The sequence below is a fragment of the Megalopta genalis genome, chromosome 9 (assembly GCF_051020955.1).
Source record: "Megalopta genalis isolate 19385.01 chromosome 9, iyMegGena1_principal, whole genome shotgun sequence".
In the NCBI taxonomy this organism is placed as follows: domain Eukaryota; kingdom Metazoa; phylum Arthropoda; class Insecta; order Hymenoptera; family Halictidae; genus Megalopta; species Megalopta genalis.
The window spans coordinates 15,965,180-16,092,965 of record NC_135021.1 but is presented as its reverse complement, the minus strand read 5'-3'; the positions used below and the strand labels follow the sequence as shown (position 1 = coordinate 16,092,965).

Genomic DNA, 127,786 nt, shown 5'->3' with positions numbered 1-127,786 from the left:
CGTACACCCCGTGCCAGTATCCGTATCCGTATCCGCATCCGCGCGGCTATTCTTCTCCGGGGTAGGTCGACCGGTCCCGTTCGGCTCGTGCGGCTTTGCCAGACCTACGGCGAGAGTAAAACGTGTTTATTAAGGTGTCGCCTTTCGTCCTTTATTTTGGCCAGGGCGCGTCGCGTCGCGTCGCTCCGCAAACGACAATGTCCCGCGAGACAAAACGATTCGCGTGCCCTCGCCCTGCAAAGGGAGAGAGAGAGAGAGAGACAGAGAGAACTCCGCCGTCGGAAGCAACCGGATCTCCCGTATTGGGCATCCCAAGCAGGATACGAGAGGAGAGAGAACATTTAAGAGGATACACGTAACCCAGTCGTGTCGCCAGAGAATTACAAGATGATCCTAGGAGATCTCGGACGCGGTTGCCTCTCTCTCTGGCTGCGGTTAAATTCGCTCGGAAGAGAAGGCTCGTTTTTACAGCCGCCCCCGCCTCCGCCGAAATCGTCCATTTTTGTTTGCAAGCCGTGGGACAATTTGAGAGAATTTACTACCGCAGCCGGGAACGACGAGGCGCCGCAGTCGCGTGTGCGTTGCGAGACAAAAAGAAACGGCGGAACGGGTTAGCCGAGAAGGCGGGGGTTGCGGGCGAGGACGAGGACGAAGATGAGGAGGACGAGGACGGTGTCGGCGAGCGGGGCGTCGGGGCGAGAGAGGATCACGGGGGACGGGAACGGTGGCTCGAGAGCGCGACGAGGGTTCCAGCGCGGCGACCAAAGGGGCAGGGGTGCAGCGGCGCGGGGCGTAGGATTGCGAGGTGGTTGTAGCAGGTGGGGGAGTTTTGGCACGGGGTGCGAGTTTCGAAATCACTCGGTCGTAGCGCGCCGTCTCTGTTCGCGCGGGTGGGCCGAGAGAGCCGCAGGGATGCGAATGAACAGATTAAGGGATGATCCTTTGCCGCGGGAGGGCGCCCTGTCGGCGCCGCTAACAGGATTGACGATTAACGTGTGGGTGGTTAGTATGCAACCGTTTTCCATCGTTCCCATTCATCGGGGAGAAAATCCACGCGGGATGGGAACCTGCCGATGGTCCGTGAATATTTAACGACGCTCGACTCGCCTCGAATCGCCTCGGACCATCGCGCGAACGGCCAAGAAGGAGCCCGGAGCCGGAGTCAACGCGACGTTCGTCGGCGCTCGAAGTACGCGTCTTCGTCCGTCGTCGTTACGAAATTACGCTGGTCGCCTCGTCTCGCCTATGCTCGCTCGATCGAGCGGACACCGATGCCTCGGACCGGCCCATGCGGCGTCGCGCCGTTGATTAATGCTTATGTAATTCATTGGGTAAGACGTTAAAGGCATAATCTCCGTAGACCGAGAGAGGAGGCACCGGCGAATCCCCTGCCTGTACAGGTATACGAAGAAGCAGGCCGGTATACCAGCCAACGGGCGGTTTTTGTTTCTCACGCGGAGCAAAGGGTACGCTACCTATTGTCTGCGTCTAGCACCAAGTAATTACCTTTCGGAATGCTCGTCTCGACCGACCATACCGTTGCCGTCTTCCACGTCGTCGCCGTTGTCGTCCATAGTACACACGGGGAACACACGAGCGGATTCGTCGTTGCTTTCTTTCTCTCTCTCTCTCTCTCGCTCTCTCTTTCTCTGTCGTTCTCTCGCTGCCCCTCTTCCTCTGTCTCGCCGAGCCTAAACCGATTCCTTTCGCGACAAATAGGTATGCCTTTCAACGTTAGCTTCAACAAGCCAAGACTCGAACGATAGGTAACGGAATTTGCGCGATACTACGGTAATGTCTCTCTAATTGACGCTAAGGTTGTACACAAAAATGGGTAATTTAGGAAGAGGAGATACGATTATTCGAGCCTTGCGGTTCGTTTTTATAGTTACGAAATGTCTAATGCACTATCTAATGCACTAAATGCACTATTATGTCAAGGGAATGACAATCTGGGAAGAGGAGACACGATTTTTCGAGCCTCGTGGCTCGTTTCTATAGTTGCCGACTGTCAACAGCCATAAAAACGAATACAGTAATGTCTCTGTAATTGATGCTCGGATTGTCCAGAAAATTGGATAATTTGGAAAGAGGAGATACGATTATTCGAGTTTTGCGGTTCGTTTTTATAGTTACGAAATGTCAAGATTATGTCAAGGGAATGACGATCTGGGAAGAGGAGACACGATTTTTCGAGCCTCGCGGCTCGTTTCTATAGTTGCCGACTCATATTGTCCATAAAAATGGACTATTTGGAAAGAGGAGATACGATTATTCGAGTCTTGCTGTTCGTTTTTATAGTTACGAGTTGTCAATAACCATAAAATCGAGCTGCAAGGCTCGAATAATCGTATCTTCTCTTCCCAAATTGTCCATTTTTGTGCACAATCTGAGCGTCAATTAGGGAGACATTACTGCACTATCAGGAATTCAAATGCAGTGGATCTCGACATATATGATTTCTAACCTACAGTATTTCTATTTTATATAATTTATTGCGATTCATGCATATGGATCCGAGCCTAATGACAAGTACAACGAAATCTTAACCATTTTCTTTTATATATAAACGAGTCCGATGCTCTAAAAATGCTTTTGAAAAATAGTATACCAATTTTATTGGTATACTCAGTGGCTCAGAGTCGCCGCTCGTGTGCAGAGGGTTAATAACTTCCACTTCGTCGTCTTGTGCGACAGAAGTTTAAATTCGCCAAATTCATCCGTTAAATTCACCAAATAAAAACATAAATAAATAATACGAATTCAGTAAAAGTTCGCTATTTCGGGCATTGCCAAAAATTTCGTACCAATACACGGAGTCTCTGCCGTAGGAGAATCATCGGCTTGCGAAACGTTCGAGAAAACATCTCGGGTATTTGCGCGATCGAAGCGACCACGAAAAAGTTAGAGCTTCGATGAAATGACCGCGAGCCGCGAGTCGAACGGAGATAGAGGGGGATAAAGCAAGATGGAGGGAGAAACAGAAAGGGAGAGAGAGAGCGAGAGAGAGAGAGAGAGAGGGAGAGAGAGAGAGAGAGAGAGAGAGAAAGAGGGAGAGAGAAAGAGAGGACGTTCGCGTACACGAAGAAGCGAGCAGGGGTCACGGTAGCGGATTTTCGGCGTGGAAGGTCATCGTATTGCCGGCTCTCTTCCTTTGAGAGCGGCGCGCGTTAATCAGTCGAGTCGGAGTGGAGCCTCGGAGGATTAATTAAGCCGTAATTACTGGACAGCCTCTCTAGTCGCTAATGGGCAACCTGATATCCGTGAAAGGCTGCGTAACGCCGCGTGAATAGGCCCTCGAATCGCTGACCGTCCGTCTCTCCGATGATTATCGAGTCTAACTCGATGCACCGGCGCGGCACCGGGCTATACCTACGCGTATATTCTAAAGCCGGCATCCCCCGACTCGCCCGCTCGACACGGCTGCTCCCTCTCGAACTAAACGGCTCCGCCCCTGCCCGATATGTATTTTGTTACGAGGAAGACGCCGGTTCGCGGTGCTCCGACGGTCTCGAGTATTTGCAAATTCGCGCAAATTCGCGCAAATTCGCGGATATAATCCGCGACGCCTCTCGCGAACGAACGCGATCGGCGCCCGATGCGGCGGAAGCTGCGGACGCGTTCCGTGTCTCTCGCCGGTAATGGCGCCCCTTGTCTACGAGACTCGCGTGCCCGAGAAAACGTACAGGTGAACAGGTAGACGACAAACAACTGTATCCGCTTACCGTTTTTCACGGGAGGGGGGCTTCCCCCGACGAGCCAACCGCACCAGGTTAAAAGATTCATGGACCAGAAAAACAGTCGTTCGCCCTCTCGCTCTAGGAACAAGGCGAGCGGGGCGAGCCAGGCGAACGGGGCGAACAGGGCGAAAGCGAAAGGAGGGTGGTCCGCGCGGCGCGGCGTGGCGCGGCACCGTTATCGCCGCTGCTGCTAATTACGTCGCCGAGTGGCTTTTAGCGTCGTCGACTAACCACCGAAATCTTCCTTTTCCCACCCTACCGTTCTATTTTAACATCGGTCGCGCGTTTGGCAAATTTCTCGTTCGCTAACTTCCGCCTCCTCCGCCTCGGCCGCGAACAACGAAGATCCCGGCGTAATAAAACGAGTGGTAATATCGCGGCGGCATCGGAAACTCGGAAAAATAGAGATCCGCTCGTTCTCTCCCCCGGCTCGTCCCGGATTCGCGGTATAAACGGATCGCGGTGTGCCGGCGTGCTGTGCGCGGCGCGCGCGGCGTACGCACGATATCGCATAGTACTCTCAAATTTCAGGTTCGAACGACTTTCTAAAGCGCGTAACCAGGGAATGGGTTTTTAATCAGGGTATTCCGGACAATGGAGCCCCCCAGGGGACTCCTGCCACCCTCGTCGTATCTTTCTTTGCCTTCCCTGCGAGTAGGTGCTTTCGATCGCCCTACCCTCGCGATACGTTTTCAACTTCGAGTGTGTCGTACGTCGCTCGTACCATGTATTTGGTATTTCCTTTCCACGCAATTAATTCGTTCCTTCGCAAGCTTCGCGACGATCGTGTCGCATCGTATCCACGTATGGAAAAGATTTGTCCTTTTATTAGCGCGCGTGTTTCCTCGAGACGCTGCAGAAATTTTCTGATCTTTTTGGTCGATGAGCAGTGTTCGCAGTGTTGCCAGTGGCTACTCGTAATTGGCACTTTCGGACGATGGAATAGCCTCTTTTGAAAACCCAGTTTACAATTTGTGACTAAATTAAATCTGTGACCACGGTAATGTCACCCTAACTGACGTGTGGGAACAGCAGATACGATTATTACGGCTTTGCAGCGTGTTTTTATAATCGTTGACAATCGGTAACTATAAAAAACGAGTCGCAAGGCACGAATCCGCAAGGCTCCTCTTCCCAAATCGTCCATTTTTGTGGACAATCTGAGCGTCAATTAGGGAGACATTACTGTATATTAAAATCCATTTTATCTTGCACGATGCGCAATTTTGTGGCTCCATTGCATTTCTTTCCCTTTCCTGTCAACTTTGTTCTCGGTCGTAACTGAACAGATGTGTTTCTATGGTTTGTACCGACGGGTCTTTTTCCTGTATAACGAATAAATACTGATCCGATTTATAGGGTATTGTACAGGACATTCATTGACCATAATAGCGTCTTTAGTTAACACTAGATTTACTTTTCATTCATTCAAGAAACAAAATAAAAGAATAAAAAGGAAGACATATTACATTTTCGAATTCGAGAATGTACAGAATAAAAGAATACGAAAATTGAATATCTTATTCGATAAACATAAAGTTAATTACGTCTAGGGAAGTCTATCCTCGAACACGGAGGAACCAATTGCGGATTTGCTCTTTTTATTCGAAACGAATAAAAAAAAATCGAAAAAACTTTTTATTCGATTGGTCGCTCATATTAGAACTTCTTAACACTAGATTTACGGAACCTATCAAAATGACGGGTCACTAACTTTTTAACTCTTTGCACTCGAAGCTATTTAAAATGTAAATATAATCATTTTTCTCACTTATTGTATTTGTTATTTTATATGATAAAATGCATTTTATGCATATGAAATTGATTCTTGGGACTCACACAACAGTTACACTCTTAACAATTTTTTAAATCGGAACTTTGTTAATGTAAAAATTATCTTAAAACGTGATGTAACAAATTTTAGTGGTGCCTCGGAGTCACCACTCGAGTGTAAAGGGTTAATTTACGATTATTTATATCGTAAAAATACATTTATGAGTTATTCATTCAATTTATATTGAACTGAAATTTATATTGAATTTATATTGTATTACTAATGATACAATAACACTTGTTAAAAATCAGAATAAACGTCTTATTGTTACTTTTATAAACTAATATAAAACAGCTGTTTCTTGTGCTTCGTAAATCTAGCGTTAACTCTGTAAGAACTGTTCACCTGATTCATTGACCCTCCGTCATTCGGCACAAATTATTCTTTGTTTTCGTTATCATAAAATTATATGTTAATCCGTCTATTAACATATCAAATAAATAAATAAATAATCGAATTTTTCGAAAAATATCAAACGGAACTAATCGGCAATTAAAAACTAATCACAACAATTAAAAATAGTAAACTAATCGGCGACGTATAATACATTGAGCGTACGGGAATGCGACCGATGGAACGCAATTCTCGTTTCCTGTCCCATCGTTCCTGTCGATTCGAGCAAACGCGCGGCAACGTATTCGCTCCTGGTCGCCGCGATCTCCGAAAAGGCCCGCGCCGCTCGCGGTCCGTCCAGGAACAACGAGGAAAGCAACGGTGCAAATTGATCGCAAACTTCTCCAGATTCGGCGGAGAGATTCGAAAACGTGCGACGTCCGGTCGCGTTCCAGGCGAGATCGCGTCGAAACATCTGCGCGATAATGGAAAACGGAAAATGGGAAAACGGTGAACGGTAAACGGAAATCGGAGCAGCGAAACGTTAACGATTGACCTGAGAACGGACGCGGACGCCTCGCATCTGGGACTGACACGCCGCTTGACGTTCTTCGATCGACGCCGCAGACCGAGCTCTCCATGAAATTTCGCAATTTCGTCGGTCCGCAGGGTGAGAGAATCGAGCGAGCCGTCAATAAAGCTGTTTACACACGGGAAAATTTCACGGGAGATTAATGAAACGACGGGAAAGCTGGACGAGCCTTTAAACGGTCCGCCGATGTTTGACGCGGAACCATTAGCGCCCCACCTGCGCTGCGTTTTTCGCCTTTCCTTCTTTCTCCGTTCTCAGTCGGTTACGATGGAACCACGGAACTGCCCCGGCTCGGTGACGTTAATGATCCTGCGAGAATCATTCAACACGGACTGTTCGAACGGTTTCAATGGAACCCGGTGCGCTGGCTTTGTCAAAGTTCCCGTGCCACCGTGCATCGTTCCTGGGTCAGTTCCGAAAATTCGTCTGCTATTTTTTCTGCCTGTTCCAGCTGGTCAAAGTTCCGCGAGATTTTCTCGACGATTTTCTCTTACAACGTACAGTAATGTCTCCCTTATCGACGCTCGGATTATCCATAAAAATGGACAATTTGGGAGGAAGGATTGTTCAAGCCTTGCAGTTTGTTTTTATGGTTACGAAATGTCAATAATTATAAAAATGAGCTGCGAGACTCGAATAATCGTATCTCTTCTTCCCAAATTGTCCACTTTCGTGGGCAATCTCGGTGTCAATTAGAGAGACATTACCGTATTTAATTTATTAAAACAAGCGCGCTCTTGATAGAAACTTAATCCTAAAATGTTAGACACCTCGCAATGGCGCAAAGGAATTAACACGTTCCGTGCCGAGCTTTTTTTACTCGAATCTTCACACTTTGATATTTGACTAAAACTTGATGTATTACGTGCAATTATTAATTCTCGTACTCATAACAACGTAACAAAAACTTATCAACGCCCATTCTTGCGGTGGAAATTGATTCTTCGGTTCTAAATTTCTTGTAAACAATTTGTTCAGTTCACTAAGTAAACATCCAAGCGTGTACCATCGATGGTACACGTGGCACGGAACATGTTAATGAGGCTAAGTTTGCAACATTCGAGCGAAAAAGAGAAGTCAATCACATCTTTAAAATGACAAGCATTGATAAAGACGCGATTCAAGGAGTTAGATCGGCCATACAATGATCGGAGAAATTGTGATGAACGAGAATCGGTCGGTGTCGGAAAGCTGTCGATGATCCATGGAAATTAAATCTCGATGGAATAGCAGGGCTTGAGTGAACTGGACCGCATAATTGTATAGTTATGATTTCGGTAAGACATAGGGCGACCCAATTTGGACGAAGTTAGACGCAAAACTATAGGATCGAAACTTTTAAGAAAACTAGTAGAACATTTACAGTAATGTCTCTCTAATTGACGCTCAGATTGTCCACAAAAATGGACAATTTAGGAACAGGAGTTTTATAGTTACGAATTGTCAACAACTATAATTTTATAGTAATGATTCCGATGAGACTTAGGGCGACTCAATTTGCACAAAGTTAGACGCAAGAATATAGGATCGAAACTTTTAAGAAAATTAGTAGAACATTTACAGTAATGTCTCTCTAATTGACGCTCAGACTGTCCACAAAAATGGACAATTTAGGAACAGGAGTTTTATAGTTACGAATTGTCAACAACTATAAAAACGAGTCCCAAGGCTCGCTATAATTTTATAGTAATGATTCCGATGAGACTTAGGGCGACCCAATTTGGACGAAGTTAGACGCAAAACTATAGGATCGAAACTTTTAAGAAAATTAGTAGAACATTTACTATATCTGCTGTCAAAAAATATATAATGATTATGCGGCTTAGTTGCGAAGTTGGCTGTGAAAAAATACGATTAGGTCCTCTGTTTGGAAAGAACGAAATTACTTACCGAACAACCCAATACAATACGAAACGTAATCGCGTACGAAGAACCGTCGTTCGGTGCGATCCCGTTCTTCGATCGCCGAAGAGCAACGATGCATAATCCTCGTCGCAGTCGCTTATGCGACAGAAAAATCTGTGCCGGATACGCAGAAAGTCTGTACATTGATTTTTCGAGTACGCGCATCCGGTGCGCGATAGGTGGACAAGCACCTTGTCCGGTCAGTGCGGCGGGCAAAAGGAGGCCGACACAATGCCAACGACCATAAATAATTAGAGGACAGTTGGCGATTTGAATTTTCGCGTGAGACCGGCCACGGACGAGGTTCACCCTCGAAAAACCATTAATTTATCGTAAACTCGGACGTCGAGGAGACGTTGCTGCGAGGGGGCCCGGTCCCGAAAGTCCCTCTCCCAATCTTGACCCCGGATAATCGTGGGACAGGTGATCCCGAACCGGCCGACTGACCATCCTGCCCTGTCCTGTCCTGTCCGACCGGCCGAACTGCGAGAAGAAACCTCGATCTGTCCCCTATGCAAATCCACCGATCCCCTTCCGGAGGGGTTATACCCTTCGAGCCGGCCGGATAGTTTGATATATTGCTGGTTCTCGGAGACGGACCCGTGACCGAGTACGTTCCTTTCCAAATATTTTCAGGAAACCGTCTCTCCTCGGGAAACCGTCGAATCATCGGGAGCGGTCATCCTCCGGACAACGTTTTAATCGGACGTTCCCCGAGAGCGGAAGGGAAGCTGCGGAGAGAGGGCCGGCCACCGGTGGTCACCCTTTCCGCGGGGTAGTTTCTTTGCCGGACGATAAACCGGGAGAGGCAATAAAAGGAGAAAGCGTTATTAGGGCCGCGTCTTTCCTCCGTGGAAGATCAGCCGACGCGACGGTGGACGAGGCGAGGCGTCGACCACCGCGACAAGGGGTTGAACCGTTGAACCTCCAGAGACAAATCTCTTGCCGGGACGATTTCATTCTTCCTCCGGTTTCCTTCCCTTTTCTTTTCTTTCCTTTCTCTTCCTGTCCGTTCTGTTTCTCTCTTTTCCCGACCCCGGCCCACCCCAACCAATTTCATTTTGCTCTCCCTCTCTCTCTCTCTCTCGCTCTCTTTCTCTCTCTCTTTCTCCTTCTTTCCCTTTGGTTGCCGTCGTTACCCTCGGCTACTTTCTTTTTCTCTCCCAGCGTAATACCGGGTCGACGTCGCGCAACGGTTCATAAATAAATTAATTAAGCGGTAGTCGAGTAACAGATAATGTTAAAATAATACACCGCCGGCACAATGAAGATCGCCTTCGGGTAGCTCTTTGGACGAGAACGGGAGTACGTATATACCTTGTAGCGGTTCTTAAACTCGCTCCTGCCGGAGTTAATTTCGCGGCATTAACAGTCGAAAGAGTGCGAACAAAAGGGCTCCGAGGGTAGAGAAGACAGATAAGGGAAGGAAGGAGGCTACGCAGGAAATATGAACACACTCATAATGTAGCTGCCTCCGCCTCCGCCTCCGCCTCCGCCACTACCACCACCGCTATTCTATCTCTCTGTATTTGTGCCGGTGTGCCTGTGCGCCTGTGTGTGCCGGTGTGCCCGTGCCAACGCCGCCGCCGCGACCGCGACCGTAACCACCGCTTCGAGCGCACAGTGATTCTCCCCTTTGCCGCGCTTTTGCTTTAGTTCCTGTTCGCGTTCCCACCCCCGCGACCGCTAACAACGCGTCCCTGTTTCCGGTCTCGACTTCCCCCAATCTGATTTTTAAGCCCGGCGTATTGGCCACCGCCGATAACGTTCCCGTCGAGGTGCGCGTCGATCAGAGACGATGCGCCTACGCCGCGGATACGGTAACGTCTCTCTAATCGACGCTCAGATTGTCCACGAAAACGGACGATTTTGGAAGAGAAGATACGATTGTCCGAGCCTTGTTGCTCGGTTTTTACGCTTATCGATTGTCGACAACTATGAAAACGAGTCGCAAGGTTCGAACGATCGGATCTCCCCTTCCCAAATTGTCCATTTTTGTGCAAAATCTGAGCGTCGGTAAGGCAGACATTACTGTACAAGCTAAAAATTGAAAATCGCGGAGCGAACATTTCGCGACTCTTCGAACGTCGCGAGCAGCCACTCCCATGATCCCCGACTTCTTGGTTCGTCGAGCCGTCGCGTCGCCTCGAGTCGGCTAAACTCTCTCCGACTCGTCTCGCTGTAAAATATTCGCGATCGCGCGTGTCGCCGGACGCATCGTCGATCTAGAAGCGAGAGCTGCGCGACCGACTACGCTTGAATATTTAATAATTGACGGTGCTTTGCCAAACGCGCGCGCGGAGCGTAGCCGCGGTGCAACGGTCGCCACGTCGCGTGGTCGCGCGGCGACGCGAATACGCGATGAGAATCGAGAGCCGTTCGAAAAGCCGAAGCAAGAGAATCGAAGAAGGCTGCCGGCGTTTCGATAAATCATCTCGGGAGCCGCGGGAACGTTGGTTGGCACTTTAAAAGCATCACGCGTGTCAGGTCGGAACGCGAAGGAGGCCGTGGCTCTCGTCGCTGTCGCGTCGCAAGGCGAAACGCGAGTGTTTTAAGGGCGGCCGAGAGACCGGGCAAAATAGAGAGCGAGAGCGAGAGAGTGAGAGAGAGAGAGAGACAGGACGGTGGTTGGCGGCAGAGGGGGCAGGCGAGGGAGAGAGTCGGCGGGGGGCAACAGAAGGAACAACGAGGACGGTAGGCCGCCGATGGTTTTAACGGCGGAAAGAATCGGGGGTAAGAGCAGGGGGAGGGGAGACACGATGGGGCTCGGTACGTTTTCGACGTACAAAAAGTAATTATGGGATGGTTTCCGGTAATCATATCTAGAGCGCATTGAACGAGCGCATTGTTCGGCCACCCCTTCACCGATATGCACTTGTACGCGGCGCCAACCCCCTTTGCTCCCCTCCTTCGAGGCCCGTCCTTGTCCCCCGTTCCCTCTTCTGACCCCCAGCTCATTCTCTCGCGCTCTCTCTTTCTCTCTCTCTCTCTCTCTCTCTCTCTCTCTCTTTCGGTTGCCCTCGTCCACGCTACCAGGTTTACCACCCTCGACTCCTCCTCGCGTTATGCACACCACAGACTCGCCGACCATCCTGTAGACCCGACACGACCATTAGGCACTCTCGTTCTCTTGGTTGCTCCCTCTCGCTTTTTCTCTCTTTCCCTCTTCGGCTCTCCACGCTTCTCTCCGGCTCTCTCTCTCGTTGCCCGTGGTACTCGGTCGTTCTCGAGCGTTTCTGCTTCGACAAACGATCAAACGCGATTACCCGAAGCCTTCCCTCTCGCGATGCGTCGTGACGTCTTGTGCCGCACTGCCCCCCAGAGCCGGGGCGAGCGAGCCATGTATATCTTTTCTCCGCGATCGAACCGATTCGCGCGGTTTTTGCGGCACGTGCCGAGAATCACGCGTTCCCTCGATCTTCGAGCGCTCGCTCGGCCGCGTCGCATCGCCTCGCATCGCCTCGCATCGCCTCGCGCCGATTATCTCGGCCTCGCCGAACGCGGTCCCGCAGTTTTATTTGTTCGCTCGCTCGCTTGGAAACGATCGCGCCACGTCGATCTACCCGATACGACTTCTGACGTATCTCGCAACGGAGCAGGCAACGCCGAGCTTAGACGTTTTCTATCGCGCCGTTGCGAAACTCATGCCGTCGCGCGCGCGCGCGCGCTCCAACGGGCCTCGGTGTATTTGCTGCTCGATTCGCGAATCGTTCGCACCGGGAACCAAGGTTGTTAACACCGCGATCGCCGAAAGCTCGCTGGTAGTCGAGGCTCCGCTCGAAAGAGACAGTTTCCAGAGAAGTACAGTAATATGTCTCCCTAACTGACGCTCGGATTGCGCACAGAAATGGACAATTTGGGAAGAGGAGATACAATTATTCGAGCCTTGTAGCGAATCTTGTTGAGAATCAATGACCATAAAAACGACCCCAAAAGCTCGAATAACTCGTATCTTCTCTTCCCAAATTGTCCATTTTCGTGGACAATCCGAGCGTCAATTAGAGAGACATTACTGTAGCTGTTTCGAAAACATACCGAATCGCCTATCTTCGATCCGCGATCATCCGAGTCGGTAACTACCAGGAAGGAGAACCTTCGGATCCCGGCTGCTGCTCGATCGTACAGATGTTCGTGCAGCAGTCCCGCGAAACGTTCGACCGCGGACGAAGGCAACCTAAAGTTGACCCCCGCCCGGCTACCACGGCATTTACCGGTTCGATCGGCGGAAGATCGCGTTACCGTTAACCGTTTCGCTACGAGAACGCAAATTCGATAGCCGTTTCCTCCTAACTTCTACTTCTGAATTGATCTTCGTGTTCTCGTTGCCGATCCGTTTCGTCCTTGCAAATTCGATCGCGATTCATCTCGAGAAGATCGCTGCAGATCGCTGTTCGAAATCGTTCTAGATGACACCAACGAAGTAAAATTTCGAGTATCGAAAGCCATGCTGAGAAAAAACGAAGAATGTTCGTATTTTTTGGTTGAAGTTGGAGCAGACTTCGCGAAAACGGTGATCGATCCTTAAATCCGGCGATAAGCAGACGCTGTTACTACGCCGCTCTTGCTTGATTTTATCCCGGACATCCATCGAACAACATACTATATTAAAACGAGAGAATCGTATCACGTTGTAGATAGTTAGTGCGACGACGGTAACAGCTTAAACTGGATTTTTAGAAATTTAAACATCTACTGCAAGCGGATGGACTTCTTTTCTAGCCGTTTCGAGCGTCGGGTGCATCGTCTTCGCGTCTCCTCGCGATCTATTGTTGGTGTTCCGAAGGGATTTCCTTCCGTGAATGAATAAATATCGAATGATATTTGCGGTCGATAAGAAACGGCGCGCGTACGCCACGGTTTCGAGAACGAAATCGCATTAAATCGTGCGACGGTGTCGTTAACGGCGAGCGCGAGGCGGCAAGATCGCGACGTTAGATCCGTTACTCTCGTAAATTGGCCGCGGCGTCGGTGAAACCGCTGAAACGGAGAATGCAGGAGAGATAGCGAGGGAGAGATTAGAGGGCAAAAGTGAAAGAGCACGAGAGCACGGAAGCGCAAAGGCGCAGAAACGCAGAGGTTCAGGCCTGCGACCCGACTGACCCTGCGACGACGGCCCGGTCGTCTTCGAGGCTGCCGGCTTACCCTACTCCGCTGCTCACGCGGCCACCCTTACCCTCACCCTTAGCCTCGGGGGTGGATGGAAGCGGCCCGGCCCATTTTTCGCGCCCCACTTGACTCCTCGTCCCCATTGGTCGCCGCCCTCTCGCCCTCTCGCCCTCGCGCCCTCTCGCCCCGTGACCCGTCTTCCTCCTCCGTTTCCCGGATGGCATCGCGATCCACCTAGAATACTGCTCCCGTAAAAGTATCCAAGGAAACCTAAGAAAATCCGCGAAAGACGAGCAACGATTCCCTTATCGTCCTACCAACGTCGTATTTTACCGAGACGTTCGATGCCGTTCCACTATAGGTACGAGCCCCTGCTTCAACCTTGACGAATCTCTTCGAACAGATTTGCTTCGTACTCCACCCGAACGGACCGGCAACGTTCTCATCGTACATCGTTAGCATCAATTCGCAACTACGTAACGCGTTATTAAACGAGTTCGTTGGACGCGCGTCTTCTCGCCGATTCGACGCTTCGGCGAACGATCTAAATTGAAAACCGGGATCGCTCGACTCGTCGAAAAATTCGAAACTGTTCAACCACGAAAGATTAAGGACGCCGTGTTCAAATTTCTCGCCGCGAAGCGACGATCGATAACGATTTTTTCGACGAACAGGAGACATTCTGCCAGTCGATGCGTTCGCTTCGTTCAACGAGAAAAGCACGCGAGACACAGAGGTTTTTACGAGACCGAAAAAGGTGCCGACAAAGGTCCGAGCGATTCGGCGCGTCCGCGAAACTGGTTCGATTTCAGCGGGTGTATCGAAAAATCGGTAAACCGGGTAACCCTGCACGAGCAAAAAGAAGCTGAAAAAAGGCAAAGGACCGTCCCGATTGAACGGAGAACGAGCAAAGGAAAGCGCGATAGGAAAAGGCGGACGGAAAGGGAGGAGGCAGAGCGAAGGGGGGAAACGCGAGAGCGAGACGGGGCGAGGGTGGCAGCGAAAGGGAGGAAGCAAAAAAAGCTAGCCAGAATCGGGAATGAATTGGAATCGAATAGAAGAGAAGAGAAGCGAAAAGAAGGGAAGAGTGGAGAAGAGTAGAAAAGAGTAGAGAAGAGCAGAGTGGAGTAGCGAAGAGACGGGGCAGGCTAGAGAGAGGTCCGTTGGAGAAGGGAACAGGAGGAAAGGAGGAGAGGAAAGAGCGTATGCTATGCTCTTCGGCGGCAAAGTGGACGCGGAAGGACGCTCGGCTAGATCGGAGCGGCAAGGAGAGCGGCGAGAGCGGCAAGGAGAGCGGCCGGAGGGCGCGAGGGTAGGGCAGGTTCGCAGCCAATGAGAGTCGCATCGGGGCGCGCCCGGGACTCGACCCCACCTTCGGTAGCCATGGCAACCGGCGAAAACCCGCGAGAAACCCGCGAGAGAGTTCGAGCTGGTGGGGGGTAGGTCGGTGTCAGGGGTCGTCTTAGTCGGCAGTCGGTCTCTGGTCGGCCCCAAGAATAGTCGTATCGAGGCGGTAGTCGAGTATCACCTCTCTTCTCCTCCTCCTACTTGTGACGGCACGAGCGCGCAAAGGGAACATAGAGGCACACGCGCAGCTTATCGACTGGGTCGCGCGCGCGCGCGCGCTCCTTCTCTCTCTCTCTCTCTCTCACTCTCACTCTCTCTCTCTCCCTCTCGCTCACACACACGCACGCACACACTCTCTCTCCCTCGCACCCCCGCGTTCGCGGTTTCTCGCTCGCTCCTGTTTCTCCTCGATCCTCCAGGTCCCACCTTCCGTCACCGGCGTCCTTTCGGCCACGGTTTCTCCGTTTCTCCGTCCTTCGTCCTCCGTTCTCCGATCCCTGTTCCCTGTTCCCTGTTCCCTCTGTGGTTCGCTCCCTTCCCCGCCGCACGTACACCATCGACGAGCCGTCTGTCCCGCGGCGCGAGTACCGCGAGTACCGCGAATACCGCGCGCACAGTCTCGCACACCCTCTCCGCCTCGTGTCTCGGTGGTTCGCGCCACCGCGCATCCGCCCAGCGTCGATACACCACGATACCTCGGCCACACCGACGAGAGGATACGCGGTTGATCTACCGCGTGCGCGCGATCGCGATCTCGATCCCGATCCCGATCCCGATCCCGGTCCCGGTCCCGATCCCTTCGCAGACCGCGAGTTCGTATCTCGGGCCTCCATTTTGAAACTGTGCGATCGAGTTCGCCGTACCGGTGCGGTTGTTTAAAAAAAAAAAAGAAAAAGAAAAAAGTGTTGTTGTTCAGTGGTGAACCGTAGCAGCTGCGTTCCCCAGTTTCTTTAGCGGAATATCGTTCGGGAGAGTGAAGTGCCGTCGCGAGGAATCGAGAGAGTCGGCCGGTCGCGGACGGCCCGGCGGACGGACCGCGATCGAAACGATATACCGGTGCGTTTGTAACTCGCGAGTCGAGTGTATCGCGAGTCGCGAATCGCGTGGCCCGCGGGTGAATCGCCGACCAGACACAGCCCACAGATTCGCGATCTCGTTTCTCGACGGTCGGGGACCAGCCGTGTCGAGGAAACGACGAAGATGCCGCACGGTGCGACGAACCCGATCCGAGGACCTAGCACAGTGCGCGAGTGAGTGAGGATCGTGTGCCGCATCGGAGATCCGTGGTGCGCGAGATACGCGGGGATTCGGAGAGAGAAGTGCTTTGGAACTGGGAAGCCAGTTCACGGAACCGTGCGGGAAGATACGAGGAAAGTGGAAGGACCTGTCTCGAGAAGTTCTCGGAAGGGCGGTTCGCGCGGGTGCGCCAGGCTCTGGCAAGCATTCGAAGAGAAGAGGAAGAAGCAGAAGAGGAGGAAGAAGAGGCAGAAAGGGAAGCGGAATCGCGCGACCGAGAAGTATCTATCCAGCGAAGGGTTTGAGGAGCCGGTGGTCGCTCTCGCGAACAGGAAGCCGGCAGGGTGGTTCGAGGCGGGACAGGAGGCGCTGACGCCCTGGCGACTGCCGGGGTGGTTTACCCGGCCGCGACAGCGACGTTGTTCCCTGGCCGGGTGTCGACGGGACACCACCACCCCGAGTTCACCACCACGTTGGAGGTGGGGTTCCCGGCGCGCGGCACCACCGCCTCCATGGCGTTGGTAGCCGCGCCGCCCTCGTGGCCCTCTCGGGACCCCGGGGCCAGCCTGGCCGCGACCGGAGCCGCCGCTGCGGCAGCCGCGGCTGCAGCCGGCGCCGCGGCCGCGGCCGCCTCCGCCGCCGGCGCCGGCCCGGGCCCGGGTCCGGGCCCCATCCAGATCGCCCCGCCGCCGCCGATGCCTCCGACCCACCTGACACCCTCCGCGACGCCGGAGGACATCACCTGCCTGGTGCCCGCCGGAGCGGTTCTCACGCCCAGGGACCCGCTGCCGCCCAGCACCACTCCCGGAAGCCAGGCGAACAGCTCCCAGTCGGGCAGCTCGCAAACCGACAAGTCCCCCAACATCGAATGCGTCGTCTGCGGGGACAAGAGCAGCGGCAAGCACTACGGCCAGTTCACCTGCGAGGGTAAGTCTCTTCGTTCACGTACCCCCGCGGATCCGAATTCGAACGGCACGCGAGATTCGTGTCTGAAAACGTCGCGGGTCCCGTCGCGTCGAGAGTCGGACGTGTGCCAAAGCTCCGAGCGGCCGCCGAAGAAAATACCAAAATACCCCATTAATAACGCGGCGGGGTGTTCCCCGGGAAGGTTCGCGCGCTCGTTCTCCGGGCCTAATAATGATGTTGCGTTAACGGGGACGGGAATCGCGGCGAGACGAACGGAGACGCAGCCGAGGGTGCGTGTTCATCTGAGAGTAAAATTATCGAGAGTCGCTCTCGAGAAAGACAAGTTATCGGCTCCATCGAGAGAGAGTACCGGCGGAGAGCCAACGGCAAATTGAAAAGCTATCCGAACCGTGTTCGCGTGGCTGAGAGTTTCCGGTCTGGGCAAGAAGCCGGTTTTCCGCGTCGGCTTATCGTCGTACGTTCGCGCGTTACATTCATATCGGGAGCACCACACGCGTTAAAAAGAACGTTCGCGGAATATCGAACGCGAAGAAGGTCACCGTTGTACGAACTTGCCGAATGTTCTATTCTATTATACATTCCGCGAGTTGGTTCCCACGTAACAGCTCGTTCACGCGCCGCGGTTTTTTCACCGATTCGCTCGTTTTATCGAATCGATAATAACCGTGGCCGGCGTTCACGCGATTCCATATGGTCGCGGAATGTTTAATTGCCTCGCGTGCATACACGCGTACGCTTGTTTTTTCCTATCGCGGCGCGAATGCCGCCTTCGGTTATTACCGATTCCGTGAAATGGCTGAAATCGATCGAAGAACTCTGTCCTGCGAACGATCTATGAGCGACGTATCCTGATCGGTACGATGTTTCAAACGTCGACGCCGTTCGGAGGCGTCCATACGACCGATTCGGTGAAACGATCGCAAACAATACCGAAAGCGTTCCAAGAAAATGTCGAAATTTCGGAATAATCGGACGACCGTCGCTGTCTTCGCGACGAGAACGCGCGGAAATTCTCGCAGCGTAAGCAGCGTAAGAAAAAGGTCCGGGCCGGGTCCGTCGCGTCGTAACGAAGAAAAATTCCGCGATTGGTTCGGACGTGTGGATCGACACGGTTAATCGAAATCTATTGGGGTTTCTCGGAAATGAAGACTTATAGATCCTCCCACGGGCCCGGCCACGACGGACGAGCTCCGCTCCCCTGCTTGTTCGCGTTCCTCCCTATTATCCCGAATTACGTCTTATCGATATCGGATCGCCGACGGTAATTTATATCTCGCGAGTGATTTATCGCGCTCGATCGTCTTGATTACCGGCGGCCTGTCCGGTTCGTTGCGATCCAGCCCGATCCGGTGCGAAGGAAGTCGCTGGAAGTCGAACGCGCCGATTACAGGATAGGGCGTTTCATCGCGGATGATGCATCGAGCGCGGAACAAGTGTTCGACACCTGATCGCGATAAAATCGGAAGCTGTGCGGGACGCGATGACACGCACGGGACACGCGACACGCTATATACGGTGCACCGTGCACGAAACATGGGACACGGGCCACGGGACACGAGACACACGAGTGCCTTCGCGCACCCCTTTCAGTTTCGGGGCGACCGAGACCGGAGATTCCGTGCCCCGTTCATCGTTTATCTTTCACCGTTCCCTTTTCATCGCGCCTCGCTGTCTCTCTTTAATCCGTCACGCATCGAAACTATCCGTCTCCTCGGGCAGACAGGGATCCCGATATATACAAAGGAGCACGAACAGACGGCAACTGGTTCGCCGAATTTCCCTCTTTCTATCGAGTCGACGATACCCGCTGCTAACTCGTTGCACTTGTCCGCGTAACGCGCGCCAATGGATCGCCTACCAAGCTCCCATTAAAATTCATGAGCGCCGGTTTGTTTCTATATCTCTCGCTCTTTCGTTCTCCGCCCTTCGTTCCTCCGTTTCTCCCTTCGCGCGAGACCCTTCCCCCTGCGAAATCCACGCAGGTTCGCGGAAAAATCTGCCGAGTCCGATCGCTTCGAACGCCGCGCGAAAATACGCAAATACTTTCAGCGAATAGAGCGATAACACCGCAACACCGGTTGCTTCTCCGTTCTCCGCGAAGCGATTCGTCGCCAGCGAACGGACGTCGCCGGTCGAAAACCGCGGGATCTAGGCGATCGGATCGGAATCTAGACCGAGGGACGAATCCCACGCGAATCGATCGCGAAACCTCGTTTCGGACGACCCGCGTCGCGACGATTGACCGATGACGTTAGCGTTTAAAACGCCGCTAAAAATAATACGCGGCGAACAAGCTGCGCTCGGTGGCAACCGAAAGGGAGCCTGCCTCCCCCCCTGCCCCTCGGGATTCGTTAATTTCCAACAATTTGTGCCGGCTCGGACTCGAACTCGGACACACGGGCACAGACTGCACGAAGATTCGACGCCTGGAAACGTATGATTCGAGCGGGTTAAGAGTCTGTCTCTTAATTGAACGCTCGAGTTACAGCGGCGACTCCTCTCCCTGGTGTTCCAATTACAGTCGCGCTAACGATATTTACCATTGTTAAGCCGTGGCACTCTCCCGGTCTACCCGCTGTTAGCGGTACCACGATAACGCGCTTAATCCGACGATAATTTCTATTCGTGGTAATCTTAATTACTCGCCACCCCTTGATTTTCCCTAGGCGATCTCGCGACGGCAGGTCCTCGACGTTGCTCGTCACCTCTTCTCCTCCCCGTTTCTCGTTCCATTCCATCCCGTTCCATTCCATTCTACCGGGTGTCCCAAAAATGTCCCGCAATCCGGAAATGGCGAGTTCCTCGGATCATTTGAAGCAGCTTCTTCCTTTACAAAAATGTTCTCCGAGGCACCGTTGAGGAGTTATTAACGAAAAACAGTGACCAATAAGAATCGAGTGCGGCTGACGCGAGGCGGCCCAGCCAACCAGCGCCAGCTGAGCTCGCCTCTCATTGGCCACTGTTTCTCGTTAATAACTCGTTAACGGTGCCTCGGAGAAAATTTCTCTAAAGGAAAAAGTTGCTTCAAATGACCCGAGGAACTCGCCACTTTCGGATCGCGAGACATTTTTGTGGCGCCCTGTGTATTTCGTTTCGTTTCGCCGTCGAGTTTCCGGAGATTCGTTCGGAACGCGACGTCTTCGCCGCCGACATTGGTATAGGTCGTGAATTTTCCGCGAGTCGGCTCGATCCTTGCCGCGGCGACGTCGTTCCTTGAACGCGTCCCCTCTCGCCGTGTCGCGTCACAACGCGTCCAGTTAGTTTCGATTCCGGCAGCTGGTTACGTAAGACGCCGTTGGAATCGCTTCACGGCGAAACGGGGCGGCCGAACATCGACGGCGGCGTCGACGTCAGCGGCAGACGCGAACGTCGAAGCGCTTTATTGAGAATCATAGAAACATCGATGGGGCCGGCCGGCCGCGCGGCGCATGCCGCATACCGCATACGCCTTCCACATTGGACGTTCATTGGCGTAATCGGCCCGATTGTCGGCGATCGCTTTATTACGACGAATTGATTTTGATGTCAACCGATGTCAAACGGTCGCGAATTATCGTCAATTTGTCGGGACTGACTTTCGATGCGTTCGATCGACGAGATCGCGAGCCGAAGGAGCTCGCGCCGGCGATCAAAGTTCTGTCGCGAGTCGCCGAAGCCGATCCTCCCCGCAGTCTATTCCCTCTCGTTCGAACTTGTTGATATTCGCGGCTGTCCTGCCACCGTTTCCCCTACCAATCGTCAAGGTTATTGGACCGTGGTCCCGGGCTTTATTCCCCGGGCCGTAAATCGAAAGGCTCTTCGACGGCTCGCCGACGATTCGGCGTTTCGGCGATTCTTCGCCGGTTCGGCGATAGGAGAACGCGCGAGACGGTGTGTTGAGGACGAATCCGGAACACTCCGGTCGACTCGGCCGAGATTAGGTTCGAGAAACGAACATTAATCTGCCGATTACAGCGACTCCGGATCCTCCCATTCGCGGTACCACGTCTGGAACAAGGTTCTTCGTCTTTGGTTATTGCGCAATAGTCGTTCGCGGTTCGACCTCGACTACCCTCGTGATCGCCTTTTTCCCATTTCTCCGTTCTCTTTCCGCTCTTTCTTCCGAGAACCGATCGATTCGCGTCTCGAACCAACCTAGCCGGCGATCGAATCCTGGAAATCACCGTCGTCGACGCGCCGACCGTTCCTCTTCTCCGGTCGACGCTTTCCGAATCTATTTAAGCGGCGAAGGCCTTCGGTGTAACTGATAACGTACTTGATCGGCTAATTAGTTTTATTTTTAAAAAATGACCGCGGAACCGTCGAATTTTTGCCAAGAATTTTTCCAATATTTACAGCGCTTATTTTAGGCGCCCGCACCCAGAGTTTTCATTTCGGGATCCTCGTTTTTTGTCATTTTTATCAGCGATAACTTCAAGATATTTCGCTGTATTGACAGTCCTATCTGCACTGCCTCGCTTCAACAGGATTTGCACGGGCTTCGGACTCGGTGTACACCGGACAAATTATCGCTTAACCTCAATAAATGTTTCGCTGTACGATTCAGTCGCAGGTCGCACGGCTACGATTTTAATTATTCCATCAATGGATCTGTATTAAACGCCGGATGGCTAAAAATAGCGGTTTCCTTGATTGGTCGCGAGATGCCGGAGATCTAAAAATAGTCGAACTTAATAAAAACCTTTATAGTTAAAACTTTATTTCTTTTCTTCTTTATAGCAAGAACCCCTCTTTTTATGAATCTCTAGACGCAAGAGTTTCCGCGGAAACAGCCCGGACCGTATTCTATTAAGCACTGTCCATTCGATACGGGATCTTGGTATCGTCTTCTTCTCCGATTTTACATTCGTGGAGCATTGTAACGACGTGATATCCCGTAGTTACGAAATCTTAGATCTTATCTATAGATAGTTTCCAAGTATTTTAACCCTTTGCACTCGAAGCTATTTTAACCGTAAATCTAAAATCATTTTTCTGACTTACGGCGTTTCCATTTTACACGACAAAGTGCATTTTACGCGTGCGAAACTGAGTCTTTGCGGCGAAAGTGTAACCGTTGTGTCACTTTTAACAATTTTTTAACATCTAAACTTTGTTAATGTAAAAATTATCTTATAACAAATTGTAGTGATGCCTCAGAGTCGCCACTCGAGTGCAAAGGGTTAAGGGGAATAATACGAGATTGCTTTGTATTACAATGACCGGGCCAATTTTGGAATTCGGATGCACAATTTGGACATCCTGCTTTCATATTACATCAATTATCTCTCTAATTGACGCTCAGATTGTCCGCAGAACGATTATTCGATCCTTGCGGTTTATTTTTATAGTTACGAATTGTCAATAACTATAAAAACGAGCCGCGAGGCTCGAATAATCTCCTCTTCCCAAATTGTCCACATTTGTGGACAATCTGAGCGTCAGTTAGGGAGACATTACTGTAATTCGCATCGCGGCTATTCTACAGAAAGTAGAGTTTAACCACTTAGTATATATAGTATATAGTACCATGTACACGCTATTCGAAATCACGACCAATTCTTGAATAATTATAAATCCGATAACACGTCGCGAGCGTCGCCAGAAACGTACGTATGTACTTACGCGTGTACGTTCAATTTTTTTTTCCACGCGTCACGATGATAACGAATTCCTCGCGTAGACTTCGAGCTCTTTTCGATCGAGTCACTTCCTTTACGTAACCGAACGATTTCAACGAACCACCGCGTCTCGATGTATTTTACGGCGCGTTCTTTCGATCGCAGCGACGCGCGTAAATCGGTAGCGCGTAGAAATCCGTTCTCGTCGTCGTGGTCCTCGACGATAGAATGTCATGTTTTTTTAGAAACGATTCCCGTTCGTTCGTTCGTTCGTCGTCTTACGATCTCTCCGACGTACTATGTATGTAGAATACGTACGGTTTTTTTTTTTTTACCAGCGTTGCAAGATGAAACGAGACCGACGTATTACCGAGTCGTCCCGTATAAGTTTGTGGCGCGAATACGTCTGTACCGCTTGCGACGAGCTCAGTTAAACCTGAAATTTTAACCAGGGTGCTGGAACCTCGGGAAACCTAAAAATTCTTTTCTGGGTTCTCGAAGCTGCATCGGAAAAAACTTGATTTCTTCGGAAGCACTCTGTGAGTCATTGTATCTGTTGTTAACCCTCGCAGTACCGGTGGTTGGGCGTCCACGCGGAGTTCCATGAGTGGCTTCTTGTGTATACAAACATTTTGAACTAAAATTTTGTTGTTGTTATTATCATTATTATTGTTACTATTTCTATTACTATTATTACTATATTATTATTACTATTACTATTATTACTGTATTATTATTAATATTACTATTATTACTATATTATTATTACTATCATATTATTACTATATTATTATTACTATTACTATTATTACTATATTATTATTACTATCATATTATTACAATTACTATTATTACTATCATATTATTACAATTACTATTATATTATTACTATTACTATTATTACTATTATTACTATATTATTATTACTATTATATTATTACTATTATATTATTACTATTACTATTATTACTATTATTACTATATTATTATTACTATTACTATTATTGCTAATATATTATTACTATTACTATTATTACTAATATATTATTACTAATATATTATTACTATTACTATTATTACTATATTATTATTACTATTATATTATTACTATATTATTATTACTGTCACTATTATCTAACCCTACTTTTATTCAAACAAACGGCAAACGGTATGAAGCGTCGAAGGGCCAAGTCGGGCCTCGAGCTCTGGATCCGAGAAAACCCGGTCGTGGTACCGCGAGGGTTAAATCTTGCATAATGTTTATTTTATTCTGGATTATGTGAATTTCATTAGCATGATTTAAAAGGGTCTAGCAGCCGGAAAATAAATAACAAAAATAATAATAATAATAATAATAAACACGGAGCTGTTGTAACCAGGACCAGCGAAGCGACAAAGCGTACATTCTTGTAGAATTAGCGGAAGAAAGAAGAATCGGTTTCCTACGAAAACGGATATGAATAGGGTTCGTTATTAGTATTGGTATCCGTATCGATATCGGTATCAATGTCGGTATCGGTATCAGCATCGATATCGGCATCGGTATCGGCATCAGCATCAGCATCAATATCGGCATTAGTATCGGTATCAATGTCGGTATCAATGTCGGTATCGGTATCGTTATCGGTATCGCCATCGCTACCGGCATCGGCATCGGTTCAATCGAGGGTTAAAAAAAAGTGTTGACCGAGGGAAGGAGGCGCGCGTACCTCATATACGCCATGCGGATAGAAGAAGGAAAGGAAATTTAATTCCGGTCTCGCGGTCTGTGGTACACACCGCTCGCGATGCGCGATGGGCGACGCGGGCTGTGTGCTGCAAAGGGCTTCCTGTTCGGGGTCTCTGGTTCTCCCTTCGAGTCTTACGGTTACTTACGGACTTACCGACTTATGCCTGGCGTACCCTGCCGCGCGCGCGCTCACGAAGAAGCCAGACATTCTGCAGGCTGCTCCTAGCAGCGGGCTAATCGCTCTAACGAGATCATATTATATTATTCCAACTTTGCTAATCTTTATTAATCTCATTTCTCCTCGAGGCGCGTGCGTTGCGATCCTCCTCGGTCGTATTGTTTCCCGAAACAACCGGGAACGTTTCTCACCGTCTCCGCAACGATCCGCGGAGTCTGCCGAAGCGGACCACCCTCTTCGATGCTGGTCGAGTCGTCCGAAACAGTTTCGGTTCGTCCAAAATAGTTTCGGTTCTTCCAAAACAGTTTCGGTTCGCCCGAAGCTGGTTCGATGCGTCCAAAACAGTTTCGATTCGTCCGAAGCTGTTTCGATGCGTCCAAAACAGTTTCGATTCGTCCGAAGCTGTTTCGATGCGTCCAAAACAGTTTCGATTCGTCCGAAGTTGTTTCGATCCGTCCAAAACAGTTTCGATTCATCCAAAATAGCTTCGATTCATCCAAAGCAATTTCGACCCATCTGAAATTGTTTCAATTCGTCCAAAACAGTTTTGATTCATCCAAAGCAGTTTCGATTCATCCAAAACAGTTTCGGTTCTTCCAAAACAGTTTCGATTCATCCAAAGCAGTTTCGACCCATCCAAAACTGTTTCAATTCGTCCAAAACAGTTTCGAATCATCCAAAACGGTTTCGGTTCTTCCAAAACAGTTTCAGTTCTTCCAAAACCAGTTTCGACTCATCTGAAGCTGTTTCGATTCGTCCAAAACCGTTTCGGTTCGTCCAGAACAGTTTCGATTCGTCCGAAACTGTTTCGATTCGTCCGAAACTGTTTCGATTCGCCCAAAACAGTTTCGACCCATCCGAAACTGTTTCGATTCGCCCAAAACAGTTTCGATTCGCCCAAAACAGTTTCGGTTCTTCCAAAACAGTTTCGATTCATCCAAAATAGTTTCGGTTCGTCCAAAACAGTTTCGATTCGTCCAAAATAGTTTCAGTTCGTCCAAAACAGTTTCAATTTGTCCAAAACAGTTTCGATTCGTCCAAAACAGTTTCAGTTCGTCCAAAACAGTTTCGATTCGCCCAAAACAGTTTCGATTCATCCAAAACCAGTTTCGACTCAAACGAAGCTGTTTCAATCCGTCCGAAACAGTTTCTATTCGTCCGAAGCTGTTTCGATTCTTCCAAAACCGTTTCGCTTCATCCAAACAGTTTCGACACGTTCGAAACAATTGCGATTCATCCAAGACAGAGTTTCGATTCCATCGGACCGACCGAAGAGTTTGTTTCGTTCCGAACGAACGAGCAGCATCCAGCAACGCCGCTAAACGTCGTGCCGACCGACGATTCGTAACGCGGTCTTGAATTTTGATCGGAGCACGAGCCTCCGATCGCGCTACCATCTGCGCACCCGATCCCCGTTGAAGTCGCCGGGGCATCGGCCACATGCGAGCGAGCATGGAAGATTCTAGGACTCCGCGGAACTTTTTGTCTACGCGCGCAGAGCAGACTAGAAACGCGGTTTGCTTCCACGGTGTGCGGAATGGTCGCTCTCCGGAGGTTCGCAACCGGTCAAAATTCCTAGTCACGCGACCACTGGGGCAAGGTGGGAATGCAACGCGAGTGCATCGTCCGGCGATGGAAAGAAGGAGGAGAAGGAAGAGGAACGCGGCGCGATGGTTGCGCGAGCGAGCGAGCGCGCGCCGCGTCGTTCTCGTTAGTTTCGCTTCCTCCGAACCTCGGAGGCTTAGAGCCTTCGCGTCTGAGAGTCCACGAGGGGCAAGACGTTGGCTAACGGCAACAGGATCTCGGAGGCAAAAGCGCGTTACGCGGTTGCACACGCCGCGTCGCGCCGCGCCGCGCCGCGCCGATTCTCGTCTCCTGCGCGTGTGTGCCTGCGTTTCCACGTGTTTGGGTAGGCGCCGACCGACTACGCGACCGTTCGACCGTTCGACCAAGGTGTGTACCTTGATGGTGGCAGCGGTTGCGGCGGCAGCGCTTGCATCGATCATAGAATTACGAAGCGCGACGCATCCCGAACGCATCCTCTGTGACCAATTATCTCGCTAACGAAGCCCCCGCTATCTACCCGCCGCGCCGCTCCGCTCCGAGCAGCGCGCCTCCCCGCGGCCCGCCGCCCCGCAGCCAGCCACTCCACCAGACCGCCGCACCGTGCCGCCTCTCCGCCCCGGCCTGCTAATTAATTATAACAATGTCGTTAATTCTACGCGGCCAACTCGAAATGTTACCGACCGAATCGAATCGTCCTGCCGCTTCCTCTCGCCCGCCACGTCCTTCCCCGTCGATTTCCTTCCCTTCGACCTCTTCCTTCCTCTCCCTTCGCCCGGCATTCCGCCGGCACTCGCGGAAAATATTTCTTCGACACGTAAACTAGCACACGCTTCCCCTCTGGCGAACAGAATTGCACGCGTCGCGTCCTCGTCGATGCGAATATATTAATGTCTCCCTTACCGACGCTCAGATCGTCTACTAAAATGGATAATTTGGGAAGAGATACGATTATTCGAGCCTCGCGGCTCGTTTTTATAATTGTGGACAATTTATAACTGTAACAATAAACCGCAAGGCTCGAATAATCGTGTCTTCTCTTCCCAAATTGTCCATTTCTGTGGTCAATCTGGGCGTCGATTAGAGAGACATTACTGTACATAGTTATAGCGAAGCGTTCGACACGTTCTCCCCGTTTAATCGTTTTAAACAGCGAGCGCTTCCCTCTGAATTTACCTGCGAATCACCTTGCAACGCTTGCTCCAAATGGTTTTTCCTGTTTATTGAGTAAATTAAATTAAATTGAATTAAATTAAATTAAATTTTTAATTCTGCGACGCTGGGGAGAATCTCTTACTTTCCTTTCTCTCTCTCTCTCTCTCTCTTCGTTAAAATTTCTTGCTTTTCTCAATTTGCATTTCTCGACCAACTCCGTCAGATCTGGATTAGCGCTACCACCGTTGACCCTTGCGTATCTTGCATGTCAGATCCGTCTGGCTGACTATAGTAAATTACAAGTTATATGCTTGTTATCAAAATCTTGTTGTTAGCTTTGAAAATATTAAATATTTCCTAAAAAGTGAATTTTTCGCGAACTTCACTGGTTGATCCGCAGAGTGTTTTAATAGGATTGTTACTTCTTCGTATACAGGGTGTCCCAAAAATGATTCGCAATCCAGAAATGGCGGGTTCCTTAGATCATTTGAAGCAACTTCTTCCTTTACAAAAATGTTCTCCGAGGCACCGTTAACGAGTTATTAAAAAGAAAACAGTGACCAATAAGAATCGAGTACGGCTGACGCGAGGCGGCCCAGTCAACCAGCGCACGAATCCCAGTTCCGCTCATTGGCTCGGTCGCCTCGCGCCAGCTGAGCTCGCCTCTCATTGATCATTGTTTTTCGTTGATAACTCGTTAACGGTGCCTCGGAGAAAATTTTTCTAAAGGAAAAAGTTGCTTCAAATGACCCGAGGAACCCGCCACTTTCGGATTGCGAGACAATTTTGGGTCACCCTGTATATGTATTTCGATTGTTACTTCTTTCGTAATTTGTATTTTGTTGTATATTTTTGCATTTGTCTTAGTATACTTTGTACGATACCGTATGCTGCTTGTTCTAATCTCCAGCTATCCGAGTACAGTAAATTCTCCCCAATTGTCCCTCAGCTTGTAAACAAAAATGGACGATTTGGGAAGAGTTGATACGATTATTCGTTTTTATAGTTATCGACAGTCGGCAAGTATATAAACGAACCGCGAGGCTCGAATAATCGTATCTCCTCTTCCCAAATTGTCCATTTTTGTCTAGAACCTGAAGGGGCGATTTTGGGGAGAATTGACTGTAACTAACGTCAAGCTATCCGAAGCGCTCCCAACTAACTCTACAACTATTCTTTCTCGGCGATTTCTCGTGACGCGATATCACGCAGAATCTCTTGCGTTGGTCGCGTGGTCGCATCACGCGCCGAGTCGAATCGTTATCGAATCGCTCTCGCGGTGAACTCGATCCGCGCGGTCCACGCGGTCCGCTCCGATGCGTACTTCCGAAGCGAACCGGGAAACGTTCTTTCGAGTTACTACTCGGAATGGAATGGCCGCGAACGAGCCGCAGCAATGAAAATTCAATGACGCGAACAATTTGAGCTCTCCAGGGCCGTGCAAGCTGCAATCTGAAAGTATAAACAGTAGTTGTCTGAGTCCCTTTCTTTCTCTCACTCTCTCTCTCTCTCTCACTCTCTCTTCCACTTTCCTTCCCTTTGCGCCCCTATTGCCTCCAACGTGTCTCCTCTCCATATCTTTCTCTCTCTCTCTCTCTCTTTCTCTTTGCGCCTTCCTTCGCAGAAAACCTTCCTCCGTTTCCCCCTTTTGCCCGGGTCCATTTCTCCGATTTCTCTCGCGCCACCTCGGTGCACGTACGCAGTGTCTCCCGGAGGAGGTTGGCTCGCGTACTATAATCGCGTAATTTGCGTGTAACGACGCAATTTGTAGTTACGGCGACCCCAGAGACTCTTTCGTAACATGGACGACGACAACGATTACGACTACGACGTGGATGCGAACGGCTGCGACGACGAGAAAGATTCTGACAACCACCGAGACGAACAGGAGGACGGGTGCAACCGGAGTGCCGAGCAGACGAGCTCACGGTGCGATGGCCGCTCGTGCTCGTCGCCGTTGTCATTGTCATTGTCATTGTCGTTGCCGTCGCCGTCGCCAACTCGCCCAATAGGATTTTGTTACCGAATACTCGACCGACCCAGAACTTTTCTCGCAAACATCAACCTCGACTGTTGCGATTTTTTGCCCGACCAGGCCGAAAATACGGTAATGTCTCTCTAATCGACGCTCAGATTGTGCGCAAAAATGAGCAATTTGGGAACAGGAGGTTAATTATTTGATTATTTGGATTGTTTTTAATTTTTCGATTTTATTGGATTATTCGAGCCCTGCAGCTCGTTCTTATAGTTGCTGACAATTCGTGACTATAAAGACGAGTTGCAAGGCTCGAATAATCGTATCTTCTCTTCCCAAATTGTCCATTTTTGTAGACAATCTGAGCGTCAATTAGAGAGACGTTACTGTAGCCGCTTCGTTATTACGATTGAATCATCGAAGGTAGAATGTGCAGTAAATTCTCGCGAATTGTCCAGCTTGTAAACAGAAATGGACCATTTGGGAAGAGGAGATGCAACTATAAAAATGAGCCGCGAGGCTCGACTAATCGTGTCTACTCTTCCGAAATTGTCCATTTTTGTTTGCAAGCTGAACACAATTCGGGAGAATTTATTATACCTAGTAGAAATCTTCGTTACCATGAACTGTTACATATTTATCATCGTCGCACTTGTTACGGAGTTTTTAATACTGTTACAACTATATAGTTATGCTTCACAGGAACGTTCGTATGTACGATAATCTTTTCGATAATTCGTATTCCGTGTTCAAATCTTCGCTACGTAATATATCTATTTCAATTGAATCACTTTAACATACGGGGTGCCCCAAAATTATGATACTTACAGGAAATTGGAGACTACTGAGGTCATTCGAAGCAACTTTTTCCTTTACAAAAATGTTCTCCGAGGCATCGTTAACGAGTTATTAACGAAAAACACTGACCAATGAGAAGCGAGCTCGACTAGCGCGAGACGGCCCAGCCAACGAGCGCACTATATCCAGTTCTGCTCATTGGTTCGGCCGCCCAGCGCCAGGCGAGCTCGCTCCTCATTGGTCCTTATTTTTCATTAATAGCTCGTAAACGATGCCTCGGAAAAAATTTTTGTAAAGGAAAAAGTTACTTCAAATCACCTCAGGAACTCCTCATTTTCCGAAAATACCATAATTTTGGGACACCCTGTATATTCCTTTACTAAGGAATACTTAGGAAGGGGAAAGGTCTGCGTCTCTTTTACTCGTAGATAGATATTATAGAAATAAAGAAATATTTGTCGCAGAAGAGTTGTTTTTTAGAATGCCAACGAAGGATCGCCAACGTAGTAAAAGAAAGCCGACGATTGCCATTGACCGCGATCGCGACGATCCCCGATCATCGTTCTGCCATCGGGGGATCTCGTTTATCTGGATCCGAAGCTCTCTGTACAGAAGGCTCCTTGTTGTCACGGCCGCGATACGAATTGGCTCCGGGCTCGTTCCGCGAAACTCGTCTTGAAACGCGTTGCGTGGTCCCGCATTGTCCCATATCGCCCAACGGTTTCTCCAAAAGAGCGCTTCTAAACGAACCGAAAATCGCGCGAGAGGAGATCTCTTGCTCCACGGGCCCAGCTTTTAGCGATCGTTCGGCCTCGCACGTTCCGATTCGCGATTAGTCCCGTAATTTTTAACGAGCGTAAGAAAGAGTTGGCAAATGGAAAGGGAGAGAAAGAGAGACAGAGAGATAGAGAGAGAGAAAGAGAGAGAGAGAGATTCTGACAGTTGCAATAAATAATTCCGAGGAAAGTAGACGAGATGTTTAACTGTAACTTTGCCTCTTTTTAGGATGCAAAAGCTTCTTCAAGAGGAGCGTCAGGAGAAACCTAACGTACTCGTGTCGGGGGAGTAGGAACTGTCCCATCGACCAGCACCATAGGAATCAGTGCCAGTTTTGTCGGTTGAAAAAGTGCCTGAAGATGGGCATGCGACGGGAAGGTACGTACCGAACAATATTGCTCGCGATAGACCGCCATAGCGTTTCGCGCGCCGCCGAGTCGCGAACAGCCGGGATTCCGTCGAAAGGCGCGCGACTCGAAGATAGTAGGATCGACCGCAAGGCCTAAGAATGAGTCGTGAAAATGATACGTCGGAGTTCGTAAGGTTAGAGTTCGCCGAGGCGGAATCGCGTTTCGATTTGCGCCCTGTGAACGGGAGCGTATCGCTGACACTCGTCGAACGAGAGGCGACGCGGCGCGTTCGCGTCGGCCGCTCTCGCGAAGGGAAGCTCCTCGACGTTTGTTTCAAAGCAGAGATAGCAAGAGAGAGAAAGAGAGAGAGAGAGCCGGTGCATCGATACTCTAATATCGCTTGATCGTCTAAGCGGGAAACCAAAGGCCGCGCCGCGTCGGCATTCCTTCCTTCCGGTCAGCAGCGCGTTCATTCGGCGCGAAACCCTAGCGAAAGTTTGCTCGCTGGTGGTTCCGAGCCGAGGCACGCAGCCGCGAAAACTTGCGAGAGGTTCCCACGCCACTCCCCTTCCGAGATTCGTTCCTTTTTCTCCTCGTGAACTTGGCTGCTCGCGGCACGATACCATCTGACCTTGTTGGAGCACGCACGAGTTGGTCACCGACGTCCGCGCTCGTACTCGCGCTAACGCTCGGCCCAGGTGTGCTCGTTTCCGTCCGAGGTTTCGCAGCGGTTCCTCGACAGCTCGACACCCTGCTTTGCTTCCTCTCCTCCCCCCCTTCGCGGCTCCTCTCTCGCTGCTCTCCCCGCTCATGTTCCATCGGTCACCGCTGTCCTGCTCGCCGACCAATTTCCTCGGAGTTTTCCGTGTAGGTGCCCTCGGCCGACCGCGATCCGCGATCCAGGATCCACCATCCGCGCCGACTTTCGTCTTCCGTGCTCTCTCCCGCTCCCTCTCGGCGCTTCTTTCTCGGTTGTTCTTCCTCTCCCTACCTATCGCGCGGCTAGATAGCATCTGACCTTGTTCGAGGCGAACGCTAGCGAGACGGTCATCGACACGGACGGTCAAGGAGCGCGGTCGAGTCGAGTCGAGTCGAGTCGAGAGACTCGGCGCGCGCGTACGTCGCGGGTCGCAGGACGAGGAGCACGCAAAACGCCGGAGACAGGACATTGCTGGCCGGGCATAGAATTCGACCGATGTGCGACCGTCTTCCCAGGAAGAATTCAAAGTACGCGCGCACCGTCGACAATATTTTTTCCACGCGCGGCGACCTCGCGTCGCGTTTTTCCCACGAGACGACTGCCGCCGCGCGCGTTTTCTGCCCCGTCGCGTCGCGGCTACGTCCGCTTATTATACGGGACGATGTCTCGACTTTTGAAAATAATTCGATGCGTTTGCGGGGCACGCAACTCCGCGTCTGTCTTCCCACTGGCTCCGAGACGCGAATCAACGTGTATCGAAGTGAACGAACGCAAACCAATGTGAACCAATGTAAACCGACGGAAATTGACGTATGTTGACGTAAATCGACGGAAAGTAATGCCAATCTGTGCAAGCCAAGGTAAACTAACGTAGACCTGTGTCAGCCTATGTATCTTGAAGTTATATGAAGCAACGTATAGCAACGTATAGCAACGTAAAGCAACGTAAAGCAACGTAAAGCAGCGTAAGCCAACGAAAACCGACGTAGATTGACGTAAACCAACGTAAACAGATGCAAACAGACGTAAACGCCAATCTGTGTAAACCAACGTAAAGTTATTTAAAGCAATGTAAAGCAACGTATAGCAACGTATAGCAACGTATAGCAACGTATAGCAACGTATAGCAACGTATAGCAATGTAAAGCAATGTAAAGCAACGGAAAGCAAAACGTCAACCTATTTAAAGCAACGTAAAGCAACCTAAAGCAACCCAATGCAACGTAGATCAACGTAATGCAACTTAAAACAACGTAAAGCAACGTAAAGCAACGGAAACCAACGCAAACTGACGTAAATTGACGTAAACCGACGGAAACCTGTGTAGACAGACGTAAACGTCAATCTATGTAAACCAATCTAAAACAACGTAAAGCAACTTCAAGCAACGTCAAGCAACATAAAGCAATGCAAAGCAATGTAAAGCAACGTAAAGCAACGTAAAGCAACCTAAAGCAACGCAAAGCAACCTAAAGCAACCTAAAGCAATCTAAAGCAACGTAAATCAAGTCAATCTACGAGAAAGACAAGAATAACAAGAAGAGTAAAGACACTCAAAATTTATTCATTTAAGAGAAGAAATCCCTTTGCACAACATGCAATACATTGCAAGTTAACGGTTAACAGTAGGAGTCGTGGTTAAGATGCACCTGACGCTCGAAACACGCTGGGATAGAGAAGAAATCGAACTGTTCGCAGAAGATGTTAACATTTGTAAAAGAAAAACCCTGTGTAGACTGTTATTGTCGCCGTATAATGTGGTAGAATTCTCTTGTTTGAAAATAGTATGATGAATGTTCGAGATGATGTAATCTCCATCGAGGGTCCCACGGTACATCGTACGACGTGTACAATTGTCTTAACGGAATGGTTATAACCGTAAACAATTTTGACCACTTGCAAGACTTTTACACGGATTACGTTGCTTTTGCGCGCGATCTTCATGCGGCGATATACATAGAATCCTTTGTTCAATACTTAATTAGGCTTGCAAATACTGCTCCACTTCTACTTCATTTCTATTACAATGGGTATGACTAAAATGGGTTTTATTATTTAATAATAGTAATGATAATAACTATTATTATCATTACTATTAATATATATGTAATAATAACTATTATTATTATTACTATAATAATAATAACTATTATTATCATTACTATTAATATATATGTAATAATAACTATTATTATTATTAATAGTAACTATTATTATTAGTAATAATAACTATAATAATACTATAAGTACTATAGTAACTATAGTAATAATATAATATAGTAACTATTATAATAATAATAATAACTATTATTATTACTATTGTATAGTAATTAGTATATTATATAATAATGGCTATTATTATTACTATTACATAGTAATTAGTATATTATATAATAATAACTATTATTATTATCGTCATTTACTATTACTATTATTATTAATAACAATTATTATTATTACGAGATAAAATAAAAACGATCTACTAACGGCGGACAAAAGAGACGGATTCATCGACGACTTAAAACGCAAACAAAAGATCAGGACGCCGATAATCGTACCGCACGAGGAATTTTGGATCCTCGGGGGAATTTAACGAGCCGCCTTTAACGATTCGGGTGACCCGTGGCGGTAAGCTTTCACCTAAACGGCTCGGTGCGATACCGAGGAAGTGGAAGAGAGCAGATCCCCGACGCGGATAGTAACGAATCGAGGCAGAAATCGAGAGAGCGATAAGCGGCGGATAACAGAGAGACGATCTGACCCGAGGAAGACCGTGTTCGCGAGCAGGGTTAACTACCGCGCCGTCGAATAGCACCGGTACCGGTGGTACCGGGTGCCGGGGACGGTGCGGGAAGGTGCCGCGAAGATGAGAAGACGAACCAAGTCGAAGTTGAAACCAAAGCTAAAGTCGATGTTGATGCCGATGCCGATGCCGATGCCGATGCCTGACCGAAGATGAGAACGAGAGGTCGAGAAGGATGAGCGAGAGTGGAAGGGAAGGAAGAGAAGGAAGGGAAGGAGGAAGGAGGAAGGGAGGAGGAACGTTAAAGGCAAGAAGGACGCTCGCTGGAGGATCGCTGGAGGATCGCTGGTGGATCGCTGGAGGATCGCTGGAGGATCGCGAACCGCGGCGAGGGACGGTGAGCGGAGCGAGGCGAGGTGAACCGTGTGTTGGTAGGGGGCTAGAAGAGAGCACGATGGGAAGGGGTCCCGCGGGGAAAAGGGGGACGAGTCGGTGGTCCGAGGTCAGCGGGGTGCATGACCTTACCTCGGGGGCCCCTTCCTTCCGTGGGGCCCCCGAGGCAGACAGGATGCGCTCAAGATTACCCCGTAGATACTGTCCGCGATGATTACAGAAATCTAGGAAGCCGCTCAATTTAATTAACCCTTAATTGCGAGTGCCCGGCCACGATGACGACGGCCACGACCACGGCCACGACCACGACCACGACCGCGTCGCCTTTTCTGAATCCCGCTTTCATCTTTCGCTGGCTCGCCGGGAAATGACCAGGTCCCGGAGTCCTCGGCTTTCTCGCCGCGCGAGGAGCCGTTGCCGTTGAAACGGAATATCGGGCCTTGTCGGGCATTAGTATCGCGGAGATGGATACGACTCGAGTTACAACGTGGATTCCGCTTTATCATTCCGCGTTCGCGTTCGCGTTCGCGTCGGTGCGGCACGGCGCGGCGCGGCCTGCCGAGGCAACCATAATGGCCATTACGGGCGCATTAACTGAAATTAGACATTGTTTCCCTTGCGGGGTTGGAGCAGCGATGCAACAATGGGAGGACGACGAAGGCGGATAGAGGCCGGTCCGCACGGGCAAACGTTCGGGCCAGCCGAACCGAACCAAAACGAGCAACGGGACGCGTCGAGGAGAATATAAAAAGGGACGAGAGGAGCCGAGAGACCGAGCAAGATGGTAAAAATTACGCGAGGTCAACACACGGAGGGAAGGAGAGACCGACCGAGGAGGAAGGAGAGCGTACATCTATGTATACTCTTTGTCTCTTTCCTGGTTTATCCGGCGTGCCTGCTCTCTATCTCTGGCCATCTCTCTCTCTCTCTCTCTCTCTCTCTCTCCATCTCTCTCTCTCTCTCTCTCTCTCTCTCTCTCTCTATCTCTCTCCATCTCGCTCCATCTCTCCGTCTCCCTCCATCTCTCTCGGATGCAAGCGTTTTTCTCGGTCCCCGATGACTGCCTTTCTCCCCAGCGTGCGCCAACGAGAGATTGCCGATATTACGCCGGGGTCGGAATCGTGACTTTAATCAATTAGCGGGGTTTCTCGGACCTGGGAAATGATTAGTAATCCGGTCGGTGGTCGCCGGTCGATTCTCGAAACCACCTCGTGTCCCTACGCGGTGCCCCCTTCTGTGATGTCTCCGACCCGTCCGACCCGATGCTTCGCTTCGCGCGGAATTCTATCCCGAGAAAAAAAGATGGAAAATCGAAAACGACCTTGCGAATAGCTCGCGGCTAGAACGGAAACGACGGGCGCCGTTCCGTTACGCGAGAGCATCGACGCTGTGCGACGCGATGCGATGCTTAGGCGTCTGATCGAACCGCGTGACTCCACGCGACGACGAATCCGCGGTGAGACCGTTCCGCGAACAGTCGGACGGCTTTGAGGGGATTCCAAGGTGACGCGAATTACGATTAATAACGCCGAAGCGTGTGACGTGTTGCGACGTGTTGCGCGACGCGGCGCGACACGATGCAACGCGACTCGATGCGACGCGATGCAACACGATGCGACGCGATACAATGCGACGCGACGCGAGCGACCGCAAGCGTCAAACGCGCCGCGCCGTCTTTTCTCCTTCCGTCGGTTCCGACGACTCGATACGACGACGCCGACGACGCGAACGTCGTCGCGACGACCGAGAAATTGGTTCGTCGATCCGCTCTCGCACGGCCCGCTCGGAATGGTTCCCGCGAGTCGCAGCGGGTCTCCGCACCGTGTTTACTTCGCATAATCTCTTTCCGACCATTAAAATACAAAGTAGACGCATTACCATGACAAAACTGTCGCCGGGTCAAGAGTACCTGACACCGTTCGTGGGGGATTGCGATCGGAACTCGGGCTCGTTATGCATATTCAGAACGGTGCAAGGTCCACCGTTGCCCGTATTACCCTTTGTTCGTTCCCCCTGCCCGACATCTAGGTAAACTTTCCTTTCGGCTCGCGTTTCGAGCACGCGTTCCCCTATCTCTCTGCCTGCCTACTTGCCAGCCCGACCTGCCTGCTCGGCCTGCACGGCCTGCTCTCTGCCTGTCCGTCTGTCTACCTGCCTGAAGGAACGCCTCGCTCGAGTCCTCCTGCCCGCGGTAATGAACGTGTATTTTCGCCGGCGACTTCCCGATAAACGCGATCGCAAGACGGCCCGCGATCGCCCGCGAACCAATTTCAATTCCGAGCGTCTTCCCCGGTTCCTCCAAGCCTCGTCGAGGCTCTCCGCGGAGACTTCCAAGAGTTCGCCGCGTCCCGCGCGGCTCCAGAACGTTAGAAACGCGTTCAGAACTACGCGACCGATCGGATCGCGCTCGATTCGGAGCAAACCGGCGGCGACCTTCGAGGCTGTTCGAGCTCTCGCGCGATCAGAATGTGAAAGTTCACTCGGAAAAGGCGGTCAGCGCCGCGCGACTTTGGCCGACGAGCACAACGATCTATCGGCGCGGTTATTCTCGACGGTTCGCGCGCGTCTTGTCTTCGTGCCGCGACATTTGTCTTTCGAATCGCGGCATCGTCGTGCGCCGTCGGCGAGAGTCGTCGACGTTTGTGAAATCGAGAACGACGACAGGATCGGCGAATAGGAAAGAAAGGAGAAGCCGTTTACACAAATGATCGAGGAAAGCGGAGGGCGTCTCTAATTGGAAAAGAAGAGGACGCGGATAACGGCGACCGCTAGCCCGGACGACTCACCTGCCACGCATCGCGAACCAGTCCCCGATAATCGCGAACGTGGGCAGATAACACGACCACGTGACGATGACGATCCGTCCCCGTCCCCCGTCCCGCGCCGCAGCAGCTGTTCCAGCGGCGCGGACCGTCCCGAGCGTTTCGAGCCTCCGCGATTGTCCTATCGAACGATTCGTTTTCGACGACGAAGCGGCACGACGTTTCGAGCCGTTGAAATTCGAAGGCTCCGCCGGCTCCTCGTGGGTCTCGAAAGGAACGAAGGACGGCGAATTGAACGTCCGAGTGAATCACGCTCCGAAAGTATTCTTCGGGGGGGAAGAGCGAGGGAGCGGGTCGCGGGGAAAGGGACGCGGCTTGAAAGACAGTAGGTCAAAAGAGCGTTCTCTCGGCCGCGAACCGGAACGCAAGGAAGGACACCGCTGGGAGAAATTCCTTCGCCGGGAGGCTCCCACGCAATCGTCGCGGACGATTCACGCGATTACGCGTAATGGGAGAGTCGCAAGGGGCGGCGCGCCGTCGCGACGACGAGAGCTCGAGCGGATCGGCTCGCGGATCGAACGCCGCTGCGTTTCGGAAGTTCGTTGTGCGACCCTTTCGCCGGCGCGTCTGCTCGCGGCCGGATTCGAGGCTCGAAGAAAGCGACGGGCGACGCGGTCGCGGAGAGAGTCGACCGCCGACTCCCACGTCCGACGCGTATTTCGCGCACGCGAGCCACCGTGCACGGTGCATCGGTCGCGTAGCTGACCGTAAAGTACGATAAGCATCGGATCGGACGCGTACGCGAACGCATACGCGAAGGCGAACGCGCGTTTAAGGATCGGAGTCGACGAGAGAGCGGAGGTGAACGAAAGAAAGCGGATATTAATAACGCGGCCGGTTCGCGATTCTCGCGCGAAGCAATCTTTCCTCGGACTCGCTCGGACTCGCTCGAACTAGCTCCGACTCGCCTCGGCTCGCTTCGACTCGCTTCCCCTTTCGGTCTCGTCCGAGGTTCTCCTCGGCGATCTCGCTCTCGTTCCGTTCCGTTTCGTTCGCCTCGGTTCGGTACCGTCCGGTCCCGTCTTCCAAGTCCGTCCGTTCGTTCGTTCGTTGTACCTTCCTCGATCTTAATGTTGTTCGCATATAACGCAAGACCGTACCGTCGAGTAGCATGCGAGCGCAGGTCTCGCCGCGAGCAGACACCGTGGGAATGTTAGGCGGGCCCGCTGGCCGCTCTGCCCGCTCTGCCCGCTCTGCCCGCTCGCGCGCTGCCCTCGCCTCTTTTCTCTTTTCTCCTCTCCGGGTCTTCTCCGCTCCTTTCTACCTTGCCACTCTTCGCCACTCTTCGCCGCTCCGCTCTCTGCTCTCCGCTCTCTCTCGTCTTCTACTCTCTTTCCGCTGTTTCGGCCTGCTCGTTTTTCTTCTGTTCGGAACCCGCGCGTAACCCCTCGTAACCTCGTCGGATCCTTTCGAATCTCCGCGTCTGCCCCCTTTCGTTCCTCTCGCTCTCGCCGCTCGTTCCCCACGGACGACCGCTCGCTCGAGATCGCGTGTATCGGACGCGTATCGGACGCGTGTCGCTCGGCCGATGAACATCGGCGAGAAAATCGAGCTTGGAAGTCGCGTATTTCGAGCAGCTGGGATTTGGGGTGGGCCCGGGTTGCGTTATGGCAAACCGCGCAATGCTCTCCGAACGCGAGCGAGCGCGAGGAGGGTAGTCGCCGACGAGTCGAGTCGAGTCGAGTCGGTAACCTTCTTTCCGGCGAAATTATCATAATGGCTCGGAACAGAAGCATGGCCCGGAGCGACCTTCGCTCGCTTGGAAACTGCCTGGCACGATGCATATTCTCTCGCCATCTTCCGCGAGTCTACGAGCTCCGCTCCGCCTCGCCTCGCCTCGCCTCGCCGCGCCTCGCCTCGTCTCTGCTCCTATACTCGGCTCGACCGGCGCGGCGAGTTTACGTGTGCTCCCTCGAACTCGCCTCGGTTACCTTGCCGAAGCAGCGTCAACTATACACACGCACACATCTAGGTACGCCGGGTATACATACCCCTCGCACGGTAATTACGTGACGTATTAATACCAGTTATTCCGCGTCGACTGGTTCTCTGCTCGTCCCGATCCGCAGGTGTATTTTCGACCTCTTTCTCTTTCCCTCCGCATATTTTCCTCGCTCTCGTCCCCGTCCTCCGTCTCTCTTTTCCTCTTCCGCGCTTCCTTTCTTCCTTCCTTCCTTCCTGGCTGGATGACTGGATGGCTGGTTGCCTGGTTGCTTGGTTGCCTGATTGTTCGCCTTCCATCCTCTCTATCCCGTTCTATCTCTCTCTTTCTCTCCCTCTAACACTCTTCTTCTCTCACTTTCTCCCTTCTTCCTCCTCCTCCTCCTCCTTCGTCTTGCTCTCGGCCCGCTCTCTTCCCTTTTCTTTCGGCCGCGTTCCATTCCCTCTCGTTTCTGTCGGCTCGCGTCGCGCTCCTCGCATCCTCCTACGAAAGGTATGCACTCGTCGTACAATAGGACGCTTTTACGAGCACGTCGAAGAAGATCGAGGCGTCGAGTGCCAGCGAACACGCGCGAACCGAAACCTGCTACCATCCGTTCGTTCAGTCGACGAATCGATTTGGTTGCGGCTGAACAACCCGGTTGCCCACGTTTGTCTCCGCTCTTCGCGGATGTGTGCGTGTGTGTGTCGGTTTTTGAGTATACTGCTGTCTGTCGCGCTGCAACTTTTCAATTTTGCTAATATCGACGAACGCGAAGCTTCTTCGCCGCTTATCCGCGGTGCGAGAAGGAGAGGTCTCGACCGATCTCGCCTTTACTCTTGTCATCTTAGAGGTCTATTTCTGGTATCGTCCGCCAGGTGCTCCGCCGAGACTCGAGTACTATCGGTGAGGGTTTGTATCGTGTGTGCGAGTGCGCGGTACTCATTACGGTAACACTTCGTTGGGTTCTCAAAGCCGCAGCGCTAGAACTATTAGGATGCAGAACGAGCTCAGCAAAAAGACTTGATTTCTTCGTGAAACTTCCTGACCCCATTTTACTCATTCAAATGCATCTGTCATTGAACCGATGTTAATCGAATTTGACGAAACTTGAGGATTTAGGCGACGATTTTAATACACTGGGTCGAGGCGGCCCGGCATCGCAGGCCGAGGGTTCAATCTTGTATACAATAATGTCTCCCTAACTGACGCTCAGATTGTGCACGGAAATGTCAACAACAGTTACGAATTGTCAACAACTATAAAAATAAGCTACAAGACTCGAATAATCTAATAAAATCCAAACATTAAAAATAATCCAAATAATCGAATCTCCTCCTCCCAAATTGGCAATTTTCCTGCATAATCTGAGCGTCAGTTAGGGAGACATTACTGTAGATCTAAAAATGTCCCACCATGCATTACCGTGCATCGAAAAGATGGGACATTTTAAATCCCACCGTGCCTCAAAGAGTTAAAAGTATTAAGAAAAGAAACAAACTTTTATATATATATAACGATAACGCTTACGCGAATAAAATCATCTTCGGAGAGCGACGATGTTTCGCCAGCACCTCTCGCGGCAGCTCGTGGAAGTAAACTTTTAGCTTCGCAGAAAATTATGCAGCGGACGATCGTTCCGCCTCCCCTCCCTCCGCCGTGCTCTTATCTGAAAGGTCGCTGAACCTTTGCGTTTCGTGCGAGTCGTAATCGACGAGCCCGCGTACCGTGGACTTGCGAAAGGTTGAGATGGCTCGAAGGATCGCGGAGAATCCGAGAAGCCGAGGATGGAGCGGCGTCTTCCGAAGTGGACACTCGTGGTGGCTCGACACGGTAACGGGAAGACGATACGGAAATCTTAATAGCATCGACTCGCGGCGCTTCTTAGCGTTCTTTGCGACGCGACCGCCTACTCTTTACCTTGCCACCTTCGAGCCGGAGCTGACGCTCGAGGGGCTCGGCGGGCTCGAGAGGACCGGCACCCACTTATTAGCCACGTAAAAATGATTCCGTGCTGCATCGGGCCACGCGATACGCGTCTCCCTTCTTTCCATTTTCCCTCTTGTCGTTCCTCCCGACGCGTTCTCGTTCCCCGATTCTCCTCTCCTATTTTCTCGAACGTTCCTGCTTTCCGAAGCGCGGTACGCAGCGCGCGCGAACTATAAAGAGACCGGACGAAATGGTGGTACCGGTCGGGCCGCGAGCAAAGGGTTGAGATCGGCAAACAGGCGAGGGAGACAGGTAGAAGCCGAGGAGGAGCACTCTTCCCATCATTAGGTTATTTCGTTGCGGGATCGCCCCAGGGACTTACGTAGGTGTTTATTTATCGTCGAAGGCCGCACGCGGAGAATTAGTACCGGCCGATGCACGCCTCTATAATCTCTATTCGAAGCAATTATCTCGCGAATCCCGATGGACCTTCCGAACAGAACCCGGCCGAACCGTACAGAACCGTACCGAACCGCGGCGAACCGAGATTTACAGCATGTTCCCGGCTCGTCTCGAAGCCTCGTCCGTGAATACGAACTCGAGTTTCTACGCCGTTTCAGGCTGCCTAGCACCGGCGACCCAATGACCCCGAGCCGATGCCCATGTAGGTCGTTACAGTCACCGTCGCCGTCGCCGTCACCGTCACCGGAGAAACTGCAACCATTCGGGTTTACGGGATATTTCGCCGCTTCTCGCTTTCTTTATATCCTTCTCTCTCTCTCTCTTTCTCCGCCTCTCTCTCTCCGCCTCTCTCTCTCTCTTTCTCCGCCTCTCTCTCTCCGCCTCTCTCTCTCCGCCTCTCTCTCTCCGCCTCTCTCTCTCTCTTTCTCCGCCTCTCTCTCTCCGCCTCTCTCTCTCTCTCTCTTTCTCCGCCTCTCTCTCTCTCTCTCCGCCTCTCTCTCTCTCTTTCTCCGCCTATCTCTCTCTCTCTCTCTCTCTCTTTCTCCGCCTCTCTCTCTCCGCCTCTCTCTCTCTCTCTCTCTCTCTCTCTCTCTATCCCTGTCTTTCCGTGTCGCGAGCCGCGACACGACGGCGCGGCATTTATCACGGATCCGTGCACGCGCTCGTTTCTTACGTGAAAACTGACGCACCGCTCGTACACGCGGCAATCCACGGCCGCGATTACACGGATGTTCGACGGGAATAGGAAATTTGACTTTAATTCGCGGTTTTTACGGATCCGGATCGCTGTGGGCAGCCCCTCGGCCCGGCGGTTAGCGGTCGTGGCGAGAGAAGGACGAGCAAAAACGCGACGCGTGGCCGACATTTACGGTCTCGCGTTTCGCTAAAGGATCGTATTTTGTTGTCGACATCCTCGAAACGACGTTTCGACGTTTACGGTGTCTCTCGTTCGAAAGTCGACGCATCGGGACGTACGCGTTCCCCGGAGCGGCGCGGCACGACGCGGCGTTCCTTGTTAATATAATATTCGATATTTATTCATTTACGGGAAGAAGCCTCTTCGATTAACAGCCGAGAGATTGCAAGGTCGATGGTGGAAGTCGAGAAGATGCACCTGACACTCGAATCACGCACTGGTGTAGAGAAGAAATTCAATTGTTTGTAGTGGATGTTAACATTTCTAAAAATTCTGTTTGAACTTGCCGTCGTATTCTACTGTTCTAAAATACTATGGCGTCTGATGGATGTTCGATATGACGCATTGATGACTTTAAACGCGAATAAGAGATCGAGTGAAGTATGGAGTGTTTGAGGTGGGAAAAGTGTTAACCCTTTCGCTACTACGGACCACTATAGTGGCCTTCCATATGACGCCACCGAGATACTACGGGCCACTATAGTGGCGCTCCATAAGATGCATTATATTGCATAATGTTATTTCCTCTCATGCTGTAAATTAAAGAGCGCATGCTAAGACGTTATAAATACCCCGGAATACCCTTTATTTATAAATACCCTTATAAATACGCGTTCCGTTCAACGGAAGTACCGCGACGGAGAACCCGCCAGTAGCGACAGGGTTAAACCAGAGACCTGCTATCTGAGTAGGATCTGGTCGATCTGGTCGCTTGGCCGCTGTTCGCCAGGTGTTGCGACGCGAAACGACTTTCGGGACCAATTTTCATTTTCGTTCGGGTGAAAACGTCCCTGACGCGACCGCGTCATTTCGAAGCTGTAAACGCGGCAAACCGCGGCCGACGCTAACGAAACGCTTCTTTCTCCGAGCCGCGGCACCCGGTATCCGGCATCCAGCATCGAGTATCCAGCATCCGGCATCCAGCGCGCGATCGTCTTAATCAACGCGCTGTCGCTGCGAACGAAAAAAATTAGCATTTTAAATGACGCGCACCGCGGGTGCTCCCATCTCTTGTTCCGAGCTCTCCCTACCCTCTGCTTCCCGTTACGTGGTCGCCGGTCCTCTTGGCCTCGCGTCTACTCGCTTCTACTCTCGTCTACTCTTTCCCGTCTACTCTCCCGTCCACTCCGGTCTACTCTCCTCCAGGTTCTTTCATTCCCGAGACGACGTCGACTCCGCGATTCGTTTATTATCGAAGAGGAACGGAAGATTGATCGTCGTTTCTCGATGTTTATAATTATTTTGAACGATGCCCGGTGCTCATTGTGCGCCGCGCGGAGACGGACACTCCGGCCGACGCGTCCGCGCAACCAACGAAGAAAGCGATAAATTCTCTCCTCCTTTGCCTCGACTCTTCGATGCTCGCCCGTCTCTCTCCTCGGATCCGCCGTCCCGCTCTCTATTTCGCCTTCCCGCGGCACCCGCCTCCGTCTCTCTCCGTTGCTCGAATCGCGCGTCAGCATCATCAATCCACGTCCGAGTCCGAGAACTTCTCCGTGGCCGTGCGCGACGGGTTCTCGTATCCGCGCCGCTTCGAAACTTCGAAACCTCGAGCCTCGGAGCCCCGAGCCACCGAGACTCCGAGCACCGGCTCCGACTCCGACTCCGACCGACTCCTGTGAAATTTCGGACGGACGATCGTCGACGCGATACCCGATTAAGGAAGTGTCGCGTCGTGTCCGAAAGCGGCGGACGCTCGATCACTCGATGCGATCGAGCGTAGTAGATCGCGTACAAGGACAGTCTCCTCTCGTTGCGGTTCAAGCGGTTCGAGCGAAGAGAAATCAAACTCCGGCCGATAACGCGATCGTTATTGCTTTATCTCGCCTCTACTCTATCGATTGGACTTTGCCTGACGGCGACCGATCGCGACTCAACCTAATAGATTCGATCGGGCCGCGCAGCCGCGCCGATGAATTCGTCGGAACGTTGATTCACGGCGCCTTCGGTATTCGATGGAAAGAATAGGAGCGTTCCCGATCAACCGGATGCTCGGTCATGTTTCTCGGACGCAATCGCGACCGACCTTTGAACCGACGCGCGACGGGCAACCGCGACGCGCTAGTGGCTATCGCGTTCCGAAGCGACTCCCGCGTATCCGAGGATTTTAGCGCGCCGAGCACGAGATAACGTCTAATCTACTTAGAACGTACCCCTGAATTTTTTCGAATTTTTTGAGAATTTCTCTGAATATTTCTCAATAATTCTGAATTTTTTTGCATTTTTCTGAATTTTTCTGAATATTTCTGAATTTTTCTGCATTCTTCTAAATTTTTCTGAATTTTTCTGAATATTTTTGAATACTTCTCAATAATTCTGAATATTTCTGAACTTTTCTCAATTTTTCTGAATGTTTCTGAATTTTTCTGAATATTTTTGAATTTTTCTAAATATTTCTGAATACTTCTGAATTTTTTTGAATTTTTCTGAATATTTTCGAATTTTTCTGAATTTTTCTGAAGTTTTCTGAATATTTTTGAATACTTCTCAATAATTCTGAATTTTTCTGAATATTTCTGAATACTTCTCAATAATTCTGAATTTTTCTGAATATTTCTAAATATTTTATGAATTTCTTTGAATTTCTCTGAATTTCTCTGAATTTCTTTGAATGCTTAAAACTTCAACTTCCCCGAATTACTACCGGAAATTATCATTATAATTATCATAATAATTATCACTATACCGGAAAAAATCGATTAGTACACAGTATCGATTGTCAGCCGTTCAATTGCGACAGAGAACAGAGAGCCTGCAAGAAAAGAGAGAAATTCTTCGCCGACACGGACGTCGTCCGCGACGCAAAGAGCCCGTGAAACCGACGATCTACCGTCCAGGCGAGCCTCGATCGCGAGATCAACCGCGAATCCCCGAGGTGTTCGCGCTCCTCGCGACCGGAACGAGCCGCGATTCGATTCGCCGCGAATTCTTTTCCGCTCGAGCGAGTCTCTCGAACGAGTATCCGCGTTCGGGCCGACCGCTAACGGTACCGGGCATAAATACGCCGCGCGGCGTTGATTCCGCGGCGCAGCGGCCGAGACGCGAAGCTCGTTCCATTGGGTTTCCTCGTTCGCGATCGGTCGTCGGATTCCGTATCAAAATGAAAAGTCGGCTGTCGGCGGCGCGGGCTCTCTCGCGCGATATCTTCCAGCGAAGAACTGGAATCGAGCCGGGCACCACCGTGTATCTCCGTCTCGGCGCCGTCCTCTCGCCCGTTCGAGCACGCAGATCGTTCCCGACCGGGCCGTGCGATCGCGCGATCGGCGCGCGATCGGAGCGCGAACCGTCTCGAGCCCTTTGGCTTTTTTCACGAGAACCCACTCGCACGGCGAAGGGACTCGCGACGAGGAGAGGGACGGATGGAAAGATAGAAGAGACGGTGTTCGTTAGCTGTGGGGCGGAGGTTGGAATTCAGGCGGTGCGCAGCAGGGTGCCGTTTCTCCTCGAGACCCGGCAGAAAAGGAAGACGGATCGACGCGGCCGGGAGAGAGGAGGACGGAGCTCCGCCGTGCCGCATCTCTCCGCATCTCTCCGCATCTCGCCGGATCTCGTCGCATCTCGCCGCGAGCTCGGGGGACGGTCTCGTACGCGGTAGAATCTCTTCCTGTCCCCGACTCCCTTCGTCCCCCGGCCGCCCTTCTTCGACCAACCGTCGAGGAAGGTCGGCTCGCGGAAAAAAAGTCGCGCGTTTCCCATTTCCCACTTTCCATTTCCTATTTCTCATTTCCCACTTCTGCTGTTAAAGAGAAGCGCAGTCCGCCCTCGCGTTCCACGGGCAACGTCGACGTCCATGCGGGGTCGAGTCTCGCTCGCGAAATTCCACGAGCAAGGTTAACGTCCCCCTCTATCATACGATATTTAAGGTAGATACATATACTACTGTAATGTCTTCCTTACTGACTCAGATTGTCCACTAAAATGGAAAGTGTGTGCGAATGTTGAATGTTCGGAAGTAGAGGGACGTAAAAAATTATGCACCAAAAACGGTGTTTCAAAATATATATTTATTTATCTAGTTTTCGGGTGTTTTCTATATAAACTTGTCAAGAGTTAGTTGAGTACCTTCTTCTTTTTTTTCTTTTCGTGATAAAGATTTCTATAACGCAGTGTCTTTTTGTATTGCCCTACGTACTTGATATGCAGGGTGTCCCAAAAATGTCTCACAATCCGAAAGTGGCGGGTTCCTCGGGTCATTTGTAGCAACTTTTTCCTTTACAAAACTTTTCTCCGAGGCACCGTTAACGAGTTATTAACGAAAAACGGTGACCAATAAGAATCGAGTACGGCTGACGCGTGGCGGCCCAGCTACGAAGCCCAGTTCCGCTCATTGGCTCGGTCGCCTCGCGCCAGCTGATCTCGCCTCTCATTGGTCACTGTTTTTCGTTAATAACTCGTTAACAGTGCCTCGGAGAAAATTTTTGTAAAGGAAAAAATTGCTGCGAATGACCTGAGGAACCCGACCCTTTTGAATTGCGAGACATTTTTGGGACACCCTGTAAACAATGAGTGTAAAAAGTATTCGTACAGATCATTTTCAAAGAAAACTTCGTGAAATGGTAGTTCGTTAATAATTTTTTTATTAACAATGAGTCTGTACATATCTTCGGAAGTCTCTGGAATAGATACTGTGCAAAAGAAAATTTGTAACTTGCATAATTTATGAAATTAACAAGAAAAAACAAAAGATCGACAGAAATACAGAAACAATAAGTATTCGTACAGTTTATATTTTGAACTTTTTACAAGAAAATTTGAAACGTAAACATATTACACTGCTACTTCATAACTATGGTTAAGATCGTCTGTATATTTGGAAACCTTATCGGCATCAGACGCGTTCAAAATTTTACAGTATTTTCCATTGGAATCGCGTTCTTTCATAATAGTTAAAAATTTGTCTAGATGCATAAATGCTTCGTTCATATTTTTAATTGTCAAAGTGTTGACCTCTCGATCGGAACAACATTGTAATCCGATGGCTTAAGTCTGATGTTCCCTGAGAGGGAGCATCCAATTACAATGTAACCTGCTCGACTCACGATGTCCGCTCAGAGGCAACATTCGACCGCAAAGGCTTACAAAGTTGAATCTTTTAACCCTTTGCCCTGGCGACTCTGAGGCGCCACTAAAAATTGCTATACTATTTTTCAAAATAATTGTAATAGTATCAGACTCGTTCGTATCTAAAAGACTCTTAAAATTGCAAGTTTTGTACTTGCCAATAGGCTTTCGTATGCATAAGTCGCAATAAATCATATAAAATAGAAACACTGTAGATCAGAAAATATGTTTAAAATATAATTAAAATAGCTTCGAGTGCAAAGGGTTAAAATATGCGAAATAGCGAATTGTGCGAAAGTAGGATGTGCGAAAGTCGAGGGCCGCCTGTATCAATAATTAGAAAAACGAGCCGTGCGGTACGAATAGTAGTGTCTCCTCTTCCCAAACTATGTTTTACAACATACAAAACAGGAACATATAACATTAATACTGACAGAGAATCGGCAGTTTAGGTAAACAGTTTACGTAAACTCGTTCTAAATTTTGCTATGTCGACTGCGAACCTGCCAGTTTTGCCGCTGTCCTCGCCGCCAAGTTGAAACATCCTGTAAAAATCCTGTCGATCGCACTAAATCTCGGCGAGTAGAACAAGCTCCCGAATATCGGTGCCAGCGAATCGAGAAACCACGTGAAATCGTGCGACATTCGACGAGCGTAAGCCTGCGTACTTCCGAATTGTTTCAATCGCGCGAGTATACATCGTCGCGCGCGGACGAACCTCGTTCCTATGATCTCGCGTGACGTATAGTATCAGTACGTTCCTACCTCTAGGTATTTATCTCGCCTTGGGGTGCGCGCGCGAGCCCGCGGGCACCCAAGAGAGTCGGGTCGGCGAATGCGAGCGCGACGATGCGCGACCGAGCGCGTCCGAGCCGATCGGCGGACATCGTCCGCCGGCGAATCGGTCCCGCCAGAATTTCCCTGCAGGAACCTACTAAACGTTTAATAGAAAAATAGGCGTAACATCGTGCTCGTTTGTCTGTTGCAGCCGTGCAAAGGGGCCGAGTGCCCCCGTCGCAGCCGTCGCTGCCAGGTCTGCCGGGCCAGTTCGCGCTGACGAACGGCGACGCGGTCGCGTGCGCCAGCCTGAACGGTCACTCTTACCTTTCCTCGTACATCAGCTTGCTGCTGAGGGCGGAGCCGTACCCGACCTCGAGATACGGCCAGTGCATGCAGCCGAACAACATCATGGGAATCGACAACATCTGCGAGCTCGCGGCGAGACTGCTGTTCTCGGCGGTCGAGTGGGCCCGCAACATCCCGTTCTTCCCGGACCTGCAGGTGACGGACCAGGTCGCGTTGCTCAGGCTAGTCTGGAGCGAGCTGTTCGTCCTGAACGCGAGCCAGTGCTCGATGCCGCTCCACGTGGCGCCGCTGCTGGCCGCGGCCGGCCTCCACGCGTCGCCGATGGCGGCGGACCGTGTCGTCGCCTTCATGGACCACATCAGGATCTTCCAGGAGCAGGTCGAGAAGCTGAAGGCGCTCCACGTCGACTCGGCGGAGTACAGTTGCCTGAAGGCGATCGTCCTATTCACCACAGGTAAATTCTCTACGAGTCGACAAATTTTCCGCGGACCGCCGCCGCCGCCCTTTTCTCGGCGAATCGTCGGCCGTTCGATACCGCGGCCCCGAGACCGGGGAGACGAAGATTATCTGCGACCGTTGCGCGCGGTATTATCGTCTCGTGGCTCGTGGCTCGCGGACCGGGGCTCCATGGCCTCACGGTTCATGCCAGCGGAGACTGGCCTGTTTCTCGCCGTCTCTCTCGCTCTCCTGCTCCCTTCGTTCTCGACAACCGGCGCGGGACGATGTTATCTCGAAGACGGTCGTTGTTGTCACGCGGTTCGTCGATTCTGGACGAGCTTAGCGGAGCTTAGAAAGGGACAATGGTTCCCAGAGAACGTGGTTCCGCGATCGGTGGCAGGGCCGCCGGAAGAAGTCGAATCGCGAACGGCCGGAGCCTCTTGACGCGCGCGCGATTCTCGTTCGTTGTCCGTCCGTTGATCGTGCCTGCCTGCCTGCTAGCTTGCCTGACCGCCTGCCTGCCTGCTTGCTTGCTTGCTAGCCTGCCTGCCTGCCTGCCTGCACGCCTGCCTGCCTGCCTGCCTGCCTGCCTGTCTACCTTCCTTCCTTCGTCCAGCTTCGTCTAATCGACGCGAAGATGTTATCGGGCATCGCGGCGACTGTCATCCGGAACGCGATCCCCGCTAGAGCCAGAGACGAGATTCGCAGGCGGAACAATGCGACGAGCGCGGGCTCGTCGATGTTGCGCCGATCGTCATCGAGCTGCGGAGACAATGCTCGCGGTTCTGCTTCCCTTCGTATCTATCTCTGGCCCCCTTCCCTCCGCCCCTCCTATCCTCTCGTATCCTCCTCGTCCTCGTCCACGTCCTCGTCCTCGTCCTCGTTCTCCTACGGCCATCCCCCTCCCCCTCCTCCTCCTCCTCCTTCTCCAGACCAGTTCCCCGGTGCTCCGCCTATCACCCTTTACGCGTTTTAGGTCGTTCGCGAACGATTCGCCGGGCGTCGCGCGTGCGCGAAATCGTTTAACAATGATTACGATAACGCTCCTCGCGAAATCTAAAACGTTGATGGAATATTATTTACTTACGGACGTCTGGCGCGCGCGATATTTACGAGCGCGTTTTACGTCGTTCCAGGAAATTTTCTGAAACGCTTTAAAAGGACCGTTAAACGTTAAACGGTCCGCAATCCGTTTCACCGTTCCCGTTCCCGTCCACCGCCACCTCCTTCTCCTTCTTCAACTTCTTCTCATTCTCCGCTCGATCCGTTCAATTCTCTCGTTTCGCGTGTGTTCGCATCCAACGACAACGACGACGACGACGACGGCGGCGGCGGCGGCGGCTGCGACAGCGATGCCTCGCGGTAATTATCTGCCGGCCCATCTACTCTCGTTCCTTTGCCGTCCCTCGAGAAATCGCAACCTAGCCCCCTAAGACACACCCGACTTTGATACACGGAGCTGCAGCGCGGGTCGAGAGCTCGACGACGATACGATTTGTTTCGGGAAAGCCGGAAGTTCGTTCGACTTCGTCTTCGCACGCGTGTTCGCGGAAAGCGCGGTGTATTCTTTTATTTTTTATTTTCTTAATTTTCCTCGGAATCGGAGAACCGAGAAATCGCGAGAAATCGCAACCTAGTCCCCTAAGACACAGCCGACTTTGAGACAGGGAGTGCAGCGCGGGTCTAGAGCTCGACGACGATACGATTTGTTTCGCGAAAGCCGAATATCCGTTCGGTTTCGTTTTCGTACGCGTGTTCGCGGAAAGCGCGGTGTATTCTTATTTTATTTGTAATTTTCCTCGGAATCAGGGAACTGAGAAATCGCGAGAAATCGCAATCTAGTCCCTTAACACTTTATCGTCCGGTCGTGGTTGAGGCTGCCACTCAGTAAGGACTGGCTTAGTCGCGCGCGCATTTGCTCCCAGTACCGGCTAAATTTTCGCTATTCATTGTGTTGTGCTTATTCCTTTAAAAATAATAATAAATAATAATATAATTATTATAATTATAATTCATAAGGATATGGGGAGGTCAGCATACAGGAGGTCAGCTACTAACAAAACAGTAAAGAAGCGAAAACCGTCGATAGCTAAAAGTCGATTAATAGGCTATCGGTCGATAAGCATTGGCGATCGAAAAGCCGATTAATAGGCTAGCGATCGATAAACATTGGCAATCGAAAAGCCGATAAATAGGCTAGCGGTCGATAAAGTGCTAAGACACAGCCGACTTTGAGACAGGGAGTGCAGCGCGGGTCGAGAGCTCGCCGACGATACGATTTGTTTCGGAAAAGCCAAATATCCGTTCGACTTCGTTTCCGTACGCGTGTTCGCGGAAAGCTCGGTGTATTCTTTCTTTTTTTCTTTTTAATTTTTCTCGGAATCGAGGAACCGAGAAATCGCGAGAAATCGCGGAATCGTAGAATGCGACGCGTCGCCCCGACGGTTGGGTGTTCAGGGGGTCCACGAGGACGCGGGGACACGTCGTCGGCCCATGCTAAACCATCTCGGTGTAGATACGAGACAACCGGCTATTTATTTCCGTGCTATATGGGCGCGCTTAGCTTGGCTTAGCTTATGCTAATGTCCCGATTCTCGGGCTTTCTCCCTTCAAGCCCTGCGCCCGGCAACCCTCTTTTTCTTCTTTTCCTTCGCCACGAAGGACCCGCTTCTTCTCTCCCGGCCTCTTCGTTTTGTTTTTCCTTCCCTCTCCTTTTTTTTTGCTCTCCCTCGTTTTACTCGGAGGCTGCGCGGATCCCTTCGCTCCGGACGCGATAGGGGCCCTCGGCTGACTTTGTCTCTCTCCCCGCCACGTCGATCTCCATTTTTTCCAATCTCGACAATTTCGCGATTCATCCGACCAGTTCCGTGTGAGCTCGATCCGATTCTTTTCAACCTCTTTTTATCAACGATTGTCGTTTACGGGAAACGCGAACCGTCGCGAGCCGTCGCGCGCCGCTCAATGGAACCAGCGTACGTAGACCACTTTTAAGACCACTAATATTTCGTTATAAAAGTCTCGAGTGTTAACATTTAAGTTTGGTTTCATCTTCCTTTTTCTTTCTCGTCTTTTTTCTTGCTTTTTGTTCATGCGTTTCATCTGTTCTTGCGCGACTGCTGTAACAAAGAGTTCGCAACGTTGATAAATAAAGTTGTTATTATTATTATTATTATTATTTGGTGATTTCAACATATATATATATATATATATATATATATATATATATATAATAGCACATCTTTGCTTATCTGACAAAAGGGTTTCCCGTTGAAATCACCAAATAATAATAATAATAATAACTTTATTTATTAACTTATATAGATAGACTAATATTAGACTTAATATTATATTAAAATATTATATTAACATATTTAATAGACTTAGACTACAGTGCCAAAGATGAATCGCATAGATAGTACAGATCCCGAATGCACGAAAGAATTTCGTTAAAGAAATTAACACGATAATATGCATACTCTTATCGTTACATATAATAATTATCTCGCTAACTTTCGCCGGAAGAATTTTTTTATCGGTCTGTCGAAAATGGATGGGAAATCGTAAATGACCCACATTTCTCTTTTCGAAAAAGTGAAATTAACAATTAATTAAATACACTTGAAGCGAGATAGTTACCGAGCTCTAATAAAGAAAGCGACGTTCTAGAATGTTCAAATTGTATTCTTAAATTTTTGGGTCTCGACGGTGTTGCCAGTTTTTGAGTCACAGTCGCTTGAAAATTGTACGAATTATGCGCTTCGCATAGGAAGTGCGACATTGGAGGATCATTTGGAGACGATTATGTCTACAGTAAATTATAATTATAATATAATTATTATAATATTATAATAATATTATATATATATATAATAATATATTATAATAATATTATAATAATATTATAATAATTATTATAATATAATTATAATATTATAATACGTATAATATAATATGTTATATGCATATCATAATATTATAGTATAATATGTATATAATGTATATATATATGTGTGTATATATAATTACTCGCTAACTTTCGTCGGAAAAATTTATTTATCGATCTCTCAAAAATGTACGGAAAATCGTAAATGACCCACACTTTTCTTTTCGAAAAAGTGAAATTAACAATTAATTCAATATACAGTAAATTCTCCTCAATTGTCCCTCAGCTTGTAAACTAGAATGGACAATTTGAGAAGTGCAGATACGATTATTCGAGCCTTGCGGCTCTCATTTTTATGATTACCGATTGTCAGCAACTATAAAAACGAGTCGCAAAGCTCGAATAATCGTATCTCCTCTCCCCAAATTGTCCAATTTTGTTTACAAACAGAGGGACAATTGAAGAGAATTTACTGTACTCGGAAGCGAGATAAGACTCGAAACGACAACCCTAGAAATCTAACATTAAAAGTGAAAGCGCCGCTAACGACCGCGCTCGATACCGAACATTTCGACATCCCGTAAGTCCCTAGACCGGCCCGATGTACATTTGATTTGTCACCTTTTGTCGATTGCTCGTCACGAGGTCCCGTCGCTCGGGGTTCGCCGTCGCAGCACGGCGGCGTCGAGCAAACGCTTTCTTCGACTTGGTCGCGATTTAAGCCTCCGCGGACACGGATTTCTCGCATCGACTAGATTCAGCGGTCGAAGTGGTTGCTGCGCAATCCGTCGCGAACGGGAACGTTTCCCCTGCGAGACCAGAGGCTGCGATAAGTGAAAGTCGACCGTAGGAATTCGTCCTCGAAGGGAGAATTTTCGTTTTTCGTGATCGGTGGCCCTTGTCGCCCCCCCGCGAGAGATCAGCCGCGGCTGCCGTCGCGGGGCTCGCTCGCGTCTAATTGTTTGGATAAAACGGTGGAACGAGGGCACGGTGCATAAAGTATAAAGTACGTTTAGCTCGCCGGATCGACCGTTCCTGTGGTTCGTTCGGCTTTCTCCTGCGCTTGCTCGCGAGATCTCTACCGGGTGACGAGAGATCACGGTGCGCGGCGGCCGTCCTCGGCTCGGCAGCGAAGGAGCGAGCCGAAAAGCTCGCGGCGGTTCCGCGCGAGCATACGCGGTCCGCTCGCTCGCGGATTCGCCGGAAGGACGATCCGCTCCGTTCGACGGCGCGTAGCTCGCGGACGCCGTTTTCGGCGGTCTCCGGTTCGCCGACCACCCTGTAGAGGCATGCGAAGCCACGGCGCAGATATATTTATGCGAGAGGGTATTACGGCGAGTGCGGTACCTACGTGTATCTTGATGGGAAACACTCCCACGATTACGTGGCATGCGATGCAATTCCTTTTGCCTTGGCCAACCGGCGCGGCGCGGAGCGGAGAGCCGCGCCGCGGCGGGCAACCGGCGGGTAACCGGCGGGCAAGCGGCGGGCTAACCGGCGAACAACCGTCGACCCACGTCCTCGCTACTCGCTACCATCGGTTTTTCGTTTGTTGGCGGCCTCCGCGTAGCCCTCCGCGGCATTAACGGCGCAATTATCGATACAACCTGTAGCCGCGGGACCGTTTCGCTCGGCTCCGAGGAATCCGCTCGTGGAACGTGCTGCTCGCCGACGAGCCAGGCAGTGTCCTATCGGCCGAACCAGCGTCGATTCGCGCGACGTCGTTAACGGAGCGAGCGACGCTCCGTCGCCGCTGAAACGCTCGCGACCGCGGAATTTTCCTGCTCCGGTCGCGCGGAAAGCTGCGGCGGCGAAGCCGAACGAGGAAAACGGGGAGGGAGGGGGGAAGAATTGGATGAAGCGGAGGAAGAATATAAGAACGAGAAGAAGTAGATTATGGTTGTATCTAAACGTTCTATCTGGCCGCTCTCGGTCTCGTCGGCGAGCCGCGCCGCGCCGCGCGACGGTAGAGAGGGGATATCTGGTCGGTGATTTTTCCGCGCAATCATCTAACGACGCGTCGGTTCCGTGCTTCGTGTCCAATCGCGCGCCGGCTATAGCGCATCGAAACGGACGCGCAAACGAGGGCATCGCGGAGACGGGAGGAGAAAGTAACTGCGATCGTTGTTCGCTCCGGCTCGTATCGTCGAGCCGATACGTTTCTGTTCCTTGCTCGCGGCGCGATCGCGGGTCCCAACAAGAGGACCATCGGGTCTCGGCAACGCGGACATCCTTCGTTGGCTTCGTTTCGCTAGAAAACGTTTCTTCCCGTCGCGAGTCGCTGCAACGAAGCCCGGAACGCGACGAACCGCTCTATCGGACCATCGCCGTTCTCGCAACTTGCCAACGATCGATCCGATTTTTGTTTCGATCGGTTCGCGCTTCGTCTGATTCGTCGTTCCCTCTTTCGAATGCGAGTTTGCAGTAATTTTTTCTTCGGTTTACTTGTTTTCTTTTCTTTGCGAAAGAAAATGTTACTTTTTTCTTCTCTTTACTTATTTTCCTTTCTTTTTGTGGAAGAATAAGTTACCTTTTTCTTCTTTTTACTTTTTTTCCTTTCTTTGTAAAAGAAAAAGTTACTTCAAATGACCTCGGGAACCCATCATTTCCCGGAAGTATTATAATTTTGGGACACCCTGTATAATATTTTCTTCAGAGCTAACAAGAACTGTTGCTGACCTATGTTTCAGTCACCTCGTGCGTTGATTTTAACGCGTTTACCAGAGCTACAGAATTACCTATATATAATATAATATATAATATATAATATATAATATATAATATATAATATATAATATATAATATATAATATATAATATATAATATATAATATATAATATATAATATATAATATATAATATATAATGTAACCAAATATATATAATTTAAAAGGGTCCAATAAGTATAGCGTAAATAATAATAATAATCACAATAATAACAATAATTACTTAGTTAGCTCGTATTAGTCAACTATTAGCGTGCCGATCGCGAAAGAAAGTATAGTAATTTCTCCCCGATTCGCTATCAGATCGCGCATAAAAATGGACAACTTGAGATGAGGAGATACGATTATTCGAGCCTTGTTTTTATCAGCATCCTGTTTTTTATAGTTGTTGGAAATCGGTAACAGAGCGCGAATTAGGAAGAGCAGATACGATTATAATAAATTCGACCTGCTAATTTTCCTTTAGCTTGTAAATAAAAAAAAAACGAATTATTTAGGAGGAGAAGATAGGATTATTCGAGACTCGCCGAGAGCGTTTTTACAGTTGTTGACAATTGGTAATTATAAAAACGAGCCGCAAGACACGATTAATCGTACCTCGTTTTCTTAAATTGTCCACTTTTTTGCGCAATCTGAGCGCGAATTAGAGAGAAATTACTGTACTTTGTGTCGCGATTGGCACGCGAATAATTGACTGATGCGAGCTAACTAAGTAATTATTATTATTATTATTATTATGATTATTATTATTTACGGACTATTAGGACCTTTTAGATCATATATATTTGGTGTCCCAAAGTTATGGTACTTCCGGGAAATGAGGGGTTCCCGAGGTCATTTGAAGTAACTTTTTCTTTTACAAAGGGAAAGAAGTAAACAGAAGAAGAAAATAAATTTTTCTTTTTTCAAAGAAAAGAAAAGAAGTGGAAAGAAGAAAAAAGTAACTTTCTCTTTTACAAAGAAAAGAAATGAAGTGAAAAGAAGTAAAAAGTAACTTTTTCTTTTACAAAGAAACGAAAAGAAGTAAAATGAAGAAAAGAGTCGCTTCAAATCACCTCGCGAAACCACTATTTCCTGGAAGTACCATAACCTTGGGACACCCTGTATAATCCCGGAAATATAAGCATTATAAAGTATACAAAATTTGATAACAGATACAGCTCTTGGGATAAAGCATCGAGAACCCAACGAGTTGTTCATCTTTATGCAAAATAAAAATTGTCTAGGTCAATAGAGTACGGAACAGGATTTGCATAAAAATCTATTTCTTCTTGCCACGATTTCAATGGACGGAGAATAATGTCGAAATATCTTTGAATTCTATGAATATCTCCATCGCTTGAAATCTCACCTGCTCATTTTTATCGAAAATGCATAAAATCCGCGGTCTAATTACGTCCAATCCATGAAAAGTTCCGAGCTCTTCAGAGCTCTAGGGGGAACGTTCAGATTTAACAGCCCGAGAATCGGTGGCCAGTCAATTACACGGTTGAGGACTTTAAAGATAAATACGAAGACCGCAATTGTTCTCCTTTGTTTGACCGTGGACACGTTCAAGAGGTTGCGAATAGAAACGATTCTCGGAAAAGTACAGTATGGACCATCTAATTTTATACGTAACAAAAACCTTAAAAATAATAATAATAATAATAATAATAATAAAAATTAAATAATTATTACACGTTAAATAATTAATAATTAAAATATTAAAATACTAAAAACACTTAAAATATTATTAATAATTAATAATTAAAAGTACAGTATGGACCATCTAACTTTATACGTTAAATAATTAATAATTACGTAAAATATGATTAATAATTAAAATATTAAATTACTAAAAACACTTAAAACATGATTAATAATTAAAATATTAAATTACTAAAAACACTTAAAATATGATTGATAATTAAAATATTAAATTACTAAAACCACTTAAAATATGATTAATAATTAAAATATTAAATTACTAAAAACACTTAAAATATGATTAATAATTAAAATATTAAATTACTAAAAACACTTAAAACATGATTAATAATTAAAATATTAAATTACTAAAAACACTTAAAATATGATTAATAATTAAAATATTAAATTACTAAAAACGCTTAAAATATAATTAATAATTAATAATTACGTAAAACAGCCATATCATATCATAAATATCATAAACAGTCATATCGCTCCTTCGCAACAGTTATCGGAAATTCTGCAAAACCGTTTCCGAACCTCGACATAACAGTTTTAAACGATCGTTTCCGAGCGCCGCTCTCGAGAAAGCTGTGTAGGATCCGAAAAATCGCGAAAAATCTCGGCAGATCGAACCGAGCGCGATACGATGAGCCTGGTAACCCAGATCCGCGCGGGAATATCGCGCGAACGGCCGACCGAATTGCGGCGATCGTTAATATCGCGAGCCGGCGCTGGTGTCCCCGATCAAACTGCCGTATTATTGGCGCGTTTATCGTTGTCGTTATTATCGCCGTCTGTCGTTCGCGCTCACCTGTTAACCTCGGGTAATTTATCGATGCCGTGAAACGCTCGAGCCTCGTGTGCTCCTGCTCTCGAAACGTCGCGCGTCGCTCGCCGCTTCGCGGGCTCGGACCGCTCGTCGACCGGAGACGTCCGCGCTGGAAGGACAGAAGAAGATAATCGCAGCCGCGAATCACGGGCACGAAGGAGCCGCCGCGGATCGTCCGGCGGTTATGTTACCGGTTACAGCGGCGCGGCGGTGTGCGTGCGAGGAGCCTTTTGCCTCGCTCTCGCTGTTCCGCTCCGATTTGTTCCGTCTCGCGGCTCGCGACGGATCTCGTCGTCTAATCGGCCGCGCGACGTTCTCCCGCCGCGAGCGCGCGCTCGAAATCGGACGACAAGGACGCCGGAGACAGCCGGGAAATCCCGTTCGAGGGAATTTATGCGAGCGGATTACGTAAACGCGAGATCGATCTCGCGTCTCCCGTGATTACGGGTGTTCGCCGAGGCAACCGACTCCGACGTCCCTCGGTCGCGTCGATCAGCCTCGAAGAGGTGTCGGTTCGGACACGCGCGGCTTCCTCGTCGCTCGGCGCTCTCTCGCGCTCCGCTCGCGGCCTCACGGTCGACGTTGGGCGCGTGCATACGCTCGCCGAGACAAAAGGAAAAGAGAGCGAGCCGGCCGACCGACCGACCAACCAACCAACGAGCGCGCTCGCAAAGGGATGCGAGGCTCTTTGGAGCAGGGGAGACCGCGTTATCTGCGAAACCGGGACCACGATCCTCGCGACCGGCTCTCTATCTCTCGCATTGTTGCTTGGCGTTGAGTCGGGGTCGCATCCCCCAACCCTTGACTTTGAGCGTTACCCATTTACGTTTTATTATCTGCCCTCTTCCGTGCGCTTTCGCGTTCCCGTTCCCGTTCCCATTCCGCTGTATGCTCGACGCCACGCCACGCCTCGTCTCGCCTCGTCTCGCCACGCCACGGTATCGTCGATCGAAACGAGGGTGACCAAAAATTGCGCGCGGTTCTCCGGAACAACCGACACAGATAGAGCCGTTTACGGCGTGTTAACGCTTCCAAATAGATTGCTTAGAATTTCGAGGGATGGAGCTCGATCTTGGAGGCGGCGACGCGTCGCGCGTGGAACGCCGATCTTCGATGCCGAAATATATATATACATCTATATATACAGGGTGTCTCAAAAGTGTCTCGCAGTCCGAAAGTAGGGGATTCCTGGGGTGATTTGAAGCAACTTTCTCCTTAGCGAAAATGCAATCCGCGGCTTCGTTTACGAGTTATCAACGAAAAACAGTGACCAATCAGAGGCGAGATCGTTTGGCGCGAGACGGCCGAGCCAATGAGCGTAACCGGGCTCCGTGCACCCGTTGGCTGGGCCGCCGTGCGCCAGCCGAGCTCGTCTCTTATTGGTCACGGTTTTTCGTTGATAACTCGTTAACGGTGCCTCGGAGACAATTTTCGCAAAGGAGAAACTTGCTTCAAACGACCTCGGGAACCTCCCATTTCCGGATTGCGAGACATTTTCGGGACACCCTGTGTATATATATCTCTGGGTTTTAATCAAGATTTTTGGCAATTTCCGCCGAGACGATAATCGCGGGAGGGGCGGGGTGGAATCGACGGTGCCGGAATTGCCGGCGAACTCGGTGGGCGGAATCGCCGGTATTCGCGGACGCGTCGAGCCGTAGAGGCGCGGACACGCGAGACCCGAGCCCTTATCGGCGTATCGCAGGGCAAAGGGTTGGCCCGGTATTAGAGTAAGCCGCGGTATTAACCTCGGAGTTTAATATAAACGACGGTACTCGGGTCTACGGCGTCGTTTAGAGGAGGACGAGGATGGTGGAGGCCGGTCACGTGACCGTCGGACAATGCGAGACGCTTATCGACGTCCACGGTCGAAACGAACCCTCGGCCCTCCGTTCTCTGTCCTCTGCCCCCCTCGCCGGACCGCCGCGCGTTGGATCACCGATGCAGCCGGACTCCTTCGCAACCATGTCGCGACGCGTTTGTTCGTCGTTGTTGGTCGTCGCGTTTAACCTTCGCGTTCCTATTACCCACGAGTTATCCGTTTCGCCTTCTGTCCCCGTTTTCCTTTGTCCGCCGCCGCTGCCCCCCGGCTTTCCGCTGGCCGAAAATTCGCGGGACCGCCGCGATATCAGCCGCCGATACGCCGCGCGCGAAACGAACCCTAATCTATTTCGTCGGTACACGTGATCTGTTATTAACGCCGTTACACCCGTCGCGCGTCGTTATTCGACGCTTTCGCGGCAGCCGAACCGAACTAAAACGATCGAGCTCGCGATCTAATTTATGCAATTTTATTCACCGATGTCCTACCGGATGAGAGAAGACGGAAGTCCGTCGTCGGACTGCCCGACGGTCGAAAAGGTCATTTCATAAGCGCGACGTCCCGTCGTCGATGCCTGCCTCGCGTATGCGACATTGGCGATAACGTATCGCGAAACGTATGGCTGTAATAATTTCATTTTAATTTAATTTAATTTATTTGTTTATATATATGGGTAAAAATATATTTTTTACGATACAGCAGTGGAAGCTGATATTAAGAAAATCCTGCGAATCGGCGGTTTAGGTGAACAATTAGGTGTAAACTCGTTCGGAATTTTGAGATATTGACTGCAAATGTGTCTACTTTGTCGCTATCGTCGTCAACAATTTGAAGTGACCTGTAAAAGGAGTAAAAAGGATAAAATAGGATAATATTTATTTGATCAGCGAGAGAAAAAAATCACTATAGTACGACATAAAATACAGAATCCTGCGAATCGGCGGTGTAGGCCTATTTTGTCGCTATCGCCGTTAACAATTTGAAATGTTCTGTTAAAAGGGTGAAAAGGAGATAAAATAGGATAATATTTATTTGATCAGCGAGAGAGCAAAATCACTATAGTACGACATAAAATACAGAATCCTGCGAATCGGCGGTGTAGGCCTATTTTGTCGCTACCGCCGTTAACAATTTGAAATGTTCTGTTAAAAGGGTGAAAAGGATAAAATAGGATAATATCTATTTGATCAGCGAGAGAGCAAAATCACTGTAGTACGACATTCGGTCGCACAAATTGAAGGAATAAAGCAAATTAAAAGGAATAAAGAAAAGAGGATGATTCAGCAAAAGAAAAGATACAATAGAAGATACAAAGGAAAGAGATACAGTAATGTCTCCCTTATTGATGCTTAGATAGCGCACAAAAATGGACAATTTGGGAAGAGGAGACACGATTATTCGAACCTTGCGGCTCGTTTTTATAGCTGTCGACAGTCGATAACTATAATAAACGAGGTGCAAAGCTCTAAAAATTGCATCTCCTCTTCCCAAATTGTCCAATTTCGTGCACAATCTGAGCGTCAATTAGAGAGACATTACCGCAGCTAGTGATCAAAAGGGATCGATGTATAACAATGTGTCCGACTCTCTTTCTGGCCTACACTTTCTTAATGAATCTGCGCTGAAACGATTCGCCCGCCTTCGACGGATTTACGAGCTACCATTTCGCGATTTTGCCCGTGCTCGCGATGGAAACGCGAGGGTCGAAATCGAGAGCCGGCACGCGGGCGCCCGTTGTTACTTTGAAAATATGGAAACTCGGTGAGCGGAATGGAAACCGGGAGAGAGAGAGGCCGGGGAGGAGGGTGGCTATGGAACAAAGCAAAAAGTTGTCTCCGACGGACAGGGACCGCGCTTTATTTAGACGCGAGCGTGTTTTATGGTCGCGTTCGACACGGGCAAGTTGGTCGTTAAATACGCGTCGTTCCGCACGCGTTTTTCCGTTCGGCCGGCAAACCTTCCCTCTACCTTCCGTTTTCGTTTGGACTCGGCACCGCGGCGCACCGCCACGAATCGGACACGCGTTCGATTTTCCATAATTCCTTCGCGGTCCCTACGGTCGTTCGCTTCGGCCGCAAAAATGTTCGAAGTCGCGCGACGCTAACTTTCTACGAGTGTATAATTTCATTTGATTTATTTGGCATTTATTTGGATTTCATTAGATTTATTATATATTATTATTATTATTATTATTATTATTATTATTATTATTATTATTATTATTATTATTATTATTATTATTATTATTATTATTATTATTATTATTATTATTATTATTATTATTATTATTATTATTATTATTATTATTATTATTATTATTATTATTACTATTATTATTATTATTATATTACCCCTTTGCACTCGAGTGGTGACTCTGAGGCACCGCTAAAATTTATTATATCACGTTCTAAGATAATTTTTACGTTAACAAGGTTTAGATCTTAAAAGATTGCTAAAAGTGTAACCGTCGTGCAAGTTGCAAGACTTAATATCGCATGCGTAAAATGCACTGTGTCATAAAATGAAAATACTATAAGTCAGAAAAATTATTTTAGATTTACAGTTAAAGTAGCTTCGGATGCAAAGGTTTATTATATTATTATTATTATTATTATTATTATTATTATATATTATTATATTATTATTTAATTTAACCGGCCAGATACCCTTTCAATTTTTCACATAATCTCGATAATAATAATAATAGTAATAATAATAGAATAGTGATAAAAATGGAAATTATTATTATATATACATTATTATTATTATATTATTATATTATTATTATTATTTCATTATTTATTACTTAAACGTTGGAAATAGCAGTTAAATTACAGAATATAATATACACAGTGATTTAATTCGAAAATACACAGCGTAAATCTCGTCGGAAGATTTGGGAGTCACTAAAAAAATACATTTTGCAGCTACAGGAATTTACATATCCGATAATTATGAATACAATATACTCGTACTAGCTTCTGATAGCATTGTACGATTGATTTTCAAATTTATTGAAATCATCGATGAGCAGGTCAACGTCGTTAGCACAAGTGTTGGCCAAATGGAGAATCCTTTTCAACGGATCGATACGTAGAACAACAAAAAAAAGCGATAGTCACAGTGACGGGGCACAGATACTCGTTGGGTTCTCCTAAAAGGTCGCGAATTGCCGAAATGAATCGATTCGGTAACGCAATTATTTTCGTTACGGCGCGGCCGCATTTCTCGCGATTCCGCGCCGCCCGGACGGACGGTAAAATAAAATTAGACGCGTTCAGAACGAACGCGGCCTAAAATTTATCGCGCGCTCGTGCCACTTGATCCCCCGAAGCTTATTTATTCCGGCGATCGGAGAACCGAGTCTCCCGTGGAATTCCTCCGTGTTGTTCCATCTTCTGCGGCGTCGGGAAAGAAATTCCGTCGGAGGCTCGAAAGAGAACGCGCGGTCGGGAGAAGTCTGCGGTGCAGATGGACGGCCGGCGCTCGACTTTCGACACTTCGAGGATCGACTTCGAGAGAGAGGCTGGACGCGAGAAAACGAGGAGAGATGCCGAAACGTGGAGAAGTGGATAAGTGGGTTGCCGGATGGTTCGCCGCGATGCCCGCGATTCTGCGATTCCGCGACCAGAGATTGCGGGGGAAGTTTTCGGCGTTGCACGCGTGCCATTCCTGGTCCCACATTGCTTCTGTACATCGGGACGGGACGGGACGGGATGGGATGGGATGGGATGGGACGGAACGCACCGCGCCGCCACCACCAGACAATATCGCGCATTCACAGATTGCTCTGTCAGGCACTCGAATAATATTCGGGGTGACACGCCATGTATCCGCTATGCGGCACGCCGCCGCTCTGCCGCGCTGCCTCGCACCGTTCCGCAACGACTGGCCTCTGCTCCTGCTCCTGCTGCTGTGCTCTTCGTATGACTCAGCATCCCCTAAACCTAGCGACTGCTGCTCTATGCTCTCTCCCTCTTTCTCTCTCTCTCTCTCTTTCTCTCTCTCTCTCTCTCTCTCTCTCTCTCTCTCTCTCTCTCTCTGTCTTTCTCTCCTTTGCGGCTTAGGGTACGGTCTAAGGGGGCGGCGAAGAAGCCTCGGACAGAAAGAGATCGCGAGCGGGGAAAAGGACGGAAGACGACCGAGGGAGGCTGGCCTAACCAGTAAAACTCGCGCGCCGATGTATAGCCGACAAAATTTCTCCGAGGACGCTTAGAATAAAACAGCCGCAGATTTTCAGAATGCAATTACGGCAACGGCGGAGGACGACTAAGTTTCGCGATCGAAGTACAGTGGTGCGCGTAATCGTGGACTCGAAGTATCTTTTACATTGTTATCTGTGATATCTGCAAACTTAACAAAATATTCCGTTCGTTTATTCTTATTTTCTATTATTTATAATGTAGCATTATGTAGATACAATGTACTGTTATGTTCCTTTTTAATATATTGGGAGGCCTTCAATATCAACCCTTTGCACTCGAAGCCATTTTAACTAAAGTAATAAATCTAAAGTAATTTTTCTGACTTACAGCGTTTCCATTTTATATGACAAAGTGGATTTTATGCATATGATATTTGAGTTTTGTCACTTATGCAACACAGTTATGCTTTTAATAATCTTTGAGATCTAAAGTTGAATAATATAAAAATTATGTTGGAACATATGATAGAACAATTTTAGCGATGACACTACTCGAGTGCAAAGGGTTAAAGAAGGCCCCCTACGTTGCTGTGAATAATTATAAACTCGAAGGTACTTCTACATTTTTTTATTAGAATTTAAACAAAAATCGAAAGAAAGCTGTATTTGTATATTTCCATTTTCTATTAATTGGTAATATAGAAATATACAGATATGGTGTTTGATTAAGTTTTTGTTGAAATATATCAGAAAAAAATGTAAAAGTTACTTCGAAACTATAATTATTCGCAGTACTGTATATAAAATTGTTGCTTGTTCGTTAATAGCACTCGCAATTCATTTTTTGCGATCGACTGCGTGTCTCCAATGTATAAAATACAGCGATCTTCGCACGGTAAATAGAAATTCGATTAATTAAATTAGTTTAAATTGGATCAACCCCTTAAGTGACACGCGAAGTTTGAGAATCCGGGGTAAAAGTGCCTATTGTTTGTTATCAGTTATTAAATGGTTTGCCAAGTAACGTAATTTTGTTATTGAATAAAATATTAGAAAATAGGTCAAAAATAAAGCGACGTACAAAATATTTGGTTCGACAGACGATTCAATCGTTAATGAATGTCACTGAGCAACACGCGTGTATCACGCAGAACCAGAATCCTTAAAATAACGACGATTTTCGGCAACTTTCTTATAACGTAAAACATTGATCAAACCTTCCATGCATATTCCTTGATATTTCAAGGTACATCAATTTTTCTCTCGTTACGTTTTATATCGACGTTTACTCAAATAATAAATCTCGCTCTCCATGAACCTCTCAGTCGACGGTGTTGATCGGCGTGCAGTCTAGCATTTTTTCCCTTCGATGTAGAACAAAATATAGAGCGAACTTGTTTCGCAACAGAACCACGCGTCGTATGAATCTAAATCTTGATCTAAAAAAGATACAAAAAGAACGATATAGCGCTCGCTCTGAAAACAAAGGAGTGATTTTTATTACGATAAAAATTTCGCGCAAAGAACGCTCCTTTGTTTACAGAGCCGTATATTATCGCTCCTTTTGCACTTTTTTAAAGCAGAATCTTGATTCGCACGACGCGTGGTTTCTTTTATGAAAAGAACTCCGTTCTACTTCTTGTTCTAGATCGAAGGAAAAAAAATGATCTAGACGGCACGGCCGAACAAGATTTATTATTTCAGTGAACGTAGATAAAATATAACGTAAATAAAATTTATATGTGTCCTTGAAATATCGAAGAACGTGTACGGAAAGCGACGAAAAGATTCGTCAACGTTTCACGTTCCAAAAAAAAAAAATCGCCGAAAATCATTCTTATTTTAAGGGTTTACTCGAGGCCGCACCCTTGCGGGATTAAAGCAAGTTTTTCTCGATAAATCTTAGCGTTCTTGTAGAAATTTCGGCGGCGGTGCCTTAAACACGCGCATACGGGATGGTCCGGAGGGCTGAGGAGCGGGAAAAAGTAGGGAAAAACGAGTCGGGGGATGGAGATTTCAGAGGCGAAGCGTATCGGGGTTCTTTTTCGGTTTGAATCGGGAACGAACGAGATCGTGCGGCATAGTAGCACGTGTCCGTGACCGATCCAATTTTTTCCTCCACGCTTCGATACACGATCGTGTCGCGTCTCGTCTCGTCTCGTCTCGTCTCGTCCCGTCTTGACTCGTCTCTTCTCGTCGCGCGCGCACACCGGCACACTCGCGCGGCCGCCTCCTCCTACCGCTTCTCTCGTTCTCCTCGCTGCCCGACCCTCTGCCATTCTCCACCCTGCCCACAGCCGTGGCCGTCTAACTTCTCAATCAGGAACATCTCGATCCCGGTATTGGGTTTGCCAACGAGATTCGTCACGCTCGACGCGCCTCGAGTTTTACGTCGGCCCCGAGTCTGCCGAGCAGAACCCGTTTATTCCGCTCAAACGTCTCGCCTTCCCGACTCGACAAATTTTCGTAATCGTCCAAGGACGATACTCTGCCCCGACGACTCGGGTCCCTCGTCGGTCCCACGCGAGATCATCCACGTTATAATTTTGCTTTCCCGCTTTTCGTAATTGTCCAAGGACGATACTCTACCTCGACGACTCGGGTCCCTCGACGGTCCCACGCAGAATCCTCCAGGTTGTTATAATTTTGCTTTCCGCTTTTCGTAATCGTCCAAGGACTATACTCTACCCCGACGACTCGGGTCCCTCGTCGGTTCCACGCAGGATCCTCCACGTTGTTATAATTTTGCTTTCCCACTTTTCGTAATCGTTCAAGAACGATATTGCCTCGATGACTCGAGTCCCTCGACGGTCCCACGCAGGATCCTCCACGTCGTTATAATTTTGCTTTCCGCTTTTCGTAATCGTCCAAGGACCATACTCTACCTCGACGACTCGGGTCCCTCGTCGGTCCCACGCAGGATCCTCCGTGTTGTTATAATTTTGCTTTCCCACTTTTCGTAATCGTTCAAGGACGATACTCTACGTCGACGACTCGAGTTCTTCGACGATCCCACGCAGGATCCTCCATGTTGTTATAATTTTGCTTTTCCGCTTTTCGTAATCATTGAAGGACGATACTCTACCTCGACGACTCGAGTCCCTCGTCGGTCCCACGCGAGATCATCCACGTTATAATTTTGCTTTCCCGCTTTTCGTAATTGTCCAAGGACCATACTCTACCTCGACGACTCGGGTCCCACATCGGTCCCACGCAGGATCCTCCATGTTATTATAATTTTGCTTTCCTACTTTTCGTAATCGTTCAAGGACGATACTCTACGTCGACGACTCGAGTTCTTCGACGATCCCACGCAGGATCCTCCAGGTTGTTATAATTTTGCTTTCCGCTTTTCGTAATCGTCCAAGGACTATACTCTACCTCGACGACTCGGGTCCCTCGACGGTCCCACGCAGGATCCTCCATGTTGTTATAATTTTGCTTTTCCACTTTTCGTAATCGTTCAAGAACGATATTGCCTCGATGACTCGAGTCCTTCGACGGTTCCACGCAGGATCCTCCACGTCGTTATAATTTTGCTTTCCGCTTTTCGTAATCGTCCAAGGACCATACTCTACCCCGACGACTCAAGTCCCTCGACAGTCCCACGCAGGATCCTCCGCATTGTTATAATTTTGCTTTCCCGCTGCAACCGAGCATCGAACCCGATCCGTAGTAAAGTAACGCGAAGATACGGTGGACGCGAAGATACAATTTCCGGTTTCGACGAGCGAGCACCAAAGATTCTTGCGAATAACTCGAAGCAGGCACCGTGGCTTCTTCTCCGCTTGTTCTCTGCCTCTTCCTACTTCTTCCATTTTCTTCTTCTTCTTCCTCTCCTTCTTCTTCCTGCTGGTACTCGGCTCGGTCTGTTGCAGCGGTCGTCCCCGCGTCGTCGAGCCGAATAAAAGCTCGCTACGCCCCTACCCGTTCTCCGGGTCGGCCTTTAATTAATCCGATTTACATCGAGCAGGATCGGCTGGCTACACCGGTGACAGAACCCGCGCGCGGCGCATACCTTCCGTTACTACCTAATGGGGCATTCATTAGGAGAGAAATAGCCTACCGAAAACGTCCGCGATCCCGAGAGCTACACGCGCGAGCGTCGCCCGAAAAGAGGGCCGTTCTTCCTCGGTGCTCCTTTTCGGGGGCTCCGTTTCGTGGCTCGGCCTACGAATACACGAAACGAGTCGACGAATTAGAATGGAAAAGTCGGATGTAATTGGCGGGGCAGCAGCGCACGGTAATTGGAAACGTGGCCGTGGCCACGGCCGTGGCGAGAAACGGAACAACGCGACGCGATGGAATTCGATTCGTTTCGATTCGACTCGACTCGACTCGATTCAATGTCGCGAGCACCCGGCAATTAGCCGGGAACGTTCCAGTCGGTCACCGGTGTTGACCGGTCTCGAAATCGGGGATCGCGTTCGCTCTCGACGGACCTGCGTCCCCCGAGTTCCGCGCCAGTGCTCGGAACGCGGCACTTTTGCCGCCGAAGTGTTGGGCTACTGATAAGCCGAAGGCATTAATTTTACGGCAGGACCCCGCTGCTCTCCACGGACCCTACCCAACTAATACAATTACGTTATAACCCCTTGTCGACTCGTTCCTCTTCACGTTTCTCTCTCTCTCTCTCTCTCGCGCGCGCGCGCGATTTGTCTTTATCTTCTTCAAGGGGATGCGGCAGCATTCAAATTTCGGAAGATTGATCTTTTTATCCTCGATCGTGAATATTTTGTAAACATTTTCCATTAAACACATTCGCGCTTCGAATTGCAAGTGAAGTAAACAATTCGAACGATTTTTATGCACTTTTAGCGCCGATCGAAAGAGTTGTGTAAATAATATTAAATTTGTTTTATGCAGTTCGATTAGGTTTCGGAAAGTAATTATACAAATTTTGCGGAACGTGACAAATTGGACAATTTTAACGCTAGATTTACGGAGCACGAAAAACAGCTGTTTTATAAGCTAATATATATTAATAAGCTAAGCTATATATATTAAGCTTATATATAATAAGATACTATACATATATATACATATATATAATATACAATATACATGTATATAATAAGCTAATATAAAAGTACCAATAGAACATTTATTCGGATTTTTAACGCACTCACTTTTTATAATAACAAAAGCAGAAGTATAACTCGTGTTGGATGGCGGAGAATCAGCGAATCAGTTTATAAAGACTTGTTTCAAATCTATTAACATTGGCTGCGAATAATATGTCGTTAACACTAGATTTGCGGAGCATACAAAACAGCTGTTTTATATTAGTTTATAAAAGTAACAATAAGACGTTTAGAAGACATAAAGCTTATTGTACCATTTGCCGTAAGTAACACATAAATCGAATAAATAACTCATAAATGTATCTTCACGATATGAATGATCCGTAAATTTAGTGTTTAAAGGGACGCAAATTAAGAAAGAGAAGTGACATTCCTTTAACCCGAGAAAGATAACCTACGTCGCAGAGGCGCCTGCGAAGACTGTTGATTTTTGTTAATTTTTCATAGAGGTCTAGTGATTTAAGTTTAAAATTACTTAAAATATCAAAAAATATAATATAAATGCATTTTATTTTGACAATAATGCCAAACCTTTAAAATGACTAGATTAACTTAAATAAATATCCATTGTTAGTATAAAATTGACGCCTTAGAAAAGCATGCGCCTCTGAAGCGTATGGTTATCTTTTACGTGCGTTGTCATATGGTTATCTTTCTAGGGTTAAGAAGTTAAGAAGTCGGCATTTCGTCGAGACCAGCCGGAAACGATGTATCGTTGTTCGACACTGAAAGGGTTAACGCAGGATTTCCTGCAAGCGTAAGACGTAAAGGGCTGGACACGTGCGTTCGCCGCTTGCGATTGGAGCGACGTCCACGCATAGATGATGTTTTCCATTAGCGTCAGACGCGTGCGATCGGTCGCATGCTTCGCACACGATTTTCGTAGGATGCATTTATTATTCGGTATATCACTGTCTATTGGATGGAACAGTGTGTGTGGTAAGTAAGCGCGCGCGTGTGTGAATAACTCTTTAAAATGGATCGAAATTGACTTGCGCTTTCGCTACTGTTAAAAGAAGATGATGGAAAAATTGTGTTTGAAAATCTTGACAATACGAGAAAGAAAGAAACATTAAAGATGTGTACAAAAAGCGAGATGAAGGGAGTTATTGCAGCAGTCTAATAAGAATCTAAATAGAAAATCTAATAAGAAAACATTTACTGAATTTAATGAGGAGACATACATTATACAGTAATGTCTCCCTAACTGACGCTCAGATCGTGGAGAGAAATGGACAATTTGGGTAGAGGAGATACGACTAATTCGAGTCTTGCGCCTTGTTTTTATAATTACCGATTCTCAACAACTATAAAAACGAGGCGCAAGACTCGAATAATCGTATCTCCTCTTCCCAAATTGTCCATTTTTCTGCACGATCTGAGCGTCAGTTGGGGAGACATTACTGTAACCAGTTTTTAGGTTGAGTAAACAGCTAGTAAATGTAATCTTAACTCTTATCGGCAATATACTTCTTCGGACATTTCTATACGCGAACGTATAACGCGCCGGACATAAAGAGAAATTTATATAACTAGCGAATTAACTGTAAATTCGCGATTAACTGTAAAAGATAGTGAAATGTTCATCGGAACGTACCTATCCGAGCAATCCGACCGAAAAGCGAGCATTGATTTTAGCTATCCAGCCCTGCATCCTCTCGACTTTCGAGGGTTCCCGCTGTCGCGTTGCGCTATCGCGAAATCTGTTTTGCGAGGCGGATTCGTAGAAATCGAAACCGACCCTGGTCACAGCGAGAAGACAGCGAGGTTCCCTCCTCGCAGTGCACCATCGATTTTACGATCGAGCGGCTAGTTCGAGGACCGGGCGCAAATCCCGTCGGATTTTCTATTTCGCCACGAAAATCGAATTTCTTTCTGCTAACCCTTTCGCTCGAGAGAACGCGACGATGCGTTACACGTCCCGTTGAAAGATTTTCAACAATTTCGTCCACGATGTTCTCGTGTCTTTAGGATGCGCTCGTTCGTCCTGTCTTGGAATATGCGTTCATAATTCGGTCATACAGGCAAATACAAAACGTAATTGAAAAGATTCAACACTTTCTATTTTGGCACGTTGTATATAAAACAGGACTATTGAAATTTCGTAATCAAGCTGCTCATCAAGCTGCCAGTAATGTCTCCCTAATTGACGCCCAGATTGTGCACAAAAGTGGACAATTTGGGAAGAGGAGATACGATTATTCGAGCCTTGCAGCTCGTTTTTGTAATTGTCGACAATTGGTAACGAGTAATATATAACTATGTAATATACAGGCTGTCCCAAAAATGTCTCGCAATCCGAAAGTGGCGGGTTCATCAGGTCATTTGAAGCAACTTTTTCCTTTGCAAAAATGTTCTTCGAGACACCATTAACGAGTTATTAACGAAAAACAGTGACCAATGAGAGGCGACCTCAGTTGGCGCGAGGCGATCGAGCCAATGAGCGGAACTGGGCTTCGTGCGCTGGTTGGCTGGACCGCCTCGCGTCAGCCGTACTCGATTCTTATTGGTTACTGTTTTTCGTTAATAACTCGCGAACAATGCCGCGGAGAAAATTTTTGTAAAGGAAGAAGTTGCTTCAAATGATCCGAGAAACCCGCCATTTCCGGATTGTGAGACATTTTTGGGTCACCCTGTATAACAACTATACTATTACTAATATAGTAATATATAATAACTATAAAAACGAGTTGCAAGGCTCGAATAATGGTATCTCCGCTTTTCAAATTGTCCATTTTTGTGTACAATCTGAGCGTCAATTAGGGAGACATTACTATATATCTCATCCTAGCTTTCTACACAAAATCATACTAAATACGAGACATAATATAGAAATAATAAAAAATAGAAATGTAAAATAATAAAATAAGACATAAATCAGAATATTCTTGACAGGAATATAGCGAGTAATTTAGCTAACAAATATTTTACGCAGATTGACTTTCTCGCTGGCAACACGGTCCCGTTTAAAGTCTCGTTTAATTAAGTCGTTAATGTCTATCTAGGATAAACAGAATTTTTTCTTTTATCTCGTACTAGCTTTTTTTATCATCGTTTTCTATTAACCTTCTCGTTCGTATCCTGTGTGAACTGTCCTTCTAACCAGCATTTCTGATCACTCAAAAAATAGAGCTACAGATTACTAAACTATAATAATAATTTTTAAATAAACGGAAACAAATAAATGGTATTACATTTGGAACACCATAAATTATATAGAATATTTAGTTTTTAATTTCGTTCAGTTTCATTTATTTATAATATATACGAGCAAACGCTCATTTTTACAATAAATAACAGAAACATATAATATTAATACCGACAGAGAATCAACAGTTTACGTAAACTCGTCACTAATTTTGTGACGTTGACTGTAAACATGTCCGTTTCATCGCTGTTTTCTCTAATATTACAGCTTCGCTTGAAAGATAAAAGACACGCGGCGTTCCAAACATTTTCAAATACCGTGAAAATTGGCAAATTAGTCGACGAGACATTTGAACCGAAGACGACAAGTACGCATCTCTATATTCGCGACATTGCGTTTATATAAACAGTTAAATACACAGAAATAAATAAATAAATATTTCCATCCATTCCGCGTACAAATCGGTGTTCGCCGGTCGCGGTGCCCCGCGTCTCGTTCCCTCGAAGGGTTAACAGCGGCTGAAAAAGTTAATGTTGACAACCGCGGGCCGCGAGGGTGGGGCAATGGATGCAGAAATCGGAGAGCGAAACGGCGCGTAGCGAAGAGCGGGAACGACGAGGAACCGAGAGACGAGCGAGAACGGGCAGGTCGAACGAGGGTTAAATAATCTGATTAGCTGGTCTCACTGACCGTCGAACGAAGTATGGAAATGAAGGGCATTCATTGGACGTTGGACGGTACATTGGCTGTAGCGAGGTCCGTGTCCATGTCCCTGTTCTCGTCCAGTGTCCGTGTCCGTGGCCGCGCGTCCATGCGAGAGGGTGCTGAAAAGGGTGACAAAGTTAGCCGGGGGTTCGTTGCGGCTGCGTACACCGGCCCAGGGCCGGCGAGAGTGTCGCGCACCGACAATTAACTAACGAGCAGTTGACACAACTTATCAAATCGTATCGCGTCACGGAGCCGACGTTCCGCCCGCGTCGCAAACCGCGGCCGCGGCCGCGACCACGACCGCAACCGTCGCGAACAGAGAGGGAGGGAGGAAGAGTGCACGCTTCAATTACCGAACAGGGATGCGCTTTTTGCCGGTATACCCTCTCGCGTGGCTCGCAGGGCGTAATGAAACAGCGAGACGATCGTAAACGGCGCGTTCCGTCGCGGTCCGGCAGATTTCTCCGATACCGCGAGGTTCGAAACCGCGACGAGAAACGGACGGGTCTGGCGGACGACGCGGAAATTAGACGCCGGTTGGAAGACACGCGACGGGATTGCAAAGAAAAAGTCCACCACAATAACTCGCGCTACCACTTTTTGCGAATGATCGCTGTCAAACGATCGACCCGTTTGGCCGTCCCGTTAGATGCGCGTGCATATTTCGCGGATCTATTACGAGAACATCGCGACACCCGCGCTTGTTCGTGATCAATACGTATGTAAATTAGCGGGTTTCTCTCGTTCGCGAATAAATTATTTGTTCGTATATCTATTTACTTAACGGGCAACACACAAAGAAATAAACATGCAGAAGGTGCCTCGGAGAACATTTTTGTAAAGGAAGAAGCTGCTTCAAACGATCCGAGGAACCCGCCATTTCCGTATTGCGAGACATTTTTGGGACACCCTGTAGCGGCCCGTAGCACCTCGGTGGCATCTTATGGAGGGCCACTATAGTGGCCCGTGGTATCGAAAGGGTTAAAGCGAGAAAGAATCGAGTATCGCCGAAACGATCGTTCGTCGAGCAGAAATCCCGAGGCGCGCCGGCGGACTCGCGGAACCGCGGTGGCCGCGGCGACACGAAACGGAGGGCGGAAGAAAAAGAGAGAAGAGCGAGCGAGCGAGAGAACGAGCGTGCTCGCGCGTAGGTGGATCCGAATGGAGAAGCGCGAATCACTGCTAATCGGAGCGCGTGCCGCGCGTCGCTCTGCTCCTCGTTCGTCGACTTCCGCGGCGCGTCTGGTCGCGATACCTTCCCACGATTCCCACGGCTCTCGCACCGCTCGCGACGATGCACACGCGGAATCCGAGGTGGTGCGCGGAACACGCTAGATCCGGGATCGATCGGGGATCGCAGGGATCTCTAGGAATACGGGGACGCGCCGGCCAAAGGGAAGGCTGCCGGAACGAAGATTCATCGCGCGACTCTGCTGCCTCTCCTCGATCCCGTACGACCCGTGCAAGAGAGGCCGTACAGGTAAACCACCGCACCGGTCCGGGAAGAGATACGAAGGGCGGTCACGAATAAAGGAGGCAGAGAGAGAGAGAGAGAGAGAGAGGGGGAAAGGGAGAGAGAGAGAGAGGGAAAGGGAGAGAGAGAGAGAAAAGGAGAGAGAGAGAGAGAGGGGGAAAGGGAGAGAGAGAGAGAGAGGGAAAGGGAGAGAGAGAAAAGGAGAGAGAGAGAGAGAGAGAGAGAGAGAGAGAGAGAGGAACGGCGGAGAGAGAAAGAGAGGTGGAGCGGAAGACGGAAAGCGGGTCCAGGCATCGAATATCGTGGCTTCTCTATTCCTTCGTCTCCCTTTCTCGTTACTCCGTTGGCTCGGATCTCCGGAGAGATCCGAGATGAGAGGGCAGACCGCCTCGGATCCCGCGAGTGGATAATTATTAATCGTTATTTTCGCCAATCACGGCCGTTTATCTCGAAGCACGCAACGCCAATTATCTATCGGCCGTTCGAACGGACGAGACAGAGCGGAACGAGTCGAAGCGAGTCGAGTCGAGTCGAGGCGAGGCGAGGCGAGGCGAGGCAAGACGTGGCGAGGCGAGGCGAAAAGAACCCGGGGAGCGGAGAGGCCGCAACGATAGGCCGATAGACCGATAGAGAAACGCGAACACGGCCGGACGCGCGAACCAAACGCCGCTGTCAGAGGGAGAGAAGATGGACGCGACGAGCCTCGATGCTCTCGCCATACGTCGTTCCGACGTACTCCGTATACTCTTTTCGGTATGGGCGTTCGTTCGGGTACGAGCTCCACGCAAACTCCGCGTCGAACCAGTCGCATCATGGTCGAACGAGCACGCGGGTACACCCGCGATTTTACCTCTCGCGGTCGACCCTGCCCTTCCAGACGAAAGCCAACGTTCGATTCGCTCGATCGGCGTGGCCGTAATTATTTATTTATTCGAACCGGCGGAATTAACGAAACGGTACAATGAAATTCAGAGGAGGCGAATATTGTCGACGAAGAGGAACAACCTCGACATAGTTAATCTCAAAAGCTGCATCACAAGAGCGGCTAGGACGTAAACGAGTTCAGCAAAAAACATGAGATTTCTTTGGAAACACCTTGAGCCATTTTACCGACTCCAAAGCACCTGTCGTTAAATCTTGTTCTATGTAACGCTTACTTTGCTCCGGATTATGTTTCTTGCTCTATTTTTATGATTTCTAATAGCCTAATACAGAAACAGCATAATAGCCTAATAAATAGCCTAAATAGTATAATAGTCATAGTCTAATAGACTAATACGGAAATAATAATAATTGCTGTTTCAAATTTTGTTTAACGGTCGCCTGCGATCGTCCGCAGTGCCGCAGAGAAAAATGGAGTTTATTAGCTAGAGTGTTAATAATTGTCTTATTAACCAGTTAGCTGTGGTGACTCCTTTTCAAAGCGCGCACCTACATGTGTCGCGAGAATCAAGCGACGACGAGTATACTCGTCGAACACGGAGTAATTGTCGCTGTTGAAATATTGGCTCGAAAATACGGTTTTATTTTATAAAATTAAGAATTCTAATATTTACTTATTCACTCAACATTAACATATGCTCCATACATAATAAACGAAAAACGCAAGAAAAATCAAATACTTATGAAAGTTAGAAATTCAAATCGCTGCTGTAGAGTGGTGTTCAGCAAAGCAAGGAACATAATGGTACATCGCATGATACATAATGGTACATTGCATGTCGAACACCAGTATCGCGAATTATTCATATAATTATTCATACGTTTTATTTGTTTGTTTTATCCTCTGGTCTGTGGCCTCAAAATATTCTAAACATCTTGAAATTTCAGAATATGTTCTCGTTTTCACAAAAATTACAATTTAAACAGCCAATGGTCACTACTTTTTACGCGCGACGAGTATACTCGTCATAGCACAGGATACTGCCACTTCTTATACTATACTCGTCGAACACAGTTCACTGGTTAATTGGAGTTTGTTTTCTCGGTGAGTTTATTATTAGCGCATGTACAGATCCTTCCGATCGGATCGTTCGATCTTGCATCCCTTGTAAGAGAATCGATCGGATTTGAATGCAGGATTGCTGCGTTAATTGATGAGAACAGGCGTTAACCCTAGAAAGATAACCATATGACAACGTACGTAAAAGATAACCATACGCTTCAGAGGCGCATGCTTTTCTAAGGCGTCAATTTTATACTAACAATGGATATTTATTTAAGTTAATCTAGTCATTTTAAAGGTTTGGCATTATCGTAAAAATAAAATGCATTTATATTATATTTTTTGATATTTTAAGTAATTTTAAACTTAAATCACTAGACCTCTATGAAAAATTAACAAAAATCAACAGTCTTCGCAGGCGCCTCTGCGACGTAGGTTATCTTTCTCGGGTTAATATTCGTCGATTCCGATCGCTTCGTTTCGGGAATCCAGCCTGCGCGATGTTCGACGCGAGAAAGCAAACCGATTTCTCGAGGATGGGCTGGAATCGGTCGCCAATCCGACGCGGCGAGGAGAAGGAAAAAATTCGCGAAACGATCGGTAGGTAAAGGAGGAGGAGGAGGAGGAGGAAATTAGTCGGTCGATATCGAGGAAGGATCGAGCACGACGTTGTTATCTTCCCGCGGCATCCTGTTTGGGTGTGTCGTAGCATCGAAACTCCCCGATCGCGCAGGGAGCTAAAGGTTAGCACTCGCGCGAGCCTCGACGTTTCCATCTTCGGTAATCCCAACAATTTTCACAGTTTCTCCGACCACGCCGCGGAATGCTTCACGCGAAACCACCTCTATGCTTCTCCATTGGTCGCGACGATTTTAATGATTTCGATGCTCGCCAGCGGAGGGATTAATTTGTCTATTTATTTTGTATTTATTAACGGGTTTGAGAACATGGTACGAAAAGAATCTTAACCGGTCTGGAGAATTTTACCGAGCCCTACACGTGGCTAATGTACAGTGGCCCACAAAAATGTTTATACGTCTTTTAAAACGCGATAACTTTTTTCAAAGTGGGCTAAGTGACTTTTGAATCTTTTTAGATGATAGCGGGACTCGCTAAAGCACATATTGCACTAATATTTCGTAGAAAGTGGAAATAAATCCAATCTTGACGTTGTTATAAAACAATATGCAATATCCTACAAAAGCGTTCGTACAGCTTCTAAAACGTAATAACTTTTTTATAACTCAACTAAACGACCCGAATTTTTGTTAGATGATAGAGGGACTCACTAAAGCACATATTGCACTAATATTTCGTAGAAAGTGGAAATAAATCCAATCTTGACGTATACAATATCCTACAAAAGTGTTCGTACAGCTTCTAAAACGTATAATAACTTTTTTAAAACTCAACTAAACGACCCGAATTTTTTTTAGATGATAGAGGGACTAGTCTACTAGACGATTACCAAAATGCTTTTTTTTAAATTTTGCTATTACTTGGAACGACAAAAAGAAAAATTAACACTCTCGTTTTTTAACTTTCTGCTGAAAATGTTATATAAATAAGTCGACGTTGTTATGAGTTATAACAAATTAAAGATAGCAAAAATCGCAGTTTTATCGCGATTTTGACGATTAAATTTTCGGCACGCATATAAGTTAACGAGACCTACGAGAGGCATTTTTTAAATTTCTGTTATAGGCTCGGATAAATAGGTTAATGAAACGGAAGGTTCTTATTTTTTTTTGGTCATCCTAAATAATATTAATAATAATAAAAGAAGGCATTTTGATCATCGTCTAGTAGACTAGTCCCTCTATCATCTAAACAGAAATTCAAGTCATTTTGTTGAGTTTTAAAAAAGTTATTACGTTCTAGAAAGAGTACGAACAGTTTTGTAGGATATTGTATATTGTTTTATAACAACGACAAGATTGGATTTATTTCAACTTTCTACGAAATATCAGTGTAACATATTCTTTAGTGAAGAAGTTCGTACAACAAATTCTAACAAAAACATTTTCATGGTATCATGAATTTGTAAATGAAAATACAGTAAATTCTCCTCCATTGTCCCTCAGCTTGTAAACAAAAATGAACAATTTAGGGAGAGGGGCTACGACTGTTCGAGAGCCTCGCGGCTCGTTTTTATAGTCGTCGACAATCGGCAACTATAAAAACGAGCCGTAAGGCTTAAATACAGTAAATGGGTGTACAGTAAATACCTTACATACAATAAACAGAAATGGGGAGTGGAAAATGGGTAAAATTTGGGAAGAGGAGATACGATTATTCGAGAGCCTTGCGGCTCGTTTTTATAGTCGCCGATTGTCAATAATTATAAAGACGAGTCGCGAGGCCCGAGTAATCATATCTCCTCTTAGATTGACCATTTTGGGACAATTGGGGACAATCGGGGAGAGTTTACTGTACTCGGAAACCAGTCATTTGGACTGGTTTTGTAGGCTAAATGTGAGAGACCTCACAATGACATCAAATATAACATATAATAAGTGCATTATAAGATCGTTACTTTATTGTTATATTCTACCGAAAAGTTCGTCCCATTGAACATTTAAACATTATTATCAAGGTTATGTCTACAACTTACAAAAAAAAAAAAAAAAGAAAATAGAAAAATCGTTCACATCTCCAAAACAACGAACACCGACGAAGTTATTACGCGATTTAAGTTCCGTCCGATTTCAATCGTTTTTAATCGATCGTTCTCTCTTGTTTCAGGTAAGCCACCACGCGTGTCTTCCGGTTACCGTATAATAACGTAAGTCACAGTTTGCATCATCGGAGAACCGCGCGGCTTTGTTGCTCGATCCCTCGACCCCCCGGATCGTCGACGTCAAAGAACCTAATCTTACGTTGCGACGAGTAACGCGACAACCCTTTTTCCCTTTCTCTTATTCCCGCGGCGAAAGAAAGGGGGGGGGGGGCACTGGCTGGGGGGCCGGGAGCGGAAATAAGGAGACCGCGGTGAAACTTGTCACTTAGCCGAGAGCAGTGGCCGGGCACCCCTTTCGAACCAAAGAATCTGAAAGTTAGGAAGCACCGCATCGGTGCTCGCGACCAGCCGCGCTCGCATCGCGTCGTTTGTTCGCCTTCAAACGAAGTTTAAAACTCAGCCGGGACGCGAATCCAATTTTCGCGGGATCGAAGTTTCGTCTCCTTGGACGCGCGAGGAGAGAGAAAGAGAGAGCGAGCGAGCGAGAGAGAGAGAGAGAGAGACGAGTTCTCTCGCAAGCGGACGGCTCGAGTAGGAATTGGTTAGCATAGAGTACAGAGGATCGCCGTCCGACCGACTTCGAGCAAGTTGCGGCAATTCCGAGATCTTTCTCGGCGGTGGCGCTTGTTGCGCAACCCAGCCGGCGCGATTCGCGGCGCGTTTCATAGCGCGACGCGACCTCAGCCGGTTCAAAGTTCATCGGTGACAACGCGCGAACAGATACCGGTTATCCTCGACACAATGTTATCGGTCCGCGAGCGGAACGGCGTCTCGCGCCGCGAGTGTACGTTTCTCTCGTCCGACACGAAGTTTCGTTGAGAAGTATACTACTACTAAGTCGGTGTAACGCACCGGGCGAATCTTCCGCAGGACGGACGACGCGACGCGGGTACGTCGTCGGTCGCGGTCGCGGTCGCGGACACAGGGAAAGCTCGCGGCGACTTTGCGTCTCGCCGATCGATCGCGGCAATCTATTGTCAGGCTCGGCAATCTCCGAAGAGAGAAAAGCGTCTTTCAAAGTACAATGCGAGTCGAGCGAGATCTCGGGTCCGCGATACAATGCCGGGCCGACGCTTGAATAAATATCGATCATACCGATGCCAAAAGGAAATATTATTTTCATATTCGGCGTGCATCTTGCGTCGCCTTCGGGACACCACCGGGAACAGCGGGAACAGCTGCCCGTTACGGGGACAATGCGGACGCGTAATCCAATAACTCGTAACCCTCGTCCGCCGCCCCCCTCGGGCACCCGGTTCCTGCGTTTTTCTGAATCAGAGATCCCGGAAAGCCGATTCGCCTCCCGTCCTCCCGTCTCTCGTTTTAGGCCGTCGATCGAAAGCATCGATACCCACAGGATGACTGGCCGCTTCCTTTCAACGAGACGCAACTCGGTTTTCGACTTTTCCGGAAGACCACATGTCGCACGCTCCAGAAACGTATTAGGTTGCGGCCGCCCGAGAAAAAGCTTTTTTCCGACGGTTACCGATGTCGAGGTTTTGGGAATAACAGCGAATTCTGCGAAATTGTTCCACGGCGTAAACGAAAATGAATGATTCGGGAAGGAAAAGATGCGATTGTTCGAAGCACCGCGGCTCGTTTTTACAGTTGTTGACAATCGGCGACTGTAAAAGCGAGTCGCGAAGCTCGAATAATCGTATCTTTTCGTCCCAAATTATTCGTTTTTGGGTACAATCTAAGCGTCGATTAGGGAGACTTCATTGTACAGTAAATTCTCCCCTATTGTCACTCAGCTTGTAAGCATAAGTGGATGATTTTGGAAGAGAGGATACGATTATTCGAGCCTCGCGGCACGTTTTTACAGTCGCCGATTGTTAACAAGGATAAAAACGATCCCCAAGGCTCGAATAATCGTATCGCCTCTTCTTGAATCGTCCAATTTTGTTAACAAACTGAGGGACAATTGGTGAAAATTTACTGTACACACAGCAAATTCTCCCTAATCGACGCTCAGATTGTGCACCAAAATTTGTGAAGAGGAGATGCGATTATTCGAAGCTTCGCGGCTCGTTTTTACAGTTTTTGACAATCGGTAGCTATAAAAACGATTCGCAAAGCTCGAATAATAGTATACCCCGTTTAATCAGTGCGTCAATTGGGGAGAACTCACTGTATTGCGACGATTTCGTCAGTATTTCGCGTAATAATTTTCGCGTTGGGTTCGACGATTCGTTCCAGTCGATATACACGGCGCGGCAATTCATTTTTAAGAACAGTAAAACGCGATCGAGTTTCAAATTTGAGCGCCGCAGCTCGTTTTTATAATTGTTAACAATCGGCGACTATAAAAACGTGCCGCGCGAGGCTCGAATAACCGTATCTCCTCCTCCCGGATCGTCCAATTTTGTTAACAAACTGAGGGACAATTGGAGAAAATTTACTGTGCACACAACAAATTCTCCCTAATCGACGCTCAGATGCGATTATTCGAGGCTCGCGGCTCGTTTTTACAGTTGTTGACAATCGGCGACTATAAAAACGAGTCGCGAAGCTCGAATAATCGTATCTGTCCTTCCCAAATTGTCCGTTTTTGTGTACAATCTGTGCGTCAATTGGGGAGAACTCACTGTATTACGGCGATTTCGTCAGTAATTCGCGTAATAATTTGCGCGTTGGGTTCGACGATTCGTTCGAGTCGATATACACGGCGCGGCAATTAATTTTTAACCCTTTCGCTACGGGCGGATTCTCCGTCGCGGTACTTCTGCTGAACAGAGCGCTGCGACATCACTGCACGCTACGCGGCGGTTGGCGGAGAACCTAAGCTGTTTGAATTGAATGAATTTTTCTCCAAGGGGTATTTATAAATAAAGGGTATTCCAGGGTATTTTGTAACGTCTTAGCATGCGCTCTTTAATTTACAGTATGAGAGGAAATAACATTATGCAATATAATGCATCTTATGGAAAGCCACTATAGTGATCCGTAGTACCTCAGTGGCACCAAATGGAAAGCCACTATAGTGGTCCGTAGTACCTCGGTGGCACCAAATGGAAAGCCACTATAGTGGTCCGTAGTAGCGAAAGGGTTAAGAACAGTAAAACGCGATCGAGATTCGAATTTGGGTCCCGCGGCTCGTTTTCACAGTTACCGACGATCGGCGACTATAAAAACGAGCCGCGAGGCTCGAACGATCCCCTTCCAAAATCGTCCATTTTTGTTTACAAGCTGGGGGACAATTTGAGGGAATTCGCTGTAACGAGGCGAATTACCGTGGCGCCCGTCAACAACCGGTTATGGAAAGTTCGACCGGTCCGCGTGCTGTTTCGCAACAACGAGGTACATTAAGGCTAACGAAAGGAAAGACGTTACCGGCCGGTCCGAATAGGTTCGCGATCGCGTTCGCGCCGATAAACGGCGTCGGATTAGGCACGGATTCCCGGTCGATCTCGAAGGGGTGCGTTCGCGGGGCAGCAAAGTGCAGAGCAGGCGGGACGCGATAGGAAGAGAGAGAGAGAGAGAGAGAGAGAGAGAGAGAGAGAGAGGAGAGCTGTGACGAGAGCGTCGGTGGAGCGAGACGATCGCGCGAGAGTAACCTGTGCAGCTCGTAACGGGCATTCCGACGGGCGCGCACGGCAAATCGGATAATCCCTCGCGACAATAGGTCGGGAGGTTAAGCGTGTTTGCTCTTCTCTCGAAGACGCGTTCGCGCGACAATGGAGCCTGCGAGAGCACTTTTCGAGGTTCGGTCGGGTCGCTTTCAAAAGAAAGGGAAAAAGGAAAGATCGAGAGAGAAAGATCAAGAGAGAGAGAGAAAGATCGAGAGAGAGGGGCAGAGGGTGGTTGACCGACCGCCTTGGTTTCCAGCCGCTTACCTACCCCGTCGCGACCGAAATCGAGGCATCGCTTCGAGTCTGGGCCCGCGTCTGCGTCCGGGCCGGCGTCTGGGTCCGGGCCGGCGTCTGGTCCTCCCGCTCGTCGCCGGAGCGGAAAAGGAGCTGCGCGAGGTCGGCCATCCCCATGGTTGGACCCGAGGCACCGGGCCGGTCGAGCACGCCCGAATCGGCCACAATGAGCGCAATTAACCGACGAGTGTACACACAATCGACAACAAACCGTTTATATTTTCCTGTCGGGGCGGACCGTGCCGGACCGCCGGACCCTGTCCGATGGTGAATCCCGCCTGATCGGGCAGGACAACGCGGCTCGAGAGCGATCTTTATCCAAAGTATAAGAAGCGGGGAACGTCGCGGGGCCAAGTATGCACCGACGCGCAGCCGGTCCGCCGAGAAAAGGTCAGCTTTTCGCAGCTGTCTTGGTCCAGTCCCGGCGTCGAAGCGTAGCGCGCGCGCAACGAATCGCGCGATTCGATCTACTCGATTCGATGGATATTCGAGATTCGCTAAAATACCGTTGATTCGGTGCGCGGCACAGCGTCGCGACGCCGCGCGCCCTGTCGCCCAGTCGTCTGTTCCGTGCGATCCTCGGTTTGGTCGGATCGCGTTTCGCGTTTCGCATTTCGCATCTCGCATCAGAAAAAATCGCGGGCCCGCACCCCGGTGGGCTAATAATCCCGCGTATCGATCCTCTGGGAAAAGTTATCGCGATAACGCTCGCCGGATGTTTGCGTCGCTATCGTTTCTTGGTACCTGGTCTTTCATGTCTATTCGATACCCGACACGCGCGCCCGAGCAATGGGATAAGCCGTTCGGCGAACCCATCTACGAATCTGTCTACGAGACCATCCACGAATCGGTCATCGCAGCCGAAATGAAATGACAAAATATTCTTGATTCGTTCGATTGTACAATGTATAATTAACATGACGCGACATGATAAACAATCCTAATCTTGCTTCGCTTGTAAACCTTGCTGCTCCACCTTGTTTCGCCGGGTCAGTTCTGGCCTGTAGAACCTCGCAGTACTCGTCGAGATTCGATTTGATTGACCCGTTTTACGAGGAATATAATAGTTGTTTATCTGCATGTATAAATTCAAATTCAAATTGCAATTGAAATTGAAATTGGAATTGGGATTGAAATTGAAATTGAAAGTGAAATTTAAAGTGAAATTGAAATTGGAATTGCAATTACAATTGAAATTGAAATTTAAAGTGCAATTGAAATTGAAATTGCACTTGAAATTGGAATTGCAATTGAAATTGGAATTGCAATTGCAATTGAAATTGAAATTGGAATTGAAATTTGAAGTCGAAATTTGAAATTGTAAATTGCAAATTGAAATTTGAAAATTGTAAATTGTAAATTGAAAATTGAAAATTAAATGTTAAATTGAAATTGAGAATGAAATTGAAAATTGAAAATTGAATGTGAAAATGAAATTGAAAATGAAATTGGAAATTGAATGTGAAATTGAAATTGAAAATGAAATTGAGAATTGAAAATTGAAACCTTGAAATCGAAATCGGAATTGAAATTAAAATCGAAATCGAAATTGAAATCGAAACTGAAATTAAAATCGAAACAGAATAATCTGCAGTGTATATAATGCGAGCATTGCACGTCGCGCGTGCAATAGTTCGGTAAGTTTGGCGTTTAGGTAGGAGGAAGGAGCGAGAGAGCATAAAGAGAAAAACTAGCGCGGCTCGGTCGAACGATTTCGGTGAACGGGACGTGACGCGCAGCTGGCAGAAATCGACACGCCTACGGGGACTGCGAGTTTAAAGAGGAAAACATCGTAGAATGGATATTTGGCCGAGGCAGTCGAGAGGTCGTTATCTCTTTCATGGTGCGCGAAAAGTGGACGATTCGGGCAAAACACGGGGCATTCTTCGTGGCGCGCGTTCAAAGGGTCCTCCTCGAACGAAAAATACCGATGCCTCCCGATGTTGTGGCATTACGTGCCTGTCAATGTACAAATCACAGCCCATTTACTCCATTCAGGGCTGCGCTCGTTTAACGACGCTACGGACGCGAGCTCGGCCATAAATTTTCACGCGGACACCTCCCTCTCTATCCGTCTCTTTCTCCTTCACCGTCTCTCTCTCTCTCTCTCTCCCTCTCTTTCCCGCACTCTTTTTCTCTCGCACCCTCTAGCAGTTCCTCGTGCGGCTCTTTATTTCTCCAGCCATTCCTTCGGCTGTTTCTCTAGCCATTTCTCTAGCCGGCTTATTCGGAGAGGGGTCGACGATACTTGAAAAACCGAGGCCCAGAGGTTGTCCAGGGGACACATAATCGACTCCGGGCACCGCGTGCTTTCTATTCCGCTCTCTTTTCCGTTCGTCGCCGAACCATGGAATCCTTTATCGCCGGCCCGACCGTATCAATCCCCGCAACGGATAGCGTATCTCGCGACGATAATGAACGCGTCAAGTGGCAACAGCGCGAAATTAATTTCGACTCGATGGAAATCGAATCGCGCTTTTTTTCTCCCCTCGGCGATCAATGAATGAGGTTCCGGTTAAAAGGTATTCGCCCGGCTCGCGATCGCGCGAAATTTCATAGACCAGCGTCGACAATTGGATCGCGCCGGCTAATGCGATTTAACGTGGAACGCGGCCGACGACCATGCGATTCGCGATCAAAGGAATATCGCGATATTTCGCGGCGTTTGCGCGAACGCGCGCGTTCAGCCGTACGGGGGAAGCCGGGAAAAGAAGACAGATTTTCCGAATTTGAAACGCGGACCAAGACACGCGGAGCCGCGAATACGTACGCTCGATCGACAGCAATCGAACGAAGTCTCTGACTTCGAAGACCGGTTACTTCGTTCCATTTAAATTCGCAGATATAAATCAGCCGGCGAGCTGGCCTTTCCACCGAGTGATTTACACCGCGAAGCGGCTCTCGGATAAATTATTAAGGAGAGAGAGAGAGAGAGAGAGAGAGAGAGAGAGAGAGAGTGAGAACGGCGGGGGTCGGCGGGGAGGGCCGAGCGGAACGGTGCGAGCGCGGTGCGAGCGACGCGCGACGTTGACACATTTTTCGAGCCGGCGAACGAGCATTCCTGCAGTTTCAAGAAACCAATTCGCGTAATTCTAAGACGACGGTACACGTCGCTGCTTGGGATACCAAGAGAACCGGAGCCGTAGCGACGTCGCGACGTCGTCGTCCGTTCCGCGAGCACCGGTTCGTCGAAGCAGAATTTCGCGCCGGTTGTCGAGAAGTCCTCGCGAAGCTGTTCGGATCGCTCGATTGCAACCCGGTTCGGCGATGCGGCCGAAAGTCAGCCGCGCGGAGAAACGAATCGGCAGTGGGACGGCGGATCCTCCGGGGGAGAGGGCGGGGGGGGGAGCGAGAAGAAGGAGAGAGGAGAGAGAGAGGACAACAGGGTTCTGGACCCCCCAGCGTTCAATGAGAGACATTTCTCATCATTTTCCATTCAGACCGTCTGAGTTATAAGCCCGGTACGTCTTCCATCCCCGTACAATCGTTCGATTTATTATAACCGCGAGAAGCCTAATGAATTTAATTTCATATTTCACGGCCGGTAAGTAGCCAGCCACGACGCGGCGAGCCGCAGCGACCCGCAACCCGCGACCCGCAACCCACAACTCGCACGCATGCTGCAGACGAAAGCGTGGTGTCGCGTCGCGTCGCGCCGGGCCGCGTCGGGCCGCCGCGTTTACCCGCCGATTTAGGTGTCCCTCCCCCGTCCTCGGGCCGGTCTCCTCCTCCGTGCTTTGCGTCCTCTGCCCTCGGAGGAATAACATAAAGGGAGATCGGCGAAGGGAGACGCGAGGCGAAGGAAAAAGGGAGGCTGTTCCTTTCCCGCGCGATTCACGAGCCATATGGAATCGAGGTCGTATCTCAGCCGGAGAGAAAGAGGAGAAAGAAGAGGAACCGAACGGACCGGCGCGGGGGCTAACCGACAACGGACAACCGACAACCCACAACCGACAACCGACAACCGACAACCGTCCGCCAAACGCTTCTCTCTCGCCGAGGGAGTCACCTTCGGCAGGACGGGGGCCACCGGTGAACGCGACGATATAGCGCTCGATATTTCTCCCGGGAGTCCCCACGAGTCGTGGCTCGATTTTTACCTCGGCGTCGGCCACCGCGACCAGTTTCCCCCCCGCGCATATTTCGAACGTACGACAATGCATATATCGCGGGCTAATGTTTCTCGTCGAACGCCCGGACCCGGGGACCGCACGCCACGCCGCTCCGCGCCAAGCTACCTGGCGTAACGCGGCTGTGTGCCGCTTGTAATGCCACGCGGTGCGACGCGAAACGAAGCGGACCGAAGAGACCAATAATAATCGAAAATGAAGTACGCGCGAAAGCAGTCGGTTTCATTTTTTCTTTATTGCCCGCGCGATTTATCACGCGGCCCGCACCGAGTCGGATAGAAATCGCGAGCAAACCGTCGCCGTTCCACGCAGCTGGGCTGACCGATTGCGAATCGAGTATCGGTATACCAATTACTTGTAAGCGATAACTTATCGCCGAAGAAACGGCTCGTTTTCCGCCGTGAAATCTTCTATCGTATCGCGTCGCGGCGGATACGAGAAAACGTCCGCGAGTGTTACTCGGATTAATGATCTTCTACCTGTTCGGGTACCGCTGGGCTCTCGACGTCCAGGTACAGTAATGTCTCTCTAATTGACGCTCGGATTGTCCACAGAAATGGACAGTTTGGGAAGAGGAGATGCGATTATTCGAGCTTTGCGGTTTGTTTTTGTAGTCACGAATTGTCAGCGATTATCGAAACGAGCTGCGAGGCTCGAACAATCGTGTCTCCTCTTCCCAAATTGTCCATTTTTGGGCACAATCTGAGCGTCGGTTAGGGAGACGTTACTGTATTACGAATTATTACGAGTTATTACGAGTTATTAACGCCAAATGAGGCGACGAGTATGCTCGTCGAACACAGTTAACTAGTTGATTTAATTTGTTTATTTATACACACGGGTACGCACTCATTTTTTATAATAACAAAAGCAGAAGTATAACTCCTGTTGGATGGCGGAGAATCAGCGAATCAGTTTATAAAGACTTGTTTTGAATCTATCAACATTGGCTGCGAATAATATGTCGTTAACACTAGATTTGCGGAGCACAAAAAACAGCTGTTTTATATTAGTTTATGAAAGTAACAATAAGACATTTATTCCGATTTTTGACAAGTGTTATTGTAACATTTGCCGTAAGTAACATATAAATTGAATAAATATATCTTTACGATGTCATAAATGTATCTTTACGATATGAATAATCGTAAATTACAAAATTAGTAACCCGTCACGTTGACGGGTCCAAATCTTGACGGTTCCGTAAATCTAGTGTTAATGAGCGCATGCGTTCTGCGAAACGCGTCAGTCGACCTAAATCTCGACGAGTTCTGTGAGATTTTAACGTCCTGGCAAAACGAGGTGGAACAATCGAAGATTTACAAGCAAAGTTCAGTAAATTCTCCCCGATTGTCCTTCAACTTGTACACAAAAATGGACAATTTAGAAAGAGGTGGCGCGATTATTCGAGCCTTGCGCATCGTTTTTATAGTCGTCGACAATCGGCAACTATAAAAACGAGCCGTAAGGCTTAAATACGGTAAATGGGTGTACAGTAAATACCTTACATACGATAAACAAAAATGGGGAGTGGAGAATGGGTAAAATTTGGGAAGAGGAGATACGATTATTCGAGCCTCGCGGCTCATTTTTATAATTGCCGATTCTCAACAATTATAAAAACGAGGTGCAAGGCTCGAACGATCGTATCTTCTCTTCCAAAATTATCCATTTATATTTACAATCTAAAGGAAAATTAGGTAGAATTTACTGTGATCGTATCTGCTCTTCCAAAATTGTGCATTTCTGTTTGCAAACCGGGGGACAATTGGGGAGAATTTACCGTATCTCTACGTTTTCCGTAGCAACGACAGCGATCGCGACCGCTTCGAGGCGCCGTCGACGGTTCGTAGCAACCTCGAAATTTATCTGACTGCTTAAACGGGACAACCGGGACAAGCGTCGATGCATCGCTGCCGTCGAAATTACTGCAGCGCCGTCGATCCGGTGGAAGAAAAATGTTTGCCTCGGGAGCTCGAGAGGATTCGTTTCGAACGCGGGATCGTCGAGTGTCGCGGAGTTTCCGCGCGACACCGGTCGCAGACAGTCTCGCGGTCTCTCCGTCTGCGCGTCTGCTTGCTAGAAAAAGGCCGCAAGTTTTTCCAGCAGCCTCGCGTATCCGTAACTCTTGCTCGCGACTACGCCCGAAATAATAATGGGCCGCACTCTTCCCGTCGCGGTGTCCCCTCTGCGGCGGAACGATTCGCGGTAGTTAAGTTATTAAATTTATCTTCTCGAGCCGGGCTAAAAATCCCGGTGATTTATTATTTTTTGCTGCTTAACGACGCGACCACGGAATATGGCCCGGAGTCGGTCCCTCCGCCCCTCCCTCCGCCCCGAGGGTTTCAGGCCACGTTCTCTTCCGCTCGGAACGGTTGCATCGCTTTGCGTCTCCTCGCGTCTCCTCGCACAACCGCCACGCTTTTTTTCCGAGCACGCGCCCGGCCATCGGGCAGACGCGTCGCGCGATAAATTTCCTGGCTCGTGATTCCCCGGTTCGCTTCCAGGATTCTTGGATGAGCGAACGATCATTACCAGCAGACGCGTGTTCGCCGCGCTAAAAAAGCTTATTTCCGTTCTCTCTTCGAGGAATCCGCGATTCCTGAGTGCTACGGAGGCGAGGGACGCTCGCGGAAACTCGGGGATACGCCGAAATTAAGGCCGCGCGGTGTCATTGCAACGGAAAAGCCCGGGCCCGATATTTGTTTATTTATTTATTTAACTTCAATTTAGTTTCAATCGATTTATATTACACCGGCAGACACTGATTTTTACAATAGCGGAACAACAACGTACCATATACGGTAATGTCTCTCTAATTGACGTTAAGATTGTCCACAAAAATGAACATTTTGGGAAGAGGAGACACGATTGTTCGAGCCTTGCAACTCGTTTCTATAGGTACCAATTTTCAACAATTATAAAAAAACAAACTGCAAGGCTCGAACAATCGTATCTCCTCTTCCCAGATTGTCCAGTTTTGTGCATAATCTGAGCGTCAATTAGAGAGACGTTACTGTAAATGTTCTACTAATTTTCTTAAAAGTTTTGATCCTATATTTTTGCGTCTAACTTTGTCCAAATTGAGTCGCCCTAAGTCTCATCGGAATCATCGCTATAAAATTATAGCGAGCCTTGGGACTCGTTTTTATAGTTGTTGACAATTCGTAACTATAAAAATGAATCGTAAGGATCTAATAATCGTATCTTCTCTTCTTGAATTGTCCATTTTCGTGCACAATCTGAGCGCGAATTAGGGAGAACTTACTGTACAGTAATGTCTCTCTAATTGACGCTCGTAAAATGGACAATTTGGGGAGAGGAGATACGATTATTCGAGCCTTGCGGTTTGTCTTCGAATTGTCAACAATTATAGAAACAAGTTGCAAGGCTCGAATAATGGTATCTCCTTTTCCCAAATTGTCCATTTTTCTGCACAATCTGAGCGCGAATTAGGGAGAACTTACTGTACAGTAATGTCTCTCTAATTGACGCTCGTAAAATGGACAATTTGGGGAGAGGAGATACGATTATTCGAGCCTTGCGGTTTGTCTTCGAATTGTCAACAATTATAAAAACAAGTTGCAAGGCTCGAATAATGGTATCTCCTCTTCCAAAATTGTCCATTTTTCTGCACAATCTGAGCGCGAATTAGGGAGAACTTACTGTACAGCTATGTCTCTCTAATTGACGCTCGTAAAATGAACAATTTGGGGAGAGGAGATACGATTATTCGAGCCTTGCGGTTTGTCTTCATAGTTACGAATTGTCAACAATTATAAAAACGAGCCGCATGGCTCGAATAATCGTATCTCCTTTTCCAAAATTGTCCATTTTTCTGCACAATCTGAGCGTCAGTTAGGGGGACATTACTGTATAGGTAGAGAATCAGCGAATCAGCAAATTAGGCTGTTGAATGAATCAGCAAATTAGTTTATGAAAAATTGTTTTAACCGTTCGAGTCCTATGGGGTTGCGAAAACGCGGTCGAAAAATGCCGAACAGCGCGACAACGCTTGTCTTAATCGATCGCGAGGAGAATCAAGCGGCGCAATAAACAAACCAAAAAAAAAGGAAGCTATGCGATGTACGTGCGTCATTAAAGTCTAGCGCGTCACAAAATCTAAACAGCGCGATCGCGCTGCTTGGGACTCGAACGGTTAAATTCTCTGACACCGGCTGCAAATACGACGATTTTATCGCTGTTGTCATTGGTATTTGTATTGTTAGTATATGTTTACATTTACACCTTTATATTAATTATATCGTCGATAAATAACTTTGCTGTCATCGATGTTTATTTATTTACGGGTTAAAGAAATCCGTTAATTAACGAGGTCACGTCACAGTGACAAACTAAACTGGGATAGAAATACAGTAATGTCTCCCTAATTGGCGCTCAGATTGGGCACAGGAATGGACAATTTGGGAAGAAGAGATACGATTATTCGAGCCTTGCGGTTCGTTTTTATAATTGTGGACAATTTATAACTGTAAAAATAAACCGCAAGGCTTGAATAATCGCATCTCCTCTTCCCAAATTGTCAATTTTTGTGCGCAATCTGGGCGTCAATTAGAGAGACATTATTATATTTGCCAAAATGATACCAGAAACATTGACTACCAAATACAGTAATGTCTCCCTAATTGGCGCTCAGATTGGGCACAGGAGTGGACAATTTGGGAAGAAAAGATAAGATTATTCGAGCCTTACGGTTCGTTTTTATAATTGTGGACAATTTATAACTGTAAAAATAAACCGCAAGGCTTGAATAATCGCATCTCCTCTTCCCAAATTGTCAATTTTTGTGCGCAATCTGGGCGTCAATTAGAGAGACATTATTATATTTGCCAAAATGATACCAGAAACATTGACTACCAAATACAGTAATGTCTCCCTAATTGGCGCTCAGATTGGGCACAGGAGTGGACAATTTGGGAAGAAAAGATAAGATTATTCGAGCCTTACGGTTCGTTTTTATAATTGTGGACAATTTATAACTGTAAAAATAAACCGCAAGGCTCGAATTAATCGTATCTCCTCTTTCCAAATTGTGCATTTTCGTGCGCAATCTGGGCGTCAATTAGAGAGACATTACTGTAGTTACCAAAAAGGGTTCGCGTGGACCGATCGAATTTCGTGCCGCGAACTCGGTTAAAAAGGTTTCAGCGACAGCTTTTTGGGGACAGCGAACGCGCGATTCTGCGTGATTTCACGGAGCGCAAAAGAACCCTAACCGGGACATCTTATGCAGACGTTCCAAGAAAACTTCACTCGAAGCACTCAAGAAAAAACGACCTGGAAAATTGCGCACAGTCGTGTTCTTTTTCACCATGACAATGCCCCAGCACATTCGTCGATCGTTTCTAGAGCTGTTTTGAGGGAATTTCGGTGGGAATTGCTGCCACATGCACCGAATAGTCCCGCGACTCAGCCCAGTCGTACTTTTCCTCATTTCCAAAGTTAAAAGAAAACTTGAAAGGAGTCCGCTGGGAATCGATATCCGAAGTGAAACGCGCCGTTTTACCGTGGTCTCGATCGCAATCGTCCAACTTCTTATAAAAAAACGGGTCAGAAAGATGGCGACACCGCAAAGAAAAGTGTTTCAAATTACATAAATGTTGCTTACGTAAAAAACTTAATCCATTAATATTCAATAAATAAAGTTTTAACCGTTTGCACTCGTTCGGCGACGCCGAGGCGCCACTGTAAATTACATCATTCATCAACATAATTCTTGCATCATTAAATTTATCTATATTTAATGAATCGTTCCAAGTGCAAATGCTGCACGAGCAAATAAGCTTAACGTTAAATGCACAACAGGAAAATAATTATCAAAGGTAGAAATAATACTGTAGGTCAGAAGTACTGTTTCGTGGTTAAAATAACAATATGCACCGAATATATGCAAGGGGTTAAAAATATTTTCCGAGATATATCTGATTTACTCTCGCATATGGCCATTCGAGTCCAGAAAATCGTTGCGCCGAGGTACAGTAATTTCTCCCTAATTCGCACTCGGATCGCGCACAAAAATGGAAAATTTGGGAAAAGGAGGTACGATTATGCGAGCCTCGCGTCTCATTTTTATAATTGTCAACAATCGGTACCTATAAAAACGAGTCGCGAGGCTCTCGAATAATCGTATCTCCTTCTCCCGAATCGTCCATCTTTGTGCGCAAACTGAGCGCGAATTAGGGGGAAATTACCGTGCTATCATCACAGGTGCGCGCGGATTCGTTACCTCTGGAATTCGAGGGCAAGGGAAAGGTCGCCATCCGTCTTGCTCGTCAGTCTAACGCTTTCTTTTATAATAACAAAAGCAGAAGTGTAACTCGTGTTGGATGGCGGAGAATTATTGAATCAGTTTATAAAGACTTGTTTTGAATCTATTAACACTGACTGCGAATAATATGTCGTTAACACTAGATTTGCGGTGCACAAAAAACAACTGTTTCATATTAGTTTATAAAAGTAACAATAAGACATTTATTCCGATTGTTGACAAGTGTTATTGTAATATTTGCCGTAAGTAACATATAAATTGAAGAAATATATCTTTACGATGTCATAAATGTATCTTTACGATATGAATAATCGTAAATTACAAAATTAGTAACCCGTCATGTTGACGGGTCCAAATCTTGACGGTTCCGTAAATCTAGCGTTAATGAGCGCATGCGTTCTGTGAAACGCGTCAGTCGACCTAAATCTCGACGAATTCTGTGAGATTTTAACGTCCTGGCAAAACGAGGTGGAACAATCGAAGATTTACAAGCAAAGTTCAGTAAATTCTCCCCGATTGTCCTTCAACTTGTACACAAAAATGGACAATTTAGAAAGAGGTGGCGCGATTATTCGAGCCTTGCGCATCGTTTTTATAGTCGTCGACAATCGGCAACTATAAAAACGAGCCGTAAGGCTTAAATACGGTAAATGGGTGTACAGTAAATACCTTACATACGATAAACAAAAATGGGGAGTGGAAAATGGGTAAAATTTGGGAAGAGGAGATACGATTATTCGAGCCTCGCGGCTCATTTTTATAGTTGCCGATTCTCAACAATTATAAAAACGAGGTGCAAGGCTCGAACGATCGTATCTTCTCTTCCAAAATTATCCGTTTATATTTACAATCTAAAGGAAAATTAGGTAGAATTTACTGTGATCGTATCTGCTCTTCCAAAATCGTGCATTTCTGTTTGCAAACCGGGGGACAATCGTGGAGAATTTACATCTGCTCGTTCGTCTAAACGCTTGTCAGCGTTTCCCCGTACCCAAAAAGTTTCGCGGTTGGCCCCGCATTAGAGCAACGTTGAACCAGCATCGAGCCTGTGTCGTAGCAACGTTAGGCGAACGCGATCTCTCGTTCGAGATCGGCCGAGATCGGTCGGCGGCAAGTTGGTGGCTGACCGCGATGCAACAGCGACACGGTTCGCTTCGCGTACACTAGCCTCTCGCGAACGGAAGAGAAGGAGAAGAGAGCTCTCGGCCGAGAGAAGCGATCTCTTCCCCTTTTCCCTTCTTCTTGCTTGCTCTTGGTAGCGGAGAGGTCGTCGAAGCAGAGTCTCGAGGCGGAAGAACGAGCTACCGACCGATCGATCGGCCATCCAACCGACCGCCCGACCGATCCGAGCCGAGCCGGACCGGGCCGGGCCGAGGCTCGGGTTGTGTCGGGTTGCGTCGGGCCGGGACCAGGACCGGGACCGACCGGCTAGGCGAACAGGCTCCGAGTAGGCAGGCCGATACACGCGCAACTTATACAGCCACGGATTCCCTCGAATGTATCGAGGGACGAGAAGAAGAAGAAGAAGAAGAAGAAGAAGAAGAGGAGCGAGAAGGAATACGTAGGGAGGAGGAGGGAGAAAGGAAGAAAGAAAGAGGGAAAGAGAGAAAGACCGTCTCTCCTCGTTCTCGCGCACGAACCTTGACGCTAATGGCATGCATTACCGCTAATAATAGTTAGAGGAGGACGGGAACGGTTGAGAAAAGGAGAGGCATAGAATCGGAGATAAACGCGAACGAGTGGATGGAACGAGAAGGGAGGAAGACAGAGAGGAGAAGGGAGGAAAAGGAGGAAGGAGATACGCGGAGCGTGCGAGCGCACGGGCGCGAGAGATCGCGAGAGCGCGGGCCATCGGAAAAATTGACGCGTAATTACGGCCGGCTCGATAGAAGCGACCGCTCGATCTACGCTTCCTGCTCGTCCCGGGATTCCGCGCCCGTTCCTCTCGGATCGCATCGCGACGAACCGCCGGATTTCCCCTTGCCGGGAAGCGAGCCGCGGTCTCGAAACGCTCCGCGCCTCCGGCGAGCCGAGCGGAAAGATTTCCGCGGAGTTTCGAGTAAACAGCCTCCCGATAATCCGTATCGCTCCGTGCCGAACCGCGTCGCGTCTTTCCGTGTCTTCTCGCGTCTCCCGGAGATAAACGGCGCTCGCGCGGAACGTGTACGCCGGCCGATAATCGAGATTACTTTGAGAGCTGTTCGAGCGCGGAAAAGACGCGGCCGAGAAAAGGAGCGCGTCGGAGGACAGAAGAGCCGCCGCTACTCGTTGCCGATACCGTTACCATTACCGTGTGCAGCGCGAATATCGATGCCGCGCCGACCCGCCGCGTCGATTTACACGGGTCGCTGATTATGTTCGTCCGTTTGTCCACGCCGTTAATCGGGAAGAGGCGCTCGTAAAACGCCGATCCGTCGGCGACGGTGCCGCGCCGCGAAAGGACCCGCAGCCGAACGTTTCGCGAGAATCGGTTAGCTTTCGAGCTTTATTTTGATTTAACCCCGCGGTCTGGGTCCTTAACCCTTTTACATGCCATTTTCTTCGCAGTTACTGGGATTAGAAACTTTGCAATAATTTCTTAGTAGGGGAAGAAAATTGATGCTTGTCGTGTACCTGAATTTGCTTGAACGTTTAAATATTGATGCCAAGGTATTAGGATTTTATTGCAATTTCTTAAAGGACAGAATAACAATTATTATAATCAATAAGTTATTACTGGAAATTTTCATGACGAGTCGGACTCGCCAAAGTATGGCAAGGGGTTAAGTGTCCGCCACGAAATGCTCAGCAGTCGGGATACCCGGTTCAACCATCTAAAAAAACTTAATCGTCGATTGCACGTTAAAGTGGAAACTCTTCGATAAGCGTTCATGCGTCTTTTCACATTTTTTCCAAAGCTTAAAAGCGAGTTCGGGTTTTAAAAAACCGGGTTGCTGGCTGCGTTAGTAAAAATATAAGATGAAACGATAATAATAATGACGTTTATTACGTCAACGGGGTGGAGACTTTGTTATAGAAAGTGTAACAATAGCGAGCACGCGAGTAAGAGTGCATAGTTATTTTTTGATATTATTATTATTATTATTACTATTATTATTATTATTATTATTACTACTACTATTATTATTATTACTATTATTACTATTGCTATTATTATTACTATTATTATTATTTATTTATGGGCTACTATACGCCTTTAAATCGTGCGAATGGAATACACATAATCCGGAACAAAATAAACGTTACGGAGAACAAGATTTCACGGCACAATATTATCATATAGTAATAAAATTATTAGAAATTAGAGATTAGAATTAGGAATTAGTAAAATGGCTCCGGGTGTTCCCAAAGAAATCTCGAATATTCTTGTTGAACTCGTTCGCCGTCCAATTCGCTCTCGTGCTACGGCTTATGCAATAACAATAATAAGATTGTACGGGTTAAATTAACGAGATTCGATGGAAGCATGCGACAACGACGTAGGAATAAAAAAAAGTGACGGGAAACGAAACAAGACAAATGGGTAAATGTCGCGCGACTCGTGGCCGAGGGGTGTATAACGGCGACGCGGCGAAAGAATATCGCGATACATCGCAGGTGACGAGAAAGCGAAACAGATGGTGACCGAGAAGAAAGGTCGCCGTAGCCTTAGCGGATCGAAGTCGTCGAAAGGTGCACGATCATTCTCGGTAACTAGCCGCGCTGCAGAAAATTTGCTCGCGGATATCGCACGTGAACGGCTCGAAAACCCGCGTGGCGTGAGCCGATCGCGGAACATCTTGCCTGCGTCCGTTCTCGCGAGGCGGCTCGGCGAAGAAAGCACGCCGCGGACAGCCGCGCGAAAATCCGCGGAGATCTCTCGGATTCGGCGTTATTTATTTGTTCGGCGGTGGTTATTATCTCGAGCCGTAAAACCACGGAACGAGCAAAGTGGCGGGGGAGCCGTGGCAGAGGGTATATCGGAGCACGGGGCGACATCCCTTATGCCGCTAGGTTGCGACCCCTGCTGTTGCGGCTGTTGCGGCTGCTGTCGCTTCCTGGGGGAGCCACGACCCCTCGTACTTGGAAAATAATTCTATTAGGTTATATCGCGGTCTCTGCGCGAATGACGCGAGCACTCGCACACTCGCGCGCGCGCCGACACGAATCGGCACGCACACAGAGCTCGCCCGAGGGCGGTCAGGGTGTCTGCGGTTTGTTACGACGTTACGAGAAACCATGCTCCGTTCTGCTCCGTTCTGCTCCGTTCTGCTCCGTTCTAGTCGCGGCCGTGGAACGAATCCGCCTCGGGCGCCGCGCCGCTTCCTCCTAGATTGCCAGCGAATTTTATTAAGTCCCTAATTACGTCCAATCTATCGCGTTACCAGGCGCCCGTGGAAACCTGCTCCGGTCGCGGTCTTCCTCTCAAGTCCGTCGTCTTCGGCCTCCGTCTTCCGTGCCGGATCGAACCGAACGATCCAACGACGTAGCGATCCATCATTTTCGTCAATCGAGGACCATTCGCCGAAGCGGGAACAGTCTTGCCCCGATTTACGCTCTTCGATTTACATCGTTCTTCTGTTAGCGACGAGAAACTAAATTTTTCTAAAATATTAGCATCAACGGCCGCGTGTTTTATTTTAAAACAATGCAAATATAAATAATGCTATGAACAGCATTAGTACATAAATCATAATAATATATAAACAATATTGTTATCGTTTGTTGACTAAACGAGCAAAATATTCCTTAAATTGTAGAATATAATATATACAGTGATTTGATTAAAAAATACGCGACGTAATATTAATTCTTTGCAATCGAAGCCATTTCAACTCGAAATCTAAAATAGTGTTTTTGACCTACTGTATTTCCATTTTATATGATCCAATGCAGTTTTTAGATATGAAATTGAATTTTGTGGCTCGTGCAACAGTTACACTTTCAAGTTTTCAACAGTTTTTCCAGTACGAACAACTTTGATGATATTAAAATTATTTTGAAACGCGACGACAATTTTTCGCGGTGCTTTAGGGTCACCACTCGACAGCAAAGGGTTGAAATTTAAACAGTTACGTAACAAGAACAATAAATATACCTGTAATATATTATTATATTATTATAATATATACTTCCGTATTTTTCGACTTACGTCCACGACTTTAAAAATCAATTGTTCTAATTGGTCATTTAAAATTTAAACAGCGACATAACAAGAGCAATAAATACACCTGCAATATATTATTTACCCCGACTTACGCGTTTTTCGACTTACGTCCGCCACTTTGGAACCAATTAAATCGCAAGTCCAACATACAACTGTATTAATTTTTCCTCGAGTTTTACTTAGGAGTCGAGCGTTGCGCGCGGTCTCGCCTTGCGAACCCTCGCCACGGCGCTTCTCCTCGCGTATTTCGGACGTCCTTGGTTCGTGGGGTGCTCGGGGTGGTGCCGAGGGTATGGCGGAGCGCGCGGCGTAGTGGGTGGGTGCGTATGCTGGGTGCTCGGCAGTATATCTCGGCCGCGTATAAATCACCGATGGGCGGAACCGACATCGAGAGACACCGTAGAGGTTGGAAGGAAACCCGTCTCTCGAAGCAACGCCTGGTTCGATTTATCGCGGGGCGAACGCAAAGAGATTCTCTCCTGTCTCGAATCTTTTCCGGCAAACTCGCGGTTCACCGCCGGTAATCGCGCTCGTTCCCTGCCCGCCTACTTACTGTCCGTATCCACCCGTCGTTTCGGCTCCATTCGAGACACCCCCGCCTCCCCCCCGAACCACCGACCGAAATTACCAGGTACCAGGTCTATCGTTGTTCCTCCGGCTCGGCTTTTCTCGGATGCTTTCCTCCCCGATGGCCCCGTTAGACCGAGCTCGCGACACAGTCGCAGCCGGCTCGGCATTCACGGCACGAATCCGCGGGCTCGTAGGACGATCCAATACGTGCCGGGTACAATATCGCTGGGAACGCCGTTTCCGACGATGCCGCATAGCCGTCGACTCGTCGCGTCTCTTGGAGACTGTCGCCGATGTCTCGACGCGACATCGCGACGGAGAGAAGTGCCTCGGAGAGAGGATCCTCGATTTATCTCGTTCGCCGTTTCCTCCGCGCTCCGGCCGCCACGCCGCGCACCGGTTTATCGCGGTCCCCGGCGGACAGCACGGCCGAGAGGACCGCGCGCGGATCGGCACGAATCGGTGCGGATCGGCTCGGATCGGGGCGCGTCAAACGCGCCGCGTTTCGTCACCGCCGCGCCGCGACATCGCCGCCGGAAGCCTATTATCGCGGAGGATTCGCGTTTCCGTCGTTCCCGGCCGATCGATCCGGGTCTACCCGGAGACGGCGAACTAGCCGCGAACGGATCTGTTTGCGTCGAGTGGAGCGCGGCCGCGTATCGAGCGTCCGGCGGCGACGGCGGCGGTCTACGATAGGTTGCGATACGCGGCCCGCATACCACGACCGCGTATGCAAGACACGCCGCACGGAATCGTGCAACGTCTCGCCGGACGGAACTGGTTTTCTAGTCGTTGCTCGATGCAGTCTGTCGCGGCCGGCGTTTCGGTGCCGCGGAGGTCCTTGGACGCTCGATTACGCGCCACGCCGGGAATTATGTCCGATACGTGTCGCGAGTTCTCAACCGTTTTTCTTCTACGTTCGCGAAAATCCCGCGACGGGTTGATACTGAACGGGACAGGGGGAACGATGGACGCGGCTGTTAGCGTATTATTACGCAACTGCATTGCGATTCATAAATAACTGCCGATGCAGCTACGTGGAATCTATCGCTCGTATTGTTGCGGCGACTTGTTCAAATCGAGTCGCTGTAATGTGGAACTGAACTGTTGTGAACAACTCCTTAGGAAATGATCGAATGGTTGCCACGGAATACAGTGATGTCTCTCTAATTGACGCTCAGATTGTACAAAGAGAATGGACAGTTTGGGAAGAGGAGACACGATTATTCGAGCCTCGCAGCTCGTTTTTGCAGTTACCAATTGTTAACAGTTATAAAAGCGAGCTGCAGTGCTCGAATAATCGTATTTCCTCTTCTGAAATTGTCCATTTTTATGCCGAATCTGAGCGTCACTTAGGGAGACTTTACAGTATTATCTTTGCATACATAGTAAATTCTCCCCAATTGTCCCTCAGCTTGTAGACAAAAATGGGAAGAGGAAAGTAGGAAAAATTTGGAAAGAGAAGATGCGATTATTCGAGCCTTGCAGCTTGTTTTTACAGTTACCAATTGTCAACAATTATAAAAACGAGCTGCAGTGCTCGAATAATCGTATCTTCTTCTCTGAAATTGTCCATTTTTATGCCGAATCTGAGCGTCACTTAGGGAGACTTTACAGTATTATCTTTGCATACATAATAAATTCTCCCTAATTGTCCCTCAGCTTGTAGACAAAAATGGGAAGAGGAAAATAGGAAAAATTTGGAAAGAGAAGATACAATTATTCGAGCCTCGCAGCTCGTTTTTGCAGTTACCAATTATTAACAGTTATAAAAGCGAGCTGCAGTGCTCGAATAATCGTACCTTCTTCTCTGAAATTGTCCATTTTTATGCGCAAGCTGAGCGTCAATTAGGGAGACTTTACTGTATTATCTTTGCATACATAGTAAATTCTCCCCAATTGTCCCTCAGCTTGTAGACAAAAATGGGAAGAGGAAAGTAGGAAAAATTTGGAAAGAGAAGATACAATTATTCGAGCCTCGCAGCTCGTTTTTATAGTTACCAATTGTCAACAATTATAAAAACGAGCTGCAGTGCTCGAATAATCGTATCTTCTTCTCTGAAATTGTCCATTTTTATGCCGAATCTGAGCGTCAATTAAGGAGACTTTACTGTAGTTATATCAACGTAATCGAGATCGGACCGTCGAATGATCAACATTACAAATTCAAAGATCTGTAATATAATTGAATTGTGTTGTATTATATGCTATATTAACCCTTTGCTCTCGAGTGGTGACTCAGAGGCACCGCTAAAATTGTGATATCACGATCCAAGATAATTATTATGTTATCAAAGTTTAGATTTGAAACATTATCGAAAGAGTGTAACCGTTTTATAAATCACGAGATTCAATTTCGTACTCGTAAAATGCGCTTTGTCTCGTATAAATGAAAGTACTACAAGTCGGAAAAATGATCATTTCAGATTTACAGTTAAAATGGTTTCGAGTGCAAAGGGTTAATTGTAAATAAAATGTCGCGACGCGAGAAATACAGAGAGGTTCGCAACAGTATCAATATGAGTCACCGGGACAAACGAATTTTTGCGTTCGCTGAATAGATAAGGGTTCGAAGTAGACGAAACAAAGAAAGAACAAAATGGGTAAATAGAAAGCGATATAAATGTCCGATAAAGAAACGGAAGTTATTTGCGGCTCGACCTAATACCGCGCGCGAGCAAAGCCCACTTAACCCGGTGCGCGGCGCGTCAAAGAGATGCTCGTGCACGAAACGTTCCCGATCTCGATCCCATTCCCGCTCGCGTTCCCGTTCCCGTTCCCGTCCGCGTTCTCGTTTCCGTCGCGTCGTCGTCGCCGCCGCACCGAAAATGGCACCGTGCTCGCGCGCGAAAGCAATTCCGGATCGCAACGACGCGAGGCGAAGATACTTCCTGGCTATAAAGTATGCGCGTTATTTTCTCGCGAATTATCTTTCGGGCTAGGGAGCGCGGCGAGAAGGAAGCGGGAAGCGAAGGGTGGACAACCCTTTGTCGCGGGGCAAAGTATCTTCGCGACGTTTACGTTCCCGCGTCCCGCTTTGACAACGACCGGAAGCGACGGGGGAGCCTTTAAAATTGCCGTCCGCGCCTCTCGGGCGATAAACGCGATTTCGCCAGACAGCCGGAAGACGCGAGTTCCGGCCGCGGCTCGATCGGACCGTTCCGCCGAGCAGCCCATTCGGTGCCTGCCGAAACCTTCGGGAACCTTTCGGAGCCGCGAAAGAAATGAAAAAGAAGATGAAAGGGGTGCGTCGTCCCGCGACCAGACGCGACCAGACGCGACGTGCGACTCGACGCGAAACGAGCAGAGCCGGAAGAAAACCAGAGAAGATGGATAGGTGGCGAGGGTGAGAGAGAGAGAGAGAGAGAGAAGGAGAGAAGAGAGAGGAAGAGAGAGGGAGAGAGGAAGAGGTCGCGCGGGAACGAGAATGGTTGTAGAGCGCGCTGGAGGCGAGGCCTGACATTTGGTTACTGACATTTTCACCCCGGGGTTGACGGCGGGCAACCCTTTGGCGTTACCCGCGCTCAATCACTCCATTGTCTCGAGCGGCGCTCGTTTTATGCTCGCGTCAACGCTTCATTATGGGGCCCCGGGTCCGGTCGACTTGGCTTCTATAGCCCACGTGCTCGGCACATTGTCTATCCCAAGAATATATTACGCGCCCACGCGATCCACCGCGCGCGCACCGTGTCGTCTATCGTCTCTCACCTTTCCTTCTCTCGCCTCTCCGTCTTTCCTCTCGCCATTATCTCTCTCTATCCTTCCCTCCCCCTCACTCTCCTCTCTCCGCTCTCGCCTTCTCTCTCTTTCTCGCGCTAGCTCTCTATTTCTCTCTCGCTCTAGCTCTCTATTTCTCTCTCTTTCTCGCTCTAGCTCTCTATTTCTCTCTCGTTCTAGCTCTCTATTTCTCTCTCTTTCTCGTTCTAGCTCTCTATTTCTCTCTCTTTCTCGCTCTAGCTCTCTATTTCTCTCTCGCTCTAGCTCTCTTTCTCTCTTGCTCTCTCTCTCTTTCTCTCTCTCTTTCTCTCTCTCTCTTTCTCTCTCTATCTATTTCTCTCTCTCTCCTCTCTTCCTCCTCGCCTTCTCTCTCTTTCTCCTTTTCTCCTTCTCACCGTCTCTCTCTCTCTCTTTCTCTCCCTCCGCCAGTCTATCGGTTCTCCGAAACGCCGTTCACAGAAGAGAGCCGGCGGATCGACGGACAGCCGGAGCGCCTTTTTTTCGAATGTCGATCGAAAGTTGTTCGGCTCGTAGAGCCGTCGTCGCGCGTCGCTACGATCCCGACAATTAATTGGTACGCAAAGTCGCGCGCCTCTGTTCGATTAATTGCCGAGGGTGTCGAACGGCCGGCGCCCTCGTAATAGACATTGTTGTCGCATTGTTTACGGTAACCAGCAAATTTATCGGGGGACCGCGGCTGAAACACAGGGCGGCACGGCGGTGGCGGTTGCGGCACAATTCCCCTCGAATTCACCGGAGCCGCTATGCGAAACGAGAACGCAATTTCGAAGCGACGAAAATCTACAGGTTGCGTGCGACTAAAACGGGAGCGAATACCGTTTCGAATTTTCGAGCAGATTCTTTATAGTTTTGTTCGTTCGCTTCGCGGGTTTGCTGCCAAGTTCTGCCGACCACGCGCGAAATAATCGTCGTTGTACACCAGGTCCGGGTCTTTCCGGACCCGGAGGCCTGACTCGACCGTTGCAACACTCGGTGCCGTCTGCCGTTCGGTTAAAAGGAAGACGATAAGATGATAGTAATGATAATAGTGATAACAGTAATGACGATAATATCAACAAAATTTTGGTGTAAAATGTTTTTAACCCTCTGCACTCGAATAGCGCTATTATAGTATAGTATAATAGCACTCCAAGGCGCCATTAAAAATTGTTGTGTCACGCTTCGAAATAATTTTATTAACCAAATTTTATAGTATTATTAGTATTAGTATTATATTAGTATTAGTATTATTATATAGTATTATATATATAAATTTTATAATATCATTAGTTTATATTTAAAGAATTGTTAAAAGCATGATCGTTGCGCGAATCGCAATACTCGATTTCATGTGTATAAAATGCGCTACGTTATGAAAAATGGGAATACCGTGGGTGAAGGAAACTATTTCAAATTTTGCGTTAATTTGGCATCGAGTGCAAAGGGTTAATTACGAAAGGACCCAATTATGGGGCTTCGCGTAACCGGCTTTACTAAAAAGAACAACTTATAAAACCGTATCCTGTCGATTCCAATTTCTCAATAGAACGAGGCGCTCGGAACGAAAACACGAAACAGAAACGTTTCGAAATTTCGCTGACAAAGCGACTCCAGTGCGGTTTAACGGAAGCAGCGGGGATAACGATGTGCCGTTTATCCGGTGCAGAGGGAAAACGTATGCGCCGCGCGACTCGGCGAACGCCTGATAATCCCGTGACGGAGAATGAATGCCGTAAACGCGTGGATTACCGGGCGTTAGCTGGTCGGTCACGGCTTCGTCGCGGCGGGGTCGACGCCGAAAGGTCGAAACTTTGGGAGAAGGTTCGCGGGGAAAGAAAGAGGCGAAGGTCGCGTGCTGTCGTTAGTTCGCGTTCGGCATCCGTCGACGGAAAATCGACGGAAAATCGACGGGAAATCGACATTCGGTCGCGGGGCACACTGCGGAATCATCTTTCCCATTTTTTATCTATTTATTTATTTATTTATCTATTTATTAAATATATACGAGAAGTTACCTATTAAATTGTGAAATTATAAAAAAAATGAAAATACAAACGAAAGAAAAATAATAAGATAACCGCATATTTCCTAAATTTATATGATAAATCTCTGCGGACTATAATAACGTTGCGATATTAGTCCTTCGCGCTCGAAACCAATTTAAAATTAAAATTTAAAATAGCTCCTTTGACCAACGGTATTTCTATTTTATGTTGCCTAATGCATTTTATGCACGTGAAATTGAATTTTGTGACTCGTGCAACAATTACGCCTTTAACAGTTATTTCAATATAAATAAATTCGATCAATAAAATTGTTTTGAAATATGACAGAACAATTTTTAATGATGCCTTGGGATCGCCACTCGAGTGCAAAGGATTAATACGCTTTAAATTCTGTTCGCAAGAATGTAGCGGTAGAAGCGATAGAAAAATGCACACAATTTCCAGTAGAGAAAACACGATGACCCTACTATGATATCCATAAATAATTCTACGTTTTTGAATATGGAGAAGCACTTTTGATCTGGGGTGAAATATTGGAGAATTCAAATGGAATATCTTTAACAATGCTGAAGAATCAAAGTGTTCGTTAGGGATTTTACAGTAAATTCTCTGCAATTGTCCCTCAGATTATACACAAAAATGGCCAATTTGGGAAGAGAAGATACGATTATTCGAGCCTCGCGGCTCGTTCTTACAGTCGCCGATTGTCAACAACCTCTTTCCAAATTGTTCCCATTGTCCTGTTCCCATTTTTGTGTACAAACTGAGGGATAATTGGAGAGAATTTACTACGTATGCAAAGATAATTAAGCGTTAAATTAGGGAGACTTCGCTGTATATCTTTTCCTCCTCTACTTAAGTGTGGTTGAACTTGGATAGGTGAGCATTGTCGTGATTCGATATCGAATGAACTGACCGACGTGCAGAAATTATTGTACGCAAAAATTAACGCTCCACTCTTTCTAACGCAGTGATGTACTTATTGCAACAGGCTGCCCAAATTGTGCAGCCATAACACATCTAACACTAGATTTACGGAGCACAAGAAACAGCTGTTTCATGTCAGCTTATAAACGTAACAATAAGACATTTGCTCCAATTTTTAACAAGTGTTATTGTAACATTTGCCGTAAGTAACATATAAATTGAATAAATAACTCACGCAATAACTCAAGTATCTTTACGATACGAATAATCGTAAACTAAAAAATTAGAGACCCGCCATTTTCACGGGTTCCGTAAATCTTCCGTTAACCCTGAATAGGTGAGCATAGAGTAGTAATCGCGATCCGATATCCGATCTGCTGACCGACGTGCAGAAATTATTGTACGCAAAAATTTATGCTCCACCCTTTCGAACGCAGTGATGTACCTATTGCCACAGCGTGCCCAAATTGTGCAGTCATACTCTAATATCGTCCTGAATAGAAGTCTAAAGTAACAGTACAGAAGTCTAAAAGCGCTGCTATTACGAAACAGTTTAGCCACTCTCCAACTATAGTATAACCATACTCTATAACCATACTCTTTTGTAATGTTACTACTTCGACGTCGACACCCATTCGATCTCTTGCCTCGCGGTTCGCGGTCGCAGGCAGATCGAAGGCTCGCAGGTATCTACAGCGAAGGTCAAGTTCCTGGACCCAAAGGCTTCCCAATCCCCCGTGAAACTCTTGTTGCTGTTCCTGTTCCTGCCCCCGTTCTTGTTCGTGTTTCCGTTCCAGTTCCAGTTCCTGTTGCTATCTCCCTCTCTCTCTCTCTCTCTCTCTCTCTCTCTCTCTCTCTCGCTCTCCCTCCGACCGTTTAGTCGCCCGTGACCGTTCCTGCGAAACGGAAGAATAGACGGCGGGTCGACTCGACTCGTTTCGGCTTGTCTCTTTCCTTCCCTCGGATCCGGTCGGTCCTTCTTCTCGGGCGTCGCACCTTCTCCGCGGCGCGCGTAACACCGTGGACCGGTTTCGAGAACAGCCTCGGGGGCTAAATGTCAACAACGGCGTAACGGCCCGGTTAGAGGATTACCCTCGGTCTCTGGTCGCGCGCCGCACCGCCTCGCATCGCCTCGCATCGCTTCGTATCGCGCCGCCTCGCGCAGAGGGTAACGCCAGACAAAAGGTCGTGCACTTTCCGCGCGTCATAATCCGTCCGAGAGGAGGGTTACTCGCGGCTGCTCTCGAGCCGCGATTCTCCTCGGGCATCGATATGCTCGCGTCGTCGCGAGCCCCGCGAATCGGGACGATAAATTCGCACGATGCACGCGCGGTGATCTAACGGTGATCGCGGCAAATATGTTTGGCACGCGCAACCACGGTGCGGAACTTTTCCGTAATCCGCGAACGCGACGGACGACAATGGGGAAAGGGAACGGGAAGGGTTCGGTCTAGGAGTCGAGCGAAGGTTGCTCGGTTGTTGGACAGGAATATTCGAACAGCCTAATGGGATTACTTGCGGAACTGACGGAATTACCGGCTTTATTTCGTTTAACACGTTCCGTGCCACGTGTACCATCGATGGTACACGCTTGCATGTTTACTTAGTGAACTGAACAAATTGTTTACAAGAAATTTAGAACCGAAGAATCAATTTCCACCGCAAGAATGGGCGTTGATAAGTTTTTGTTACGTTGTTATGTGTACGAGAATGAATAATTGCACGTAATACATCAAGTTTTAGTCAAATATCAAAGTCTGAAGATTCGAGTAAAAAAAGCTCGGCACGGAACGTGTTAAATTCCGACACCGCGACGTTTGTTACATCGAATATACAGTAATGTCTCCCTAACTGACGCTCGGATTGTGGAGGAAAGTGGACAATTTGGGAAGAGGAGAGACGATTCATTCGAGCCTTGCGCCTTGTTTTTATTAGGTCTACCGGAAAGTTCTGTCCGTATTTGAATTGAAATATAACACAATTTTCATACATTGAATAATATTTATTGTAGAATATACTTTCCATCGTTACTGATGACTTCTTGCCAGCGTGATGGCAACTTGTGAATGTCATTTTTTAAAAATGATTTATTTTTAGAGGCGAAGAGCTCGACCAGTGCTTGGTTGACATCAGCTTCGGTTTTGAATGTTTTTTCCTGTAAAAAGTTTTGCGAAGAGAGAAACAAGTGATAATCGGAGGGTGCTAGGTCTGGGGAGTATGGCGGATGCGACAGAATTTCCGGATTTATAAACACGGAGAAGGTGAAAAAGAATAATGCAATATGAGATCGTTGGAACAAACAAAATAGGTGCTGAGATCGGTTATGAATATGTGTGAATCGTTTATGAATAGAAATAAATAGATTATATTATATAAATAAATACCGGCGGCGTTGACGCGACAATGTTTGATACCCGATATTTATTCACGAGAAGACGGTGCACCCGATGCACAAGACACGCAGGGGTAGAAAAGAAATCCAACCGTTTGCAGTAGACGTTGACATTTCTAAAAATCCTGTATAATCTCGTTTAATCTCTATGGTCGTATTATAATGTCGTATGATACTCTTGTATCAACGAGGCAAAAGCCTCGTAAATTTTACAAAATTACACTATATTACTTAATTAAATTTATAAATTGAGAAGCTAAGTTGCATCACGTTAATTACTTTCTCAAAATTCTCACGTTTTATTGACGATAGGAAAATTAGAAGAACGTCACAGATCAGCTTCAAAATTAATTTTCAAATCTTTGTAAATAATTTCGTCGTCGATGACGACGTCATCTATGATGACGCGGCAGTCAAAGCGTAAAAATAGTGTGGCGTTTGGTAGGCGTTCGAGATGGGATAAAATAAATATGGTTTTCAAATAAAATTTGTGATAAAATATAAAAATGGCAAGAGATTGGCCCATGGATGACTGCAATCTCTTAATATGCAGGCCTTGTAGGCAACCCCCAGCAACGTGAAACGAACGCACCAACGGTAGGGGTGAGATCGGGCGCTCGGACATTGCGCAGGGTGTTTCGTCTTCCTTTTTATCCTCGCGGTCTCCAAAGGAACTGGCCGTCGCGTCGCGTCGAGAGGCGGTCGACGACGTTCGCGACGCCCACCGCGCGACGTTACGATTTCCCGATGCCGCGCGGCTCGTCGCCCAAACTCGGGGAACTCGAAGGCGCCAACGCGTACATCAAACCGTTGATTACCGTCTCGAAAGCGATTCCGCGGACGTGTCGCGACGAATCCTGGCTCGATCGGCATCCGGTAATGGTGCGGTAATTATTCGGTAATTTCGCGGCCCCGCAGTGCGTTAGAACCGTCAGGTCGTCTCGAAAGTTTCCCTGACAGTACGCACGCTTCCGTCGACCAGCTCGATTCGCTCGATCGTTCTTCTCACGTCAATTTATTATTTTCCAAGCTTTCCCTCGTTTAGTCGAGCCACCTGTTCACCCGTAGAGCCTTCTAAACCGACCACGTTGCGCGAATCGGTCGCGAAGACGACGAGCTTGTAAAGTATAGTAATTTCTCCTAGAAATGTTCGGAGGTCGGAATTCAAAACCGGCAGATCTGAGAGTACTAAGTCGCGATTCTTTGGGCCTCGCGGCTCTTCTTCATAGAAACTCGGGGAAATTGGCAAAAAAAGCAGCTACCAGCATGCCGGTGTTCATTAATATGAATACATGGTAATGCTAGAATAAAAACGATGATTTAACTTTTTTACTTGTAATTTCTCGACACGATTCGAAGGCAATTCGGCGGCCACATGATATGATTCGAAGGCAATTCGAAGGCGACATGACACGATTCGGAGGCAATTCGGAGACCACATGACGCGATTCGAAGGCAATTCGGAGGGCACATGTCACGATTTAAATTTAAAGGCAATTCGGAGGCGACATGACACGATTCGAAGGCAATTCGGAGGCCACAGACACGACTCGAAGACAATTTGGAGGGTACATATCACGATTTAAATTTAAAGGCAATTCGAAGGCGACATGACACGATTCGAAGGCAATTCGGAGGCCACAGACACGATTCGAAGGCAATTCGGTGGCCACATGCCACGATTTAAAAGCAATTCGGAGGTCGCATGACACGATTTGAAGGCAATTCGAAGGCCACATGACGCGATTCGAAGGCAATTCGGAGGGCACATGTCACGATTTAAATTTAAAGGCAATTCGGAGGCGACATGACACAATCCGAAGGCAATTCGAAGACCACATGACATGATTCAAAGACAATTCGGAGGTCACATGACACGATTTGAAGGCAATTCGGAGGCCACATGCCACGATTCGAAGTTAATTCGGAGGTCACATGCCACGATTCGAAGTTAATTCGGAGGTCACATACCAGGATTCGAAAGCAATTGGGAGACCACGTGCCACGATTCGACGGTCACGTACCTAGAACCTACTACACACCTCGTAGCTCCACCGTTTTCCTTGCCCGATTCACGCCCAAATCGACCATTTAGCGTCTTCCAGGAATTCGCGGAAGCCGTAGCAATAAATTACATAGACGTATGACTAGTGCAGGGAAATTCACAGCAACTCGAGATTTGGCATTTCCGGGAAAAATTACCGTAATCCGTCGGCAGTCTCGTCGGAGACAAGTCCCCCGAATATCATTTCGAAGCCGCGGTTTCGTCTCGAATCGTCTCGAAAGGCGCGATCGATTTCATCTCGTTCTCGTTGTTGTCATGGCATCGTGGTCCCGGCTCGGATCGGATTGGACCGGCTTACGGTGCGTTTTTTCGCGATAGGTAATCCGGGACGGTTTTAGAAATCGACTCGGCGAGTAGAGTAGGCGACGGGAATGGAACGGCGACGAAGAGGGACGACGAGGGACGAGGAAGGCAGGCGAGTCTGGTTCGCGAACGTTTCGGTGCACGCGCGTACAAATAAGGCGGCCAGAGAGGAGCGGAGCGACACGGAGAGGGATCACGACGGTGCTCGACACAAAGCATCCCCCGAACACCCTTTCGGAGTCGGAGGTGACGTCACCGACAATGGAAGGTCGAGCTGTGATTAAAGATCGAGAGACTCCGTAAAAACTCCTTGAAAAGTGTTGGAACGAAGAGTCTGGGATGGAGCGGCGTTGGTGGCGGTGGTTGCGGTGGTGACGGCGGCGGCGGTGCTGGCCGGAGCGGGTAGAGCGGGTGGTGCAAGAGGGCGAGTAGACCTACCGGCGTGAAATATTGCCTCCGCGGCACCCGACAGCTATATGACGTTTCCGAAGGGCATGAAAGAATCCCCGCCACCGTCTTTCTCTTCGCTCCTCGCTCGTCGCCTCGCCTCGTCTCGTCTATTCGCTCGGCTCGTTCCGTTTCGCCGTTGCGACGCGTCGCGAGGACACCGAGCCAACCTCTTTCTCCGTTTTTCGATCGTCTTTGGTTCGCTTCTATCAGCCCGGGTCGACCCGCGCGGAAACATTTCGCGGAACAAACGCGCGAACGTGCTCGCGCCGCCGATCGAGATAGATGGCGAACTTATTGCCGCAAAGTGGTCCGCGGCGTCGAGTCACGTTGCGTATAATCGACCGCGGATACCTGATTCGCGTCCGAAATCAGCGTTACGGACCTTTGTCGCAGGTTTATCGGGGTTGTCGAGGTTCCGCGGAAACGAGGAACGACGAACGAGACGCGCGACTGCGCCACTAGCTTTCTTTCTGCACCGCGATGCAGTAAATTCTGCCTAATTCGCGCACAGATTGTGCACAAAAGTCGACAATTTGGGAAGAGGACGATTATTCGGACCTTGCGGCTCGTTTTCATAGTTGTTGGCAATCGGTAGCTATAAAAACGAGCCACGAGGCTCGAATAATCGTATCCCCTCTTCCCAAATTGTCCACGTTTCTGCAGAATCTGAGCGCGAATTAGGGAGAATTTTCTGTAATCCTGCTGGAATCGGCAAGTCTGAGGTCTGTGGGATAATAAACATATAAATCCCAAACAAAACAGATCAAAGAACAAAATAGACGTATTTGCAGCCAATATCGCGAAATTCGAAACGGTTTCACGTAAACTGTTCACCAAAACCGCCGATTCGCAGACTCTGTATCATATTAATATTAGCTTTTAGTTCTGTATTGAATGTCTGTATAAAAAAAATAGGATTTAACCCGTGTATACAAATAAATTAAACCAATAACAACGATCTATTCAAGTGTACGGGCAGAAAAGCCCTTTATTACGTAAAATTTATGAAGTGACAACGATTAGAAAGATTTTATATAGCAATCGCATAAGTGCAAACGAGAAGAAAAAAGAAGGAAAAAGAAATATTAGGACTGGAAAAGTATTATTCATCGATCGGCCAGGATAGCTTAATTGATTGAAGCTGTCGCCCGGCGAGCAAAGGATCCGAGTTCGAATTCCGGTGCCGATCTATCCGATCGGTCGACGCGTTTTCCCCTACAGGATCGGCGTCGATACGACGACGTCTGCGTCGCGAGGAAAGAAAGAAGAAGAAGAAGAAGAAGAAGAAGAAGAAGAAGAAGAAGAAGGAGGAGGAGGAGGAGGAGACCGCGAAGGAGAACGCGATGCCAGAAGGGAGTCTGTGCAGTTTAAAATCGGTCAATTTACGGTGACGATGGTCAACGAGGCGCCAGGGCATTTAGCCGGTTGACGCGAGCGGAACGGAGCGAAGCGGCTCGGCTGAAACGGGACGCGACGAAACGAGACGAAACGGGACGAAACGAGACGATACGGTACGGTACGAGACGGGACGGGTCGCGATGGGGTAGGAGAAATCATGATCGAGCGGCCAAGGGAAGGGAAGGGGTCGGGGAGCAGAAACGCCACTCAACGGCATTATTCGAATTGATGCGGTGAATTGGCGCTGACGACATCGGAGAGCCAATCCGACGGTTTGTTTATTGGTCGCGCGTTGGCGGATTCCTTGCGGTTTGCTTTAATTGAACCCTCGTCGATCGTAAACGAAACTAATGTGTACACATGCGTGTGTGTGTGTGTGTATGCGTTCCCTTCTGCGAGCCATCGAACCGGCCGATGAAAAATCCCCGAGTCGGTTAGACAAAGGTCTGGGCCGGTGACGTCGTCTTCTCGGGTCGTCCCTATCGTCGCGTCTCGTCGCGTCGCTTCGGTGCCGTGCCGGTGCAAGCTATCGTCGAATTCCTTTGGGACCGCCACGTGCGCGTAATAGCCCATTACGCGTACGCATGGGAATAACGCGATTTGCATTCCTAGAAGGGACGTACCGTGGTCCGCGCGTCACGGAGGGCTAGCGGCCAGAAGGAACGGGGGAGAGCCAGCTTCGGGAGATATCGCTCGGTTGATCGACGACCTAGCCGACGCGAGCCGATGCATCGCGGTGCAACGCGGCGCATCGTTGCTCGCTGCTCGTCGATCGGGTGCCGCGAGAAGAGGCGCGCTCGGTCCCGAATAATCCGGGGTTAGACCGCGGTGTCCCGGGGATAGGATCCGGGGCCGCGTCGATGACGAGGGAGCGGGGTGACGGCGTATTATCCACGGCGTGGGTGGCGAAACAATGGCGAGCGGCAAAGCGAAGGAAGGCGGAAGGTTTCGCGCGGTGCCGGTGCGGAGGGCTGAAATCAAGGGATACCCCGTATGATTAGTCCGACGTTTGCACGGGCAGCGTCTCTCCCAGTTGGCACGCATTCCAATGGCTCCCCGGGCCGCGGAGAGGAGCGGAGAGGAGTGGAGGAGCAGCGCAGCGCGGAGTCGACTCTTAGTCTCATTCGACTGCGTGTCTGGTTGCCCGAGGGCGGTTTTCGCGGCAACCCCGGCCGTCCCTTAAAATGCTCCTCTTCCGACGGCAGCCGACCGCGACAGCCGTTCTCGCGAACCTTGATTACAAACTTTTTAACCGCAACGCGCGCTTTTAACCGTTAACGCGACCGTCGACGCCGGTTACGACCGCGTGTAAACGCCTGGTTCTCGATGGAATACAGAGTGCGACAATTCGATTTTAACCCTTTCGCTGCGGAACGCCTAAAAATGAATTACTCTCTCAGCAGCCGAACGACACGATACGCGCGACGCTCGTAACACGGTGTGTGAAAACGATTTTGCTGGTCTTTTCTTTGAGGCGACTGGCCGATACGGCAGCCAAACAATAATAGTAATAATAATGATAATAACAATTTTAGTAATTTTTAATAATCTTAAATAATATAGACAATTAATATAATATATTATAACAACATTTAATAATCGAGCGCCAGAAGGCGCTGTTCGCTGAGAGAAAGTGTCTACAGCCGAGCGCCAAAAGGCGCTGTTCGCAGCGAAAGGGTTAAGGTCGCCGATGTGTCTGTCGAGCATTAGCATCCTTCGATGATCATTTGTCTGTTCAATGCACCCAAGTTGATGCGAATCGAACGTTAACACTAGATTTACGGAGCACGAGAAACAGCTATTTTATATCAGTTTATGAAAGTAACGATAGGACACGTTTATTCTGATTTTTAACGAGGCTTATTGTAACATTTGCCGCAAGTGACGTGTAAATTGAACGAATAACTCGCAAATGTGTCTTCTTTACGATACGAATGATCGTAAATTAAAAAATTAGTGACCCGTCATATTGACGGGTTCCGTAAATCTAGTGTCAACGACCGATGTATTGACTACCGTTTCCAGTAACGCCAATTTCGAAAAGTTTCAACGGTTTCGAAGGAAACAATATTTGCCTTAATAATTAAACCTTTCGTTGCTTCGACGTTCAACACAGTTGGTCGACTCAATTTTGGTTCATGGGACGAAAAATCAAACATTTGAAATACCTATTTTAAAACCTTGGATCACCCTACGCGTACACGTCTTGCGACGTTAACTTGAAGTGCGAAATAATAATTTCACCTTTAACGCTAGATGTACGGAGCACGCAAGAAACAGTTGTTTTATATTAGTTCGTAAAAATAACGATAGGGCATTTATTCTGATTTTTAACGAGTGTTACTGTAACATTTGCCGCAAGTGACGTGTAAATTGAACGAATAACTCGCAAATGTGTCTTCTTTACGATACGAATGATCGTAAATTAAAAAACTAGTGGCCCATTATTTTGACGGATTGGTAAATCTAGCGTTAAATGAGGAAGTTACGACAGGTCTTGCTGGCCAAGATCTTTGATTCTTTGGTCAACGTTGAAATCGTATCGTGGAACAGAGAGCGGCTGTTAAATTGAACGAAAGAGACTTGGCAAAACTGCATCAGAAACATTCCGCTTGATGCAGCGAGTGCATGGCGATGCTTGTTTAAGTCGATCAAATGTTTTCGCGTGGCATAAACAATTTTCGAATGGTAGAGAATCGCTGGAAGACGACCGATATACGGAGAAAACAGTTGGACACTGTTGCACGACAACGCGCCATCTCGGAATTCACTCGATGTTCGTCGATTTTTAGCCAAGAATCGAACGTATGCGCTCAAACATCCGACGTGATCACCTGATTTGGCCCCGTGAGACCTCCCTCTTTTTATCCTTATCTCCGAAATCGAAATTGAAGTTATAACGATGCTCTTTCGAGGACATTCCGATCAACCAAACAGCTGCCACGCGAGAATCAGCGGCAATACCACAAAATCTGCTGAATTATGCATCTGCATCCCCTTTGATTCGTTGTAACGCGTGTATTCAAGCAAGAGGAGATTATTTTGAATAAAAAATGAGATCTCGCACGCAGTAAATTCTCTGAAATTGTCCCTCAGCTTACAAACAAAATTGGGCGATCCGGGACGAGTAGATACGATTATTCGAGCCTCGCGACTCGTTTTTACAGCCGCAGATTGTCGACAACTGTAAAAAGGAGCCGCGGGGCCCAAATTCGAGTCTCGATCGCGTTTTACTGTTCTTAAAAATGAATTGCCGCGCCGTGTATATCGACTCGAACGAATCATCGAACCGAACGCGCAAATTATTACGCGAATACCGTCGAAGTCGTCGCAATACAGCGAGTTCTCCCCTAATTGACGCACAGATTGTACACAAAAACGAATAATTTAGGAACAGGGGATACGATTATTCGAGCTGCGCGACTCGTTTTTATAGCTACCGATTGTCGACAACTGTAAAAACGAGCCGCGAAGCTTCGAAAAATCGCATCTCCTCATCACAAATTTTGGTGCACGATCTGAGCGTCGATTAGGGAGAATTTGCTGTGTGTACAATAAATTTTCTCCAATTGCCCCTCAGCTTGTTAACACTTTATCGACCGCTAGCCTATTTATCGGCTTTTCGATTGCCAATGTTTATCGATCGCTAGCCTATTAATCGGCTTTTCGATCGCCAATGCTTATCGACCGATAGCCTATTAATCGACTTTTAGCTATCGACGGTTTTCGCCTCTTTACCGTTTTGTTAGTAGCTGACCTCCTGTATGCTGACCTCCCCATATCCTTATGAATTATAATTATAATAATTATTATTATTTATTATTATTTTTAAAGGAATAAGCACAACACGATGAATAGCGAAAATTTAGCCGGTACTGGGAGCAAATGCGCGCGCGACTAAGCCAGTCCTTACCGAGTGGCAGCCTCGACCACGACCGGACGATAAAGTGTTAACAAAAATAGACGGTTCAGGAAGAGGAGATACGATTATCCGAGCCTCGGGGATCATTTTTACAGTCGTTGACGATCTGCGACTGTAAAATCGAGCCGCGAGGCTCGAACAATTGCATCTTCTCTCCCCGAACTGTCCACTTATGTTCATAAATTCTCCTCGTCGCCGCAGAGAAGAATTTTCCGTACTCCGAGATTCGACATCTCTGCCACGACGCGCGTTCCTATACCGTCGCTAAAACATCGTCCCGTTCTGTTTCAGACGCCTGCGGACTGTCGGACGTCGCCCACATCGAGTCCCTTCAAGAGAAGTCCCAGTGCGCCCTGGAGGAGTACTGCAGGACACAGTATCCGAACCAGCCGACGAGGTTCGGCAAGTTGTTGCTCCGGTTGCCGTCGCTGAGGACGGTGTCGTCGCAAGTGATCGAACAGCTGTTCTTCGTCCGATTGGTCGGGAAGACGCCGATCGAGACGCTGATCAGGGACATGCTGCTGAGCGGCAGCAGTTTCAACTGGCCGTACATGTCCACGATGTGACATTCTGTCTGGCGACAGCTAGCTTCCGCGTAATACTGTCGCTTTCCGTCTCGTTCCGCGGTCCGACCGTGCTACGACCGCCAAGCGGATCGGACTCGACGCGCCCCCGCGGATCCGGCAAAAGAATTCTTCGCGTTCGCCGGCATCCGAGCCGCGATTTTCCTCTCCGCAAGGAAATCCGTCGTTCCGGCGCGTCGCTTTTTCGTTGTTTCCACGTTGTTCCGTCGTTGCCCCTTCGTTTCGTGCCGTTAGAAATTTTACTCGGACGAACCGCGCGCGCCCCTGTCCTCTCCTTCTTCTCCCCGTTCTCGCGGCCAGTCGCGCGGCCCGTCCGCGAAACCGTTCTTCGCGGAACAATCCGTCGCCCTCGTCGGTGATCGATGCGCGGCCGCGCCGTTGGGAGCCGGGAAGACGCCGATCGGCTGCGATTGGCTCCGCCACGGCGGGACAACCTCCGTGGACGGACATTCGAGTACAATTCGCGAAATTCGAGTAGAATGTCCGCGGGACGAGAGCGGATGGCTCCCAATGGCGCTCGAACGGGCGCCTAGACGAGGCAGGAAAACATCCAGTGGGATTGGCCGCGTCTTTCCCCTCCGCCCCTTTCTTTTTCTGTTTCTTTCGTCAAATAATCGTTCTCCCGCGGTCGCGAGGATCGCCGATTTATTCTTTGTTCTTTTGAAAACCGTGGAACGCGGCCTTCGCGAGCGACGCGCGCCCGACGGTGCGGCGAACCCCTTCGATCCCGATCGGAGCTCGAGAATCCGCGGCCGTCGGCGACCATGCGGCCGCGAACGCGTCCGCGACGGCCCGTTCCAACGTCGGAATCGCGCAGCGAACGGTAGCCGCAGCGCTCGGAGACTGCGGGACGACGCACGGGCAAACATTTAAACATATATTTTTCTTTCGGGAGCGTAGGTTTATACTTGTAGGAAGCGACTGGTCGCTCGTCGCTCGGTCTCCGAGGAGTCTGATCCCCCCCCCCCTCCCCCACCGCGAAACAGCGAAACAGCGTAAAACAGTGATACAGCGATACAAGCGAAACATCGAATCGCGAATCGCGACTCCCGGGTCGTGGGTAAACGATCGAAGAACCGAGGAACCGAGAGGAAACTCGGCGAACGCAATGTGATATAGAAATATACATATACGCATGCATATATGTGTGTGTATATACATATACATTTATATATATATTTTATATATATATATATATATATATATATATATATATATATATATATATATATATAAATATATATATATGTGTGTGTGTGTATAAACATATATGTGTGTCTATATGTATGTATGTATGTGTGTATAAGCGCGTGCGCGCGCGTACCGAGAAAACTAAAATCCGGTTTTTCGAGACGGTGCTTTTTTTACTCTATAAAAAAAAAAACTGTACAATATACCTCTAAAGACGGTGCGTTGTATAGCGTTGTAGGAGGAAAAGGACGGCGAATCGTTTAAGAGAAAAAAACAAAACACTACGTTTGAATACTACGTTACGATAAATGTGGCAATGTCGAGCTAGTTACTTAGAGAAACCACTTAGGGGTATATGGGATATTTCTAATATTTTTAAGCTGCGACCGCTTGCGAGGAGACTACGTCGCGTATGAATGCCGCCGAGAAGCGCGAGAATCGACTCGAACCGATCCGATCCGATCCGATCCGTTCCGATTCGATCCGATCGGAGGCGAATCGTGTACTCGAACGCGCTCGATCGCACTCGACAGGAGACGGGACAGGAGACAGGACACACGGGCGCGTCGCGAACCAGTCGAACGAACTTCGATCGAGACGACGATCGCTCCTCGTACCGAACAATTGTATTATATCGAGCGCGAATCGTGTTATCGTTGGATGTACGTAGACCGAAAAGATATCTATACAAAGTTATGTATAAAGGTGCGAAACCATTTTTGTATAAAACGTGTACATAATTAATATATACATATATTATATATATAAATACAAATATAAAAACGACTGTGGTAACTGCAATGACAAAATCCCTTACACAAGCACAAATACGAATAGGAATGTGTGAATGTACGAGTGCGATTACGAATATACGAATATATACGAATGCTCGAATATACGAATATAAGAATACTCGAATATACGAATACTCGAATATACGAATACACGAATATACGAATACTCGAATATACGAATATACGAATATAAGAATACTCGAATATACGAATATACGAATATACGAATATAGGAATATACCAATACACGAATATACGAATACTCGAATATATGAATATACGAATACACGAATATACGAATATACGAATACTCGAATACACGAATATACGAATATACGAATACTCGAATACACGAATATACGAATATACGAATACTCGAATACATGAATATACGAATACTCGAATATACGAATACACGAATATACGAATACACGAATATACGAATACACGAATATAGGAATATACGAATACACGAATACACGAATATACGAATATACGAATACACGAATACACGAATATACGAATATACGAATACACGAATACGTATCTACAGTGGCCCACAAAAGTGTTCGTACACCTTTTAAAACGCAATAGCTTTTTTGAAACTGGACTAACTCGTTAGGCCTCATTTTTTGCGATGTAGAGAGACGACTACGTCTTCTTGATTTAATCTCATAAAATTTAACATTGCTGCCAGCGCGAAGGCGAAGACGGAGACGAAGGCGCACGAAGAGGAATCGCAAGAAAATCGTAGAAAACTGAGAACGAAAAACAGAAAATCGAGAAGAGCGGAAGACAGTTTTTCCGGTAAGTACTTATGTAGAGAAGGCTCGACAGTGACAGGACACGCCTTTCGGCCGTGTCGGCGATGGTATCTTTTCGTAAGCTGCGTAAGCCAAGTGGCAGAAATAATTTCGCGCGCATTCAATTTCAAACGGCAACTCAACCTAATCCAGGCTTGCACTTATTCGTTCGGTCGCATTTAACGTCGACCAGCCTTCCTGTGTTTCAGAGGTCTTTCAGGACGCAATTATTAGGTCGAGTCGTAAATAACTTTCGTTCTTTTATCAAACACTCGTTGCTTTTTTTTATTTATCTTTTATTTTGGTTTTCTTATCTTATTTATTTCGAACCCTTATCTATTTATTGGAAGCAAAAGTCATAGTGGGTGACTCACAGTGAATATCGATGACTCATTGTGGGTAGATATGAACAACAGATTCTATTTAGATGCATCGGAAGTTATTCATGACTCGACCTAATACATATTCGTTTCCCAAAGACTGCAATGTTTTTTTTCTATTTAGTCGTACACAGTAAATTCTCCCCAATTGTCTCTCAGCTTGTATATAAAGGTGAACAATTTGGGGAGAGGAGATACGATTGGCGGCTCGTTTTTTATAGTTGTTGACAATCGGCGACTAATAATCGTATCTCCTCTTCCCAAATTGTCCATTTTTGGACACAAGCTGAAGGACAATTGAGGAGAATTTATTTTATTCCCATTTGTCCGAAGCTCGAAGATGGTCCTACGTTCGAGACAGGTATGAAATTAATAATCTACGTTACAAGTATGGTAAATTCTCCCAAAAATGTTCGGAGATCGGAATTGAATCCGGCAGATCTGAGAGTACTAAGTCGCGATTCGTCTGGCCTCACGACTCATTTTTATAGAAACTCGAGGCAGTCGGCAAAGAAAGACAGCGACCAGCATACCGGCACACGTTAATATGAATACATGATAATGCTAGAATAAGAACGGTGACTTAACTTTCTTGTTTCTAATTTTTTTGTCGCGGTTCGAAGGCAATTCCGAGACCACATGATACGATTCGAAGGCAATTCGAAGACCACATGATTCGATTTAAAGGCAATTCGGAGACCACATGCCACGATTTAAAGGCAATTCGATGGTCACGCGACAAGATTTGAAGACAATACGGAGACCACATGATACGATTCGAAGGCAATTCGGAGGCCACATGATACGATTCGAAGGCAATTCGGAGACCACATGATTCGATTTAGAGGCAATTCGGAGGCCACATGACGCGATTCGAAGGAAAACTGGAGGCCACATGACTCGATTTAAAGGCAATTCGGAGGCCACATGATTCGATTTAGAGGCAATTCGGTGGTCACGTGACACGATTCGAAGGAAAATTGGAGGCCACATGACTCGATTTCAAGGCAATTCGGAGGCCACATGATTCGATTTAGAGGCAATTCGGTGGTCACGTGACACGATTCGAAGGAAAACTGGAGGCCACATGACTCAATTTCAAGGCAATTCGGAGGCCGTATGTCACGATACCTACCAGGTACCTTGTAACTTCACGGTATTTTTACCTGACTCACACCCAAGCACACCATTTTTTATTGCATTTCCGTGAATTCGAATTTCCGTTGGCTCGACCAACTCGGTCTAACCCTTAGCATCAACGTAGCAATAAATATTACACAGGCGTAGGACCAGCACATGGAAATTCACGGTAACCCGAATTTTGGCATTTCCGAGAGAAATCGCAGTACCTTCTTTCGCAACGCTATCTCGAAAACCAATTTCTAACGACGATCAACAGCATGATAATTTCGTCGATTCGATCGGAAGTCGTGATCGAAAAAGGTTCGTCCAGACAGCACCCTTGTCTGGCAGCTATGTACGTCCCCCGAAACAGCGTACATTGCGCCGTTCGCGCGACGGTCCTCGCTCGGCCTAACAGAAAGGGAAAAGAAACGGGACCGACATTCTTTTTCTCGCGTGGAAGCCGGTGCCGGGGATTCCTGCGCGAGCGTGTTTCAACATAAACAATCGCCGAGCGAATTTTCTCGGCGCGCGACAGTGATTTCTGACCGAAGCGACTCGACGCCACGGCGACTGGGACGGCGACGGCTGAGTCTGCGAGCGCGACCCCGCGTGCCCTCGCCCCCCCCCCCTTTCAGCCGCTCCGTCGGCGCGGTCCTCCTCGAAGAACGCGGCGACTCGTCTCTCGTCGCTCGCTTCGATTCTCCCCTCCACCTCCTGCTCGCGACTGGCCGCGCCCCTCTACCCAGCGCTAATCCTTCGGTTTTCACTTTTCGTCAACGTCTCGGCGAATTTGTTCGGGTTTCCGTCACGTCGAATCGGTTCGCCGTGCTCGTCGATTCCGCCGTTCACGGTCCACGAGGAGCAGCGTTGCCGGTCGCCGCGAAGCCGCGCATAATTCGCGAATAAATCACACAGGATAGAGAAAGAGAGGGAGGGAGACGAAGCGCGGGGAAGGGTGAGAACGAGCGCGGAAAGATAAAAACCAAAGAAGTCCGGGCGGGTCGCGGTAGATCGCGAGCGATCCTAGCGTCGCCGTCGGTGCCGCCGTCGCTGCGAACACGGCGAACGGAGAACGTAAAGCTGGGAGCGTCGTCGAGCCAGCCGCGCGCGGATGCTTAGAATTTCGATAAATCTAGCTTGGCAGGCGAAACGAGGCAAGGGAGAGGAAGAGCTTTTTTTCGGGCTCTCGATGCGTGGTTTGGCGAGCGTTCAAACATTCCGCTTCTTTTCTCGACGCTGTAAACGACGCTGCTCAAAGAGACGAACGGTTCGCGTTTCAGCGATCGAGCACGAATCGGGCTTCGGACGCGGCATGCGGCGCGGCGCGGTGCGGCGCGGCGCGGCGTCCCGAAACGAGTCGGCGAAAAAGAGAGGAGCTCGTCGATTCGTCGCGCGGCAACGTTATCGGCGAGCTCACGTGTCACCGACCAACGGGCCGAGGGCCATTTCCGGCATGGAAAGTTTGCGATCGCGGTCCCTCGCGCCGCCTAACGCTGGAAAACGGTGAAGGCCAGAGCCGGGGGGTGGAGATTTTGGAGCGGGTCCAGACCGCCCTCGCAGCTCGCTTCTCCCGAATCGCCGCGTCGCGCCGTCTTTCTCCGCTTTATCGTTCCCACGGAAGAGATACGGTCGCGGGTCTCCGCTCTTGGGATCCGAGTTCGACTACGGCTCCTGCTTCCACTGCGGTTTTCCGTAGCCCGCGTTCCGTATTCCGCGTCCCGCTCCGATAACACGCACCTGATTCTATCGCGCCGCGTCGCAAAACATCGCGCGACTCTCCCTTTCGTGTCCGAGAACCTTCGCCAGATGATGTTTCTCAAATTCTTGAACTCTACAATTCTAGAACTCTAGGATTCTAGAACTCTAGAAGTATCGAACTCTTGAACTCTACGACTCTAGAATTCTAGAACTCTTGAAGTGTCTAGAACTCTGGGGCTTTAGGACTCTATAATTCTTGAAAACTGGGACTCACAAATTGTTGATCTCTACAATTCTAGAACTCTAGGATTCTAGAACTCTAGAAGTCTCGAACTCTTGAACCCTACGACTCTAGAATTCTAGAACTCTTGAAGTCTAGAACTCTGGGGCTTTAGGACTCTATAATTCTTGAAAACTGGGACTCACAAATTCTTGAACTCTACAATTCTAGAACTCTAGGTCTCTAGAACTTTAGAAGTCTCGAACTCTTGAACTCTACGACTCTAGAATTCCAGAACTCTTGAAGTGTGTAGAACTCTGGGGCTTTAGGACTCTATAATTCTTGAAAACTGGGACTCACAAATTCTTGAACTCTACAATTCTAGAACTCTAGGTCTCTAGAACTCTAGAGGTCTCGAACTCTTGAACTCTAGGGCGCTAGAATTCTAGAACTCTATAGGACTCTAGAATTCTAGAACTCAAGGACTTTAGAGCTCTAGGAATCTAGAACTCTAGAAGTCTCGAACTCTTGAACTATAGGGCTCTAGAATTCTAGAATTCTAGGAGAGACTCTAGAATTCTAGAACTCAAGGATTTTAGAGCTCTAGGAATCTAAAACTCTGGAAGTCTCGAACTCTTGAACTCTAGGGCGCTAGAATTCTAGAACTCTATAGGACTCTAGAATTCTAAAACTCAAGGACTTTAGAGCTCTAGGAATCTGGAACTCTAGAAGTCTCGAACTCTTGAACTCTGGGCTCTAGAATTCTAGAATTCTAGAACTCAAGGACTCTAGAGCTCTAGGAATCTGGAACTCTAGGACTCTAGAATTCAAGTATTTTCGGATTCTAGGACTCTAGAATTCTTGAATTCTAGGACTCTAGACTTTTTTCTTAAACTCTAAGACACCGGAATTCTAGAACTCTAGCACTCTAGACTTCTTGTACTCTAAGACTCTAGACGCGACGGTCCAGTCATAGGACTCGCGGTCGCACGCGCCCGTTTCCGACGATCAAAGGGAACGCGCCCCGGTAAACCGGGCTCCGAGCCTTCCGTTCCTTGATGAAGTAATGCGCGTTCGTTGTTGTTCAATTGGTATTTGCGACCCACGCATACATCGCAACGACTTTGTTCTTCCGCTCCGGCTTCCGCCGACGGGCAGAGTCTTCTTCGCGAACGATCCGCCGCGGGCGACTCCAAGTCGCGGGTCCTGCCGTGGATCGTCGAGCCGACGAACCGTGAACCGATCGGGACGTTAACGACGGCAAGACGTTGCATTCGAGTAGGTACAGTAATGTCTCCCTTACTGACGCTCAGATTGTCCACTAAAATGGATAATTTGGCGAGAGGAGACACGATTGTTCGAGCCTTGCGGCTCGTTTTTATAATTGTGGGCAATTTATAAGTATAAAAATAAACCGCGAGGCTCGAATAATCGTATCTCCTCTTCCCAAATTGTCCATTTTTGTGCGCAATCTGGGCGTCAATTAGAGAGACATTACTGTATTTGCCAAAAATGATACCAGAAACATCGACTACCAAATACAGTAATGTCTCCCTTACTGACGCTCAGATTGTCCACTAAAATGGATAATTTGGTGAGAGGAGACACGATTGTTCGAGCCTTGCGGCTCGTTTTTATAGTTGTGGGCAATTTATAACTATAAAAACAAACCGCAAGGCTCGAGTAATCGTATCTCCTCTTCCCAAATTGTCCATTTTTGTGCGCAATCTGGGCGTCAATTAGAGAGACATTACTGTACGTTCGTCGTCCGGATGAAAGGAACGCGTGCCCCTCTTCGCAGAGATTCTTCCACGAGAGCCGATCGCATCGCAGCGAACCGTCGTCTCATCCGAGTACATAGTTCGATAGATTGTGCCGCAGCGAATAGTTCGACAACGCGACGTCGATATCGCGTGAAACGACGAGGAACGAACGGAAGCGGCCGCGGAGTGACGCGAAACCGCTCGGCCACCCGCGTTGCGCCGCGAGAAACTCGGAAGAAAAGAAGAGAATTTTTGAACGCGTGTAGTACGTGGCACGTAAGTACGTAGGTTGCGGCGCGTAAGCGAGAGGCGGAGCAATGCCTTCGAAGGGGTCAGAGGGCAGTACCAATCGCTGCTTCGTGATAACCACTCTCGCCGGCTACTTTCGATACATGGAAGCATGGAGTCGCGGGCGTCCACGTTTCCGAACGTTCGATCCTCTGCTCGCATACTTTCCGAGGGTTCCTCGCGACCTTTGGCTACGGGGTAGAATGTGTTCTAAAGTTCTAGAGCTTTAGAGTTCTGGAGTTCTAGGGCTTTAGAGTACTAGAGTTCTAGAGCTTTAGAGTACTAGAGTTCGAGAGTTTTGAAGTTACAGGATTATAGAATTTTAGAGTTTTAGAGTTTTAGAGTCGCAAAGTTCAAGAGTTCGAGAGTTCTAGAATTCTGGAGTCCTAGATTTCAAGGTTTCAAGAGTTCTAAAGCCCCAGATTACTAGTGTTCTAGACTTCTAGAATGCCAGAGTTATAGAATTTAGAGTCCTAGAGTACTAGACTTCTAGAATGCCAGAGTTATAGAATTTAGAGTCCTAGAGTTCTAGAATTCTAGAATTCTGGAGTTCTAGAATTTAGAGTCCTAGAATTCTAGAATTCTAGAATCCTGGAGTTCTAGAATTTAGAGTCCTAGAGTTCTAGAATTCTAGAGTCCTAGAGTTCAAGAAGTTTAGTGTCCTAGAATTCAAAAATTCTACAGTCCTTGAGGCCCAGAATTCTAGAATTCTAGAGTCTCAGAGTTCTAGAATTCTGGAGTCCTAGAGTTCTGGAATTCTAGAGTCCTAGAGTTCAAGAAGTCTAGAGTCCTAGATTTACAGAGTTCTAGACTTTAAGAGGTCTAGAATTCTAGAGTTCGCGAGAGCTCAAGAGTTCGAGACTTCTAGAGTTCTAGAATCCTAGAGTTCAAGAATTCTAAAGTCCTAGTATCCCAGAGTTCTAGAGTTCAAGAGTTCTAGATTTCTAGAGAGTTCTAAATTTCTAAAGTTCTAGAATTCTAGAGTTCTAGAGTTCAAGAATTTCAGAGTCCTATAGTTTAAGAATTCTAGAGTCCCAGAGTTCTAGACTTCTAGAGTTCTTCTTTTTTGTACAAAGATTCTCAGACTATTCATCACTATGTCTCACGTATTCTGTATACCGATCCTTTGAATTGGATTCTCGATATGACACTTATACCAGCGACATCAACCTCATCAGTGATGTTTTTAATAAATTTAAAGATCAACCATTGTAATATTATCGGATGCTAGGACGTTTAGTTTGCGCTTGTTTTGTATATTGTAACCATATTGTTCCCATTTTGATTTGTATTATTATCCTATTATCTACTATATTATTATTATTATTACTATTATCATTATCATTATTATTATTATTAATTATTTATTTATTAATTATTATTAAATTAAAAAGAAACCCGACGCATTTATGCTAAGTAAAATCTCAAACAGAATACATATATCGAAGTTTATAGTATCGATTTCGAAGAAGAAAACAAGAACAAATGTTTTTCTCCTTTCGTTTTTCTCGCATCCAGTGGAACGCAACTTGTATCGTTTTGCCCTAGAATCCGAGATTTACCGACGGGATTTTATTGGTCGAGAAGGCAGTTAATCGGACGTTTCGAAACGAGCCGTTATCCGCGATTCGCGTCGCGCGAGTCGTTCCGTTTGGCTCGAGCGACGCGAAGGTTTGCTCGGTTTGGGTCCGAAGCTTTTCGTATCGACGGAACGAACGGCGCGGTAAATAAAGAATATTTCAAGAAACAGATGCAGAAGCACGCGCGCGAGCTCGTCTCTATCCGTTTATTTACGAGGATGTAAACGCAATTACGTATCGAGCGCGAAGAGGCCGAGATCGGTAACGAGATTGGTTCTCTTGAATTTCGTATATCGTCTCGCGCGCGTTCGTCCGGGACGACCGAACGATTTATCACCGGAATCAATCCAATCGCGTTCTCCTAGA

General features: G+C 48.1%; 2 protein-coding genes across 2 annotated transcripts; one reads left to right on the top strand and one right to left on the bottom strand.

The window, feature by feature from the left end:
- The first annotated feature begins 14,967 nt into the window (after positions 1-14,967).
- On the top strand, positions 14,968-119,555 carry svp (COUP transcription factor 2). Its single transcript, XM_033487219.2, has 4 exons — positions 14,968-17,020; positions 31,024-31,173; positions 49,081-49,632; positions 117,286-119,555. The coding sequence occupies exons 1-4, from the start codon at positions 16,606-16,608 to the stop codon at positions 117,558-117,560; spliced, it is 1,392 nt and encodes a 463-aa protein (XP_033343110.1). The 5' UTR covers positions 14,968-16,605; the 3' UTR covers positions 117,561-119,555.
- On the bottom strand, positions 24,022-29,568 carry LOC143260024 (uncharacterized). The gene is made up of 2 exons (XM_076524553.1): positions 29,503-29,568; positions 24,022-24,263 (listed from the first exon to the last, which is right to left on the bottom strand). Exons 1-2 carry the CDS (start codon positions 29,566-29,568, stop codon positions 24,063-24,065), a joined length of 267 nt encoding a protein of 88 aa, XP_076380668.1. The 3' UTR covers positions 24,022-24,062.
- Positions 119,556-127,786: the final 8,231 nt, after the last annotated feature.

What these genes read in the sequence shown, in the direction of transcription:
- svp (XM_033487219.2), top strand. Translation starts at nt 16,606, where the DNA reads ATGGCGTTGGTAGCCGCGCCGCCCTCGTGGCCCTCTCGGGACCCCGGG. An exon ending in CGGCCAGTTCACCTGCGAGG is followed by an intron (nt 17,021 to 31,023) that starts GTAAGTCTCTTC and finishes GCCTCTTTTTAG; the next exon opens with GATGCAAAAGCTTCTTCAAG. An exon ending in GATCGTCCTATTCACCACAG is followed by an intron (nt 49,633 to 117,285) that starts GTAAATTCTCTA and finishes GTTCTGTTTCAG; the next exon opens with ACGCCTGCGGACTGTCGGAC.
- LOC143260024 (XM_076524553.1), bottom strand. Translation starts at nt 29,568, where the DNA reads ATGGACAATTTGGGAAGAGAAGATACGATTATTCGAGCCTTGCAACTC. An exon ending in TCGTCTTTATAGTCACGAAT is followed by an intron (nt 24,264 to 29,502) that starts TGTCAGCAACTA and finishes GATGCCGATGCC; the next exon opens with GGTAGCGATGGCGATACCGA.